At 39.0% G+C, this 137,481-nt stretch overlaps 1 protein-coding gene across 3 annotated transcripts; it reads right to left on the reverse strand.

Moving 5' to 3' along the window:
* Window positions 1-8,829: 8,829 nt before the first annotated feature.
* Window positions 8,830-101,149, reverse strand: Megf9 (multiple EGF like domains 9). Of its 3 annotated transcripts, none has more exons than XR_016534989.1 (7): window positions 100,310-101,149; window positions 54,219-54,420; window positions 29,439-29,578; window positions 21,565-21,708; window positions 19,497-19,766; window positions 16,111-16,856; window positions 8,830-8,864 (listed from the first exon to the last, which is right to left on the reverse strand). XR_016534989.1 is itself a non-coding variant. In XM_090330530.1 (6 exons), the coding sequence occupies exons 1-6, from the start codon at window positions 100,962-100,964 to the stop codon at window positions 16,405-16,407; spliced, it is 1,863 nt and encodes a 620-aa protein (XP_090186656.1). In that variant the 5' UTR covers window positions 100,965-101,149; the 3' UTR covers window positions 11,515-16,404. The 3 variants fall into 3 exon arrangements, 1 of the variants encoding a protein (XP_090186656.1); XR_016534988.1 differs by lacking the exon at window positions 8,830-8,864 and adding an exon at window positions 11,308-11,502; XM_090330530.1 differs by lacking the exon at window positions 8,830-8,864 and having other exon boundaries at window positions 11,515-16,856.
* Between the last annotated feature and the right edge of the window lie 36,332 nt (window positions 101,150-137,481).

A 137,481-nucleotide genomic window follows, 5' to 3' on the forward strand; every position in this document is an offset into this window, starting at 1 on the left:
TATGAACTTCCCTTGGTTTGTCCAGGATCCAACCCAGGATTCCACACTGCCTTTAACTGTCACATCTCCTTCCTCACCTACGGTTAACAGTTCTACCTTTGTCTTTCATGAAACTGGCACTTTGTAAAGTTCATGATAAGTATTTGATAGGGTGATTTTCAATTTGTGCTCACATCGTGTTTTCTTCATGATTCAATTCAGGTTATATAGTTTGGGCAGGAAATTAGAAAAGTGATGTTATGGCCTTCTCAGGGTGCAATTAGAGAGCAAATGATGCTGATATGGCTCACTGATTGATGGTATTAACTCTGATCTCTCCACTGTGGTGTTTTATACCAACTTTCCATAAGGAAAATTGCTGGTTTCCCCTTTGTAATTACTGAGAGTCTTGTGGGGGAGATACTTGAAACTATATATTTTGGTTTTCGTACTTTTGCCCACAGATTTCAGCATATGTGGGTAACTTCTGACCCCAAACAATCATTATAGTGGTATTTCCTCATAGTTAATTTTTCTGTTTTCATCATCCTTTCTATATCTTTAAACAAAATTCTACCAGAAAGAAGCACTTTCTCTTCTTCTCTACGTAACCATTTTTATTAAGTTCTTCATTGCTTGTGCTACTGGAGTTTGAAGTCAAGGCCTTGTGCCTGCTCATCAAGTGCCACTACTAGGTCCCCAGGCCAATTAGTTGGTTCTTTATTTAGAACAATATGGACTCGTGGGCGTTTACTCTATTGTATGTATTGTAATCCATTATTTTCAAAATTATCCTTATTTGTGTTATTTCACAAATTGTCCTAGAGTTTGTCCTTCTAATATAATTGCTATGCCAAGATTCAGACCCAGTCTAAATTCAATAATATTTTCCAAACACGAATCTACCCCCTTCTCAAGAAGTCTTGCCAACTAACCCTCAACATCATCACTCCTCAGGAGACAAGTCCCAAGGAGGAGCCATAGTCTTCTCCACAATATACTGAGATATCAAGCCAATGACCCCTAACCCAACATCTAGCCTGTGAACATAGTAGAAGGCTGATGCCATTTGTCAAATTAACTCCAAGTCTGATTTTTTTTCTTACAATGAGAAGAGAAGGGTTATTATAATAGTTCATGATAACCTATTACATATCTGGAAATTTTTTTTTTTTTTTTTGCCAGTCCTGGGCTTGAGCTCAGGGCCTGAGCACTTTCTCAAGGCTAGAGCTCTACCACTTGAGCCTCAGCACCACTTCCGGCTTTTTTTTTTCTATATGTGGTACTGAGGAATTGAACCCGGGTCTTCATGCATGCTAGGCAAGCACTTTAACCACTAGGCCAAACTCCCGGCCCCTGGAAAAAAATTTTTAAAAAGGGGAGCTCCAAGCATAAACAAGGAGCTAAAGACAATAATGACCCTGATTTGATCAGACTATTGCACATATTCATTAAAATATCACAAATATATATTATTATTGTATATTAATTCAAAAAGCCAAAGGAGAATGATGAAAGAGGTGACACTGATCAAGCTTCGATGTATTCATCAACTATTTTTTGAATGACAACTCCTTTGTACAATTGTACAACAACCACTTTAAGATCATTTCTTTTCTTTTCTTTTTTTTGGGGGGGTTGTTATTATTGTTGGTCATGGAGTTTGAATTCTGGGCCTGGGCACTGTGCCTGAGCTCTTTAGCTCAAGGCTGGTACTCTACCACTTTGAGCCACAGTGTCACCTCTGGTTTTCTGATGGTTAATTGGAGATAAGAGTCTCACAGACTTGCCCAGCCTGGCTTTGAACCATGATCCTCAAATCTTATCCTCCTGAGTAGATAGGATTACAGGTGTGAACACTGGCACAGGCTTGAACTATTTTTTTTTTTTTTTGCCAGTCCTGGGGCTTGAACTCTCTTTGGATACTTTTGCTCAAGGCTAGCATTCTACCATTTGAGCCACAGTGCCACTTCCAGCCTTTTCTGTGTGTGTGATACCAAGGAATTGAACCCAGGACTTCATGCATCTAGGCGAGCACTCTACCACTGGGCTACGCTCCTGGCCTCTTTGACTAAATGTTTAAGAAATACATCAATATGATATAACCTTTGAATTGCCATTCAATTTTCTGGGCCATTTATTTATTTATTTATTTATTTATTTATTTATTTATTTATTCTTGCCAATCCTGGGCCTTGAATTCAGGGCCTGAGCACTGTTCCTTGGGCTTTCTCAAGGCTAGAGCTCATGGCTTGAGCCATAACACCACTTCCAGCTTTTTTTCTGTGTATATGATACCAAGGAATTGAACCTGGATCTTTGTGCATGCTAGGCAAGCACTCTACCATTAGGCCAAACTCCCGGCCCGCCTTTTATTTTTTTTTAAATCGAGATCCAGAACTCATTAGAATACATCATTTAAATAATTTCAGATCTGCTGGTCCATAAATAACTGGAATTAGCTACCAGAGCTCTTGTTAGGTGCCATGCACTAGATTCAATGCCTTTAATCCTCACAATAACCTCACAAAATAGATGGTGCTCTGGTTTTATAGTTTACAAAGCTGAAGTTCAGAGAGAAAGATTTACCTGACCCCTAGTGGGGAGCCACCCTAAAATATGCTCCTTTGGTGTAAGGGTTTTTTTTGAACAGAAGGCAATTAAGCATCAGTAATGAAAGAGAAAAGTTCTCTGCCTTCCTCTATTCTGCCTAAAAGCAAGGCATGTAGTTCCCTTTGTAAAGGTGAACCGCTTCCTCTTTAGTTTCTTCGTAGATTCCTTATAACTGATCATCCCTGTGAAATCCACACCCTCTTTCCCTTGTTAAGACTAATCACTTCTTTGAGCTTTGTTGCTTTTGTATGAATCCCTATGCAGTGAGGACTACATCCTTTTTTTCCTGTTAACCTGTCTTTTGTTAGTCTAATTCACAGACTGCCAGTAACTGTGTATAACATAGGAGAGACAGAAAAAAAAAAAAAAAGTGGTTCTCCTAACAACATATCAGCAGCAATGTATTGGAAGCAGGATTTGAACCTTGATTCAATTCTGAATCCCATTCTCTAAATCACTATAGTTCATGTCAGAAATCCTGGCCCTCAGGAGGCTGGTTAATGTGCACCTGATTAATTACACAGCCAAGTCACAAGTCTGAAATACTTGGCTGGTATAAGGAAAACAATAAGGGGACACAGAAAAGGAATTGAGTCATTGAGATGAAGGTGTGGAGAAAAGATTTTTTACAAGTCAGACCTGTGCCCTGAAAAAGACAATAGAGACCTATCTACAGCCTATGTTGACTAGGTACGTGTTTTCTAAAGTCCACAGAAATAATGTAAAACTGATATTTGATGCACACATTTTCTGAAGTGTCATATTCTTCATCCCTTGAGGCTCTCCTCCCAACTATGAGATGTTTGCTGCTCCTTTATGGGTAAGGACACGGAGCCATAGAGACATGAAGTGATTTTCCCAAAGACATATAGTTAAGCTAAAGACAAAAAGGAACTTGAACCTGTATACTGTTTTCCCAAATGCTGACACACCTGAACTTTTTGAAGCATACAGAAAGGATTGATTCATTGATACACTACAACCAAAAAAAAAAAATTCCTGACAGACTTGATTACCTCAGGACCAAGGCAAGATCCTGGGTCATCTAAACTCAGGGAATAGCTATGAGAGTCAAAGGCTACTGGGGAAAAATAAATAAATACAAATTATATTAAGATGCCAGATAATGCTTTCAAGCATCCTATCCTCAGCTGCCTACTGACTATGTAAAATTTCAGTAGCTCTAGGCAAAGAAGGATCATTGAACCAATCAATTGTCTAGACATCTTTAAGATGAAAAGAAGCACTTAAAATCTCATGTGTCCCAGGAAGGAGGATGATAAGCTTCGCTTCTTCCTAAATGCAATGGATACACATGAATGAACAGGTCAGGAACTCCTGACCTGGAAGGCTGCAGGACTTCTTCAATGGGATAGTTGCGAGGCTGCTTTGTCTTGGCAGAGGCCCTCTTCTCTGGTTGGCACAGTACCAGCTAAGCTGCACAGGCTAGACCATGCACAAGGACATGGAGTTAAAGGATGAGTGGAAGCTAACCACTAGTCTATGCTCTACTTGACAAGTCATGAATTCATTCAAAAGAAAGATACATTTTCTCTAAGTCACCCAAAGGACCTCTGTGTGCCTTTATAGCCTTGTAGACCTTTCCTGCTTCTTCTCTGACTAATTCCCAGGATCCTTCTACTAGCTAGTTTTTCTTATTTGTGTGTCTGCTGCTGAACAATGAAGCCAGAGTCGTTGCTATACTAAGCCTGTGCTCTACCACTGATCTATACTCCTACCCACTAACCACAATGTGTTTGAATAGCAAATACATGGGAATCTCTTCAATTCTCCAAGTATGCTTGGAAACACACAGCCCTCCCAAAATCTCTCCCATTTTTGACAGTCTGGGAAAGAGAAGAAAAAATACTTGACTATCACCAGAAAAGGTACAGTTCAAAATTCTGGAACTCAGTCTGGTAGACACTCCATCTCTAGACCACCAAAGTACAATGAGCTGTTGTTGTCTTTTTTGCTTGCTTGTTTGTTTGGGGTTTTTTTTAGATAGTTTTTCTATGTAACCCAAGCTGGCTTGAAACATCCAATCCTCAGTATCCCTAGATTACAGGTGTGCACCACCATGCCCCACTTGAGATTGTCATTAGCTACCTAGTTCTGCTGCCTCTGCAGGCATACATGTGACTACTTTAAATCACTTTTTAGAATATAGTCATAACAATACAATAACATGCAACCCACTCTACATGAACATACTGATGAGTTCCAGCAAATCTGAACACCCCTATAATCATTGTCACAGTCAAGATACACAACTATGCTCTTCTATAGAACTTTATGGACAGAAATACTCTGAATGTGCAAGGTGCCATAAAGTAATCACTAACATCATATGATAACTGGATCCTAGAATGTGGTTGGTTATGTGACTAATTCTCTTTAGTTCATTTAAATATAAATAGCCATAACAGGCTAGTGACTAGAATAGTTATAAAACATTTCCCTCATTTCAAAGAGTTCCCTTGTGATCCAGTTGAAATCTACTGTTTTACCTCAGCAAATTACTGACCTACTTTCGAACTTTAAATATTTGTATTTTTCCCAGTTTCACATAACTGGAATCAGACATTAGGTACTCTTGTTGTCTGCCTTCCCTGGAGAGCAGAAACTTTTACTTCTGTGTCTTGGGGTTTATTATAGCATTTGGCAGATAATAGATGTTTAATAAATGTTTATAAAAGAATGACTTAGTAAGTCTCAACCAGAAGTAATGTTCTTACCTACAAACATCTTTTTCTTCTCCCCTAATGGAATACCAGAATGAAAAGGACCACATAGAGAATATTTAACTCTTGGATGTGGGAAATCTGAGTTCCACCTGGGTCCAGTAGCCTGTCCATGTTCACTGTAGACTTCACTAAGTATGGCTTAGACCCTCCCTGCGCTCCACCTACTTTACAAAGCTCCCTATACTCACATTTCCCACAGATGAACATGGCAACTCCCCTGAGCCTTGGTGGAACCACTGAATGCCTCTCAAATATCACACTGCCTAGGTCAGCCTCTAGTACTAGACCACTGCTGAAAGCACTGAAACAATCCAACCCAGGAAAGTATCTCATTTCGATCTAAATATACCCCAAATCTAAGAATGGCCCAACTCCAGTATTGGGCTGTAGATTGCCTTTCCAGACAGAAAACACAAGCCAGTCAGTGTAACACTGTGGTTTTCTTTTTGTTAAGTTCTTATGGAGCCCTCTTACATAAAAGAAAAAAAGGATGGTAGTTATTGGTTGTTGGAGACATTATGTGTGCGAGGATATTTCATACATATGGCTTTTCCTAACCTCAGTGTAACAGGTATTGATGACAGGACTAAAAGAACTAAGAATTGTCTGTTGACTTGCCCAACATTGTATGGTCTTAGGGCCTGCACTGGAAGCTGTATTTCTCTGCTTCCAGATTTGTAGTGCTATCTGTTACTTTTCAGTACCTTAGAAATGAGATTTTCTGTTCTAAAAATTTTAATATGCTGCATTAAAATGCATTTTAATACATTATTGGTGGCTGAGAAGATCTAGGAAAGTTTGGTGACAATTGCTAATACAGCCTACTATATTTCTACTTCCTCTTTAGTATACTTAATGGATAACTTTAAAGATCTGATGATCTCAGTATTTTAATATGGAAAGATGAGATAACTGTTCTAAGTTGATGAAATTATTTTTTTTAACCCAGGACAAGAAACTCAAAATGTAACTGCTTCTAAATGCTGATCCTTTTTTTCTTTTTAAAATGTAAAGTCCTCTCCATCTCCTTTGGGGATTAATGGCCCATTGGAGTCTATACAATTTGCTTAATTACCCCCAAATTATTATCTCAACTAAAGCAGAATCTTAATAGACAATCCCTAATGTCTTTATCCTTGTGTAGAGCAACCTCATCTCTCGGCAAAAAAAAAAAAAAAAAAAAAAAAAAAGCTTCTTCAAATGAGTCTGGATAATCCTCTAGCTATAGTGATTAAAGACTGCAATGGCTCATTTAGTAAATGTGTGTTGGGAGGAGGGATTTAAAAAGCTGACATGCTAAGATGTAGCTTGTTGGTGTTGCCAGCTACTGAAAATAAGACCAAGAAGGGGAAGGCACCTTTAGTGTCAGATTTTAGACAGGGGCTGCAGGGTATGAAGATCTACAGTCCAGACCATGGGCAAGGCCTCTGACGGACCAAATGGGCTTGGTCAGCAACACTACACTGTTCCCAGGGTCATTCACAAACATCCCAACGTACAAATGACTTGGTACTTCCCAGAGAAACTATTTGTGTTGTTGGTGGTGGTTGTAGTAGCTTGAACTCAGGGCCGAGGGGCTGTCCCTAAGCTTTATGTGCAAGGCTAGTGCTCTAACAACTTCTGGTTAGAGAGACATGGACTTTCCTGTCCAGGCTGGCTTTGAGCCATAATCTTCAGATCAGCCTCCTGAGTAGCTAGGATTATAGGCGTGAGCCATCAGCACCCATTTAAGTCTACTCATTTTGTTGTTGTTTAAGCTTGTATCAACTCCAAGTCTACAGTGTATATATACGTCATTACCCATGATTCACGTAGACATTTATTAACATTGACCGTGGGAGTGAGGAGATGACAGGATGTTCCTACAATTTAATTAAATTCTGACATGGTGTGTAGTGTCAGAACCCACATGCTCAGATCACAGTACCCTAAGATTGTCCCACTTTAGATGCCAATCCAAAGTCCAGGCCTTCTGCACTTCTTCTGACAACAAATCAAGAATTCCCACAATTCCTTCCTCGTTTGACAATGTGCTTGAGTAGATTATAGAATCTGGAGAACATTTCACTTATACTTACTTACCTGTTTCTTATAAAGGACACAACTCAGGAACAGCCAAGCAGAAGGGATGCAGAGTGCAAAGTACGGGGTCAGAGTTTTCGTGCCCTCTCTTGGTGCATCACCTCCAATAATTTCATGTGTTTGTTCACCAACCTGGAGCTCTGCAAGCCCCTTCCAATTAATTTTCATGGAGGTTGCCTTATAGAGGCATGATGGATGAAGTCACTGGCCACTGTCAAGTAGACTCAATTCCAGCCCTTCTCTCCCCAGGCATTAGGGGATAGGCTGAAAGTTTCAACCCTCTAATCATGTGGCTGGTTCATTCTCAGCAGCCAGTACCCCATCTTCAAACTTTCTAAAAGTCCCCTTATTAACTCAGGTCTGGTTGACAAGGGCTTAGTATGAATTACAGAAGATGTTCTACTTGGCTTTACCAAACCAGAGCTATTTCAGGAGCCAGAGACAAACACCAGGTATTAAAATGAAAGATGCTTCTGTAACTATTACTAGGAAATTTCAAAACCTTTGGGAGCTGGGATTGTTAATTTCCAAATATTATACCAACGTTGTATTCACAGGATAAACCACGAAGCACTATTTTTTATGTATGTTTCCATTTAATTTGTTTATATTTTCTTAAACCTTCCTATGTTCATGAAGAATATGTATCTGTACTTTTTTAATGTCTTTGATTTTGTTCAGGGCAATCCTGGTCCTATAGAATAAGTTGGGGGGAATATTGTGTTTTCTGTAGTATTCTGAAAATGTATGGAATCTCTTTTTAATATCTCTTTTTAAGTGTTTCTAGAATTCACCAAACTCTCTGGACATCAGGTTTTTGTTATAGAAGATCTTAACTCCAAATACAATTTCTTTAGTAGGTATAGGACTGCTTGGGCTATCCATTTCTTCTTGAGTGAGCATGGTGGTCTTTCTTACACGGAATCTACATTTCATCTAAGTCATCAGTTTTATTGGTATAAGTTTCCCTTACTATACTTTTGGTGATTATGGCATCCATAATGATTTTCCCTCTGTAACATACAAAGAAAACATTCTGCTTATTTTATTTTCTAGAACTGAGACTCATTACACAAAAATTTCAAATCCACTTATTGATAAAAGTAAGCACATTGTGAGGCAGTACATTTTGAATTTCACATTCTCAGATGACTTGCATTTTGGAGAAAGAATACTAGAAAGCCTGAAAATAGCTGCGGTATAGTATATTCAATAAAATTGCTTTGAAGACCTCACTTGTAGGTAAAACTTTGATGTTTAACATTCACTTAGAATATTGCTCTTCAGCCTATTTGTTGGTGGTGAATTCTCCCAATAAAACTATCTCAAAAGTCTTTTCATTTAGTTTAGTTTCTAAAATATCACTAAACAAGGGCCAGGTGATATATTTCAATAGCAAAACACTTACCTATCATGTACAAAGCCCTGGTGTGATTCCCAGCACTGCAACAAATAAAATAAAATAATAAAATAAAGCACAAAGATTACTATGATGTTTCTGATTTAACCATAATAGAGCATATAGAAAATTTTTTAAGGTGTCTTATACTCAGTCCTACAGAAAATGAATACCATCAATCTTAATAACGCAGTCTAGTAAGTAGACCCTTTGTACCGATAGATATGATTTCAAGGAAACTCCTGGTGAGGGAAAACCAGGCATGCTTACATAAAACTCAGTACTCTAAAATTATTTAAATTTACCTATACCGACATGTGCAAGAGGTTTAAACACCCATAACTCAAAACTATATGGAGTAGGCTACATTAGTGTCACAAAAATTACTGTTAAATACATTAGTACTGGTCATCAAAAACTAGATCTTATTTCATACTCCCTATCTCAAACATTACAGATATTTGATTCATTTTTACTTCTACATCTACTAAAGACATGCTGCTTTCCTTTTCTTTTTCCTCATTCCTATCTCTCTGTCTCTGTCTCTGTCTCTGTCTTTGTCTTTCTTTCTCTTTCTGTAGTGGGCTTGAACTGTGGGCCTGGACACTGTCTCCCTGAGCTCTTCAGCTTGAGGCTACAGTCCTACTCCCTGAGCCACAGCCCCACTTCTAGTTTTCTTGTGATTAATTGGAGATTAAGGGTCTTTAGTGCCCTGGATGGCTTTGAACCTCCACCCTCAGATCTCAACCTCCTGAGGAGCTAGGAATTACAGGCCTGAGACATCATGCCCAGCCCCCCCCCTGTCTCTTTTTCTTCTTTTTTTTTTTTTTTTTTTTACCAGTCTTGGAGCTTGAACTCAGGGCCTGGGCACTGTCTTTGAGCACTTTTTCTCAAGGCTAGTACTCTGCCACTTGAGCCACAGCACCACTTCTGGCTTTTTCTGTGTACGTGGTACTGAGGATTTGAACCCAGGGCTTTGTGCATGCTAGGCAAGCACTCTCTCACTAGACCACGCTCCTGGCCCCAACATTATGCCTTTCAACAAATCTTTTTTTTTCCCCATCTCATCCCTGAAGTTCTGATATACCTTTTATTAGCTTGGAGGAGTGTGTGTGTGTGTGTGTGTGTGTGTGTGTGTGTGTTTTTCTTTTGCCAGTCCTGGGGCTGGATGAACTCAGGGCTTGGGCACTATCTCTGAGCTTCTTTTTGCTCAAGGCTAGCATCCTTCCACTTAAGCCACTGTGCTACTTCCAGTCTTTTCTGTTTATGTGGTACTGAGGAATTGAACCCAGGGCTTCATGCATGCTAGGCAAGCGCTCTACCACTAAGCCACATTCCCAGTGCCTCCATCTGCTTTCTTTGGAGGGAAGAAAATTTTTCCAAATTAAGGACAAGGAACTACTCAGCAGATCACACAATTTAACACAACTGATGATAATGCATCAACTAAGTTGCATAATGAATATAGAAAACATAAAATACTTATTTTTGAAATTTCTTTTAAATTTTGAGTTTTTACTGTTTGGCCAAAGTAGCATGTAATAAATCCATGTAGTAAATTCCAGATAGGTTTACTAAAAGTATGAATACTGGGGCCAGGAGTTTGGCCTAGTGGTAGAGTGCTTGCTAGCATGCATGAAGACTCAGGTTCAATTCCTCTGTACCACATACATAGGGGAAAAAAAAAAGGAAGTGGTGCTGGGGCTCTACCACTTGAGAAGGCCCAAGGACAGTCCTCAGGCCCTGAGTTAATGCCCCAGGACTAGAAAAAAAAAGTATGAATACTGTAAGTCATGTTCTAATAACATGTTGTGTTTATAACATGATTATTTCTGTTTGATGTGGTAAGTTTGTACATAAAGACATGCACTTCTCTTTGAAAATTAACTTGTTTAGATTTCTGACACTATTATTCTGTACCTTAGGATTATATAAATCAATTTAGATATGTCACTGAACCATATGCTAAATATATAAGGCATGATTATAAACCCTAGTTTTAAATTTTAAACATTAACCAACGGAAGTAAACGAATTCAAGTTTATAAAACTTCCAACAGGGGCCAGGAGTTTGGCCTAGTGGTAGAGTGCTTGCCTAGCATGCACGAAGACCCAGGTTCAATTCCTCGGTACCACATACATAGAAAAAAGCCAGAAGTGGTGCTGAGGCTCAAGTGGTAGAGCTCTAGCCTTGAGAAAGTCCAAGGACAGGGCTCATGCCCTGAGCTCAGGACTGGCAAAAAAAAAAAACCCCAACAGAAAAAAAATGTTTGACCTAGTCTTTTTCAGATTGCTAGATGGCATTGTATTAAACATTTTCCTTTTGTTCTTCAAACATACCTTAAAATAATAAGATATACTGTAACTGTGAGTTTCCAGTAAGCACAGAAAATGTAGTTTACTTCCAGATTTCCACCAAAGAAAGGAAATTCTTACAAAGAGAGACAAAGAAACCCAAAGAGAGTAAGTTTTCTCTACAAAGCTTTCCTGGAGTTTCAACAGATTTTCATAAAGGATGGGCAAAAGCACATACAAGAATACATTATTGTTCATTTATTTTTCTTTGCAGTGCAGGGTCTTGGTGCATACTAGGTAAATGCTCTACCAGTGAGCTATATCCCTGCCCAAGAATGCATGTCAATGTGTTTTTTTCTCAGGTGTTGAGTTGTGATAAGGAATGATCTGAAACAAAATAAATGGTTAATGCATGAAAAATTTAAAGATTTCCATGAAATGAGCTGATAATAAATGATCTTTAGCCCCTGCTTATATATAAATATGTGTGTATGTATGTCTAACAATTCTACCAGGTAAAGAAATGCAATAAATCTACAACAAGTACAAATTATATACATTTATTAATAATTTTAAATAACACTCTTGTATAAATTCTTTCATATATTCAAATCATACACAAATTTAGAAATGCATCATGAAGCCTAGAAGAGCATACATATGAGACATTTTTTTAATTTATGTTAGAATTTTAGTGACATAAATATGTTTATTGTTTCAGAAACATTCCCTAATTGCTTGGGCTAAATTTTAACTTATTACAGAGTGCTTGTGCCTAGCATTAAAACTCGACTTTAAATTGTTTAGCTTTTGGACTAACTTGAATCTGAAGCCCTGGCTCCCATCCTAGCATGGCTGCTACAGTTAGTACATGTGCATTAGTAACAACAACAACAACACAAATTTCCCAGTTGCCTTTGAAAAAGCATCATTCAAAACCACTGGCATTTCAATGATCCATAACCTTCACCATTTGATATTATTTGACTTCTTTAGATGAATCAGTATGTTCTGTTTTTCCCCTTGGTATAGTCACTGGCTCAAGGTTCAAGAGAAAAATGCATCCACTTGCTATTACACTCCAGCACAAACCAAATCCATCTTAGCTTTCAAACTCCTTACTACCGAGATCTTAGTAGACCAAAACAGACCTTCATGCAGAAGGTCATAAAGACTTCCTCAGCTCTTACAGGTTACACTGCTTTGCTTTTGACCTCTCTGAACACTCTGTCAGAGAACTTCCCTTGCTATGTGAAATTCAACTCCTACCTACTTCCCTCAAAATAGAAAAATCTGGGAATGTTCATTGTAAGTTGTGACATGTTCACATGGATAAATTTTATCACATGTATGAATATTATTCTACAAAAGGCATAGAACCAAGGTGAATGACCTAACAACCTATATTCAATCAAATCTGACAAGACAAAGTATGATTGCTTTAGCTCTATGATTCCAAAATAACACAAGGACTATAAACTGGCGTCTGAATTCAGTGTCTTGTACTAGGTAGGCAGATGTTCTACCACTTGAGCCATGCCTTCACTCCAAGGACTAAATATCTTGAAGGCACTCAGTTTACCCAAAGGAACCAGTAGATGACTGAGCACTGCTTTAACAGTCAAATATCCTGGAAATACTAGGGCTAGAGAACAGCCATATAATTTGAAGCTTATACAAATCCTGCTCCTCTTACCCTGCCCAATCTCTCTCCTCTCATTCCACATCTGCTGTGTTCTCTCATAAAACCCAGGAGTCCCTGGAATAAGTAATTCACTAAATCCATAGGACATTATTATATATGAGGGTTTTTTTTTTACTATTTTTTCTCTATAGCTGGAGAAATTTCATTAATAAAAAGAGCCCTGGAAGCTAGTAGAGAGAGGAAGGGGGAGATGAGGGAGGACAAAGACCTATTTAACAGGATCTAAAGCATCTATCAGAAATACATAAGGGTTTACCAAAATGGATTAATTAAAAATGCATGAGTGGGCCAGGAGTTTGGCCTAGTTGTAGAGTGCTTGCTTAGCATGCACGTAGACCCGGGTTCGATTCCTCGGTACCACATACATAAAAAAGGCGGAAGTGGTGCTGAAGCTCAAGTGGTTGAGCTCTAGCCTTGAGAAAGTGCAAAGACAATGCTTAAACCCTGAGCTCAAGCCCAGGATTGGCAAAAAAAAAAAAAAAAATCCAAAAAAAAAATGCATGAGAGTTTACTAAAATGAACTGGTAAAGATAAAAGTATCATTTAATGGAAGTAACTCATTTCTTGATAAGATTCACGAGTGTTTCTTTAAAAAAATCACATTTCTAACCCTTATAATTTCTCCAATATTAGTCTTTCTAAAGGACTGATGGAATTCTATGGCTGGGTGCCATCTTTCAATGAAAATTATGCATTGCATTTCATACCATTTTCCTCATCTGACTTCAAGGCCAGATCAACTCATGATTTTTATTTAAAACAAAATTATTTCCACAAGCAAAAAGCTGAAGTCATTAAGGAATAGGGCTTGAGTTTTTGCCCCATGATGAAAAATTGTGAATATGACCTAAGAAGCTAGGTTAAAGTTTACAAGTATTTAAATATAAATGTTTGTGATGCAACTTCAGCATTATCGTTTCAGGTCTGTTTCAAGAAATCTCTACATGAACAGAATCCTATTTTGGTTTTGGTTCTTGAATCCCAATAAGAACGCCTCTGTTTTTACTAGGTTAATTTGTGTTTAACAAATGTTTATTTTTTATCATCCTCAATCCTAACTTTTTTGTTTCCAGAGGGTCAGGCATTAGGGAGAAAGGCTATGCTACTTTGCATAATTCCTTAGAACAATCTATACCTAACTATGTAGCAACTGCTGAGAAAGCAAATTTCCCCCTGCTTGGAGAGATTAGCTCACCTTAGCAAACATAAGTGGGCAGTTTTGTTTTTATCATCACTAATAGTGGCTTTAGATAGGAATTCTTTTTTTCCTCAAAATTTTTCATGGCTCTGTGACCATGAATTGCACCTAGTAGATACAAAAAATTAGAAACATGCACAAATGGGCCTCTCCCCCACCCCACCCCAGCCTTCTTGTGTCTGTCTGGGCAATTTCTGCATTAGCAAAGAGTCAAAAATACTATAGGCTTCCAGGAGTCCAGATTATTGACACACATTGTATAGCACTGAGCAACACATTTAGCCCTTCTGTGCCTCAGTCTTCTCATTTATAAAATAGGTAAAATTACTTCCTCAGAAGAGAGATGGGGGGAACAAAGGATACACAGATAAAAGTGTTTTATAGACTGGAAAGGGCAATACAAGTAGTAATTTTTTTGTGTGTGATACTAGGAATTGAGCCTAGGGTCTCATACATGCACAAATGATCTAAACACAGAGCTGTGTCCCTGGCCCTTAAATATTTTTTTAATATAATGCAGCACAATGTCTACTCTTGTGGGCAACAGTCAAATAAACACTACCTTCAAGTTAACCTAAAGCAGATTATCTACCCACATATCCTCCTATCCTAGTTATCCTCCGAGCCCTAGGAACAACTTGGGGGTCTCCTATAGAGAGGAACCAAATTATAGCTCGTTTAGGTTTTTTTTTTTTTCCCTGAGGAAGTTAGGCAAATAGGTCAATCTGGATTCCTTAGGTCTAATCTACTAAGGAGTCTTTGCTTTTTTTTCCCCTGTCCTCTTCACAGCTTGTTGTTCCTCCGCCTAGTAAAGATCTATATTCAACTTCTTACTATACCTTTCTTAGCTTGCTTAATCCACATCTGTCAATATCATAATAGATGAGAGAGCAATAGCAATGGGCTTCTGGGAAATAAAAACCTGCATCTGAAAGAAAGAACTAACTATACACACCCAACTACAGCGCTGTCCTCTCATCAGACAAGAAGCTGGAAGAATTATAACACTGAAGAAAATGGGACATCTCTCATGACAAATCAGAGATAGGGTATATTCAAATGTAGGACATTTGTTATTTGGGGGTATGAGAGGATAAAAAATGTTTCGTAAGCATGAAAACTAGGGATCTCGTGTGATAGGATGGCTTTTCTTTTGCAACTCAAATATTTCTATCTTTTGGAAGACTATCTTTTACATTCAGGAAAATATTTTAATGAGGACGTGTTTTACAGCAATCTATGTGAAACATAGAATGACGTGTCTAGTTAGGTGACAGTTTTGGAGAATGAAGTCTGTGTCCTAGCTTAACAATTACTGACTTCAAAATCTATTGCTTGAATCTACAGTAAGTTAAAGAGCATACAGCTCTACTTTTAGGTTGAGAGAGGAAAGAAAAATTAGAAACATTCAACCTTTTATAAATTTCAACAATGTCCGAAGAGGGACTAAAAATGACTGATGCTCACCAGAGTCCCAGCTCTAGCAATATTGCCACCTATTTTACAGTATTTTAACCAATCCCCACATTTCCTTTTTACAACACCATTAACTGCTGTACAAATAAATTCTAGATGATAAAATATGACATGATTTTTTTTTACAAATAGATACAAATACAATGTTGACCAGATATGCTACATTAACTATGTACACCTTATTTTTCTAGAGACAGGAATAGTCCTTGTTTGTAGAGAGGCAGGAATATTCCTTATTTTTAGATAACTTATCATTTACACCAAGCCCCTGAGAAGGACCGTCAGCTTTCTGCTCCCTCAATGCTGCCTTCACCGTTAGAAGCTTATCCTGTGCTTTACTCTCACCACTCAGTGAGAATCCTAGGAGGAAAAACAAAACCATGCCCTAAAGATCTTCTAGGGACCTTTCTGACCCTATTCTAGATACAATCAACATTGTTTATTATGATCTAGCCTAGACACCAGCTTTTCTTCCACTGTGTCTTTTAGCGTAGTACAATGAATATAATCCCTGCTCCTCCTTTTAAAACAACACGTTTCGGGAATGGAGATGAAGTCTTGCAGCAATCCTTTCGCCCTCCACCCTGCTGTGAGATGAGTACCTCTGATGGTATACCTGCAGATCCAAGTGGATTTGGGCTGCACTACGGGATTCAGCCTTTCCATACCCCCATGTGGTTTGATACAAAAATATACTTTACTTCAAGTCCTTAATGACATGAGTGCTTCAGATCTTCATGGGAAACTAAGAGCAACAGATAGGTTAAGCACATTGCATTTGTACCTAACAAGTTCAGGTGCACTATTTGCCTTTCTCAGCAAACCCTGCCCAGGCTTTGCCTGGCCCAGAGGGTGATGTGCTTTAGTAAGCACTGTGGCTTAAACAAGCCAGGAGAGCAGCGCTGCCCCCTTAGGCTTTGTAGTTATGCATGGGTGTCGTCAGGGTCAGTTGCCCATTGGGAGCCACTTCATTGGCATCATCTTCCAACAATCCCGACACATCTGCATTGGGAATGCTGTCATGGTAGCTGCTGAAACTGATATTGTCTTCTTTCAGCTCGATGGTCCAAAAAGGGGCATTGAGCTTCCTGTTCTGGTACTCACGGTACATGTACACTGCCCCCACAAATCCCATCAGCAGCACTACCACAATGATGATGACTGTCAAAATGATGATGTTAAATTGAGTCCATGACACATCAGCTAACGCTGCAGTGCTGTTTTCAGAGGAGCTTACTGAAAAGGTAGTCTGCAGGGTTGTGGGGGTGAAGGTAATGTTTATAACAGGGGTGGGCACTGATGTGGTCAAAGAGGCATTGGAAACCAAAATGGTAGAACCTTCAGGTGTTGTAACAATAACTTCTGAAAATAAAAACAGAGAATGAAATGTAAAAGACAAAATTATCTAGCTTTCAGAAACAACAAAAGAAATACACATGGGAGTGAAAGTTGATGTAGGATGTTGACATGGTATCCTGTGTCATGTTAATGCAAGTTTAAAATAACTTTAAAAGAACTATAGTGGTAAGAATTGTGGTATAGGAAGCTAGCTTATTATACTGACAACTGTCTAATATGTGCACTAATGTCTACACTGAAATCCTCAGGAAATTCCAGTCTTGGAGTTTTCTATTCTTGATACAAATTCTTATAAGGGTGGTATGTCACTACCCTAAAACATGTGGTTAATAATACAAGGATAGATGAACTAAAATAGGTCTAATAATGTCTCATTAAGGTAAAAAAATCATTTTTCAATTTAAGCACTCAAGGGCGATATTAGCCAAGAGGAAAAATAGCTTTCCTTTAACTCCATGAATACAAATGTTCCTTTGTGTAGATTAAAGCTACTTTGTAATTAAGATACTAACTATACTCAATACTTCTAATGACAGAATAGTTGAAGGGAGTATACCAAAGAATTTGGACTTCATGTTGCTGCAAATAAATCAGTCTTTCTATACCTCAAGTTCCTCATTCATTAAGATGAATAATAATAGTCTATCTTGAAGAGTTCTTGGGAAGAATGATCACATTTAAAGCTTATAATGCTTGTTACATATTAGGTACTCAATAAAATATATTATTATTATTCATTTCCACATATATCAATTTATGTGATAGGAGGTAAAATTTGTATTAGAGAATTAATCAAAATAATCACAGTCCTATGTGCTGACAAGTCATACCTCAGTATGGACAAGGTAACCCCCCAAATGATAAAGAGAATTGATGCTGGCATCTCTAGCTTGTCATAGGGGTTTAGCCATTAAAGATATCAAGAAAATGGCAGAAAAGGTCACAGCCCAACCATATGTCAACCTAGTGGTCTGCATGTGACTTGTGGGGGAGCAAGGTCTAATTTTTCAAAGAACTAAAACTCTCTCTCTCTCTCTCTCTCTCTCTCTCTCTCTCTCTCTCTCTCTCTCTCTCTCTCTCTCTCTCTCTCTCTCTCTCTCTCTTTTGGTTATGGGACTTGAACTCAGGGCCTGGGCACTGTCCCTGAGCTCTTCAGCTTAAGACTAGCACTCTAGCACTTGGAGCTACAGTGCCACTTCCTGTTTTCTACTAGTTAATTGGAGATGAGTCTAGGACTTTGCTGCCTGGGCTGGCTTAGATCTACAATTCTCAGATCTCATCCTCCTGAGTAGCTGTGATTATAGGCATGAGCCACCAGTACCGGGCTCTGAATATTCTTTTTTTTTTTCCCCCTTTTTCCTTTTTTTCCCAACAGTCCCAGGGCTTGAACTTGAGGCCTGAGCACTGTCCTTGGGCTTTCTCTAGAGCTCTCTTGAGCCACAGTACCACCTTCAGGTTTTTTCTGTGTACGTGATACCAAGGAATTGAACCCAGGTCTTCATGCATGCTAGGCAAGCCCTCTACCACTAGCCCAAAATCTGCCCCCACCCCTACACATACACCCTGGCTCTGTGAATATTTTTAATTTGAATTCTTTTGAATTTTTTTGTTGGGGGATGCCACTACTGAGGCTTGAACTTAGTGATTAGGTGTTGACTCTTAGTTTTTTTGCTCAAGACTAGCATACTACTTTAGTCACAGTTTAACCTTTTTTTTTTTTTTTTTTTTGGTGGTTAACTGGAGATAAGAGCCTCATAGACTTTCCTGCCCTGGTTAGCTTTGAACTGCAGTCCTCAAACCTCGGCCTCCTGAGTAGCTAGTAGTATAGCAGTGAGCCATTGGTTCCCAGCCCTATCCTGAATTTATAGTCACAATTATTTCTAAATATTTATTGAACTTTTTTCTTTCTTTCTTTCTTTCTTTCTTTCTTTCTTTCTTTCTTTCTTTCTTTCTTTTGCCAGTCAAGGGGCTTAAACTCAGGGCCTGGGCACTGTCCTAGCGCTCTATTACTTAAGCCACAATAACACTTGTGGCTTTTTTCTGTGTATGTGATCCGAAGGAATTGAACCCAGGGCCTCATGCATGCTAGGCAAGCACTCACCACTAGGCAAAATTCCCGGCCTTGAACTTCCTTATAAAAAACATTTTTCCATATGATTAACCCTTTCTTTTAAAAGTTAAAATAAAGATTAATACTGATACTAATTTATATTCAAAGTAAGAACAGACACTACAATGAATTCTAGTTTATCAACTAGAACGAATGTCTAGCAAGATTGTAGGTCCCATCTTGAAAAGATCTTTGATGCTCACTGAAGGTGATGAGAATAAAGTAAGCAAAAGGTAAAAAGAAATGATAAGACTTTTAAAGCATTAACATAAAAATAGATGAAGGTAAAATGTGAGAACCCTTGGTCTCACTGTCTCAATGACTTTGTCTTGGTCCTCAAAATTCTGGAGTTGACTTTTGAGTTTGGGAGAAAAGGAAGAAAAGGAAACCTCTTCAGACAAATATCTATGAAAATGTATTTCCAGAAACTCCACTGGTGGAATTAGAAGGTATTAGAGAGCTAAAGGTAGCTGTCCTGAAGTTTTTAATGCTATCCTTTGAAATTAAATTTGCAATCTTGGGTAGAGTTTTACCTTTCTTGATGCAATTTCCCTGGAAGTCTTGAATGTAACCTTCCAGGCAGTTCTCACACAAGAACCCAGTGGTGTTATGGAGGCAGTTGATGCACTCTCCACTCTCAGGCTTACAAATCTTGGGAGTTTTAATTGGATTCACATGGCCATGACACTGACATGGCGTACAGATGCTGTCAGAATTGTAATAGCCATTTCCACACTTATTGCAGTTCTTGCCTGTGTAACCATCTTTACACCGGACACATGTAGGTTCCAATTCACCCAATTCTAAAAGAAAGAGAACATCAGAATAATTTAGTAAAGTCTCAGGCCACAATTAAAAATACAAAACTATCTCTAGTCCTTAAACAGATTTATAAACTCTAACTCTACTCTCTCTTTTGTTAAGAGACATAAAATTGGGCAGGGAATTTGGCCTACTGGTAGAGTTCTTGCGTAGCATGCACGAAGACCTGGGTTCGATTCCTTGGTACCACAAACAGAAAAAAAGCTGGGAGTGGTGCTGTGGATCAAATAACAGAGTTCTAGCCTTAAGGAGAAACACAGCCCAAGGATAGTGTTCAGGCCCTGAGTTCAAGTCCCAAGACTGGTAAAAAAAAAAAAAGAGAAAGAGGAAGAGACATAAAATCAAAAGACATGAAATCAAACTAATACTTTATAGCTTATTTTTTAACTTTCAGGCTTGTAGGAAAGATAAGGCTGGTCAGAGAAACTATTTAGGTCGAGGCAAAAAAAATGCTTATACCAGGAGTCAGAATAATGATGATGGTTTGATATTCACATAGCTTTTTTATTCCTTCCTTTTCAGGCATGATTAATTGTACAAAACATGGGTTTAACAAAATTCCCATTTTTCTCTCTCTTACCTTACCATTTCTACTGTTGGTCTCCTTCACCTCTCACTCTGCTCAGTCTCCACAGATTATTTTATCTACCAACAATTCCAAAATGTACATCGATAGTCCATTTCACTAATATTAAATTTCAAATTATATACTGTATGTGTATATGTCAAACAACAGAAATAGCTGCCTTTTCCTAAATCCTATCCTTCAGTGTTCCCTATGTTTCAATGAATGCTACTAACATCTTGCCAAAACTTTAAATGTCATCTCTCAATCCTTTTGCGTCCTCTTTTTTTTTTCCCTTCTTCTGCAGTACTAAGCTTTGAACTCAGAGCCTGGCACTTGCTAGGATTGTCAAATAATTGCTCTACAACTGAGTCACACCTCTAGCCTTCCCTTCCTTCCCCCAACTAATATCTCAAAGTGGACTGTCCAGTTAAATTGCTCTCAAATTTGTAACAAATAAAGAAACAAATAATTAAATACATTATTGTTTTAAGCTTTTAAATTTTAAGATAATTGGCTTGCAGCAATAAAGAATTGTTATAAAATAAATAGGCATTACCTGTATTTGTGAGATTATTAAACAGGCACAACCAGTAAATATTATTAGGTACCCTAGAAAAAGTAACTCCTGAATGTTACCATGAAACTGATAAGCAAAAACTGTGTAGTCTTGACATTCCTGTGTTAACTTATTGTGCTGGCTATGAAAAAAAATATTTTCTTGCTAGTCCTGGGCTTGAGCTCAGGGCCTGAGCACTGTCCTTGGACTTTCTCAAGGCTAGAGCTCTACCACTTGAGCCTCAGCACCACTTCCGGCTTTTTTCTATGTATGTGGTACCGGGGAATCGAACCTGGGTCTTCATGCATGCTAGGCAAGCACTTTAACCACTAGGCCAAACTCCCGGTCCGTCTTCCGGCTTTTTTCTATATATGTGGTACCAAGGAATCGAACCCGGGTCTTCGTGCATGCTAGGTAAGCACTTTAACCACTAGGCCAAACTCCCGGCCGCTGGTGTGAAAATTTTGGTTCTCCTTTTACACATGCATTTGGGCTAGATGGTAGATTTCTAGAAAGCAAAACAATTTTCTGTTTTTATAAACTACTTTCACAAAATAGCATTCAGAACTCAATTTTTCAATGACATGTATAACTATCAGTGAGGGTTTCACAGACTTCCCTAGCTCAGAAATGAAGATTTAGAGAAAGGCCTTACTTATTGTGCAATTGCCTGTAGATGTCACTGCTGAACAAGGGCAGTGAAGACATCCTTTAGTGACATCAGGACTCTGGTAAAAGCCGTCCTTGCATTCTTCACAGTGATCCCCTTTGCTATTTTCCTGGCAGTTAAAACAAGCACCTAAAAGAAGAAAATTATTTTTTAAAAGATTTACCTTGAAAGCATGGTCACTTTCAAAAATAATGGCTGAAACAAAAAGAACATAAGAGTTACCAGAATAAGGAAAAGTAATAAGGATGGAATGGTTTTTAGTTTCTATTGTACCACAATTCTATACTTTCCACATGTGTAAATTTGATGTCCCCTTCGGGGAAGTTGAAGAGCATGATTAGAATCACACTATGCCCTTGTTGCTTTGTGATTATACTATTAAACAGGCTAATTAAGTACAAACTAGAACAACAAATAATCTTGTTATCAATTAAAATAAACTGTGATAGTTTCATAGCTTTGATACTGTATTTAAATACATAAATTAAACTATTAAACCAGCAATGGCTAGCAAAGCAAACCACAAACTGGGAGCCAGTAGCTTATGCCTGTAATCCTAGCTACTGAGGAGGCTGAGATCTGAGGATTGAGGTTCAAAGCCAGCCTGGGCATGAAAGATGAAAGTTTGTGACATTCTTATCTCCAGTTAACCACCAGAAAACTGCTAGTGGTGCTATGGCTCTAGTGGCAGAGCACTGGCCTTGAGAAAGTCCAAGGACAGTGCTCAGGCCCTGAGCTCAAGCCCAGGATTGGCAAAAAAACAAAACAAAAAAAAAAGAAGTAGAGCTGGGAGTTTGGCCTAGTGGTAGAGTGCTTGCCTAGCATGCACAAAGATCTGGGTTCAATTCCTTGGCACTACATACATAGAAAAATGCTGGAAGTGGTGCGGTGGCTCAAGGGTAGAGCTCTAGCCTTGAGAAAAGTCCAAGGACAGCATTCAGGCCCTGAGTTCAAGCCCCACAACTGGCAAAAAAAAAAAAAAGTAATATACCCATTACCTTACAAATGTACCTGTAACCCTTCTAAACATCACTATGATAATAAAAATAAAAATTTTTAAAAAGAAGCTGAGATTTGAGGTCTGGAAGCTTCCAGGACAGAAAAGTCAATGACCCTCTTATCTTCCATTAATCACAGAAAAAGCCGGAAGTGGTGCTGTGGCTCAAGTGGTAGAGTGCTAGTCTTGAGCACCAGAAGCTCAGGGATAGCACCCATGCCTTAAATTCAAGCCCTAGGATTGGCAAAACAAAAACAAAACAAAAAACCTAGGTAATACTAAGCAAATGGATACCAAATATGGGTAAATGGGAACTTAAAGGCAACAGGAGAATTTTATGGCCTGCTTGTCTCTATAGAGGGAGGGAGAAAAAAAAATGGGCCAGGAAGGAAAACAAGGAGGTCTCCAACCTTATTTGAAACTTTCTATTTCAAATATATAACTATGTATACATACATATAAACATGAAGCAAAATTCCAAGGTATTAATATTTATTAATCTTAAATATAATTCCATGAGTATTTGCTATAGCATTCTTTTTCCTTTTCTTTTTTTTTTTTTTTTTGCCAGTCCTAGGGCTTGAACTCAGAGCCTGAGCACTGTCCTTAGATATTTTTTTGCTCAAGGCTAGTGCTCTGTCACTTGAGTCACAGTGCCACTTCTGGCTTTTTTGTGTATGTGGCACCAAGGAATGGAACCCAGAGCTTTGTGCATGCTGGGCAATCACTCCTGGCCCTGCTATGATATTCTTTACAGATCTTTATAATTTAAATTTTCAAAATAAAAATTAAACAAATAAAGTGAAAAGAAAGGAGCAAATTTCTGCTTAAGTCTCTCTCAGTCCTGTTATGTAGGGTGCTTTTCCATTCTTAACTGATGGCAGCAGAATCCCCCAAACTTCATAGACTTAATAATAAAGACATCTTTAAGTTTTTGTTAGCTTGCATTCTGTTTCTTTAATATTCTCATATAATTATATATCATTCTTGAAAATATTTTAATGATAACATTAACAGCTACTATTTACTGATTGCTTAAGTTAAGCAGGGAACTCATTGTATTATATGTAAAAAAGTATTGTACTTAATCTTTTCAATAATCTACAACTACTGTTATTACCCTAAATTCATATATGAAGAAACAGATTAAGTAACTTGCTCCAGATAAAGACATTTCTAGCTGGGTGCTGGTGGCTCATGCATGCCTGTAATCCTAGCTATTCAGGAGGCTGAGAACTGAAGATCCAAGAGTCAAAGACAGCTGGGGTAGGAAAGTCTGTGAGACTCTTATCTCCAGTTAACTACCAGAAAATGGGAAGTGGCACTGTAGTTTTTGCCTTGAACAAAAGAGCACAGGGACAGCCCCCAGGCTGAGTTCAAGCACCCCCATGGCTGAGGTGGGAGGTTAGGAGTAGAGTTAATTTCTATGTTATTTGCCACATAATAATACTTAGATGACATTCACCTAATTCTATATTTTTATAAATTTGGGTATGTAATTGTTTAGGATTATAACTAACTATTACTTTGACGAGTAATAATTGGTCATGGGGTTTGAATTCTGGGCCTAGGTGCTGTCCCTAAGCTCTTCAGCTCAAGGCTTCCACTCTACCACTTGAGCCATAGAGCCACTTTCGGTTTTCTAGTGGTTAATTAGAGGTAAGAGTTTCATGGTCTTTAGTGCCTGGGCTAGTTTTGTACCTCGATCCTCAGATTTCGGCCTCCTGAGTAGCTAGGATTACAGGCATGAGCCACCATGAACTTATAATTACTTCCTCAGAATAGACCCCTGAAAAGAAAATTACTGGATTAAAGAAAAGACTTCTGATATTTGTTGTCATTTTTTCAATATTTTTACCACATATTTTCCAATATTTTACCAATACATTTACCACAAAAAGTACTTTGAAAATCTGATTCAATCTAAAAAGTCACAGAAAAAAACAACCCGGAGGTGGGCAAGAATAAGGACTGTGAAAAACCTCGTGAGTAGCCACCAGGGGGCAATCATATCACAGTACTTTCAGAAAAAAAACCTCACTTCATTTGAAAGAGAATGATTGCATGTAAAACTCGTGGTTCTGAAATCAAGCATTTGTATTCTGTCCTATTGGATTCACTTACATATATTTCCAAACAGAGAAACTATTTAGTTCTCTCATTATTGGCTATTTCAGAAATCATAACCATAAAAAAAGGATTTTTTAAAAATTTACATTATATCCTGAGCAACCACTACTTGGCATTTACTTAATGGTAAAAATAGCTACCTCATTGCTGAGGGAAAAATAAAAAGAATCTTCAATGTACATGACTTTTTGTTGCTGTAAAATATCTGGGGAGCAACTGAAATAGATTCAGGATGATAAAGCATTTCCCTCAGTACACAACATATAACCTAACCTTTGCTCTGCATGTTTTCCCAATCATTTGCTCATTTATTCAACACTTGGTAAATACTTACCATGAGCCAAGATTATTGATAAAGATTGTATATTGAAAACTGATATATATATATATATATTTTTTTTTTTTTTTTTTTTTTGCCAGTCCTGGGCTTGAGCTCAGGGCCTGAGCACTGTCCCTGGACTTTCTCAAGGCTAGAGGTGTACCACTTGAGCCTCAGCACTACTTCCGGCTTTTTTCTATGTATGTGGTACCGAGGAATCTAACCCGGGTCTTCATGCATGCTAGGCAAGCACTTTACCCACTAGGCCAAACTCCCGGCCCAAAAACTGCTATTTTTTATATCCTCCTGTTGCTTAGCATAGAGTAAATCATGTGTAACTCAGCCAAAAAATAAATACATAATTACAAATTTTGGTATATATTATGAAAAATACAGATTTATGAATGAGAACATATGACAGAGGTATTTTCATTTAGTGTAAAACATCAGGAATTGCTTTCTAATGAGGTGATCTTTAATTAAAGGCCTGAAAGAAAAATACGAGATAATAAGGCAAAGGGACCCCATAGGGTTAAAGGTAAAATAAAAAGACCATTTTAGTCAGAGGAAAGATCATAGAATCCTGAGGCAGGGAACATAGCTTGCTTTAGAAATAGAAGCTAGTGTGTCTGGCTTCACATACAGTAAAGAAAAAGAATAACATACAATATACCTGACAAGTAGGGACCAGATTACATAAAAGAAAAATGTAATGCAATTTCTACTAAATCAGCTTTGCTATATTTGCTTCACTAGATAAAGAACAGGTTTGAGCCTAAGTCCCACTCCACCTTGGTTGATTTTTTTCCAGGGAACTTTCAAATGTGCTGCTACTCTTTTCCTATAAAATCACTCAGGAAATTTTTACTTGTCAGAGTAATGTGCCATAATTTTTTTAACAGTATTTAAGTGATTTTTAAGGAAGTTCTTCTAAATCCTTACATTTAGGGATATTGAAGATCAGAAAATTGTCTTTAGTTTTTGATAGTTTAATTTTTCCAAAATGTGATTTTTCTTTGCTATTATTTTTCATAATGCTTCAAGGTTTTTCACCTTTCTGAACCTGTGAGTTGATGATTCTCATTGGTTTGGAAAATTCCTAGTCATTATCTCTTTCCTTCTTGTCTGCATCTCCCTTGTTTTTTTCCATTATATTTTCTCTAAATGCTTTGGTTTGGCTATTCCAATTGCATTGTATTTGGTTCTACTAACCTTGTCTTCACTGTGTTCAATCTGTTTTTAAGCCCATACAATGAGTCATTAATTTCTGATGTATTTTTCAGTCTAGATTCTTTTCTTTCTTTCTTTCTTTCTTTCTTCTTTCTTCCTTTCTCTCTCTCTCTTTTTTTTTTTCGGTCCGCTGTGGGGCTTGAACCCTGGCCCTGAGCACTAGTTCCTGAGTTCTTCAGTGCCACTTCTGGTTTCCTGGCGGTTAACTGGAGATAAGAGTCTCATAGACTTTAGTGTCCAAGCTGGCTTTGAACCATGCTCTACCATGATCTTAGCTAGGATCTCAGATCCATGATTTCAGATCTCCTGAGTAGCTAGGTTTACAGGAGTACGATACTGACTCCCAGCACATTCTTTTTTATTTACTTATTTATTCAGTTTTGCCAGTCCTGGGCCTTGAACTCAGAGCCCGAGCACTGGCCTTGGGCTTTCTCAAGGCTAGAACTCTTACCACTTAATTCACAGCATGGGTCTTCATACATGCTAGGCAAGCACTCTACCTACCACTAGGCCAAACTCCCAGCCCCCTGGCTGATTATTTTTTAACAGAATAGAACCCTCTATTGAAATGCTACCTCTTTTTTGTCCAATTTGTCAGACTTGCCTCTATCTTCTTGTTCTTTTTGGCAGTACTAAAGTTTGAACTCAGGGCTTCATGCTTGGCAGGCTGAAATATGCTTCCTGCCTTTACGTTTGCACTGGTCATTCGAGATAAGCTCACTTTCTCCCTTCCTGCCTCCCACTCCTGGAATGTGCCCATAATCCTCCTTCTTTACTCTTCCCAATGAAGTTTTTATAACAGGCACATGTGCCACCCATATTCAGCTTCTTACATGGAGATGAAGTCTTGTGAATTTTTTTTTTACCTAGGCCAGTCTAGAGTGATTTGCCTGATCTCAGTCTCCTTTGTTGCTGGAGTAACAGATTTGTTATAGGAATGAGTCACTATATGAAGATATCCTCTGTTTTTTTAATATATTGATTTAGTAAGTCTTTTTAATATTTTAATCAAATTTAATGTATGAATCATGATATTCATGATATTAGAAATTCATAATTTGTCTTATAACTATGTATATACAATTTTATAACAAAAGAAAAACTATAAGAAAGGAGAAATGTCTTATATCATATGAAACACTTAAAAGTAGCCCAGTGCTAAAAAAAAAAGTTTATAATTGCTTCATTTGCCTCTTACCAGTGACTCAGGCCTTTAATTCTAGCTAGGGGGAGGCTGAGATCTGAGGATCACAGTTCAAAGCCAGCCTGGACAGGAAAGTCTGTGAGATTATTTCCAATTAACCACTAAAAACCTGGAAGTAGTATTGTGTCTCAAAGTACTACAGTACTAGCCTTGAATGAAAAAGCTCAGGGACAGTGCCCAGACACTAAGTTCAAGCCCTACAATCAATAAAAAAGAAAGAAAAAAATGCTTTTACCTTGCTAAAGAGATGTCGCAGATTTTGTAATCACTTTTTGCAAAGTTTATCAACTATTTAATAAGTCTTTTTAAAATTTACTTGATTGTTATTATAGAGGTGAGATAAAGAGGGGATACACAGGGGCCGGGAGTTTGGCCTAGTGGTTAAAGTGCTTGCCTAGCATGCATGAAGACCCGGGTTCGATTCCTTGGTACCACATATATAGAAAAAGTCGGAAGTGGTGCTGAGGCTCAAGTGGTAGAGCTCTAGCCTTGAGAAAGTCCAAGGACAATGCTCAGGCCCTGAGCTCAAGCCCAGGACTGGCAAAAAAAAAAAAAAGAGGGGATACACAGTTACATGAGGACATTTCCTTTTGTACAGTGTCTTCTGTTCCCTCATTCTCTCTCTTAGTCCCTCTTTCCCATCTCCATCCATTAGTTGCATAGTTCGCTTTCATCAACATCCAGCAAGCTGTGATTTTTCCACTCTTTCTCCCTCAAGTTCTCTTAATAAATCTTTGTATTCCAGCTCTAACATTTAGATTACTTGTAGTTCTGCTTTCAATGTTTGCATTCTCTTGAATTTTTTAATCTTATGCCAGACATGGTATAGAAAAGAACCAAAAAAGAACCTTTCCTCTGCAAGGCTGATACAATGAAATTGAGGTGGACTGAGATGGATTGCAATTTTATTTGTATTTGTCAGTTCACCTCTGGTTTGGCACTATGTTTTGGTCATAGCCCCTTTGCCTCCTCACTCATAAAAATCTGTGAGTGATTTAGCCCTAGCCACTGTGGCTTAAGTCTGGGACACACTCCATGTACCTTCAGAGTCTGGGATTGTCTTGAGAGACATGACAGTATGTTATAGTCCTTTCTAACAGGATCTTGTCTTCTCAGCACAAAACTATTTCTCTCTAACTTTCAGACTCACCTTCATCTCCTGCATTGTCAGCTAACGTCCTGTGTACAGGCCTTGAGTTTAAGGTCTCTAGTTTCTAATCATTGTGCAAACTCCAAAAGATTTCCAAAAGCTCTTCTTATACCTCTTAAGAATTCCTTTATGTGGGTCAAGCCTAGAGTCAACAGAAATCCTCCAGACAGAGGGTATAGTCCACCTTGATTTGACTGCAGCCAGCTTAAGTCATAACTGTCATGATTGCACCTGAGAAACTCCGCAGTCTCTACACATTCTTCAGATAAACAAAACCACTGGTAAATGCAGTTTTACAACTGGAACCTGGCGCCCTCAGCATCAGGAATGTATGTTCTGGCTTTAATGAAAGCTACTTTTGTCACCATGTTAGCCTCCCTCCTCTGACTCAAGTTGAAAAAATTCAGTGATCTTGTTGCTGCCCTTGACTACACTTCCAGTAAGCCCCTCCGCCCCCTGCCCAATAAATTGTACTCTGTTCAAAGCTGGATCTGTCTGACTCTTTGGCCTCATGGCATTTTTAGTCAGTTCTTTTACCCTGGTTTTCCAGAACATCTGGTGATCATAAGCTTACTTGGGAAGAGGTCTCTAAAATTTCTATGAAATTTTAGTTCAGATAGTTCTTGCTTCCAAGGCTTTCCAATCATTCTGATTTAAAATGTATGTATTGTCTTCATGTTGTTATAAAAGGAATATAACTTATTGTGTCCTATGATATTTCATTTAGAAGTGAAAATCCTTTTACACTATTTGAGAATCAATGTATATTGAAAGCCCTCTATGAAAACAACAGCAGAATAATATAAAAAAAATTAAGGAGAGTATGTACCTGAATGAGCATCACAGCTGGTAGACCGATTATTGCAATGGCAGGGCAAGCAGCCACTCTCACTAAAGCCATAATATCCATCTTGACATCTGTTACATGTAGAGCCGGTGATACCTACTCTGCATTGGCAACTCCCAGAACTGTAAATGAAGGCAAAGACAATAAACAAAGGTAAATTATTTTGAAATTTTCATTGCCTAGCATCTCATATAGATGATCTTAATGTAGAGCAAAGAATTCCAACTAGATTTAAGTCCAACTTCTAAGAGCAATTTTCAATTTAAATTAGAAGCTTAATGAAGTATTTATGACTATATAATTCAGCTTGTATTTTTAAATCTTATGCCAGACATGGTATATAATATCCATAATAACATGGTATCAATACTAATCATTTGTGATCACTTTTTAATCTTCTATAGCTAATAAGTGAGAAAGAATACAGGAAGAACAGAAATGCTCAATGTAAAAATCTTTGTTTTCAATGCACTGGGGGCATAAAACTTGTAGCACTGTTATATTTCATTCCTTAATTATTCTTATCATTGTACAGTGCTATTGGCATTTAGTCAACACTGGAAAAAAGAAGAAACACCAACTGGCTATCACCCAAGTTTTAGCTGAACAATACAAACACATAGATCTTAATAAATGTGTCAGCTCGTGTCCACTTTGATGCTTGCAATTTGATAAAATTCTCTATATGGGGCCAAGGATGCCCAGCTGGAGTAAAGGTTTTTCTTAACATGCTAATTATGTACTTCAAGATTTTAGAATTTATCTGGATACATTTTGGCACCAGTCATATTGACAGGAGACAACTGAACTGAAGACTCTTTATAAAATAATTTCCTTAGAGATTTAGCTTCTAATAATAAGCCCCTGTGGATTTGTTAGACTTAGTTGAAATGAACAAAGCTAAACTTACTAATACCTATACAGCTCTTATGCATAATAGTTAAAACCATCTCTACTGCCTATTTCTGTATTAAAATGAAGGTTAAAAATGTGTTAACTGGAACTCTGGATTTAATTTTGAAAAAAAAAATGGAAGTCCTATAGATAGTCTACATGTATATCTACTTGTAGCATCCAAACCTAAAGACTGCAAGTTTTTACAAATATTTTTTTAAATTTTTGACCATTTAAGATGTGTCTATTACTCGAGTTAAATAATGAGTTTTACCTTCTATATTAATATATATATTTCAAATGGTTAAAGTCTAACTGTATTTCTCTCCTCCACTGTCCTATTTCTCTGTAAGCTCAAGAAATTTAAAATAGGAATAGAAAAAAAAAACAGCCTTACATGAAAATTCTTAGGGCTTTACTCAAACAAAACATACTGCAGAAAATAAAGAAAGCCAGGTTCCTGAAAGCCATGTCTCAAACATTTGTATTCTAAGAATCATCTATCAAACTCTGGATTCCTATTAAAAACTGCCTAGGGTGTCAAGTTATGCAATTTCTTAGGAAACAATTTTACAGAGAATGCAAAATGAGCCATCTAAAAGTAAGAATAATATAACAATGATGATTAGTAATAAGAAACAAGGAGTCCCATATATTGAGGGCCGATGTCAAAAATATATATTATCTCTGATCTTCAAGATAAATTTAATAGGTAAAGGTCATAATCCTTGATGTACTACTGAGATAATAAAGGTATTGAAGACAGTAATAGGCCATAACACAGCCCAAAGTAGTTTCCCCAAAGCATATCCCTATGAGGAGGCTTGACCTTCAGAATTCTCTTCTGGGCACTCAAAAGACTGATGCAATGAGTAATATTTCTCCCTGGAGAATCTGTTCCTTAGTTACTTACTAAAAAAAAAATAAGACTAGCTTCATGAATCCTGATGAAGCTGTTGACTGAGTCTAGATAGCAGCCTTCCTTTTCCTGGGCAGAATTTAAAGTAATAGAATAGGAGGTGCCTTTCTCTCTTAAAGACAAAAACAAAAACAAACAGAGAGAGCAAGAGAGTGAGAAAGAGCACTAAGTGGGAAAGTTTAGTTGTGAGACTGCACCAGAAGTGCTTTTCTATCCTGTTACTCATGGCTCATGGCCAGTGTCGGCATGCATAAGAATTAAATCACTCAGCAAACATAAAGCATGCCTGTGTGACTGCTCTTATAGAATAAAGCCTTTACAACATCCCCTTTCATGACTCCCTCTGTTAAAGACCTTTGAATGCTTTCTGAAGCAAAGGTCAATGATATTAAATGAAAAAAAAAAGTCTATTAACAGAACACATGCTTATCCATAAATCTGAAATGAAACAATCAAGAAGTCACAGATTCCTATCTGGAGAATAAGAGCACAGAACTAATTTTTTTTGAGAATGAAAACAGTACTTTTAATAATATTTTTGGAGAGTTCTATGGGATTTCCTCATGGTATCTAGGAACAGAACTAAAAATTTAATACAATCAAAAAAATCAATACTTCTGATATAAACTAACAAAAATTTTAAGGATATAAGTTGTTGATCTGTGTCACTTCTTAAGAATATGAGTTTCTAGTAAAGTTTTTACATAATGCAGAGAATTATGTCACAAAAATATACAATTATTCACAAAAAGTATAAACTTAACTTATACTTACAATTAAGTATATACTAAATCTTTTTTTAATATTTTTTATTGTCGAGGTAATGTATAGAGGGGTTACAGTTACATTTGCCAGATAGTAGGTGCATTACTTCTCATACATTGATACCACTTCTTAAGTTTTTGTCTAAATATTTTTAAAATTGTATCAGATGAATTTTATTATCTCTCAGTAGTTACAAAGAAGTGGCCATTCAACAAAGAGGCTGAAACTTTTTTATAATATTAATCCTTAGTTATAGAACTTAAACAGTCATGGATGTAAATACATATTGTAATTTTTTAACATGTAAAAACTATTGGGGCTGAGGAAATCTTTTTTATTATTGTTGTTGATTATGGGGCTTGAACTCTGGGCCTGGGCACTGTCTCTAAGCAATTCCGCTCAAGGCTAGCCCTCTACCACAGAGCCATAGAGTCACTTCCAGTTTTCTCATGGGTAATTGGAGATAAGTCTCATGGACTTTTCATTCCCAGGCTGGCTTTGAACTGAGATCCTCAGATCTAGCCTCCTGAGTAGCTAAGATTAAAGGCATGAACCACTGGCACCCAGCTTGAGGAAACAGTTTTATGGTAAAGTATGTTAACTTGTGCAAGGCCCTGTGTTCAACCCTCAGCAACAAAAACTAAACACACACACACACACACACACACACACACACACACAAAATAAAAATTATTTTTCCAAACACATATTAACAAGTACTTTATTATCCAACATGAACAGTTTTCATTTTTCAAAAGGAAATTCAAACGTATCATTTCAGGATAGGGCAGATGTTTATGTCACAAAAAATATTAGCCAGTCTTTTCAAATGGTCTGTTCTGTTAAAGATGAGTAAATAAAAAGATTGAGAATTTCCATTATTTTATAATTACATTGAGTAAGTGGTAAGGGTGGTAGAATGTGGGATTCACAAGTGGGAAAAAAACATAGCCTGAAAAAATAGGGATTGGCTCATATTCTAGCTCTTCTAGTGACTACTTGGCACAAAGCAGTTACTCTTTTAGTTTGAGTATTCTTATTTATGAAATGAAGACAATTACATCAACTTGTGTAGGGTTATTGTGTCAAGTGAAGATTAGAAGGTACTTAGCACAATGTCCAATACATACACCATGAAAGCAATTGCGAAGATGATAACAAAAGGCTTAGATGTTGAGGTTAGACTTAGTAGTAGTAAAAAAAAAAAAGTAAACATCCTAGATTATTTTGTCTTAAACTTCTGAAAAAAAAAACACTGGAAAAAGAAACATATAAGTACTTTATTAAATTTTTTTAAAAACCTGAAAAAATTACAAGAATGGGTACTAATTAGTGTACAACAAAAATGTGACACCAGTGGATCACAATTATAATCCTAGCTCCTCAGGAGGCTAAGATCTGAGGCTTGAGGTTCATGGAAGCCCATGAGATTCCAATTAACTACTAGAGAACCAGAAGTGGCCTAAAGTGACCTAAAGTGAGAGCACTAGCCTTAAGCAAAAAAGCTCAGGTACAGTTGCTCAGGCCCAGAGTTAAAGTTCTACAACTAGCAACAACAACAAAAAATGTGAATAGTAAAACAGTTCGATGAGGAAACGGAAAAACTTCCCATGCTCCTAAATTGGAAGAATCAACATTGTGAAAATGGCAATCTTGCCAAGGGCTATCTACAAATTCAATGCAATATCCATCACTATCCCAATGTCATTCTTTAAAGAAATAAAAGAGGCAATCCAAAATTTCATATGGAATAATAAAAGACCCCATATAGCAAAAACACTTCTTAGCAGAAAGAACAGCGCAGGAGGAATTTCAATACCAAATTTTAGACTCTATTACAGAGCTATAGTGACCAAAACAGCTTGGTACTGGAACAAGAACAGGCATGAAGACCAATGGAACAGAACTGAGAACCCAGATATTAAGCCACAGACCTATGGCCACCTAATCTTTGATAAGGGAGCAAAAAAATAGAATGGAAGAAAGACAGCCTCTTCAACAAATGGTGCTGGCAAAACTGGTTAAGCACCTGCAGAAAACTAAAGCTGGATCCTTCTTTGTCACCCTGCACTAGAATTAACTCCAAATGGATCAAAGACCTCGAGATAAAAGCCCATACACTGAAAACTTTACAAGAAGGAATAGGAGATATACTAGGTCTGCTTGGCACACAGGTCGAAACTTTCTTAATAAGGACCAAGAAACACAACAAATCAGAGACAGGCTGGATAAGTGGGACTGCATTAAACTTCAGAGCTTCTGTATGGCAAAAGACATAGCTAGCAAATTAACTAGAAAGCCTACAGAGTGGGAGAAGATCTTCACTAACCATACAACAGACAAAGGCCTCATATCTAAAATATATCAACAGCTCCAAAAATTGAATCACTCCAAAACTAATCTCCAAAGAAACAACCATCCCATTAAAAGATGGACCAAAGACTTAAAGAGAGTCTTCTGTGAAGAAGAAATAAAAATGGCCTATAGATACATGAAGAAATGCTCGACATCTCTGATCATAAAAGAAATGCAAATCAAAACAACTCTAAAATTCCACCTCACTCCAGACAGAATGGCCAGGATCGAGAAATCCAATAACAACAGATGCTGGAGGGGATGTGGCCAGGAGGGATCACTATTACACTGTTGGTGGGAGTGCAAACTCATTCAACTACTATGGAAAGCAGTATGTCAGTTACTCAAAAGACTAAACATAGAACTCCCCTATGACCCAGCAATTCCACTACTTGGTATTTACCCAATGGTCCAGTAACAAGGCCATACTAAATCCACTAGCACAATGATGTTCATTGCAGCACTATTTACCATAGCAAAGATATGGAACCAACCCAGATGTCCCTCAGTTGATGAGTGGATCAACAAGATGTGGTATATATACACTATGGAATTCTATGTGGCTGTTAAAGGAATGACATTGCCCCATTTGTTAGGAAATGGAAAGACTTAGAAAAAATCATATTAAGTGAAGTAAGCCAGACACAAAGGAACATAGGCTCAATGGTTTCCCTCATTTGTCATAATCAGTAGAAACCTTGGGCTCTCCTAGCAGAGATTTACAATAGAACAAAATCTAGATACATAAGGTCATATAGTATGACGTTAAATGTAAGGACCTCCAGTATATAGAAACAAAAGTCATATAATGAGTGATTGTTGTCCTTAATGTACTATGTTACCTCTCATGTCTTTTGCTGTCCCTTGGTTATCTCATATTGTTACATTATTTCACCTTGTTATCTGATATATTTTACATATGCTTAATTGGTTATTTGAAATTGGATAGGGAAGGGGGGGGCAATCAGGATGAGCGGGGGAAGGGAGGGAGGGAAATGGGGACCATGACATGAGAATGGGTATCAATTTTTGTGAAATAATGCACCTTCTATCTGGTGAATATAATGTAACCCTTCCATTGATTACAATAAAAATATATGGAAAAAATAAAATAAATAAAAGAGTTCGTTAGAAACATGTGATAGAAATAGGTTTTGGAAATAAAACTTTTCAATTAAGAAGGGAAAGGATCTACTAAGTCCTACAGTAGGGAGAGCAAAACCAGCTGGACCCAGGATGCTTTATATCTACTAGCTATACATTGTATAGCTACATACATACATACATATCTACTAGCTAACAATGTAATGTCTTCATTAACTGTCAAATGTCTTGGCATATTATTGTTATATAAGCACTATCTTATTCCTAAGATTTACAAGCTATAAACTACGCATGTTTGTTCACTTTTAGATATAATATTACCAATTTTAATTTAAGCAGCTATGAAAAACTAAAAGGTATAGTTCTATACAAGGGAATTAATAAACTTATATCCTTCAGTAGTCTTGCTTTTCATCTTCTTTGGTAGGAACTTGGAAATGGCAAGAAAAATACATAGGAAAAACATAGCTAAATAAAATTACTTCATAATAATTTTAAAAACTTGGGAAATTGGAGCCATTAATAAAAAGTCTGAAATCAACAGAAATTTACTGATTATAGTCTCTCACCATATTAAAAACAAGTTTAAGAGCTAAGAAAATTGTTTCCCCACTATGAAATTTTTACATAAAAAAATAGAAAAGGAGCTGGGAGCCATGGCCTAGTTGTAGAGTTCTTGCCTAGCATGCATGAAGTCCTGTGTTCAATTCCTCAGTACTACATACATAGAAAAGCCGGAAGTGGTACTGTGGCTCAAGTGGTAGAGTGCTAGCCTTAAGAAAGCTCAAGGATAGTGCTCAGGACTGGCAAAAAAAAAAAGAAAAAAGAAAAGAAAAAAAAGAATTTTGGGGCCAGGAGTTTGGCCTCATGCTTAGTGGTAGAGTGCTTGCCTAGCATTGCACCAAGACCCAGGTTCAATTTCTCACTACCACATACATAGAAAAATGCCAGAAGTAGTGTTGTGGCTCAAATGGTAGAGCACTAGCTTTGAGAAAGTCCACAGACAGTGCTCAGGCTCAGAGCTCAAGCTCTGGACTGGCAAAAAAAGAAAAAAGAAAAATAGTTATTAACAATTTTTCATTTCACATTTTGATTATGTATTTTAAAGTTTTTTTAAAGTTTTTTGCTATGATAATAACAATATTTTGGTAGAAGATTGTTTCTGTATCTTTCTACAGTCATAGAAAAGACCATTATGCAATGAGCAAAGTTCCTTTGCTAAAGGGGAAAAAAAGGAGAGCTTTATTGTTGAAAACATTGAGCTATTATGCTAAAGATTCCTTGTAGTTTTGAGGGCAAATAGTCTAAAATATGGTTAGACGGAATCCGTATTCAGACAGAAATTTTTAATACTCAAAGAGGTTATTGCTTAAGCACAAAAATATTTTCTGATTACTGATCTTGCCAAAATCAAATTTAAAAGTTTATTTGAAAAGGCAAAAGTAAAACTTAAAGGCAAAAAGAAAAAAAAGTATCATATTTCCAAAGCTATAACTCAGGAGGGCTAATTTAATTCAAATAGGAAAGTTATTTTTCATTTCCTTCACTTTTTTCAAGCAGAAGAAATATGACCATAAGAATTTTCAACACCACTGAATTGCTCCATTATTTGGAAAGAGATTTATGCATTTTAAAAGTAACTTCAAAAAGAGGAAACGTAAGAGACAATCTAAGAGACCCAACATGATTCAGGAAAGTTATTTCTCAAGTCTATTAACTTCTGAATTCCTTTATAATCAATGTAGAAAAATAGAAATACATGATTTGTGTATATTGCTATGTATGTTTCAACGATTGTCTTGTAAGAGCCTACAATCTAGAATTCATTTTCTCACAGCCTAAGTAGAGGCTTAGTTTCAGATTAGCAAACACAAACCTGCTTAACCTTAGTGTTGATGTGAACAATACTAAAAATTAAGTTCTGAACTCTCCAGACAGTAGGATGTCAGGAGGCAATATAAATATTTATGAACCCCTACTAGCGGTTATAAAGTATAGAGTATAATATTCATGAATTACTTAAAATTACCATTTGACACTCAGAAATCTTGGTTTTATCAACTTTGTAGCCATCTTGAGTAGTTAACAAGTTGTTTCCACATCTAAAAAATGATAATAAGTTTCTGCTTCAAAAGATTGTGAAGATGGACTATAATCCCATTAAGCACATTCAAATAAATAGAAGCTCCATATTGATACTAGCACTGTGAATATCTTCATTTGGTAGCTTCAAAGACAGCAGATTCAAGTTTCAAGATCACAGAGCTAGTGGTATACAAAATTAGACACTAAGTCCTTTCTCTCCTGTTTCCTTTCTCCTATTCTCCTTATATTATAGATTATCTTTGTGCATTTCATAAAAGCAAGCTAGAAAGATTTAATTAATTCAGCAGACTTTCATTCCAGAAGAAGCTTGTTAATTTTCTCCTGGCTCAATTGTCAGTTATTTAAATATTTCCTCTGATAAATTTGAGTTTACAAAATATGACTGCCAAAGAAAGGAAACGTTGTTTATCTGTCTCAGTACAACAGGAGGACCAGAAGCTCAGTTTCCTAGTTTTATCTAGTACTACTTGGAAATATATTCTAGACAGTTTCTTTACAAATCTTGTCTCTTCTACATTGTTTTTTGTTGTTGTTTGTTTGTTGCCAGTTCTAGCTTGAACTCAGGGCCTGAGCACTGTCCTTGGGCTTTCTCAAGGCTAGAGCTCTACCACTTGAGCCACAGAGCCACTTCCCGCTACTTTTCTATATATGTGGTACCGAGGAATTGAATCTGGGTCTTCGTGCATGCCAGGCAATCACTCTACCACCAGGAAAAAATCCTAGCCCTATCTTCTGGTTTTGATTTTAACGATAATAATTTTTAAATTGCAAAACAGATCATCCCTAAAAGACAATTTTTAAGAAGAAGAATAAAGTCAACACTCTGCTACCCACTTCCAAGACATTTGAAGCTACTAATGTGATCCTCCTCAGTAGCATCTCCTTCACTTGCCTAGAAGTAACTAAGCTCATGCCAGTTACAGCCTACTCCTTAGAATTTTATCCTTTTCAGCCGGGTGTGGTGGCTCACACCTATAATTCTAGCTACTCAGGAGGTTGAGATCTGAGGATTGAGGTTCAAAGCCAGGTACTAAAGACTTATCTACAAATAATCTTAAGAAAAGGGGAAGTGGGACTGTGGCTCCAGGAGTAGGGTAGCCTTGAGCTGAAGAGCCCAGGGACAATGCCCAGGCCCAGGGGTAGGGCAGTACCCCTTAACAAAAGAGCTCAGGGACAGCGCTCAGGCCCAGAGCTCAAGCCCTATGACCCAACAACAACAACAAATAATAATAATAATTTTATTCTTTTCACCAGAGGCTGATGGCTCATGTCTGTAATCCTAACTACTCAGGAAACTGAGATTGGAGGACTGAGGTTCAAATCCAGCCCACACAGACACATCTGAGAGATTCTTCTCTCCAATTAACCAGAATACTTGGAGCTACAAGTATTTAACATTTCAGTTTTCAGAATTGTGAGTATGTGTTTGTGTATAGTAGGCAAGCACTCTACCACTAGTTCATACTCACAGCCCCATTAATAATTTTTTAAGTAAAAGAGAAAGAGAAAGTAAGACATAATTTGAAGTTTGGTATTATTATACCTCCAACACTACCTTTTCTGCTTAGGATTGCTTTTGCGATTTGTAGCATTTTGTGATTCGATATGCATTTTGGGATTGTTTTCTCTATCTCATTTAGATTGGTATTGGTTTTTGATGAGTATTGCATTGAATTTGTAGACTGCTTCAGACAGTATTGCCATTGCTCAGTCTGGGTTTGCACTTTGATCTTCCAAGTCTCAGCTTCCTGTATAGCTAGGATTATAGGCATGAGCCACTGGCACCTATCTTTTTAAACTATTCTTATCTGAAATTTGATAATTATATTTATCTGCCTCTAAGAGTTGTTGATACAATCAATTACAAGAAAAGTATACCACTTTATACATGACTTCACAAATATTAGTAATTGACATTCCCTAGAAATCTACTGAATTTACAAATATAAAAAGTATCTTGAAACTTCAATGGAATAAAGTCTTTCACAACAATGGTAATGTAAATTACTGCAAATATTGGGAAAAATAATACTGAAGCTGCTCCAAAAATTAAGAACTACCATATGATTTAACAATCCCATATGGGATTGTTATGTTCAAAGAAAGTTGGCATATTAAAGTGATATCTGTAATCCCATGTTTACTGCAACACTATTCACAATAGCTAAGCAACACAAACAACCTAACTTTCCATTCTCTGACGGATGGTAAAGAAACATATACAATAGAATGCTGTTCTGCTATATAAAGAATTAAATTGTGTCATTTGTGACAATATGATGTAACTGGAGGCCATTGTATTAAATGAAATACCCTAGACACAGGAAGACCAGTACTGCATGATCTCACTTACATAAGAACTCTAAAAAAGTTGATCTCATAGGCACTGAAACCAGAAATGATGATTACCAGAAGCTAGTAAGATTTGAGGGAAGAAGGAAAGAAAAAATCCTGGCCAAAATAGGCAGGAAAAGTTCTAGGATGCCATTGCATACTAGAATGGCTACAGATAATAACTATGTATTACATATATATATATATATTAAAAAGATGAAAAAAGATTTTGGATGCTTTCACTATAAAGAAATGACAAGGGCTGGGAGTTTGGCCTAGTGGTTAAAGTGCTTGCCTAGCATGCATGAAGACCCGGGTTCGATACATAGAAAAAAGCTGGAAGTGGTGCTGAGGCTCAAGTGGTAGAGCTCTAGCCTTGAGAAAGTCCAAGGATAGTGCTCAGGCCCTGAGCTCAAGCCCAGGACTGGCAAAAAAAAAAAAAAAGAAAAGAAATGACAAGTATTTGAATAGATAGATATGGTTAAATAAATTTAAACATGACATATGTATGTACTGAAACATAACATAGTGTTTCATTAATATGTACAAGGTTTTGTGGGAATTTCTTTGTTGTTGCTATTGTTGTTGTTTTCAGTTGTGGCACTAGAACTCAAGGCCAGGGCACTGTCCCTGAGCTTTTGCACTCAAGAGTAAAATTCTGGTGATTAATTGGAGATAAGAGTCTCATGAGGACTTCCCTGCCCTGGCTGGCTTCAAACCAAGTTTGTTAGATCTCAGCCTTTCTAGTAGCTAGGATTATAGGACTAAGTCACTGGTGCCTACCTGTATACAATTCTTTTTTTTTTTTTGGTCAGTCCTGGCACTTGAACTCAGGGCCTAAGCGCTGTCGTTGGGCTTTCTCAAGGATTGCGCTCTACCACTTGAGTCACAGCACCACTTCTGGCTTTTTGTATGTGTATATGTTACTGAGGAATCAAACCAGGGGCTTTGTGCATATTTGGTAAGCACTCTACCAGTAGGCCATATTCCCAGCTCTACAATTTTTATATATCAGTAAAAATCTATTTACAACTAAGTTGTTGAGATGCATAGGGTGTATCATTCACTCAGTCTATATAGAACCCCATAACAATCCTAAGTACTCTTTGAAGGCAACAATAATTATGGTTGAAGTACTTATGTCTCTTTTTAAGGCAAAACTTCAAATTCAGATCACTCTAGGACTGGCAAATTTAGACATTTTGAGTGAACATTTTCTTCCGGGGGGGGGGGAGCTCAACAGTCTTGTTTTCTTTCTACCCTCTAGAAAACGTATTTTTTCTTATGAAAAAAAAAAAACCATCTGAGATGGAAAAAGTCATGCTGATTTAATTTTCTTACAAGGGACACAGAAGAAGACAAAGCCTTCTCTATGGGAACAAAAGCCCTTTATTTCATCCAAAGTCTACTAACATAAGTTCTAGAAGCTCTTCTTTAGAGGGAAAGGATATTAAATCAGGCTCTATAAAGTTATGTAGTGTAACCAGTGTCATTTAACTAAAATTGCAACCAGTGTCTTACCTAAAATTGCAAGTCCTCATATCTGAAGTATTTTTATTTCCTTACCCCATTTGACTTCTGAACTTAAAGCTAAGAATTATCACAAGGACCACCTGCTCTACAGTAAGATACTAACACTATCTGTCTTCCCTTGATCAGCTTCTCCAAACAAAAATTCTATTGACTTTTTATTTTTTTAAACATTAGGTTTTTTTAGCCAGGAGCAAAGGTTCACACCTGTAATCTTAGCTACTCAGGAGACTGCTATCTGAGGATCGAGATTTGAAGCCACCAGTCTATGAGACTCATCTCCAGTTAACCACCAGAAAACTGGAAGTGGTGCTGTGGCTCAAGGGGTAGGGTGGTAGCCTTGAGCTAAAGAGCTCAAGGACAGTGCCCAGACTCAGAGAGAAGTCCCACGACTGACAAAAATTATGTTTAAACAAGAAAATTTTATAGATAGTTCTCATAAGTCTGTTACCCAATTTCCCCTAATGTTAAAGTGTTTCTATAACTGTGAAATATTTATCAGTACAGAACCTTATAAACTTCATTCAGATTTTCCTAGTTTCCCCACATGTCTCTTCCTGTTTTAGGTTCCAATCCAGGATATCACCTTACTCCTGATGTCTCTGTAACCTCTTCCAATTTCAAAGCTTCCAAGTCTCTTATGATCGGTTATGACCTTGAAGTTTTTTTTGGTTTTTGTTTTGTTTTTTTGCCAGTCCTGGACCTTGAACTCAGGGCCTGAGCACTATCATTGGGCTTTCTCAAGGCTAGAGCTCTACCACTTGAGCCACTGTACCACTTCTGGCTCTTTTCTATGTATGTAGTACCGAGGAATCCAACCCAGGTCTAACTCTCAATCCTACTTTGAAATTTTAATATAGCTCTGATTAGATATTCTATAAAATGGGAGTATGGCCTAGTGGTAGAGTGTTTGCCTAGATATTCTATAAAAATGTCCTTCATTTTAGGTTTATCTGATGTCACAATTACAGTATGAATTTTGAAGGAGTCTACTTTCTCATATGAGGGAGTATATATGCACAGGACTTTTTATGATATTATTTTATATTATTTAATGTTATAATTCAAGTAATTCTCAGTACTAGGAGACTTTCTGTGTGATAGTTAAACTGAAAGGATGGTTAGTATATTTTAAAAAGTAATAATAAGCAGGGGAATTAGGCATGATGTAATCCCAGCACTGGAGAAATAGAGACATGAAAGTCATGAGTTGATTAGCTTGGGCTAGATAGTAACAGCTTGCATCATATAATCAAGGGTAGGGATATAGCTCAGTGGAAGAATTCTTGCCTAGCATGCCCAAGGCTTGCTCTCCACACTGAAAATAAAACAAATAACAACAACAATAAACACAAAAAAGCAGAAGTTCAAATACTTAATTAACTGGGTCTATTGAAAGAATCTGATAGATGATAATTTGGGAATTATCTGGTTTTCAGCAAAGTAAGCTTCAATTTCTTCATAGAAAACAGAAAGAATACTGCTCTAAATTGGTTATTTTCTCCTAATAATTAAGTATATATAAAACATTTAGTCTGGAGCAAAGTATGTATTTAACAAATGATGTTTATTCAGGAACTGAGGGTGGTATGAATTGAGCATCTCTAATCTGAAAAGCCAAAAAAAAAATTTTTGGAGGCTGTACTTAATTGGAGATAAGAATCTGACAAAGTTGGATGCTGGGGCCTCATGCCTGTAATTCTGGCTACTCAGGAGGCTGAGGTCTAGGGAATATAGTTCAAAGATAGCCTGAGACTCTCATCTCCAATTAACCACCAAAAAGCTGAAGTGGAGCTATGGCTCAATTTGCAGAGTGCTATCCCTTGAGCAAAAAAGCTCAAGGATAGCATGCAGGCTCTGAGTTGAAGCCCCAGGACTGGCACCAAAAGCAAAAAGGAAGAAGAAAAAAAAGCAAAAACACATTAAGACAACCTAATGTGTGCTAATAAAATTTTAATGAAAAAAAAGGGAGTCTCATAAACTTTCCTCCCCAGCTAGTTTCAAACTATGATTTCTATCTCAGTCTCCTGAGTGGCTAGGATTGCAAGTGTGAGCTACCAGCACCTGGATGAAAATTCAAAATCAAACTCACACATTTTTAGCACAAATATGACATCAAAATATTTTGTATTTTGAAGTACTTCAGATTTTGGATTTGTTGTTGTTGTCATCATCGTCATTGTCGTTGGTCGTGGGACTTCAACTCTGTTCCTGGGTGAGCTCTTTAGCTCAAAGCTAGTACCCCACCACGTGAGCCACAGTGCCACTTGGGGTTTTCTGGTGGTTAACTGGAAATAAGAGTCTCAAGGACTTTCATGGCCGGGCTGGCTTTGAGCCTTGATCCTCAGATCTCAGCCTCCTGAGTATCTAGGATTACAGGCCTTAGCCACCAGTGCTCGGCAGATTTTGGATTTTTTTAGAATAGCGATACTCAAGTAATAAAGTCTGTGTAAATAGTTAAACATGTAAAAATCTCTGAAATCTATAGTAGTTGTGGTCCCAAACTTTTTGAATAAAGGCTACACAGCCTGTAGTAATAATTGTTAGTATTTTTGCTGAGTTGTGTGGTATTTTTGTCTCACATGTAAGTAAGACTACAGAAAAAAAAACCACTATTTTTATACTATGTCTTTACAATACTTTAAGACTTTTTATGGGTAGTGAAATGCTCTATTAGGAAGATGTTTGATTGGAGATTAAATTTTGTGGTTTCTTTCTTCTTTAGCAAGAAAAGCTTGGAACTACTTTACCATGTGGACAAAGTAGAAAATAACTTTGAAGCTAATCTTCCTGACTGTATGAATGTCATTTAAGTCTCACTGCCCTGAAAGGAGTTAAATAAGAACCTTGTGTTTTCAAGGGTTAAAGGAAAGTACTTCATCCTTGTAGAGGGAGGTTTGTTTAGTGCAGATTCTAAAATATGTCCTAAATCAGTTCTCTTGAGGCTGGCTTGCACATGAGGAGATAATGCACCTACTACTTGACAAATATAAATGTAACCCCTATATACATTATCCCAACAATTAAAACAAAAAGACATGTACAAACTGAAGGAACTGACTGTTAAAATCTGTAACTTAGGATCCCTGATCCTTAGGGGGAAAATGTGGCTTAAGAGTAGATTTATTCTAGGGGCCGGGAGTTTGGCCTAGTGGTTAAAGTGCTTGCCTGGCATGCAGGAAGACCCGGGTTCGATTCCTCAGTACCACATATAGAAAAAAAAAGCCGGAAGTGGTGCTGAGGCTCAAGTGGTAGAGCTCTAGCCTTGAGAAAGTCCAAGGACAGTGCTCAGGCCCTGAGCTCAAGCCCAGGACTGGCAAAAAAAAAAAAAAAAGAGTAGATTTATTCTAAAAGAGTAGATTCATTCTTTCTCAAAAAAGACAACATAGGTCTGGACCAGTAAAAGCATCATCTTTGATGCTCAGGAATCAAGCTTCTGCCCAGCAATTACACTTAACAGTAAGAAACAATAATATCCGTGAACTGATCAGAAGCACATACTTGGCACCACTGGAGGATGGAATCCTAAAGTTCTTAGACAATCAGTAATTAACTGTTGGAGAATAGGAAGCCTCCAAAGAGGGGCCCTATGCTTTATGCTACTGAGGTTAGCATGGTTAGAGCAACTAACAGGGAAAATAAAAGGAAATGTGACTATACTTGAATGCTCTTTATAGGCAAGTTTGTCAATTATTTAACCTTTCAACTTCCCAATATCTATTATGTTTACTACTCTGAATGTCTTCCATATAAAAATCATCAGTCTTTTAAAAATTTTTGAGGGCCAGGGGTTTGGCCTAGTAGTAGAGTGCTTGCCTAGCATGCACGAAGACCCGGGTTCGATTCTTCGGTACCACATATATAGAAAAAAGCCGGAAGTGGTGCTGAGCTCAAGCAGTAGAGCTCTAGCCTTGAGAAGGTCCAAGGACAGTGCTCACACCCTGAGCTCAAGCCCAGGACTGGCAAAAAAAAAAAAAATTTTTTTTGAAAAACAAAGCACACAGTTATGGAGACTCTGACACTTAGCAGCAAGGTTTGTAAGGGATTAAAATCCCATGGGATACAGTGGGTGGTAGCAATTCAATTTCTTTGCCCTGTAACAGAAGAAGAATGGGAAGCAAAGGGAGAGGGTGTGGCCCTGAGACGGAAACTGGGACTAAGCATTTCCATAAATTCACTTTAGAAATATAAACTACTTTTAGGTTATGTGTAAAAGTAAAATTCAGAGAAAGCTATGCACCAAAATTCTGCTATTGTGACATGTCATCATTCATACCATCTTTCATTCTTTGAACAGTCCCTCCCTTCTCACAATATTCCCTAAATTTTGGTTCTCACTAATTGTTACTCTGCTATTAATAACTCCCAATTCTATTTAATCCAGTTCTTCTACTGCTATAAGACAGTGCCAATATTTCTCTTCCATAGGCACTGTTCAGCAAAGAAACCTCAAATCATTTTTTCTCTGTGCCCTGACCCCAGCAAGTGGCAGAGTATCTGTTTGACAAGTACAAGGCCCAAAGTTGAAACCACAATACTACTCCCCCCAGTTTTTTGTATGCGCCTGTCCTGGGCTTGAACTAAGTCTGGGGGTTGTTGCTGAGCTTTTTACTCAAACTACCACTCTGCTACTTGAGACACAGCTCCACTTAGAACTTTTGGGGGGTCATTTGGACATAAGAGTCTCAAAGGACTTTCCTGCCCAATAACTGCTGGCTTCAAACTGCCATCTTCAGTTCTTAGTCTTCTGAGAATCTAAGATTATAGGCATGAGCCACTGGCTCCCAGTCAAAAGATATATATTTTTTTAAATTGTATACTAGTCTAAAAGTTGCTTAATGAGAGTAAACAAGTAAGGGATCTAGGTTTAGGGACAGTACAATGTTTATTTAACAGCAATATCAACTCACTATGATATTTTGTCACAAAGGTCACCAATAGGAAAAAAGCGAGTAATCTTTTCCAATCATTGCCTATCTAGTTAATAATTAGAAGACAAGACAAATGATGCCCTGTATTAAATGGAGGCCTTAAGACAGAAATAAATTGAAACAGACATAGAACTTTACAAACTGCATTGAATATGCATTATTTACACATAAACTGCAATGTAGTCTACTTTTTTTCTGAAGAAACCCTTCTCTGATTATTTAGTAACATTCAGCTTTTTTAACTTTTTTTCCCCATAAGTTTAATATAACATAGTGTAATATGTTCTAAGACATCACCCATTTAACACTATTCAAATGTTTGTATTGAGGGCTAGGAGCGTGGCCTAGTGGTAGAGTGCTTGCCTAGCATGCACGAAGCTCTGGGTTCCATTCCTTCATACATACACAGAAAAGGCTGGAAGTGGAGTTGTAACTCAAGTGGTAGAGTGCTAGCCTTGAGGAAAGTCAAGGACACTGATTAGGCCCTGAGTTCAAGCCCAGGACTGGCAAAAAAAATATATTTATTGAGCTAAATGAACTATGACAGGATAAAAGCTAAAATGAGCTACCTATCTTTGACTAAGATAACTACCTCCAAAAATTCCAAGAAAAATATTTTGAATGGTATATACTAATAATTTGATTTTTAATGCCTCTAATTTCAGCTACTCAGGAGGGTGAGATTTGAGGATCATAGTTCAAAGCCAGCCCAAACAAAGAAATCTGAGACTTTTAGCTCCAATTAACTGGCAAAAAGCCAGAACTAGAGGTGTGGCTCAAGTAGTAGAGCCCTAATAATCACTGCACACACTTACACACATGCACATGTACACACACACGTGTGTGTGCACACACATACACACATATAACTTCAACCTGAAGTTGGAATAACTGTAGAAGAAACAATTGGTATTCAAAATAAAATTATTTTAAAATAAAATTAAAGCTGTGAAGCTTTGTTCTATTATCCTATAAAATAGCAAAAACATGTAACACCTTAGAAGATTTCTTGAATTTGGCAGACAAATATATTCAAGTATCAGACATCTCTACCCAAAAGTCTCATAGTCACTTCAAAATCAACATATTTGAAACTTAAACCCTTCCAACTTGCTTATCTTAAACCTGTACTCTTCTCTTACTGTTATCTTGTTTTATTAAGATTTTTATTTCACATTATGTTATAATGTAAACTAATCAACATTTTGACACTTCCATACACATATACAATGTACCCATCAACCTCAGTGCCTCTCCCCATTTCCTAAAATAGCCAAGTGACAGTGGTTCACACCTATAATCCTCGCTATTCAGCGGGGTGAGATCTGAGGATCCTGGCTTGAAGCCAGACTGGACAAGAAAATCTATGAAACTCTTATTTCTAATAAATCACTCAGAAAAAGCCAGAAGTGGCACAGTGGCTCAAATGGTAGAGTGCTAGCTTTAAGCAACAGTTCAAAGACAGCACCCAGGCCCAGAGTTCAAGCCTCAGGAATGGCAAAGAAAAAAAGCCAGAAGTGGAGGTAAGGCCCGTGAGACTTATTTCCAATTAATTAGAAAAAGCTAGAAGTGGCACTGTGGCTCGAGTAGTAAAGCACTGGCCTTAAGCAAAAGAGACTCAGGGATAAAATCCAGGCCCAGAATTCAAGCCCCAAGATTCCCTACCCATACCCCATACATACAAACCAATTTCAACAAGTTTCATTATTGTATTTCCACATAAGCAAAAAAGGTGTTTACATATTCACTTTTATTCATCCTTTCTACTCACCTTCATTTCCATTAATTACCACCCAACCTGCCACCACAGCCTGTTTTATTTTCTTGCCATTAATTTTTTAGTACATATTAATGTATTGAGGGGTATTTTATGTATATGTATATTCTGTTTTAATTGAAATAACTCCTTCCTATTGCATTCTTTCTTCACATTTTCACCCACTATTTCTTTTTTTTCAGTCATGGGGCTTGAACTCTGGGCCTGGGCGCTGTCCCTGAGTTCTTTAGCTCAAGGTTGCTGCTCTACCACTTGAGCCACAGCCCCACTTCTGGTTTTCTGGTGGTTGTTTGGAGGTAAGAGTCTCACAGACTTTCATGCCTGGACTGGCTTTGAACCATGATCCTCATATTTCAGCCTCCTGATTTAACATCTTTCAGTGAGGTTTGTTTTTTATTTTTTTAATGTTATCCTCAAACATAACTGCAATGTATTCTGGTATTATCCTTCCTCATTCTTTTTTCTTCTCCTATTTTGGTGTGTATGTGTGGTCTGGGGTTTGAACTCAGGACTGGGGCACTGTTCTTGAGCTTCTTTTCCTCAAAGCTATTTTTCCACCATCTGAGCCACAGCTCCACTTTCACCTTTTTTGAGTAATTAATTGGAGATAAGAGTCCAGGATGGGGGCCGGGAGTTTGGCCTAGTGGTAGAGTGCTTGCCTAGCATGCATGAAGGCCCAGGTTTGATTCCTTGGTACCACATACTTAGAAAAAGCCGGAAGTGGTGCTGAGGCTCAAGTGGTAGAGCTCTAGCCTTGAGAAAAATCCAAGAACAGTGCTCAGGCCCTGAGCTTAAAGCCAGGACTGGCAAAAAAAAAAAAAAAAGAGTCCAGGATGGCTTTGAACCAGGATCTTTAGCTTCCTAAATAGGTAAGATTGCAAGGGTGAGCTACTGGAACTTGGCTCTCCAGAGTTCTTTATCTAGTTGACATAATATCTTCTCATGCACTATTCATCTATTGCTGTTGTCATTGAGAGAACCTGAAAATTTTATTATGTAAATAGTTTCTTAAACCATCTCCCTCTGTCAATGACAATAGCAAAGACGAAGCCTTCTTTTGCTTAGATGGTTCCAATAGCCTTTTTACTGGTCCTTGCCTGATCTCACTCTCTCTATTCATGAGACTTTGACAGAGTAATGTTTTCCAAAAGCCAAATCTGGCATCACCTCCTAATCAACATTCTTCAAGAAATAAATGTATTTGTATGGTATACCAACCCCTTGATAGTCTGTTCATTTTTTTTTCATTCTGCTCACTCACCATATATTCAATGGACATCTACTTTTTCAAGTAGATACAACAGGAAACAAATATTCTATCTCCTTTCACCTACTACATTATTTCAACACTTCCATCACTAGCAAGATTTACCTGTAAAAACTAGTCAACTATTTGAAATAGGCTAGAGCTCTACCACTTGAGCCACAGCACCACTTCCGGCTTTTTTTCTATGTATCTGGTTCCAAGGAATCAAACCTGGGTCTTTGTGCATGCTAGGCAAGCACTCTACCACTAGGCCAAACTCCCAGCCCCTTTCATAATAATTTCTACTCATTAAAAAAAAAACAACACCTTAATTTAAACCCAAATTCCTCTCTTAATACCACCTTGCATCTTCCCTCCAAAATTCTAGTATTTTGTTTATATAGCTGTCCTTCCCCTACTCTGTCTGGTTTTTTTTTTTTGGTTTTTGATTTGTTTTGTGCCGGTCCTGGGGACTAAACTCAGGGCCTGAGCACTGTCTTTGGGCTTTTTTTTCCCCTCAGGGCTAGTGTTCTACCAATTGAGCCACACCACTTCCAGCTTTTCTATGTATGTGGTACCAAGGAATTGAACCGCAGTCTCCATGCATGCGAGGTAATCACTCTAACCATTAGGCCAAACTCCCAGCCTCTCTGTCGGTTTCTTGAGAACAAGGGTAATTTCTTTTGACAAAGTCAAATGCAAAGTCTTTATTAAATGAAACGAATAAAGAAAGTGACAGGGCTTTCTCCATTATTGTTCTTCTCCACATTAGACAACATTTAACTATATACAAAGTATGATTTTCACAAGCAAATATTATACAAGGTGATCTTTCAGAGACTTATATGAATGTGAACCTTGGGAATATTTTGTCATCTCTCTAAAATTTATGTTGGCATAGGTTTCCTTCATGGATAAAATTTTACCTTTTATCCTGGGGCATTTTCCCATAATTGAAAATGCAAACTAGTAAATATTTCAGAATACACCATATAACAGCAAACAGAGATTTTTACAGAAAAGGATATTCAATCTTTATAGAACTTCTGTTATCATAAAATAGAATAAAATGATGTGTCTTCTATATTATCATGAATATTTTCAAACATTTAAATCTCATATAAAGTATTTACATATAAAATCAGTATTTTAAGATCTGTATGAAAACATTAAGGCTTTCACTAGCATACTCCATTCACTCATATGTATAATATGAGTGAGGAAAACATCAGAAATATGTTCCAGAAGCAAACATGAAAAATTCAGATGTTGTAAACCAACTCTTTCCAATTAAACAGGTTGGAACACCAATAGTGATATGAGGGGGTGGCCATCTGTCAGCACATAAAGGTCTTTGTGTTTGCATACAAAGACATTGCTCAACCCACATCTGGCTCCTGGGGCCAAAATTTACCCTCACTGGGGCAACTCCCACTGAAATATATGAGCATAAAGAATAAGGGGATGAATTTTTAAAAAGCTAGTTGTTTGTTTCATAAGTGTGAGAGAATTAGGATAGAATTAGTCTACTTTCCTACTTTAACTTATTTTAAAAAAGAAAACAGGGAAGTCAAGACAAGAAAACTTTAGTAGGATTAGGAGATCAGATTTCTATTTCATTGCATATTTTTAGAATTTTAGAATTCTTTGGGGTTTTTGGTTTGCTTTTTTTTTTCTCCTGGCAAGGTCTTCTCATCTCTCTACTTCCTTGAATTGTAATAATCACTTCCTTCCCTTTGGGAAAGTTTTTCCTTATTATTTCAGTTTATTTCTGTTCTTTTTCTACTTTTAACTACTCTACTTACTCATTATCCACATATTTAGAAACTATTTTGTATTGTGTTATCATAGTTTGTGTCTAGTTTGTGTATATAATCACATATAAATTACATTTTGTGACAAGAGCCAAAAGCAAATTTTTTATTCAAACAGAAAGCAATATAATACATTTCACAAATGGTTACCTATTTATCAAAGTGCTAAGAGTCTCATATTCTAAAAACATCTACTAAACTAAAACTGGGACCAGCCCTTACAAGCAGAGTTATTTATACAGTATGAGCTATGTCACTGCCAGGGTAAAGGTCTGATTACCAGAAAATAACTAAAAGAAATTCATAGAAAAAGGTGGTCTGAGAATCAGTACTTAGTCAATATCAGAATTTCTTATCATTGCCTCTTTATTCAGTATCTGAGATTTTGAGAATGGCTGTGTCAGCATAGTAGATATGAGTATACATTCTAAATCTAGACTGAAAATGTGGTTGACTTGAGTATGAGACACTTGTTTGTGAAATACTACTTTCTATTCTTCACTTTAAAAAGTTTTGACTTCAGGAAGTTATTGAACTAAACCTATCAACTTCTAGCAATGTAAAAGACACTCATATATTATTTAACTCTCACAATTTACTTCATATTAGAGTATATCTAATAATATAGCATATCTAATAACATCTAGAAGACACTGAGGTTCACAGAGTTCAAACAGTTTAATCAAGTTAATAAGCTAATTGTTAAGTTATTAGTCTGTTAGTATCTTGTCTTTTTTAAATGGTGGAAGTATGAAGCTTCTGAATATAACTCATATGGAGGAATGGAGAGTAATGGTAAATAATACTATAGTCTCTACCTCAAAGAACAGTGATTATTAGTTTCCTTATTGTTATATAGTATTGTGGTAAAAAAATAAGACTTGGAACTGGAAGCCCTAATTTAGAATTCCTTCTCTGCCACTCTCCATCTTTATGACCTAGAAACCCATTTGTAGTAAGTCACAGTAAGAATCAAATCAAATTACTATTTTAAAATATTAAGCTTCATAAGTGTTTATTATTGTTGTATTTGAAATTAGACCACCCCCCCAAAAAATTAGACTTCCCAATCAAGTTTATTCTGTACTTTAAGAGAAGTTCAAAATACTATATTATATACAATAATATAATATGATTTAAAAAGCACCTAAAATAGCTATTAAATATAAAACACTTTTTCTGCCAATGAACTAAAATTTCTTTAAAAACACTTCTTCATTTAGGTCAACAATATTCTTTTAAAATTAAAGCAAACCGAATTTACTGAGCGATATACACTAGTCATTTTTCATGTATCAACTTATTTAACTTACACAACAACACTGAGAAGAAATTAAGTCAGTAAAAATAAATGACTTACCCAAGACACATAACAATTCATAAAGCAAGCAGTCCTGAATTCATATCCAGATGACAGATTTTAAAGCTTTTTCATTAAATAACATTATCTCTTCCGCTTTTTTACATGGTCCCTATCCCCCCAAAAAGCTTAGAAGAGGGCCGGGAGTTTGGCCTAGTGGTAGAGTGCTTGCCTTGCATGCACGAAGACCCGGGTTCGATTCCTTGGTACCACATATATAGAAAAGCCGGGAGTGGTGCTGAGGCTCAAGTGGTAGAGCTCTAGCCTTGAGAAAATCCAAGGACAGTACTCAGGCCTTGAGCCCAAGCCCAGGACCAGCAAAAAAAAAAAAAAAAAAAAAAAAAAAGCTTAAAAGGTCAGCTGGGCATGATGGCTCACACCTGAAATCCTAGCTACTCAGGAAATCTGAGAGGTTGAAATCTGAGGATCAAGGTTCAAAGCCAGCCCGGGCACAAAATGACCTGAGACTCTTATCTCCAACCAACCTCTAGAAAAAGGGAAGTGGGACTTGGCTCAAGGGTAGGGTGGTAGCCTTGAGCTGAAGAGATCAGAGACAGTGCCCAGGCCGAGTTCAAGCTCCATGACCCACAAAAAAAAAAAAAAAAAAAAAAAAAAAAAAAGCTTAGAAGGTCAAAGAATAATAACTTACAGAGTCACAGAAAGGAAAGCTTAGATCATGGTTCTACTAGATTAAGTCACCTCCAAATAACACATTATTTTAAAAGCAATTTATTGTAGTTTTGGCATAGAAAATATACTGGTAAACAGAGTAAATTGAGTCCATTTACCAATAGTTTAAAAATTAATATAATGCCTAAAAGTGAACCTTTCCAGAAAAGAGATTCCTTCCTCAATCTTTTTTTATTTTTTTTTTTTTGTCAGTCGTGGAAGTTGAACTCTGGCCTATGCACTGCCCCTGAGCTCTTCAGCTCAAATCTAGTACTCTGCCACTTGAGCCACAGCAAAACTTGGCAGTTTTCTGGTGGTTAATAGGAGATAAGACTTTCATGGACTTTCTTGCCCAGGCTGGCTAGCTTTGAACCTCGATCGTCAGATTCAGCCCCTTGAGTAGCTAGGATTACAGACAGGTATGAGCCACTGGTGCCTGGCTTCCTCAATCTTTTTTGTTTTTTTTCATGAAATTTAGAAAACCATCACAAAGCAAAATAATTGGCCCACTTTTTAAGAGCTACGTTAGTAAATTACAAGAATTTAACCCTGACATTAAGTGTATAATATACAAAACACTTTATAAACTTTTTTGTTGTTGATGCTGGTCATGGGACTTGAACTCTGGGCCTGGGCGTTGTCCCTGAGCTCTTCAGCTCAAGACTACTGCCCTACCCCTTGGAACCATAGCACCACTTCTGATTTTCTGGTGGTTAACTGGAGATAAGAGTCTCTTGGACTTTTTAGTGCCAGGGCTCGCTCTGAACAGTTATCCTTAGATCTTAGCCTCCTGAGTAGCTAGGATTACAGGCGTGAGCCACTGCACCCAGCCATTTTATAAATATTTTGACTCTCCTTTTATTTAAAGTAGTTTGGACCTTTAAGAGCACCAGCCTGTTCATTTATTTATCTTCTTACTAAATAACAATAAACTTTACCCCCACCTTCTGCTGCTTACCTGTTGCAATGGATGCTGAGGGCTCCATGAGGACTACAGTGGCATGGCAGGCAGAAGCCAGAAGTGTGATTCAAGTAAAAGCCCTTCTCACAGGCTTCACAACGAAGACCTTCATAACCTGGCTGACACTCACACTGCCCTGTGGTCTGGTTGCAGCGCTCTACATCCAGGCTTCCAACCCTAGAGCAGTTACATATATACTCTGAAAAAGAAACAGGGAAAGAGACATTCTTAACCAAGATTTAATGACGTTTTAAGAAACAAACACTGTTTATTTTGCTTAATAAATATTCGTGACAAAGTTGTAATGCCGGATGAAACTGACTCCAGTTCCAAGTTAGTTATTTTCTCTGTTTATTTAAGTTGGAAAATGTTTATGATACAGTATATTAAATTATACAGCATTGGAGGCTTTTGTTACTGCTGTTTGTATGTTTGTTTTTGTTGGTCATGGGGTTGAATATAGGGCCTGGAGCTGTTCCTGAGTTTTTCAAGGCTAGCACTCTACCACTTTGAGTCACAGCTCTACTTCCAGTTTTCTGGTAGTTAATTGTATATGAGTCTTACAGACTTTCCTGCTTTGTCTGGCTTTGAAAAGAGAGCTTCAGATCTCAGCCTCCTGAGTAGCTAGGATAGAGGTGTGAGCCACCAGCATCTGGCTAAAGTCTGTAATTATATAGCTACCACTCTCAGTTTCTGTTCAACTTTCCTTGCCACCCTTCTTACCCTACAACCATGGGTTAAGTGTATGTAGTTATATATTATTAGTTTTCTGAATTGGAAGCCTCCATAGGCAGGCTTATCTACCTGGAACTGAAAAGTACATTCTAGAAATGACAACATATTAAATAATACATAATCCATTGTATAAGAGCAAAGGCTTAAGGCTCAGAAGGCAACTTATACATGGTCATACAAGTCATACAAGATGGTACCACAGAATCTTAAACAAAATGTCCCATCCAGCAAAGAATTAATGAAGAATTAATAATTAATTAATTCAAAGGTGAAGAAATGGGGCACTGTCCCTAAGCTTCTAGGCACTGTCCCTAAGCTTTTGTATTCTAGGCTACCACTTTTAACACTTGAGCCACCACTCCACTTCTGGCTTTTTCTGGTGATTAATTGGAGATAAGAATCTCCCGGACTTTTCTACCTGGGCTGGGTTTGAACCACAATCCTCAGACCTGTCTCCTGAATAGCTAGGATTACAGGCATGAGTACACAGCTCTTCAGACTTCTTTAAATTTGCAAATATATATAGACAGAAGTAGAAAAAGAGTGACATTGTTGAAAAGAAATTTATTCTTTATCTGACTTATGTAACTGCAACTCCTTTGAACAACATAAAAGTTAATATATAAATATATAAATGTGTATGTATATACATAGTGAATGAGTATGTTGGTAGGTGATTTGTTGGATTTTAGTGGAGGTTTTTTGTGTATTTTAAACATTTGTAGTAAGTCACAAAACTTAATGGAGAGCTCAGATTTTTTTTCAGCTTCAAGTTTAGGGAGTGAATCTACCTTATTTTGGGGGCTGGCAGAGTAGTAGTGGCAGAGTGCTTATCCAGTAAGTGTAAGGACTGGAATCAATATGCTAAAATAAATAAATAAACAAGTAAAACAAAAACAAAGACTTTTATTTTTACTAAGCTATATTAACATGACATTCCGTTGACAGAGTTACATGTTTTCATATGATATCTACCTTCTTAGCATGTGTGGTTAGTGGATTTTGTATATAACAAAGCCATGTTCACTGGTTTGTAAGCCTGCCAAGGACAACTTCATGGCAAGAGTTCCCCTTCACCAAAAAATGACCAGAATGCTTACAATAACATTTATCTTGGGATATCTGGCAGAAATTCAACATATATCCAACTTTTTCTGCTAGATCAATTTCATCACAAGTTAAAATAACCAAACTTATCCGTCAGAGGACCAAACTCTTTCAATAAAAAGGAAGACAAAAAATAATAAGAATAAGAAAAAAAACACTGACTTTAATTCTATGATTTCTTTTATTAATGAAACATTTCCATCTGAAAATGGAATCATTCTTTTTCAATAAACAAGATATAATTAGTATTTCTATAAAATTCAATTAATTTAAGAACTCAGAGACAAAAGTCATTCCTTTTTTTTTTTCAATACAATTCTAAAGGGTAAACCTTCAATTCTAACCAAATTCATTGGTTACTTATTATTTCAAGGTAAACCCAGCATTCTCTTTATCCCCCTGGACATACTCTGATTAGTCCTATTTCTGAAATAGTTCTCATTCTGTGCAATGTTCTGGAATGTTATCTCTTTCCCATATTCAGACATATCTCTTATGCCAAGTATAAGCTGAAGTGTACTCCATGAAATTCTCTTACTGTAAAAAAATTAAAAAGAAAAAAAAGAAATTTCCTTACTATGTAACATAACACTTACTACCTTTAAATCTCATATGAAAATAATTAAGCAAAACAGACTATAAAGCTCGTGAGCTAAGGTTAAAAATTTTTACTACCTTAATAACTTTAGGCAAATTACCTAACCTCCTTGTGCTTTCTTTGTCTCTTCTGTAAACATGGCTTCATAATAGTACCTATAATACAGTTCTAAAAGTGAGGTTTGGAAGTACTATACAAGGTAATACAACATTTAATAGAGAAGTAATGCCAGATAATATAAATATAATTCAGATATTAGGTTCATAACCCACAGATTTTCTGTATTCTATAGATGAATTGCTAAAGCCTGGAGATGGGTTGTCATAGCTTTTTTGCACAATATCTAGAGAACAGAATTCATGATGAACCATAATATCTAGAAAAGAGAAGTGATAAACACAGGAAGACACAGGCTGCAGCTCTCAGAGATGATGAAAAATGAATATGTGTTAGTTATATGCCCACAATACAAGTCATTCTAATAGCAACAGGATTAATGACAAAGTATGTCAGCAACAGAGACAACAAACCTAGTGGTAGGAAAGCAGTAGACAAATCAAGACACAAATCATGCTAACTCCTCCCTTGAAATAATGAAAGCAAAGGAAATAAGAGAAAAGAACATCAAGAGTCAGAAAGCATGTACAACCTTTTGTCTGTAGCTCAGAATCCGAAGCGACTCTATCCCAGTGATCAATCCCAAATGAAATAACTCAAGTTAAATGAAGTATGGAGTAACTGTAATAAATGTAATATTGTAAGCACTCATTAACTACGTCAGGATAAGTTAGTTTTTAAGTAGAGTATAATTTGAGAACAGTTCTAGACATTCGTGTGGAACTAGATAAGTGTTGATGTAGAAATATTACAATTCTCTTAATAAAAGGCTGACAATGGACAAAAGAAAAAGAAAGGAAATCCCAATTGATAGAAGCAATGGAGAGGATCTACAGCCAAAGACAGCAGAGGAAGGATAGACTTTTAGACAGGTAGACTCATAAATACAGCGACACAAAGGAGTCTGTGACATGGTTAATTGTAAGTTAAAACATTAAGAGAAATGAAATAACATGAAAAAGATACCAAAAGCTAATCATAGATTATATGAATAAAATGAAAAAAAGTTCATTTAACTGTTTAAGAATAAATATGGAGCCGGGCATGGTGGCTCACACCTGTAATCCTAACTACTCAGGAGGCTGAGATCTGAGGATCACGGTTCAAAGCCAGCCAGGACATTAAAGTCTGTGAGATTCTTATTTCCAATTAATCACCAGAAAACCGGAAGTAGTGCTGTGGCTCAAGGGGTAAGGCATTAGCATTGAGCTAAAGAGCTCAGAGACAATGCCCAGACCCAAAGTTCAAGTCCCATAACTGACCAAAAAAAAAAGAATAAATATGGAACCTGATCTGATGAATGTAACTTTAATCCCTCAATACATCACCCTAACAATAAAAGAGAACACTTTATACTTAAAAATATATAAATATGGAATAAACTCCTTTTCAAGTGAATAGGAGATTATCTTCCAGGACCCTATCATTTTTGGAAAAGCTCTAGAGGAAAAAAATAGACAACAATATAAATGCTCATAAAGAGACCACAGTCTTTGGCATTTCTTTTTCTTGTATTGTCTGGTTTCTGAAAACAATGAAATACACTGATTTGAACCATTAAAATAAAAAAAAAAAAGAAACCAAAATCTGGTGCTAATTTGCTTTAAGCATTTAAATATACAAATATTTAAATATACTTCCTCTGAGAACTTGAACTTATGGAATAGTTTTGATGCAAATATTCAAAGTAGTCACCAAATCAAAATCCATATCAAATTAAACCATGCCTGTCATCCTAACTACTCAGGAGGCTGAGATCTGAGGATCAAGGTTCAAAGCCAGCCAGCCTGAGCACTAAAGACCATGTAACTCTTTTTTTTTTGGTACTTAAAAAAACTGTTATTTCAGGATAATGTATAGAGAGATTATAATTACATTCATCAGGTAGTAGGTACTTTACTTCTCGCACATTGATACCCCTCTTCTCATGTTTTTGTTCTCATTTGTCCCTCCCCTCTACCCACTCCCATTCATCCCAATCATCTTGTTTTCCCGCCTTCCCTTCCCTATTTCAAATACATGTTTATATTATTTACCAGGAAACAGAGTCAGATACAATAATAACATGAGATTAACCATTGGGCAAAAAAAGAGAAGAGAAATAACATAGTACATTAAGAACAACAATCACACAAGATAAACCTCTTGTTATCTCCAATTAACCACTAGAAAATGGGAAGAGGGGCTGCTCAAGCAGTAGGGTGGTAGCCTTGACCTGAAGAGCTCAGGGACAATGCCCAGGCCCAGAGTTCAAGCCATGACCCACCAAAAAAAAAAAATTAAATCAAGACATGAAAATTGCTTAGTACTGAAAAAAGAGAAAAGAAAAATTTTACTGTAGAGAAGAGAAATGGAGAAGAACAAAGGAAAAAAGAGAAAAGAAAAAAAATGCTATAGAGGATAAATGGAGAAAAACAAAGGAAGGGGTGACACTGACCAAGAAACAATGAACTCATTACCTGACTTAGGAATTATACTCCCTTTGTACAACTACTTAATAATAAAAGTAATTTTACTTAAAATCCTATGTCTTGCTTTGTAAAATATCTGTCCTGTTAAAATTATCCACCTGAACATATTAACAACCTTCCACATACCCAGCAACAAATACTTGTACATAGACACAGAGATAGCAAGTAAATTTGCAGTACCACAACTTGAAAAGTAAATGTTTTTCAACTAGTGAATAGACAAACTAGGATACAATCACAATGCAAAAGCAGCAAAAACAACAACAACAACAAAAAAGGATTAAACCATTTGCATGCAAATAAATAGATATGTCTCAAATGCAGTGTGCTAATCAAAGAAGCCATCCTCAAAAGGCTACCTTAAATGATTTCATTTATAAGACATTCTGGAAAAGGCAAAACTATTCGGGGAGGGACAGACCAAGAATTTGCCATGAATTACAGGTAGAAGAGATGAGCTAACTACAAAGTAAATTTTGAGGGTGATAAAATGGTTTTGTATCTTGATTATATATTTATCACAATCAATGGAACTGAGCATCAAATGAGTAAACGGGATTGATTGTAAATTTGTTATTTATTTATTGCCCTTCCTGGGGCTTGAACTCAGGGCCTTAGCACTGTTCTTGAGCTTTCTCACAGGCTAGCACTCTACTACTTTAGCCTCAGCACACACCACAGGTCTTGCCACTTATGGCTTTTTCTGTGTATGTGCATGGTACTGAAGAATCAAACCCTGAGCTTTGTGCAGGCCAAGCAAGCACTCTACCACTAGGCCACACTCCCAGCCCCTGTTTTTAATTTTTTATTATTATTAAGGTGATGGGCTAAGAGGTTACTATTTTATGTCAGGTAATGAGTATATTTCTGGGGAGGCATTGTTACCCCTTCCTTGGTTGTAAAATTTTAAATAAAACTCTAAAAGTAAAGTGCCATGAGGTTTAACTAGATTCAATTCTTACACTTCACTGGAGGAATGCCTTGGTGTGCCACAAACTTCAGTTGGATTAAGGTACACAAGTTAACAAAATACACAGTTAGTGGTTCAATCCTTTTCAAAGAAAATGTTATAATTAAGATAAGTGGAAGCCAGACAACATTCAGGCCCAGAGTTCAAGTCCCACAACCCCCCCCCAAAAAAAAAGATAAATGGAAGCCATTAGTGTTACAACCATTATGTAAGAAACTCTGAAATAGATTTAAAATACTATTTAATTAAAAGGAGTAAAATAACCTTTTCCCTTTGGTGACAACTTAAGTTTGGGGTTGTAACTAGTACTATGTAGAGTAAAAAAAGAAAGGGAAAAAATGAGCGAAAAGGATATATAAAATTCTTGTCACTTTTTCAAATACAGTTATTTATTTTCTTTGAGGTGCATCCTTTAAAGCCTTACTCTCACCAGGAAAATGTGAGTATACCAACCATTTGATCCATTCAATATAGAATTCTACCCTTTCTTGGGGCCGGGAGTTTGGCCTAGTGTTAGAGTGCTTGCCTAGAATGCACAAAGACCTGGGTTCAATTCCTCGGTACCACATACACAGAAAAAAGCTGGAAGTGGTGCTATGGCTCAAGTGGTACAGTACTAGCCTTGACAAAGCCCAAGGATAGTGCCCAGTCCCTGAGTTCAAGGTCCAGGACTGGCAAAAAAAATAGAATTCTACCCTTTCTTACAAGGCTATCAGAGGATCTACAATAACTCCCCTTAGGGTGGGGGGGTGGCTTCGAGGATTCTGGGAAGATGGTGGAGGTTCAGGGTAAGTCTATTTGACCTCTCACCAAGATACCAGTTTTAGCATTATAACCTCTCCCCTGGCTTTCAAATTAAAAAATAAATGGAAAATGACTGTCAAAAACCAAGGACTATCTCACTGAAACCTCTGACTAAACAATAAATGATTCTTTAAAAAAAACCAACAAATTATATTGTCCTGACTATAGGCCTGCAAAGTGCATACAGTACTTTGACATGTACTTTTTATGGGGTTGGGAATGTAGTTCAGTGTTGAAATACTTGCCTAGCATGAGTAAGGCCCTAGGTTCAATCTTCAGTACTAGAAAAAAAATGTACTTTTTATTAAGGTCATATTTCATCTTTGTAGGTTTGGAGAAAAGGAATTTTGGAAAGGCTTCATTCTAGGGAAAAGGAACTATCAACCCTGAGTCTTTATTTTTTTTATAAAAGGGTCTAACATCGGTATTCAAATTACATTTTACATTTTGATTATGCCAGAATAGGTTCACAAATCTTTGAAAAGTTTAATATTAAAGCTGATGAGTTTCTTGAGTTAAGCCAGATACTACAGAAATGTAGAAGACTTTAAATATTACTTTTAAAATAAAATTGTACCCACTGAATTTCTCAGCCCCAATTTATTGTACCAAAGAATTTATTCTGATTTATGATAGATATATAAAAATAATGGAGTATTAATATTAATATTAATCCAGGTTTTATAGAACTTGTTCTGTCTCACAATGAAGGCCATGCTTTTAGTGCTGTTTGCTCCATGGTATATTGTAGTTTTCCACAATTCAAAGACAATTCATCTTATCAATGAGACAAAATGACAAGTTCTGGAAAGGTAACAGCTACCATTTACTATTAATAACAAAGATGGTGCTACCAGTTATGAAGCATGTTTCATATTACCAGACAACGCACTAGAAACTATATAAATATGGTCCACTGTATCGACCACTATCTTGATATGAGTACCCTGAATAACAAATCTGAGTCTCAGAGAAACAAAACATCTCATACAATAAACCAGCACTGTACAAGGATCTGGCATCCAAACCGATTAACCTCAAAGTCCCCCTCTTTTTACTACAAGAAGCTATTAAAAACAAGAGCTCTAGCCTTGAGAAAGTCCAAGGACAGTGCTCAAGCCCTGAGCTCAAGCCCAGGACTGGTCAAAAAAAAAAAAAAAGAAAAAATGAGTTGACTCCCTAGGCACAGTGGCTCATGACTGTAATCCTAGCTACTCAGGAGGGTGAGATCGGAGGATCACAGTTCAAAGCCAGCCCAGACACTAAAGTCTGTGAGACTCTTATCTCCAATTAACCACCAGAAAACGAAGTGGCGCTGTGGCCCAAGGGGTAAGGTGGTAGCCTTGAGCTGAAGAACTCAGGGACAGCGCCCAGAGTTCAAGTCCCACAATAGATTGAAAAAAAAAAAGTAGAAAGTAAACTAGACAACATATGAGTAGGGATGGGAGGGAAAAATGGGGAGAAACCAAGGGAAGGGTGACATCATTCAAAAATGTGCTCTTTATCCGACTTATGTAACTGTAACCTCTCTGTATATTGCCTTTATAATAACAATAAAAATGAATTAAAGTACAGAGAAAAGTGTATGATGAATAAAAAATATTTTCAGTGATTAGCAAAAAGAAAAACAGCAAATTTAGAACACTCTAAAATCAAACGTTGCTTTTATATATGTAAGCTTGTTCACAACCTTCGACAAACATAAATGCTCTGAGTTGTAGAGTGTCAATCTATAAACTGTGGATAACTCTTGTCATGTATCATTAATAAAATTAATAAAAGGTCAAAATTTATGTGGCTACCTGTACTGTTGTTGGCTTATAAAAGTTTCTTTATTATTGAACAGTTGGTCAGCTGGTAATCCTAATAAGCTAGAAAGCAATTTTATTTGAATAGTTTAAGTGCATATATCACATTATAAGGAAAAACAGATTTGAAATTGCTCATTGAGGGCAAAATTTATCATAACTCTATACATGTCTCACAGTGGCTATTTAGTAATGATCAATAAACGGCTACTGAGATCTAGTTAATCGTGATTTCCTTTGGTGAAATAAAATTATATCTGGTCAATTTAGAAGATAAAGATCTTCAGATTAAGTTAAAACCCACAAAAATCTAGATACAAATAGGTTACAAAGATACAAGCTAGGGGCTGGGAGTTTGGCCTAGTGGTAAGAGTGCTTGCCTAGCATGCACGAAGACCAGGGTTGGATTCCTCAGCACTCCACATACATAGAAAAAGCCAGAAGTGGTGCTGTGGCTCAAGTGGTAGAGTGCTAGCCTTGAGAAAGCCCAAGGACAACGCTCAGGCCCTGAGCTCAAGCCACAGGATTGGCAAAAAAAAAAAAAAAAAGATACAAGCTAAAGCTATACAGAAGGATTATTGAGTTATATAGTAGTGTGCCTTTAACTATAAGAAACTACCTAATTATTCCAAGCATTTCCATTAGGAACATATGAAAATTCTTATCTTTGTCAGCATTTAATGCTACTATTACTATTTTGGGGGGGCTGGTCTGGGACTTGAAATCTGGGTCTGCGCGCTGCCCCTGAGCTCCTTTTGCTCAAGGTGTGACCTCTTACACTTGAGCTACAGTTCTACTTCCAGCTTCTTCTGTGATTAATTGGAGATAAGAGTCTCATGGACTTTGCTGCCTGGATTGGCTTTAAACCACGATCCTTAGATCTCAGCCTCCTGAGTAATTTGGATTACAGGTACAAGCCACCAGCCCCTGGTATATATGTGCACGTATGTATATATGTGTACATGTATACATTTATATGTAAGCCATACAATTAGGTATGTTGTAGTTTGTCAATATGATTTTAACTTACATTTTCCTAAAGAAGACATTGAACATCTTTACTTACTAATGTCCAATTTTGTTCCCTACTTATTAAAAATTGTAGTGTTTTCTTCATTATTAGGTTTTTAGCATTTCTTAAAGCCTTGCGCTCTTGCTTGGCTTTTGTGCTGACTGGCAATCTACCACTTGAGCTTGGCTTTTTTCCAGTTAATTGAAGATAGTGTCTCATAACCTTTCTGCCTAGCCTGGCTTTGAAGCACTATTCTCAAGTCTCACCTTCCTGAGTAGCTAAAGTTACAAGTGTGAGCCCTGTTCAAATTTCTTATATATTCCTTTGTGGTGTGTGTGTGTGTGTGTGTGTGTGTGTGTGTGTGTGTGCATGCGCCATTCCTGGGGCTTGCACTCAAGGCTTGGGTACTATCCCTGAGCTTCTTTTGCTCAAGGCTACTATAATACCACTGTGGGGGGGGGGGGTTATTCAAACTCTGCAAAATCAATTAGTCATGAAAAAAAAATCAGACAAACCCAAATACAGGAATATTTTACGAAACAACTGACCAGTGTTGCTCAAAAAGTATCAAGGTCATAAAATATAAGACTATCTTAGATAAAACTATCCCAATTAGAGTTGCCTAAGGAAACTAAACATAATGCAAGAACCTGTATTGGATCCGTGACCAGATCATATTGGTGGAGAATACAGTAAATTTATGTAAGATCTGTATTGTTAGCTGGGCACTGGCAGCTCACACCCATAGTCATAGCCACTGAGGAAGCCAAGATCCAGAGGATTATGGTTCAAGGCCAGCCCAGAAAGAATAATCTAAGAGATTCCACTTCCAAAATAACTAACAAAGAACTAAAATGGAAGCATGGTTCAAGAGGTAAAAAAAAAAAAAGTCAAACAAGTCAAGTCACCTGAGTTCAGATTGATTAAAAGAAAAAAAAAAAGGAAATCTAAGTGTTGCAGTTTCATAGTTTACATTTAGGGTGATGGTCCTTTATAAACAGAAAAGGCCAGATACGGCACTGTGGCTCTAGGTCCAGAGTGCTTGATCTACCCAAGAGACATCTTTCATCTCTTTCACCTATTTGTAATTAAATGTGTGTAACAGCTTCATCCATAATCACCAAGTTAAAAATGACACAAATATCCTTTAAGCATCAGTGAATGAGCAAACTAAAGTTATTTGTGTATCAAATATCAATATGTTTCTAACATCAGAATCTTTTTTGGATTTTTTAATTGATCTGTCCATTCTCATATTGGTAAATAAATTTTTTAAAGCTTTTAATAATTATAGCTTTATACTATGTCTCAACGTATTTATTCTTCTTTACATTTTCTCTTATTCAAATTTATTTTATTCTATTTGTAGTCTGTGGCAATATCCCCTCCAATAAATTTTATAGTAAATTTCCATTTATCCTAAAAACTAATATATCAAGAATACCTTTTAGAATATTTCCCACTTTATAAACATTCAGCTTTCTTTTATATTGGCTAGTGCATGTTTATAATTAAAAAAACACTTTTATATAGACTTCTTTTACATCACCTAGTAAAAGTTTATAATTTAAGAATTATGTGTAACAGTCTCATATATATCTTGCTGAGATTATTTCTAAACTTTATCATTATCAATAGTGCTTGTACCTGTATTTTTTTCACTTATAATACCATTGGCATTAGTAATAATTGTTAACTTTTACATTTTCACATACATACAGCTAATTCAATGAACTTTTATTATTTCTAATGGTTTTCCCTTGATTTTCTTCAGACTTCTATTTGTAAGTTACATGTTGTAATATAACTGAAAAACATGTTGTATCTAGCTAACAACAGATTCTAGGTTTTTCAACCAAACCCACTTGTTGATAAACCAAATGTGCTTCATACAATTGTACATCTTAATCTCAAAATCAGTTTTATAACTTGGATACGAGGTATCCACAAAAGGCACATGTGTTGAAGCCTTTGTCTCCAGATGGTGAATCCAATTGTCTAGAGTTGATAAGATCAAAAAGGCTCTGATCTAATAATGGATTAACACACTGATAGAGTCATAACTTGACAGCTTCATTACAAAATAGTAGAAATTTTCAGAGGTGGACCCTAATTCAAAGAAGTAAGTCCCTGGGAGCATTTCTTGGAGGCTATATCTTGTCCTGGACCCCTTTCTGTATCCTCTCTGCTTTCCCAGCTGTTGTCAGGCAAGCAACCTTCTCTGCCACACACTTCACTGTGCCATATTTAGCCTCACCACAGGCCTAGAAACATAAAGCCGAATGAATATGGACTGAAACGTCTGAAATTTTGAACTCATATAAATCCTTTCGAATTATTTCCCCTCAGGTAATTTTCACAATGACAAAAAATAACACAGCCCCATTGTTAATTACAGCAATTATCATTTACTATTATCTATAATGCCTCAACCACTGATTATCAGACATTTTATTTTCACAAACACTTAGCTTCATATAATCTTGCAGAGATAGGAATTACAAGTCCAAATTTGCTAATAGTAAAACTGAAACTTAGAGAAGCAAAATACTTGCCCAAGACCACAGGGCTATACAGTAAGTGTTTGTGGCAAAATGACAAAAATGTTTTGTCCAACTCGAAAGCCCTTCCTCATTTCAGATTACCACATAGGCTTCTTTAAAGAAGGGGAAGAGAGATGGAAGAAAAATATCTACCTGTGTTAAACACATGTTTTCCCTGTGTTTTCTTTGTAAGCAAGTGTTGTAATCAATTGGTTACCAAATGCTATAGTAAGAGGAAGCAGTTGCTTAAGTTGCAAAATTAATTCTCAATTGCTAATATAGAACACCCTGAATTTGCTTTTGGCTGGTGAGTTTTCACATATTGTTCAAGCCAAAGACACACATATAACTTAGTATTTGTCAGCTGTTTATTTCATTCCAATGTATTCTCACAGTTAAAACAATACTACTAGTTAGAACTTCAAATATCTCTGTAAGTGTGCTAATTTAGGATCCGGAGAGTTCTAAATATGGTCAATGCTTAACTACCAACTGTTAATTGAACCCAAGTAAAACACATCTTCAGTGACTCCATTTTCCATGTGCATATATGTTTTCAAAGGATATAAGAAAATAAATTTTACTATTTACTAAGAATCTTTTTAAATATTTTGTTCTCTCAGGCCACTATTAAATTTGGATTGCACAGAAAGTTAATCTACTACTGCCTAAGAGGCTTGCAAAACTAATCTTCCTACCTTAGTAACTATTCTTGAATGTATACAGGCTTTTTCTTGGACAGCACAGCATCCCCGAATTTAAGGAGAGGAGATGAGAGAAAGAACAAATATGAAAGTGAATTTAAATAACTTGAAATCTGGCTCCAGGCTACAACAGAAAGAGATCAGTTTATGAGGTCAAGTGACTTAGGCTCAAACCTGAAACCACTGTTCATAGCTCAAATTTCATGCCCTCTTTGCAAATCGAAATAATGATACCTAGCTTAAAAGTGTTTCAAGAATTAGAAGAAAAGGGCCATTGCTCAAGTAGTAGAACATTTGCCTAGCAAGTATACGGCCCTGGGTCCAATCCCCAGTTATACAAACAAACGAAAACCTAACACAGTAGCTTCTTGGTACCCTACATTGTTTGTGTGTGAGAAATGTAAGCTTTATTGGAAAGAAAAATAAGAGTTTCTATTTACTGTAACAAAAATATATTTTAGGGTAAATTAGAATTCTTTCTTCTTTCTTTCTCTTTTTTTGTGCAAGTTTGGGCTTGTGAATTCAGGGTAGAGGCACTGTCCTTGAGCTTCTTTTGGCTCAAGGCTAGCACTCTGCTGCATGAGCCACAGTACCACTTCTGGCTTTTTCTATTTATGTGGTACTGAGAAATCAAACCCAGGACTTCATCTATGCTAGGCAAGCACTCTGCCACTAAGCCACATTCTTGCTACTTTCTTGCTCTACAAGGGATTTAGGTTATATTTCTAACCCTTTTTTTCATATATTTACATTTTTATTCCAGCAACCTATTTGGAAAAGCCAGCAGCATTAGGTGTTACTGCAGATTGAAAGAATTGAGCACTACCTGGCGTAAGTGGCTCATGTTTGTAATCCTAGCTACTTAAGGCTGAAATCTAAAGATTGTGGTTTGAAGCCAACCCAGGCAGAAGAGTCTATGACACATTTATCTCTAATTAACCAGCAAAAAGATAGACATTAGGGCTGGGAGTTTGACCTAGTAGTAGAGTGCTTGCCTAACATGCACAAAGACCCAGGTTGGATTCCTTGGTACCACATACATAGAAAAAAGCCAGAAGTGGTGCTGTGGCTCAAGTGGTAGAGCTCTAGCTTTAAGAAAACCTAAGGACAGTGCTCAGGCCCTGAGCTCAAGGCCAGGACTGGCAAAACAAAGATAGAAGTTAGGTGTGGCTCAAGTGGTAGAGCACCAGCCTTAAGTGAAAAGCTATGGGAGTGTGCTCTGGCCCTGAGTTCAATAATACTGCTGTGCACATGTATGTGCACACACAAACACACACATAGAAAGAAAGAAAGAAAGAAAGAAAGAAAGAAAGAAAGAAAGAAAGAAAGAAAGAAGAAAGAAAAGAATTAAGCATTAAAAGAAACCATTTGAGCTTTCTGAATGTCTTCAAAATATTCTAATTTCATTTGTTTCAAAATAACAGAAAACAGGCCAGGAGTTCGGCCTAGTGGTTAAAGTGCTTGCCTAGCATGCACAAAGACCCGGGTTCAATTCCTTGGTACCACATACATACATACATACAAAAAAAAAAAAAAAGCCAGAAGTGGTACAGTGGTACTGAGGCTCAAGTGGTAGAGCTCTAGCCTTAAGAAAGTCCAAGGACAGGGCTCAGGCCCTGAGCCCAAGCCCAGGACTGGCAAAAAAAAAAAAAAAAAAAAAAAAACAGAAAACACAAAAATAAAAAGAATTTCAAGAACTGCCTACTGCTTCTAAGTTTGGGACTAAATGTGCCTTAGTGTCTCTATTTACAGAAGACAACTGAGTAACTTCAAGCTTGGAACTATTTGCTCACTCTAAAGCCTACAATATTCATTCAGAGAAAAGAAGTACAAAGAAAGCAAAAGGAAAGGTTAATTAAAAGCTGCTACCCTACAGTACTAAGCAATGTATCCTAGGAACTATTTCCTAATTTTCTTCTTTTTTTTTTTTTTGTTTTGCCAGTCCTAGGGCTTGAACTCAGGGCCTGAGCACTGTTCCTTAGCTTTCTCAAAGATAGAGCTCTACCACTTGAGTCACAGAAACATTTCTGGCTTTTTCTATGTTTGTACTGAGGAATCAAACCTAGGTCTTTGTGTATGCTAGGTAAGCACTCTACCACTAGTCCAAACTCCCAGCACCTGTTACCTAATTTTCAAAACAGAGAACTTGGTTAAATATTCATATCTAACAATTATTGAATATATTATTAAATGGATAGTTTTGGGGTTACTAGGAACAACACACACACACACACACACACACACACACACACACACACACACACACACACACATATATTCACAAAGTTAAGCCATTCTATACAAAACAAACTCAGGTGTAGGAGAGAAGAATAAATAAAGAGAAAATCTATTTGCTTCACTTAAAAAATGCTATTAGAGAGGAAATAAAAAATTCAAAAATAGATATACTGAAAAAAAAAAGATATACTGAGTCCCTGAATTCTAGTCTTAGGAGTTTGTATTTAATTGTGCATGCCATGAACCCAGCACTATCAGCCTCCAAACCACTTGGAGAAATCAGTAAAACCCTAACACTACCAAATTCCATCCTAGACTGGTGGGGGCCCTCAGAAATATGCATTTTTACAAACTTGAAAACTGAGTCTGATTTACCTGAAAGGTTTGTCATAAGAAAAAGAGAAAAATGGAAATATTGATAGTGACAGTAGTAACTACTTTCCTTTTTGCTTGGCTTGCTTTCCTCATTTACTTATTACATTCCATGCACTGGTTTTATGTACTTTGTATGCACTCATTTACTAAAAAATTACAAGAACCCTAGAAGATAGACTCAATCTTTATTAGAAGGAAGATAAAACTGCAAAATGCAAGCACAACGAAATTAATTTTCCCAAGGCCATTTGGTCATTAAAGAGTCCAGCTGGGATTAGATGACCTTTGAGGGAGACTAGTGGCAATAGATTTATTAGTAAATTATTATAGCTGACTTAACAGGACAATTATAGCTTGCATAGTGTCAGTAGTAAAGACTGTGAGTTCTTCAAACATACTGACAGTTTGGCATAGTAAATAGGATTTCTGTGTGTTATACTCAATAAAATTAAGTCTGCACGCTTTTTGAAAAAATAAATACTTCAAGGCAGAAAATATACCTGTCTACAGTTGTCTACAGGGTTGGACATTAATAGATTTGAAAGAAAATAGCTGAGCCTGGATCAGTCCAAAGAACATTTAACTATTTTGCTTTTGGAAACAGACTATCTTGCTTTATGTTCCCTATCTAATCCTCTTAATCCTCCAAACTTGTTGACAAATTCTTCCCACTCTGCTGTCACCCTTCAGAATGATCACACACTCAGTATAAACACTGCTCCACACGGCAAGCTGCGAACTTCTTTGCCTTATCATCATGACTAAGCATTTGGGTAACACTTCAGACTCAAAAAGAAGAAACCCCTCTTCTGACTCTTCTGCTAGCTCCTGCTTTTGCAACACACTATGACTGTAACAAAATCACCCCCCAACACACACACACACACACACATGATTAGAAGACACTACACTAAGCAGATTGGGAGGCTTCATTTTTTTTTTTTTAATGAGGATTTAGAGGCACAAAGATGCTGAGGACTCTGGTCATGCCTGCAAATACATAAGTAGAATACATTTTATGGTCCTGACACAGTTCTGGCCTGCTTCACAGTAGCATCATACTAATTTGGACTCTTTGAAGAAAAATACAGTATACAACCCTCAAACTCTTCCCAGTCTTCACTAAAGTACTACTGACGGGTAACAATCTCAGAAATTCTTACAGACCAGTGGTTAATAATGAATAAAAAAATAAATTCTCCTTGACTTCTGAAGTACTAATCTTTAAAACGTAGCAATGACAGTTCAAATATCTAAAGGAGAAGGAATTTACCCCCATACAAAAAGACTTTGTCTTTTCTTCCTATTTAACTTCTGAGTTCATATATCCCATTTGCTCCTTTCTCTATACCCAGAGTCCTGCAGGAATCATGAAAGGGTATGAATACAGAAAATAATACAGTTGGCAAAGAAATTGAAAACAGAACTAGACTTATGATCCAACTTCTGAGTATATATCCAAATGAAGTGAAGCAAGGTTTCACTAAATCAGGCACCACTGGCTCATGCCTGTAATCCTACCTATTCAGGAAGCTGAAATCTAAGGATCACAGTTCAAAGGCAGCCCAGGCAGGAAAGTCCATCAAGACACCTCCCTAATTAATCACAGAAGGAGAAGTGGAGATCGTAGAGCACTAGCCTTGAGGAGAAAAGCTCAGAGCCATTGCTCAGGCCCTGAGTTCAAGCCCTACAACTAGTCAAAAAAAAAAAGATACCTGTACAGTACTATTCATAACAGCCAAAGGGTAGAAAAACCTCAAACTGATAAGTGGATACTTTTTAACATAGCATAAATACATGTGGCTCATATACACATACACACAAGAATATTATGCCATTTTAAGAAGGAAGTCCTGTCATATGCCATAATATGGATGAACCACAAAGTAAAATAAGCCAGCTACAAAAAGACAACTACTAGTGCAGGGCGCAGTGGCTCACACCTGTAATCCCGACTACTCAGGAGGCTGAGATCTGAGGATCTCAGTTCAAAGCCAGCCCGGGCACCAAAGTCTGAGAGACTCTTGTCTCCAATTATCCACAGAAAATCAGAAGTGTCACCTGTGGCTCAAGGGGTAAGGTGGTAGCCTTGACCTGAAGAGTTCAAGGACAACTCCCAGACCCTGCGGTAGGAGAGTAGCCTTGAGTTGAGGAGCTCAGGGACAATGCTCAGGCCCAGAGTCCAAGCCCCACAACTGGAAAAAAAAAAAAAAAAAAAGACAACTACTGTATGATTCAAAGAGAGTTATTTAAGCAATTCAGAGTTTCAAATTTACAAGATGAAAAAGTTCTGGAGGTCTGTTTTCCAATAATATGAACATACATGGTGCTATGCAATTATACTATTTAACACTCATTAAAATGGTAACTTGTGTTTTGTTATTGTTTGGGGTTTTTGTTTTTTTGTTTTTTTGCCAGTCCTGGGACTTGAACTCAGGAGCTAGGCACTGTCCTTGGACACTATTTGCCAGTTGTTCTATGTATGTGGTACCTAGGAATGAACCTAAGGCTTCATGAATGCTAGGTGATCTACCACTAGGCTACGCTCCTGGCCCTAACCTGTGTTTTGGGGTTTTTTTTGTTTTTTTTTAGTTGGATGTCTGTAAGCATTTCTTAAAGTGCCAAAGAAGCTGGGGAATTTTTTTGTTGTTGGGCTGATGTACAGAGGGGTTATAGTTACATTCATCAGGTAGTGGGTATATTACTTCTTGAACATTGTTACCCCCTCCAATGTTTTGTTCTCACTTCCCCCCCCCACTCATCTTGTTTTTCCCTTACCTTCTCTTTTTTAAATAACAAATATACATGTATACAATATACCAGGTACCACATTCATATACAATAACAACATGAGATAAACCATAAGTGGAAAAGAAAAGAAATAGAAGCTGGGGAATCTTGAGGATTGGTACTTAAGGATCAGATTATTCACTTTACCACTGTTTTCTTTTCACAGTTAAGTGAAGCTAAAAGTAGTACAATAATTTCCCAAATACATTTTGAAGCAAGGAGACAAGAATCCAAACAATGGTGGCAACACTTAACTTTGAGCCTCACTTTTCTTATCTGTGCAAAACATGGATGTTGCAGAAAACAGTGCCATGCAGAGCTGGGAACACAGTTCCCTTCCCTTCTACTCAGGAGAGATGTCTTCCTAGTATGTTAGAAGGTAGTCAAAAGCTAAGGAAGGAAAGCAATGCAGGAAAGGGAGATACAGGTTGGAGGAAAGGAAGTCAAACACTAAGGTAGGAAAGCAAAGCAGGAGAGGGAGATACAGGTTGGAGGGAAGGAAGGAAGGAGGAAGTAAATGTATGTTATAGGAATGCAATTTTACATGACATGAACAAAGGAGGCAGATACAAGTACATACTGTGGTTTTCCTTCTAGAAGTTCTTCACATCTGCTTTGGGGCAAAGTATGGAGGTTTAAAAGGTACAAAGATCAGGAGCATGGAAACAGAACTAAAATTCTTCTCTGAGGTTGCTACAGAAAAAGATTCCTACAAAGCACATGTTTATTAATTAAATCATTCAGCATTCAGCAAATACGTATTATGCCAGAGATAGAGGCTTTACTTTCTAGGCGGTAAAGTTACAACAGTAAGAAAGATAGGCATGGTTCCTTCCCTCAACAACTTAATCTTGTAACAGAAAGAAAAACAAAGAAGCAATATAGGTATGAAAAGTACTAAAGAAAAATATGCACACCATGACAAAGGAAAACATAGTACATGTGTTTACAGGTGGATAAACACCTATTCAGACTTTCCACAGGAAGTCTAGAAATATCTAGCCCGAAACCCAATAGCATCGAGTAATCATGAAAGAATTTTACATAAGAAAGAATGATATGATCAAATCTTCATTTTAGAAAGTTAATTCTGGAGGCAGTGTGGAAACAGACTGTGAAAGAATAGAGGCAAAAAAAACCTTTTAGCAACCAGCTAAAATAATCCAGTTGAGCGATGAAGACAGAGAAATAAATGCCAATAACATGTCCATGTTATTATGGCCACAGGAAATTCATTCTTACTTGCCTTAGACAGTATGCTCATGACCTACAAGATTTTCCCCCTCTATTGTAGAAAACACAAATCAAATGTGCCAATAAACTATCAGTTTCTTTTACTCTGAAGGCAAGAAACTTGCATAAAATCAATGGCCCTAATAAAACAGGCTCATAAAAACATTGGCAGAGTTGTGCTTTGTAGAATCACGGAAGGTCATATGCTCTTCCCTAAGAGAATAGCATTCATATCATGTCAATGTCTGATAACAGTTCTTATCCTTTCCTTTCCCCAAACAATTTTTCTACCCATCATAACAGCTTCTGAGACCTGGAGATTCATGCTTGGCTGTGGAAGAGGCAAGTACTGCTTTTCAGCTGAATAAACAAAGACAGACAATGAGGGTAATGTGGCAAATGGGTCTGCCCACTCAGATATTTTCCAAAGTAGGAGTTCTTGCTGGGCTTCCTCAGTTGGAAAGCTCTGGGGAATAAACATTCCAGATATATAAGTGAGCTAGTACTGAAGTCATGCTATAATTTCTGCTCGCCATTAAGTAGATGCAAAACTTTGGGGGTAAATTATGAGGTCCAAAGGCTTGGAAATTTTTTTTAAATGGGAATAAAGAAGGTAGGCATACTGGGGTATTTTGTTGACAACATCAGATCTGGCACATTAGAACAATTTTGCTAACCCAGAGAAAACAGAAAAAAAAAAAAAAAGAAAAGAAAAAGAAGTAAGCTTCCATTAGGGCCCTCCAGAGACAATGTGTATGTCATATTAAAAGTCATATGGCTGTAGTGGAAAATGACACCACTCAGAATGAACCCTATTTGTATGCTAAGATAGACTCTAAAAGCCAAATGTTTTGTATCAAACTAAAATCAGAATGATTGGCTTGGATGACAGAATTTCAGGCAGCTTCTCTATCCTTTTTTTTTTTTTTTTCATTCAAACCAAACAGTACATTCCTAGCCAGGTTTGCTCAGACACCCAGGGTGCTGGTGAATGGTAATACAGACTCTTCAGTGACCAAGCAACCAATATCCTGGAATCTGGAGAGAACTTTTTAAAATGGAACGTTCTCCCATCAATAGCCCACTTCCCAGAGTTGTTTTCATAGTTGCAACTGACCCTCTGTTGATCAAAATGTCCTCATCATTAGCCCTAAAGTCACTCCATTAGCTAGAAATTAAGGTAGACCAAGGAGAAAGAATAAATTTAAAATTGGAACATAACAAGAGATAGAATAAACTATGTGATCAAAGAACGCCCTAATTATAAAATAATTTCAGCCATAGACATGTAGGAACAAGTGTAAATATTAAATTTTTTCACTCAATAAATATTTACAAGAGATCATGATTAAAACAACCATTTTCAACACAGGTAGTTTGCGGCTTATATTGCCATTGATAGATGTGTAAAAACTGGATAATCATCTGTGCCATGCTCTACTCAAGAAATTCAAGGACTCTTTGCTAGTTTCATCCTCTGTTGGGCTAGTATTCAATAGTTCTGGGAAAAAATAATGATAAATGAGTCACTACTTTTCATTACTTCTCCCCCCAAAAATGATCAATCGAGACTCCAGACTTAGGGTCACTGAATGGAGGTACAGATGAGGCTGACTGGATATGGGGTGATGGTCGTTCACATGGGTGATAAGTATGAAAAGTCAGTATATACTTTGGGGGAGTACGGCACATACATGTATACACTTGCACTCATACATGGGGCTTGGTTGAATTCAGTCTTGTGTTCTCACTTGGCTTTTTCTCTTAAGGTTAGAGCTATCACTTGAGGCATACCTCCACTTCCAGATAACAGTTTCTGCCAGGCAGCATTCAAATTTCAAATATAGCATTCAACCATACTTGCTAGACAAGAGAAATGTAAATAGTAAGAGTTTAAATTCATCTTAATGAATTTACAAGGCAGAAGAGTTTAAATTCATTTTACTGAAATTTCTTGAAAGTTTAAAACATAAATGAGTTGCTACTCCAAAGATGACTTTTCACAACTAGTGTTTATTACTTCCCTGTGTACTAACAATTTTAAGAGCTTTACCAACAGTAGTCACAACTTAGAAGATAAATTGACAGCATTTAAGAAATAAAGTAAAGAACATAATCCAGACAATCTGATTTAAGAGCCTGCACCTTTTGTTGTTGTTTGAACTCAGAGACTCAAGCTTGTGAAGTAAGCATTCTACTACTCAAACCATAGCTGCGACACTTTTTTACATTAGTTGCTTTTCAGATAGGGCCTCACCAACTTTTTCATCTAGGTTAACATGCAGTCCTGGTCTCTACCTCCTGAGCATGACCCTTTGTGCCCAGATCTAGAGCCTTTACTTTTAACCACCAAGAACTAGATTCTTCAAGGCTCAACAAAACTAGCTTTTGCCCTGTTAGAATCTATTAAAGAGGGGGGCCGGGAGTTTGGCCTAGTGGTAGAGTGTTTGCCTAGCATGCACAAAGACCCGGGTTCGATTCCTCGGTACCCCACATACATAGCAAAAAGCTGGAAGTGGTGCTAAGGCTCAAGTGGTAGAGTGCTAGCCTTGAGAAAGTCCAAGAACAGTGCTCAAACCCTGAGCTCAAGCCCAGGACTGGCAAAAAAAAATAAAAATAAAAAAAAATAGAATCTATTAAAGAGAAGGGAGTCAGGCACAGGTGGTTGGTTAAGGAAGGCTGGAAAAGGAAAAGGTATGTAAAGAAATCTAACATATAAGGGTCCTGAGATATTTGTATCCAAGTCTGTCTTCTTTAGCCAGGTTTGTCATCCTCCTTTGTCTCCTCAGCCCCTACCTAGCACAGCACCTGGCACTGATGAAGGACTCCTGTTTCATCAGCATAATACCAGATCCATTAAAAGTCCAACATCAACAACTAGCCTCGCGTCAGCTGTAATTTTAGTCATTCAAATCAGGGTATTATACCAGTAAGCAAAACAGGTTTCAAAATTTTGCTTAATAAGAGAGGACAGAAAACTAATTCATGGTCTATTATTACACCATCATGGTGTATAAGCCCTTTGATCCAAAATTAGTGCCAGAAAAGATTTTAAAAGACAGTCTGTGACCTCTAATTATCTTTGCTAGGGATCATTTATATTGTTAGAAGTACACTGTAGTTTCCAGATCAATATTTGTAAAGAGCTCGCCTGCTTGCTGGCTTGTACTGTTACCCTTCATGACTTTTAGAATAAACTTCTGAACTTAACATGGGATTTGTCACTGCATTCCACCCACAACGCTTGCCATTCACTGTCTACCTTCACAATTTCTCTCTTCTTCTATGTACCCATTCAGGACTTCAGCTCACCCATAGTGTTGTTACCACTGCACATGCTACTCCTCCTTTCTCCTAGTCACCTCCTCCACCTGTGTAATTCCTATTTGTTTTCAAGACTCAGCTCAAAGCAAAATTCTTCCAGAAATCCTTCTCCTTCACTTCCTAAAACCAAAGGGAACTCTGAGTGCTCCTGCAGTAATATTCAGTGCATACCATGCCTTGGGTACTTACCAGTCTATATGCTCTGCTGTTTCTCAAGGATAGAAATCCTACCTAAGGGCTGGGAGCATGTCCTAGTGGTAGAGTGCTCACCTAGCATGCATGAAGCTCTGCGTTTCATTCCTCAGTACCGCATGCACTGAAAAAAGCGGGAAGTGGTGCTGTGGCTCAAGTGAGACAGTGCTGGCCTTGAGGAAAGCCCAAGGACAGTGCTCAGGCCCTGAGTTCAAGCCCCAGGACTGGCAAAAAAAGAAAGAAAGAAAGAAAGAAAGAAAGAAAGAAAGAAAGAAAGAAAGAAAGAAAGAAAGAAAGAAAGAAATGCTACCTAATTTGACCCTCCAGCATCTCTTTGTCTAGTGGGAGATAAACCAGGAACAAACAATGAAGCAACAACAGAACCTTATATTTCTCTCATAATAACACTGGGAAAGTCAAGTATAAACTTGTTGAAAGTATACACTTCCTCCTATTATGTATATATTGATGAACGCAGGGCTGCCAGTGGTAAAGCTCAATCTTAAAGCACTTATCTACTACGCTCAAGGGCCTGGGTTCAATCCTCAGCACCACAATAAATAAGTATAAATAAGAATGTAAAGCTAAGTTGAACCATCTTAGTGAGGCATAGTTGAAAAATAATTTGAGCATGGCAAATTATACAAATGTATACATATATGTATCTGTATAATTAAAAGAGGATCTGAAATTTTTGTCTGGTTAACAAAATAAGAAGGAAAAGGAGGAAGGGGAAGAAGAGAAAGGGGAAGATATCATTGCCAACTGGAATAGAGAGCAATAAGGAAATAGAAAACAATAGTGTCCTGAAAGTTGTGGCTTTAGATCTTGATGATGACTTAATCATTCATTTTAATAGTATATATTCCTAACTGAGTAGTCTGTTACACAAATTTATCAACTAAAATACAGAGAAGAGAATTCTAACTTTCTGATAAGCCATTAAAAGTAGTCCTGTCGTTAACAAAAATAAGTCTATAGAACAGCAAGTTTTTTGTTTTTGCCAGTCCTGGGGACTGAACTCAGGACCTGAGCACTGTCCTTGGACTTTCTTCAAGGTTAGTGTTCTACCACTTGAACCATAGCACCTTTTCCGGCTTTTCTATGTATGTGGTACTGAGGAACTGAACCTGAATCTTCGTGCATGCTAGGCAAGCACTCTACCAGTAGGCCCGTAGGCCAAACTACTGGCTCTAGAATAGCAAGTTTAACTAACTTTTTTTCTACAATGTCTAAAATCTTCTTAAAATAGAAAAGAGGGAGGGAGGGAGGGAGGGAGGGAAGGAAGGAAGGAAGGAAGGAAGGAAGGAAGGAAGGAAGGAAGGAAGAAGGGAAGGGAAGGGAAGGGAAGGGAAGGGAAGGGAAGGGAAGGGAAGGGAAGGGAAGGAAAGGGAAGGGAAGGGAAAGGAAGGGAAGGGAAAGGAAGGGAAGGGAAAGTAAGGAAAGATGGGAAGGAAAGGGAGTACTATGTTTGAACCCAGGGTCTAGTATTTGTTAGGCAGGTACTATACTGCATGAGCCAAATCTTTATCCCTTTTTGCTTTCTTTCTCATATAAGATCTCATATTTATGTCCAGGCCAGCCTGTATCATAATCCTCCTACTTATACTTCCTGTGTAGCTGCAATGCCAGGCATGAACCACTATATCCAGCTTTTCCTAGTGGTTGTGATGCAGTCAAGCTTTGGACCTGGGCCCTGAATCTTAGTCCTCCTGATCTCTGCCTTACAAGTACCTGGGATTGAGTCAATACATGTGGTTTGGAATTTTTCAAATGTTTTACATGCAAGTTTTAAATTGCAATTCATAATTATCAAGCTTGGTATATTGGTAAACACCTATTATCTCATCATTCACCCAAGAGGGCTGAGGCAGGGGTAAGGGGATCATGATTTTTAAGGACAGCCTGGGCCACATAGTGAGCTTGCACCCAGTGTAGACTACATACTGAAACTCTACCTCAAGAAAGATTAATACTAATTAATTACTAATTACTAGGTTGAGGAACATTTGCAGCACCTCAATATCACTATTTGCTATTGTCATTATTTCTGACAAACTTGCCTTTCAAAACTGATTATAATCACCTTCAGTATTTGGATGTAGGGCCTATACCCTTAATTTCCAATTTGAGTAATGTATACATGTACTCATCTGATTCCTAGCTAGTCTTTTCCTTTGGAAGCCAATCTAAAACCAGTGAGGCTAACAAAAAAGAAAAATGAAAGGGAAATGAGTTATAGTAAAATGAGTAGAGAGTAGTATGTAAGAATATGCTTCATTCTTTCAGATTAAAGTGTATACTTTTTGCTACAAAAACAACCACCACAACAACAAAACAGACCTTCACAGAAGTGAAGGTGGCAAGGGGAAAAGATGCATGTAACAGAAACCTCATACTTAGAAGGGTACAATAGAGAACATTATGTTTGATCTATTTCTAACAACATATTTTGCCATTATAGGAAGAGCTTTGAAAATAAGCCAGCTTTAGGTTTGAATCCTACTAAACTCACAGTTCTTAGCTACATGATTATTGGGCAGACAATATAACCTTCATTTTAAACTTGGGTTACCCATTTATCAAATGGAGTAACACTATCACAATTAAGAGGATTAGAAGTAGTAAAGAATTACAAAAATTATAATTAAAGCAAACAGATATTCAAACTATAATCATAAAAATAGCTAATATTTTGAAGATCAATATGCCAGAAATCCTAAGTGTTTTAGATGTCATTGCAAAAACAAAACAAACAAAACAAAAAACCTTTATTGTGGCCAGAAGGACATGAAACCCATCCAAGATCACACAGTAAGTAGGAAAGAATTGAAATCCAAACAGTCATGTTCCAAGAATGATCATTATCACTGACAATAATTCCCAGCTAGTCTTGCCTTAGAGATGATAGTTACTATTAACAATAATAATTTCTTCTTGAAATATCCCTTCCGGCTTAATTTTGCTTTTGTTTGTGTCAAAACACTGACTTCTAAAAGCCAGAAAGCTCTGGTCTACGTATGTTTCTACTGCACTGCCCTGTGCAAATTATTTCACAATTATAGGCCTCCATTTCTTCAGAGTGAGATGCCACTGATCTGGATCATTGTACTTTTTATGATAAATATTTAAGACAGTTTGTACAGCAACCTTTTCTTCTCAAAACAGATACTACTTCTACATATCGCTGGTTAACAAAGGGAGGCACAGGGCCAAAAAAAAGTTTCCTGATGAGAAGATATGGTACTTTAGGCCCTTTTCGAGACTACTGAACATAGTGATAGGACTAAGGGTATGGTTCTGGAAGGAGGAAAAGGTAGCCAAAGATAAATATGGAGTTTCTATCCTCTTACTGTCTGTGAGCTAATTGGAAAGTATGATATGTTACCTTGAATTAGGCATTCTCGTACAAAGATCTTTCTCACAGTACCATTCACAAATGCAAATATGTTTAGGCATATTCTCTCATTTAATAAACAGTTCCTGGGGATCTTATCACATACTAGGAATTAACCTAAGTGCTAGACATATAATGGTTAAAGAGAGACAGACGGACACAAAGACAAACATCCTTGCCTTTGTAGAACTTAAATTCATTGGGTGAGGAGGATTCATGTTCTATCCAACTCAGCAATATATTTGAGATGGATGTCAGAACTAGCATCAATAAGGAATAACCTATAAACTATTTGGAAATAAGATACAGAAGGAGTCAGTTATACAAATACTTAAAACAGGAGTATTTCAAAGCAAGTAAGTAACTGCTGAATGTAATACCTTATACCTGTAGTCTTAGCGACTCAGAAGACAGAGCTCTGAAGGATCGTGGTTCAAAACTATTCCAGACACAAAGGTGACAAGACCCCCATCTCAGCAGAAAAAGCTGGGTACAGTGACGACAGCTATCATCCCAGCTATGGCAAGAAGTATAAATAAGTACACGGAAATGAAGGTTTGGATACTATGGACCCTACCACAACAAATAATCATCACAAAATGGCTGGGGATATGACTCAAGTGGTAGAATGCCTCTCTAGCAAACATGAGACCCTGAGGTAAATCTCTAGTACTACCATCAACAACAACCAAAACAAGCAAGCAAGTAGGAAGTGGCACCGGCTCAAGTGGTAAAGCAGTAGCCTTGAGCTGAAGAGCTCAGGGACAACGCCCAGGTCCAGAGTTCAAGCCCAAGGATCAAAACAAAACAAAAAACACGTAATCCAAAAATTAGGATGCATAAGGTAAAATGCAGTGTGGAGGCTACATGGTTGCTTTTTTCCAAGCTCCAGTAAGCTTATCCATTAGTCAAAGAGTGTGGTAGACATCCATCATTCTTTGGACAGACTTATATCACTATAGTTTCCCACAAGTTTAGAATCACTATTTGAAGGAAACCTCCTTATTTTCAGGCTTGATTTCCCAATACAAGGTCCATAACATCATATTCCTATTTTTCTGCACCCCTCCCATGAAGCCAGAGCACTTCCAAGTAACTGAGGACTAAAGTCACTTGGTTTGCAATTCGAAACTAATGATTCATCTGTGGAGTTAAGGGAGGAAACAGGACATGAAGTACAGGGGGGCTTATTAGGGATGTAGAAAGGTAAAGGTGGATGAGGGAAGGGTAAAGGAAGGAGAATTGAGAAATGGGATGTAGCTCAATGATAGGGCAATTGCCTAGCATATGCAAGCCCTATGTTCAATCGTAGCACCAACCACATTTTAAGAAAAGAGGTAGAAAGTGAGAAAGACCAAAGTACATCAAATATATATGAAAAGGTCATAATGAAACCTACTACTTTATATAACTAAGACATACTAGCTAAAACTAAACTGTTGTATTTCTCTGCAGACCAAGGTGAAATGTAAGTTTACTGAACATTCTGTATAAGAAAACCATGATTCAAGGAAGGAGCATGATGAGGCCATTCTCAGTGGCTAAGGTGGAGGAAGATGAAGGTAGTACAACCATCCACAGTGGCACCAGATGTTGCCTTCTTACACCAATGGTGGTGTAAACTACAGCCTTTAATGGTGAGTGGTGCTGCCTATAATTCAGGTGGTGAGATAGAGTAGACTTCCAGTGCCATGGAAGTCTAAATTTGGCATCCCTGTTGATTTTGTGAATTCTTCAATATTCTTTTAGTAAACTGCATTTCAGATTAAATCAATAAATATTCATTTCTGTTACTTACAATTAAACTGAAAACAAAGATATTCCAGGCAGGGGGAATAACATAAACAAAGTCTAGCTTCCTGATTAAGAAAGGAAATTTATGAGGCTAGACAGACGTGAATGTGAATCAAGGTTCTACATTTTACTAGCTGTGAAACCTTGCTCAGTCATGAAACCTTAAACTCTATAAAACCTCGGTCCCTGCCTAGTACAGCAGGGATGACGATATGCATTTTTACTAGGTTCTCTTGAGAATTAAATGAGGTCATGGTGACTTGTCTAATTATCTTAGTATCTGACAAAGAACATGACCTCCAGTGATAATCACTTCACTACTACTAATATGATGATAACTATGATAATAAGGAGGAAAACATACACAATTTAATTCTGCTAGATTTTAAAACATGAAGGGAAGAATTTAAGAAATGAGGACAGAGACGGATCATGCAGAAATTTTAAGTCATATTAGAGAATTTGAGCTTTATGGGTTAGAATCTCATAATGGTGCTTATCACACCAAATGTACATATTTTATAATAAATTGTTAACCAGAAGAGTAATAAAATTTGATTTTGCACTATATATGCATTTTCAACATCTATAGTTCACCCTGATGACTGATGAAATAGGAGATAAGTTTGTAAGATGAGAAGGGTAAATGCACTCTAAGGTGACTAGCAAAAACAGGAATCACATTTGCAAATCTGATATTCTCCTATAATTATTTTTGTCAGTCTTGGGGCTTGAACTCAGGGCCTTGAAACTGTCCTTGAGCTTCTTTTGCTCAAGGCTAGCATTCTATCATTTTAGCCACAGTGCCATTTCTGGCCTTTTCTATTTATGTGGTACTGAGGAATCAAACCCAGAGCCTCATGATGCTAGGCAAGCACTCTACGACTAGCCACACTCCTGGCCTCTCCTATAAATTGCATATCACCTGCCATTTTTATAACATATTGTTAAACGTAAGTTTCTTGATCAAGTACTAGTGTATATTAAGTTAAAGATGGGAGATTTTATTGTCAATCGAGAATAATCAATACTTCTATTTCATGCAGCATGCTATTACTTGCAAAACACTTATAAACATTACATTGTCTCTGTTTGTATTGACCCTCTGGTGAGGGGCAATAGATAATGCGTGAATAAGACAATCTTATAGATACCGCCCAGTTCTGCTTTACATTTACCGTGCTCTTCACCTGTTTATCTTCATTTAATTTCCACTTATTATCTCTTCTCATAACCTGCTACTTCATACATATATCAGTTGTTGAGAAATATAACGATCTAGTTTTAATTATTATAGTAGCTCCTGAAAGCAAACATGGATCATTATGTACCACTTGGAACCAACGCTGTGAGAAAAAGTATGAGCTTGCTAGAGAAAGTTAGAAAAGGTGAGAAAAACAGAACCCCAAATATGTTCTATAATCACTTTATTTCATTTTCTGCTACTCCCATCTGCTTTGGCAATGTAACATCAGTTTAGTCAAAGGAAAAAAATGTGCACAGACATCTGAGTCCCACAGAGCTGAGTTTGAATTCTAGACCTTACACTCCCAGATGCAATTTTACTTAACGTTACTGAGAACAGTATTGAAGCCCAGAAAGACTATGTGACTTGCATGTATATGTGTAGATTGCACTTGGCATGCTTTAAAAATATATCAATGTGCTAACAATATAGAATTGAATAATTCCATCTTTCTTTTCTTTTTCTTCCCCACTCTCCCTTTCTTTTTGATACCAGTACTAGGTCTTGAACTCAGAGTCTTGTGCATTTTGGGCTTAGCTTATTTGCTCATGGCTGGCACTCTTCCTTCCATCTGAATTATACCCCCAGCCTAGATTTTTGCTGGTTAATTAGAATTAAAGTCTCATGGACTTTTTGACTTGGGCTTGTTTCGACCTGTGATCTTCCAAACCGAGATGATTTAGCTGAAGCTATTATTACAGATGTGAACCAACATCTGGCAGTCATTTATTTCTATAGGCTCAATCATTCTAATAGGTTATTTGTGTCTAGTGCTTGATACCTACAGGAAGATCCCAGAGGAGAATACATCTGCCAGAGCAGAAGAACAGCTATTTCAAAGATTCCCAAGAGTCCTAAAAATAGTAGCAGGCATCAGTGGCTCATGTCTGTAATTCTAACTACTCAGGAAACTGAGACTTACAAGATGGTGGTTTGAAGCCAGCCTGGCAGAAAAGTCCACCAGAAGAAGACCTAGACTAGATGTATGGCTCAAGTGGCAAAATGCCAGCTGTCAGCAAAAAAAGCTGAAAACATAAGGTCCTAGAGATCAAAATCTCAGTATTAGCACACAGGTACACACACACACACACACACACACACACACACACATATACAAATAGCTCTGAGTAGTACTATTACTGTTGTATCTGTCAACATGGTATGAGGGAATTCTTACTTTGACCTGACCAACTCTGGAAAGACAGGAGGTAACCTTTGCTTCAAGTACTTTAGAACTAGATGTTAGAGAAGAGTAATCTGCAACAATGTAATAGTCTTCCTGATTAGCACCATGTTTTAGTCTACATAACAAGTCAAAAAAGTCAACTTATTATGTTAGTAAAAAGTAAAGTTATTATGCTAGAATTACTGAAGTTTTCACTGCTGAGTTCCAAACAGTGTCACTAGGTAATAAAAACAACAGTAATAGAATTGACAGCTGAGTGTTTACTATGTACTGCTTACTAAGGTATATACAGATGAGTAAGCACTAGTAAATCAACATACTTATTACTTTAATACTTTCTAAATAACATTATGGTTCACTGTTGCTTTGATTTCAAAGTTTAAAATTCAGAGCACAGATATCATTGTGTAAGGTAGATAAGAGTTTCCAGAGGGTCAGGGACATTCTTTGGCATATTCTTCAGCATATCACCCAGGCCTTTTGGCAGTGTACAAGCCAGGCAGATGGGCACTTAGACTATTCTCACCACAGGACTGAACATACCAAATGCCCGTCTTGGTTCCAGGTGGCTTTATACTTTCAGGGGCCACTTGAACCCAAAAAGATTACGTTTGTGCTTGAGCTGACAGAGGAAAACAAGTCCCTGGTCCCTGGTTCTGCCAAACTTTCAAGTAAAGCATACCGTGGAGTCTTTGATCACCATCCAAAATAGAGTGATGCACTTTTTGGTAATAGGACAGATACATTTTACTTCAGAGTGCTAAATCCAGTGTACACTTTTGCTTTTATAACAAATAAATTATAGTAACTCACTTTATACAATGGAAATACAGCAATATATGCAGTAATAAATATTAAACTCTGTGATAAATATCTTTCTGAAACTATTAGAAGGCATTAATATGGTGATTCAAACAGCAAGCACTCAAAGTTTAATAGGTTATTCATAGAAATGGATCACAAAGGCTCAATAGCTATGTGCATATGATCATATAAAATAATATTTTACAAAGTGAACTTCAAGAAATGGAAGCAAGAGAAAAATAGGTTTAATAGATTAAATTATAATAATAGTAGCAATAGTACTACTTTCAATTTCAAAAGATATTCTACTTCAAAACATTAAAACTAACATATAGGATCCAAGGCTATAGGATAATTGATTATACAAGTGAATTACCTATAAATTATATTTTATAAGACGCAATATGTACATGCATGTGTGCTTTTATCTTTAAAAAGAGCTATTTTATTTACATTATATTACAAACCAATATAAGCTATGTCACATGAAAAAATAGGAGAAAACAGTTTGAGTTTTACAAAGCCTTTGTATCTGAGGAAAAAAAGTAATTTATATGTTCTCAAAAATCTTGGAACAGGGGCCGGGAGTTTGGCCTAGTGGTAGAGTGCTTGCCTAGCATGCACAAAGAGCCGGGTTTGATTCCTCAGTACCACATATATAGAAAAAAGCTGAAAGTAGCTGCCATTCCACTATTATCCAGACTATTCAGTCCTTACTTTGTAGACAAGTTGATGCAACAAATTAATTTAAAAATTAAAACCAGCTGAACAGGATGGGTTTGCAGACAATATACCAACAATTTGGCATAATAATACCCAACAACTAAATTTTTTTTATGTTTGGTATACTATATAACTATTCATTAACCCACATACATCAGTGGATGGTAGGGTTATATTGCTAATGCTATGTCCAAAGAAGTGGAGGATCATAAGGAACATAAAAGTCAAACGTGAAATTTACAGCATGAAAAGCCTTAACCAAGACTCAATGCACAAAAGAAGTAAAATATAAAAAAAAAAGAAGTAAAATATATATGCTGGAATGCCAAGTATCCTTTCCTCTTTCCCCCATAGTTTCCAGTTACCCTTCCTATACTCTAACTGCATTCTCATGAATGATGGATAAGACTAAAGAGAACCTAAAAAGCTATTTGGTTCATGCTGTTTTCTTCAAAGTGACGAGCATTTAAACATTTCCTTTTTTTTTTTTTAAGTTTACTCTTTAAAGACTCATTACTATTGGGTACCAGTGGCTCATATCTGTAATCCTTAGCTACTCAAGGAGCTAAGACCTGGCGATCCCAGCTCAAAGCCACCCTGTGCAGAAAAGTTCCAGAGACTGTTATCTCTAGCCAGCAAAAAGAAGGCAGTGGAGCTTGGCTCAAGTGGCAGAGTACCAGCTTTTTTGTTGTTGTTAGTCCTGGGGCTTGAACTTAGAGCCTAAGCACTGTCCTTGGGCTTTCTTAGGGCTAGAGCTCTACCACTTGAGCCACAGCACTACTTCCTGCTTGTTCTATGTATGGGGTATCAAGGAATCAAACCCAGGGCTTTGTGCAAGCTAGGCGAAAATTCTTACCAGTAGGCTACACTTCCAGCCTTGTACCAGCTTTGAGGGGGGGAAAAAAACCCTAAAACCTAAAAGAGAGCACCCTGATCCTGATTTCAAGCATTTGTACCAACACACACACACACACACACACACACACACACACACACACAATCATTACCAAAATCAAAAAGCAGAGACTATGATGTTATTATGTTATCCTTAGAATTAACAACACTACCTCTAACATCTTCTTTTTGCTCATGTATGTCAAGTAAAAGTACTACCTTCAAAAAACATTAAGTAATCCAGCCAGGTGCTGTGGCTCACACCTGTAATCCTAGCTACTCAGGAGGCTGAGATCTAAGGATAAAGATTCAAAGCTAGCCAGGGCACAAAAAGACCTGAGACTCTTCTCTCCAATTAACTTCTAGAAAACGGGAAGTGGGGCTTGGCTCAAGGGTCGGGTGGTAGCCTGGAGCTTAAGAGCACAGGGACAACCCCCAGGCCTGGGGGTAGGGCGGTAGCCTTGAGCTGAAGAGCTCAGGGACAGTGCCCAAGCCAAGTTCAAGCCCCATTACCCACCCCACCCCCCCAAAAAAAATTAAGTAATCCATGTTAACATGCTAATTTCTAGGAAGCACACAATGCAATAAGTTTCCAAAGTCAGTTATCTAAAGAGTGTAACATTTACTAAATAAAAGCTAGTCAGCATTCCTCATCCAGGCTAAAACATTTCTACTCCTCATCATTTTCTTTTTGACTAGGCAGAATATATTCCTTCTTTCAAATGAATAAATTTCCCTTTCCCTTGAAGCTTAGCAGTCTCCCTGGCAAGGCATCATATAGAACAGCTGTTATATTACCAGTATAAAAGCAATCCCATCTGATCTAATTGTAAAACATATGGGACAGACTGAAACCAAATTTGGGGGCGGGGGTGTCTGTATTTTTAAGAGAAGGAACAAAGATCTTCTATTGGTAGAGACTGTGAACAAGGCCATGAATTCAAATTTTGCATAATTTAAATGATGTTTATTCAAATAAATTGCTTCAATTAATATTCAAGAACATGTTTTAAATTCCATTTACTAAACAAAATGCAAAAAAAAAAAAGAAGAAAGAAGAAAAGAAAAGAAATCAGAGCCAGGTGTGGTGGCTCATGCCTGTAATCCTAGCTACTCAGGAGGCTGAGATCTGAGGATCAAGGTTCAAAGCCAGCCTGGGCACAAAAGTACCGGAGACTCTTATCTTCAATTAACCTCTAGAAAACTAGAAAACAGGAAGTGGGGCTTGGCTCAAGGGTAAGGTGGTAGCCTTGAGCTGAAGAGCTCAAGGCCAGCGCCCAGGGCAAGTTCAAGCCCCATGAGCCACAAAAAAAAAAAAAAAAAAAAAAAAGGAAAGAAAAAAAATCAGTTCTCTGTCTCTAGCTCCTACAAATGATTTCAATTAACCTTCTCCAACTTTACCAAACCCTAGATATGTTATCCCCAGCCTGCATTTAAGCTTTGTCAGACTTCAGGAACAGTCTCCATCTCTGGACACAATCTCAGCTGTCTCTTTTCTTCAGAATTAAGACACTGAGACTTAGCATATAGTTCTGATTTAGACTAAATTTGCTGAGTCAAACACAGAAATTCCAGGTAAATGACTCTATGTGACATTATTTGACTTGATCTCATGTAAGACTTTCCAAGTTTATCTCTTCTTAATCTTAACTCATTTATTTTTATCACTACAAAATTAAAACTAGGTATACTCATGAAAAAAACTTGGCAATTTCAGCACTAAGAAACAAATGAAGTTATCCAACATCTCATTACTTAGCTTTAATCAATTAACACTTCAGGTATTTCTCACCCCTTTATGTTATCTTGCTACCAAATTTGAGTATTTTAATAACTGGATAATAGTTCAAAATAACTATAATTGCTTTATATGAGAATGTCAGAGTACAAGAATTTATGTGAGCTGGGTAATGGTGGTGGCTCTCGCCTATGATCATAGCTACTCAGTAGGCTGAGATCTAAGGATCATGGTTCAAAGCCAGACAAAGCAGAAAACTCCCTGTAAGACTCTTATCTCCAATTAGTCACTCAAAACCAGAAGTGGCACCATGGCTCAAAGTGGTAGAACACTAGCCTTGAACAAGAGCTCAGGGACAGCACCCAGGAAAGCCACAGGATCAATTTAAAAAAAAAAAAGTTTAGTGAAAGACTAAATCATCAAATCATCATCATCATCGAATGGATTAAAATGTAGGTAGTGATGTGTGCAAGAGAAAGAGGTTAGAAGGTTTACATGTGAACCCATTTGGCCTTTCCACTCCCTATCCCATCTCTCTCTCTTTTTTATTTTATTTTCAGGGTGATACATAGTTGGGTTACAGTTACATTCATCAGGTAGTGGGTACATTAATTCTTGAACACTGTTACCCCTTCCCGTGTTTTTCTTTCACTTTCCCCCTCCCCACACCCTCTCCCACTCATCTTGTTTTCAAATAAACAAGTAAACGCATATACAATATGCTAGGTACCCAAAGTAACAAGAGGCTTATCTTTGTGATTGTTGTTCTTGATGTACTACGTAAAATTATTTCTTTTTTTTTTCCTTTTTTTTTTTTTTTTTTTGGTCAGTTGTGGGGCTTGAACTCTGGGCCTAGGTGTTGTCCCTGAGCTCTTCAGCTCAAGGCTACCCCTTAAGCCACAGTGCCACTTCCGGTTTTCTAGTAGTTAACTGGAGAAAGGAGTCTCACAGACTTTAGTACCTGGGCTAAATCAGGTACTGCAACCTAGGACTTTAGTACCTGGGCTGAACCATGATCCTCAGATATCAACCTCTTGATTAGCTAGGATTATAGGCGTGAGCCACTGCATAAGTCTGTGAAGTTATTTCTTTTCTTCTTTTTTTTCCCTTATAGTTTATCCTATTTCAAATCTCTTAAACATATCTGAAAAGGCTCAACTGTCCAAATAATGAGTTTAATAAAAATAAATATAGTCTACCTCTATCACTTTATTTGCTCAAGATCATGGGATTAGTAAACAAACCCAAAGTTCCATAGCTTACAGACAAGGGTTCAGCTTTCCAACTTTAGCTATTCTTTCTAAAAGTCATCAGATGTTCACTGTCTATTGTTGTTCTTCCTTTAAGAAGAATAGAAGGGACAAGGTTATATAACAACAAGTTAATAATTAATGTACATATTAGATTTCAAAAAGCTCCATCTGCCAAAGCAGTAGGTTCTCATATTATTATTATGTCAAGGGGGTAAGTTGGATAAAAATGTATTTCTAAACTGAGAGAAAAGCTAGTATTACATTATTTTCTCTAGCATATACTCTACTGCAGCTACAAAGTGTTGTTTCTTCAGCCAGTAAGTCATTAAATATTGAGAACCTAATTTGGAGCTGGACAGTGATGCCATAAATATAAACAAAACAGAAATCTCTGTCCTCAGTAGAGTTTGTAAACCTGATAAGTTCGAAGAAACTGCTTAAACTTCATAAATCCAAGTGTTTGCCATCCAAATAGGATAATATTTACTACTGTAAAATATAAGAATTAAATTAAATGATGCATATTTAAAACCTGATAGGGTTAGGCATTTGTGGCTAATGTAACTCTAGCTACTCAGAAAACTGAGATCACAGTTCAAAGCCAGCCTGGAAGAAAAATGTATGAGACTATTATCTTCAATTAACCAGCAAAAAAAAACAGAAGTGGGGGCCAGAGTTTGGCCTAGCAGTAGAGTGCTTGCCTGGCATGCACGAGGACCCAGATTCAATTCCTTGGTACCACATACAGAGAAAAAAGCTGGAAGTGGTGCTGTGGCTCAAGTGGTAGAGCTCTAGCCTTGAGAAAGACCAAGGACAGTGCTCAGGCCCTGAGTTCAAGGCTCAGAACTGGAACACACAAAAAAAATAGAAGTGGAGGTGTGACTCAAGTGGTAGAGCACTATCCTTGAGTAAAAAAGTTAAGGGAGAGTGCACAGGCCCTTTGTATACAAGTACAAAATATGAATGGTAAAGTCCTAAAAATTGTAAAAGCATGCTGTAAATAACAATGCACTACAAACTTGTTAATTATTAGAAGTACTCTGTTCACTATTAAATTTAATTATGTTTCTACAGTGAAAATTCTGTTATTCAAAAGATTAAACATTTGTTTTGCCATCAAATTAAACCTTGTATATCTGTGTCTACATCCCAAGTCAACTTACCAACAAAAACAGTTCAAATTATTCATAAACAGAAAAAATTCCACTTAAAATACAAAATTTTTAAAGGAAGATTACTCTGTTCATAGTGGTGAGGAAGAATAAGAGATTTATCTAAGCAACAAAGAAGACCCTAAGGTAAAAAGAAAATCTTTTCTCTATTTTTCTCAAGGACAGACAATTAGTATCATGTCCTAAATATTATACAAATGATGACATTTCCTTATCAAATGGGCCTAATAATCTAAGTTAAATTTACTTAGATCCAAAAAAAGGGTCAGAGTTACAGACAGGTTTTGTTGTGAGTGCAAAGTCTTCAACCCCATGCATATTGAAACCTAGACATCTTCAAGGACTTTTTGTTCATCTAGAAAGGCCTTTTGGAAGAATTAGGCTTTGCGGAGGCCCTGAGGGAGCACAAAGTAGTAAGTTGTTAAATAGAGACAGTAATTTGTTTCCCTAAAGAAACTGGAAAGAATGGAAGGGACTAAGAATGAGACAAGATGAAGAGTTTTCATTTAAAAACGAACAAGTAAAGTTGAATAAAGATTTTATTCTTAAGAAGAAAAAAGAGGAAAATTTCTCAAAGAATAATAATATGTAGAATAATAACCTGTGAAATGGTGGCATTATTGGAGAAATTATTCGGACACCAATCAGAATTTCCTAGACAGAAATACCATAGAGGATAATTATCCTGAGCAAACTTTTATTGGAGTTCAAATACATAGGGATTTCAACAATCTGTATCTTTTTCATCACTATTTTTTTTGTCAGTTCTGGGGCTTGAACCCATGGGCCTGGCATTGTCCTTGGGCTTTCTCAAGGACAGCACCACTTCTGACTTTTTCTGTGTTTGTGGTACTGCGGAATTGAACCCAGAGCTTTGTGCATGCTAGGCAAGCACTCTACCACTATGCTGTGCTCCCGGCCCCTTTCAGCACTATTTTTTAAAAATCTCTTCAAAGTTACAAAAATGAGTAGGGTAGTTTCTAATGAAAACCAAATAAATTACTTTAAAAGGAGACTTTAGTGATCACAGACCAGGTGCCTGTGATATAAAGCAGACTTTTACGTTATATCTAAAGAAAACAAACAACAAAAATCAAGATCAATTCAAAAAGCATAGATTAAGGCTATTTATAACTAAAAATATCATCTAACATTTTCAGATAAACAAGATCTTACATTTCTAGCCTCTTCTGATCTATGAAGTACCCTAGAGCAGTAATCTCTCTGCCCATAACTAACTCAGTAAAACCAGCACTATAATGTTTGACTTCCATTCTTTTTATAAGGGTGCCAGGACGTCTGGAAGTTAATGTACACATGTTTAGAAATGCTAAGATGAGAAGTAATGCATACTTTAATTTTATAGGTCCTTAGAAAAATCAAGATAAAAAGGTTTAGTAAGATTATTTCAATGTGCAAATTTTCAACTAGCCAGAAGGCTTCCTGAAGACATCATTCAAAAGATTTCAAATTGATGTTCTGGAGTTTATGTTGTTCCAGAAACTATTCAGACGAAGGAATTTCTATATAAGATGAGGCACTTTGGACAAGAATAAGAAGTTTGAGAAGTCCCTGTACTTTGCTCTAAAAAGAATTCAGACAAATTTATCTATCACAGACAAAATTAAAGACAAAAGAATAGTAAGAGCTGTATTTTAATTTCACAGCCATAAAACATTGTGAAAGCATGGGGGGGGGGGTAAATGTATAGAATACAATGGCTTCTCTAGACTTGTTTCCTAATCTATAAAATAAGGATAAGGATAGGAATTGAGGCCCTGTATTTTATCTCTAGCCTCCAGGGAAGGGGTGGGGAAGGGTAGTAATAGTACCTAATTCAATACCTAACTAACTTTTCTAGGATTAAATGACTTAACAAATGTAAGACACTTAGAAAAGTTCCAGGAACATAATGTGTTTGCAATTATGTAGTCTACACAAATCCTTCAGACCCAATGCTAAATATTTGAAGTTCCAAAACTAAATATTTTTCTATAACTCATTTGGTGGCAAATACCTGCCCAGCCAGCCCTGAACACAGCTGGCAGCAAGTCCTGGCCTGATCACATGCAAGGCTACTTAGAGTCTCTTTTTATCCAAATCAATGCGTATTTTGTAATAAATACCTTCAAATATTTAGCTACTAGATGCTATCCTAGCTTCAGCAAGGTGGATTTATTAACTTCCTAAACTCTGAAAAATGCTCAAATACAACCAAGCACCCAGGATTGAATAAAAGATTATAAACCTATATTATCTTTGGATCTCTACAGTTACTATTTCTTTAAAATAACTGGTATCTAGCTGGGCATGGTGTCTCATGCCTGTAATCCTGAGCCAGCCGGGGCATAAAGTCCGCAAGTGGTGCTGTGGCTCAAAGGGTTAGGGCAGTAGCCTTGAGCTGAAGACCTCAGGGACAACACCCAGGCCCCACAACTGACAAAAAGTAAAAATTAAGAAAAAAAAATGGGGGCCGGAGTTTGGCCTAGTGGTTAAAGTGCTTGCCTAGCATGCACGAAGACCCGGGTTCGATTCCTTGGTACCACATACATAGACAAAAGCCGGAAATGGTGCTGAGGCTCAAATAGTAGAGTGCCAGCCTTGAGAAAGTCCAAGCACAGGGCTCAGGCCCTGAGCTCAAGCCCAGGACTGGCAAAAAAAAAAAAAAAAAAGAAAGAAAAAAAAAAAACTGGTATCTTCTTAAATAAAATGTAAGTAAGAAGACCCCAAGCCTAGTAATAAGAAATATTAAGATGAAGAAAGCATCTGACCTATAGAACTGGAGGAATGGATCAAGTGGTACAGTGGCACTGAGCAAAAAAAACTGAAGGAGAGCTCAGGGCCTTGAGTTCAAGCCCAATACTAGCTTAAAAAAAAAAAAAAAGATGAGGGGCCAGGAGTTTGGCCGAGTAGTCGAGTACTTGCCTAGTATGCACAAGACCCAGCGTCGATTCCTCAGTACTACATACATAGAAAAAGCCAGAAGCAGTGCTTTGGCTCAAGTGGTAAATCTTCAGCCTTGAGAACATCCAAGGACTGTTCTCAGGCCCTGAGCTCAAACCCAGGACTGGCAAAACAAACAAACAAAACAAAGATGAATTTCGAGGGCCCTGGGTTCTATTATTTGAAGTAAAATCTAAACAGTTGGATATGGTAGTTCGCACCTGTAACCCTAGCACTTGGTGGGGGGAGAAAGAGGAAGAATGGTCAAGAATTAGAAACCAGCATGGGTTACATAATGTGTTCCAGGCCAACCTGGACTACAAAGCAAGACTTTGTCTTGAACAATAAGAAAATAAAAACAAATCAGACAGAATCTATTTGAAATGTCTATTTACATGTCGTAGGAGAATTTTCAAACTGAATTCTTGGGCTTGCTCCCATTACCTGGATCTCAATTAAATAATTAAGGCTGCTTGGATGGGGTTGGGGGGATAAATTTGCTGTGAATCACACACTCAAATCATCACAGAACTTTATTGCTCAAACAGACCCTTGAAAACTTATCTAAACTGCTATCCCTTCTCTCCAAAAATGTTTTATTATCCATAAATTTACACTTAGCCTATGAGGAAGGATAACCTGCCTTGACTTGCCCTTAGACTGTCTATAAGAACATCCTGTAGGTAATGTGAATGATCTGGGTGGAGTACACTAACAAACCGGCTACCTAAATGGATGGCTTGAATTTAACCGATCTTCTATGCATTTGTATTTTAGAAAAGGATAAGAATTTCCAAGTTCATAGTGAAAGAAGACCTGTCAGACTCCTATGTTTTTGAATAAAAGAGATCCTGTTATCATTATCATCATCATCATCATCATCATCATCATCATCATCATCATTATCATCATCATGACCTCCTCCTCCTCACAGAAAGACTGAAAAGGTCTAGTGGAGAGATGACATATTAAAGAGATATGAAAATACATCACACAAAGACCAGTTAAGTAAGTTGAAGCAATTTAGCTCAGACTCAGAAGGAGCACAATCACTGCCCCTAAAGCCTCTCAGAATTCCCATGGTGGAGGAAAATCAAACTTCTACAAGGCCCCCGGTTGGCACTGCCAGACCAATGAGCATGAACTACAGGGAAAGCTATTTCAGCTACACCTATAGAATTATTTCTTAAAATGTAGAGCCATGTCAGAAGAGAGAAACCTATCAAGCCCTAGAAGTCAATGATTCAAAAAACTCAAATATTTGTCATTACTTCAGGGTTTTATTACCATGATTTGCCAGTGTCCCAACATCCCTCTTCACCCTTCCCAAAATGTTCTGTCCGGATCAACCAATCCATTGAGTACTCTGCCAGGTTTGTGGGAGGAAAGTGCCTTCTTGCTGGGCAATTACTTTCAGTTTGCAGAAAGTGTCCAAGTATAAACAATAGCAGGCCCTAACTTAGAAACAGGCAAAAGCATTCAGCTAAATCTCCAAGAGAGAAATTCTTAACTCAGAAAGCATCTATAAGAAGTATCCAATCAAATGTTATACTCAGTTCTTACAGGAATATTGAAATGAGGAAGACCCTATTTTCCTCAAATTCAGCCTTACAAGCCAAAATCAGCTCTTTCAAATTCAAATAGTTTTCCCCTGTCAAAAAGCTTTGTCTACTATTTAAAGTCCATAGCTCTAAAAAGTCTATACTTGAGGGGCCAGGAGTTTGGCCTAGTGGTAGAGTGCTTGCCTTGCATGCACGAAGACCCAGGTTCAATTCCTCTGTACCACATACATAGAAAAAAGCTGGAAGTGGTGCTGAGGCTCTAGTGGTAGAGCTCTAGCCTTGAGAAAGTCCAAGGACAGTGCTCAGGCCCTGAGCTCAAGCCCAGGACTGGCAAAAAAAAAAAATTCTATACTTGATATCATAAATGCTAAAATTAAGCTGGAGCCCAGTGGTTCTCACCTGTAATACTACTAGCTACTCAGGAGACTGAGATCTGAGCATCACAGTTCAAAGCCAGCCTTGGAAGCAAAGTCAGTGAGACTCTTTATTGCCAATAAACTACTCAAGCCAGAAGTGGCACTGTGACTCAAATGGTAGAGCACTAGCCTTGAGCAAAAGCAGCTCGGGGCCAGTGCCCAGGCCCAGAGTTCAAGCTCCAGGACTGGGGAAAAAAAAAAAAAGAAAAGAAAAAGAAGGGAGAGGGACCGGTAGTTTGGCCTAGTGGTAGAGTGCTTGCCTAGCATGCCTGAAGACCCGGGTTCGATTCCTCGGTACCACATACATAAAAAAAAATGCTGGAAGTGGTGCAGAGGCTCAAGTGGTAGAGCTCTAGCCTTGAGAAAGTCCAAGGACAGTGTTCAGGTCGTGAGCTCAAGCCCAGGACTGGCAAAAAAAAAAAAATTAAAATTGCCTGCCTATCAAGTCACAATATTGGCAACCCAGAGTGACTTCACAGAAGAGTAGAAACTACACATTATTTAAAACAAAGGTAAATGACTAGAGTTGGACATATTAGTCCATGGAAAATACTAAAAAGTTTAAACAATTCAAATGAAAAATACTGATCAGTCCAATGTTACTGCATTTGAAATCTATTTGAATTCTGAGCATTGATTCAAATTCAAGTATTAGACAATATAACAAAAATGTGGGCCGGGAGTTTGGCCTAGTGGTTAAAGTGTTTGCCTAGCATGCACAAAGACCCGGGTTCGATTCCTGGGTACCACATACATAGAAAAAAGCCGGAAGTGGTGCTGAGGCTCAAGTGGTAGAGCTCTAGCCTTGAGAAAGTCCAAGGACAGTGCTCAGGCCCTAAGCTCAAGCCCAGGACTGGAAAAAAAAATGTGATGAACTTAATAAGAACACATTCTTCTCTATTCTATAAATCAATCTATGTGTATAAAGATTGGTTGAATAAATTATGATACATTCTGACACTAGGAAGTGCAGCTATTAAAAAGAATTAGAGAAGTGGTGCTGTGGCTCAGAGTGGTATAACACTATCCGTAAGCAAAAAAAGTCAAAGACAGAGCTCAGTCCCTGAGTTCAAGCCCATGACTGACTGAAAAATAAATAACAAATTAAAATTTTTGAAAAAAGAGTTCTCAAGAAAAAAGAATTAGACCCAAGGTACTCAGATAAAATTATATACATACATATATATATATATATATATATATTCCATGACACACAGTCAATACAGCAAGTTGCAAAACAATACTACAGAATCATTCCATTTTTAAAAAACTATTTTATTCAGTTAAATTTTCTTTACAGTACTGGAATTATGCACTGTAGACCAAAATTGTACCACTGAGCGAAAACACCCTGCCCATGTAAAATTATTTTAAAATATTCTGTGTATAAGATCATATATGCCCAGGGCCGGGAGTTTGGCCTAGTGGTTGAAGTGCTTGCCTAGCATGCATGAAGACCCGGGTTCGATTCCTTGGTGCCACATATATAGAAAAAAGCTGGAAGTGATGCTGAGGCTCAAGTGGTAGAGCTCTAGCCTGGAGAAAGTCCAAGGACAGTGCTCAGGCCCTGAGCTCAAGCCCAGGACTGGCAAAAAAAAAAAAAAAAAAAAGATCATATATGCCCAGAAAAAAGTTTGAAGAAAAAAAAAAAACTAATCAACTGCAAACACTAGCAACATCTAGAAGTTTACTGAAACCAGAGAATAGTAACTTTCACTTTTCACTTGGTAGACTTTTGGGGTTTTTGTTTTGTTTTGTTTCTGCCAGAAAGGGTTATCTTAGTGTCTTTTTTAAAAAGGAAAATAACACCAATTATACTGACTTATTTATCTGATACTAACAAAAGTATGAAATTACAACCTTAATGCTACTGTGTGCTTGAAACCCAAACAATCTAACTCATTTTTTGCATTATATTTTGCTAGATGAAAAAGGTTTTAATCATTAGTTAAGTCCCTACTTAGTTTCTCAAATTGTTTTTCTACACTTAAAAACGATTGGTGGCCAGGAGTTTGGCCTATTGGTAGACTGCTTACCTAGCATGCACAAAGAGCTGGGTTCGATTCCTCAGTACCACATACACTGACAAAAGCCAGAAGTGGTGCTGTGGCTCAAGTGGTAGAGCACTAGCCTTGAGGAAAGCCCCAGGACAGTGCTCAGCCCCTGAGTTCACTCCCCAGGACTGGCAAAAATAAAAAATAAAAAAAGATTGCGGCTGAGAATGTGACTTAGTGGTAAAATGCTTGTCTGCATGCATGAGGCCCTACGTTCAATTCCTCAGTAACACATACACAGAAAAGATCAGAAGTGGCCCTGAAACTTCCCCCTCCTGGAAAAAAAGATTGGTCAAAAGCATATTTAACATACACATGTGCCTATATGACACCAGGAATTATTCTAAGCAGTGTAAACACAATTTTGAGAGACAGTCTCAGTTTGTGGCTCAGCTCAAACTTGTGATTCACTATCTCAGCCTCCTGAAGGCTGGGATTACAGGTATGCATTGCCAGATTCAGTTCAAGTTGTTAACTTCTCACAGCAATTCTACCAGGTGAGTACTATAATTATCTTCATTTCACAGTTGAAGAAACTGAGGCCAGAGCGTTAGGTAACTTGCTCAAGCTTTCATAAACAACAAGGAGCAGCCCGCTGGAATTCTAACCTATGAATGGACACCAGAGTCCATACTTTCAACCACTATAATTCCTGTCTCAAAATAATATGCCAGTGTCTCTCAAATTATCACAGGTTAAAAAAAAAAAAAGCTAAGCTACCCTTGGAGATGGAATCAATTCAAATTTGGCTTTTTTTTTTCAGAGTGAATAATCCAAACCAAGACTGCATCAAAGCATATAACCATGTAGGAAATTTCTCCACAGACACAATTATAGTCCAAGTCCATAACCTGACTCACAGTAAACCACTGAGCCTAAGAATTGGGTCAGCTGATCCAGCCAGACAAGGGCTTTGGACATACCTCCACCTCAGCTCTAATCAAAAGAACCCAGAAACTCTTGCCTCAAGTTTTGACAAGGTAGATTTTATTGGTTAAGGCCAACTTTAGATATAAATGCAGAAAGAACAGAAGTCAGATCTAACCTTGCTTGAAGACTTTAACCAGAAAGAAGAGAAGCTTTATTCTCTGTATGAACTCCAACTGAAATTGGCCTCTGTCAGCATCGGCACAATCAGGGGACAAAAACGGGCATCCCCGCTTAAATTGTTTTTAACCAAACACCCTGACCTTGTAGTTGAGAAAACAAAGACTTCAAGGAAGGGCTCTAACCTAATTTATAAACATGCTCAACCTAGATAACACACCTGCCCCCAATGACCTACTGAATCTTCTTATTTGCAGAGAATACATGGATTACAATACCTGTTTTATTTTGTGACCTCAGGTAGTGCACTACAGTTTCTAAACAAAATCCTCTCCCTACCTCTTCCACCTGTCACGGGCGTATCTGATATTAATATCAACAAGAAGAAAAATGAACTAGGAAACTGGAGTCCTTTCCAGCACTCAGTTTTTGACCTATGGGAAGCAGGGATACTGGGGGTTTTCAAACTTTCCCCTAATAACCCAGGCGAGGTGGACTTAGGCTCCAACCGAACCCAAAAGTTTGTGTCCCTGCTGGATCTCTTCTGACAAAAGGCCAGAAAACCTCGTTTGGAACCAGAAGCGATGCCTCCCATAGAAAAGAGCACGGCCCAGGGGTTTGGGGGCTGGACAAAAAAAAACGACTTCCCAGACCTGGGGAGAGGGGGTGGTGAACCGGGTGAACCTAGCCGGATGGAACTTGGATCTTCCCCCTTCGGGAATGGAGAGAGACCTGGGAAGTGAAACGACCCATTTCGGCTAAACGCCCAACCCTAGCTGCCCGAGACTGGGGTATGGGTGGAGAGGGTGCCGCCCGTGAGTCAAGCGCTGGGACTCACCTGGGGGAGGAGGAGAGGGGGGCTCGGTGGCAGGTGGGGTGGGCGGGACAAGGCTGCTGCTGCTGCTGCTGCTGCTGCTGCTGCTGCTGCTGCTGCTGCTGCTGCTGCTGCTGCCGCCGCCGCCGCCGCCGCCGCCGCCGCCGCCGCCGGGGAGGACCGAGGTCGGGTTGCGGGGAGTGGTCGGCGCCAAAACAGTGGTCGCCACCGGGGTGGCCGGCGTCGGGCCCGTGGCGGTCGAGAGGGCGGTCGGCGCCGCTGGGGAGGTGGGAGTGCGCTCCGCCTCGGGGGAAGCGGTCGGCGAGGTGCGGAGCGGCGCCCGAAGGGTGGTCGCCGCGGGTCCCGTCGTCGCCCGGGGAGCGGTGGAGTCCGGGGGCCGGGCTGGAGGCGTCGCGGCCGGGGGTCGGCGGACCGTGGTGCGCGGGGGGCCGGTCGTCGGGGTCTGCGCCGCGGGAGCCGTCGCCTCAGGGAAGGGGTGGCTGGGCTCGCCCCACAGCCCCGGGCCCGGAGACGCGTCCACCTGCCCCTCGGCCCCGCCGCCACCGGTGACATTCCCGGCCGAAGCGGCGGCGGCCGCGGCCGCGGCAGCGCAGCACAACAGGGCGAGGCCGCCCAGGCTCGGCAGGCTCCTCATGGCGCGCTCGGCTCCGCCATTCATTCATTCAACCGGTCGGTTGGTCAGTCATCTTCCCTTCCTGGCAATCCGACAGAGGAAGCCGCCACCGCCGCCGCCGCCGTCGCTGCCACCCGGTGCAGCATCGCCGCCTCCCAGTGACAGGCGGCCGGCCCCGCGGGCGGGCCTCAGCGCAGAGAGAACGACCCGGCCGAGCGCGGACAGCCCGCCCTCCTCGACTGGCAGCCCCACCTAGCCAATGAGAGGCCGCGCCCGCCCACGTGACACACCCGCGTCCCGGCCTCTTTGTGACCCAGCAGACCAATCAGAAGGCTCCGTGGGGAAAGGGGCGGGTCGTAGGGCGGGAGGAGGGTGGTGCGAGCTCCGCTGGAGCCGGCCCGGCCAGCGGCGGCTCCCGCTTTGTCTGCCCGAAGAGCCGGGCGCGGGCCCTCGGGCACCGGGCGCGGAGGAGCAGACAAAGGACGCGCCCCGTGCGGCAGAGGCTGGGCCAAGTCGTCTGCCTCACCGAGTTGCCAGCGCGACCCGGGGCGGGGAATCCGCTCTCAGAGTGACCCCGCCTTCCTGAACAATGGGGCGCCGGCGCCGCACCCGGGTTCGGGCGGAGACTGGCCCGCGGTCCCCCGCGAGGAGCCCGGTCGATCCAGCTCAGCTTTGCCTCTGTTGCCCAGGAGAGCCTGGCCTCGGCCCTGCGAGGTCTGCGCTGCCGTTCCCATTTCAGAGATGGGGAAACTGAGGCACACTCTGACCAAGCACCTGCTTGAGAGCCTGGCGCATCAGCAATTGAGCCAGGCTGGACGGGGACAGTTTGCAGACTAGCCTCTGGCTTAGAGAAACACACTTAACGCGCACACTTTACCCTAAACCCCTGGAAGACCAGAATCTGACTGGAGTTGAAGGTCCACTTCTAGCGAAGTGGTTTTGTGGTCTGACTCACTTTTCTCACCACTACATGTAGATGATGGGGTGCAGCCCACCCCTCCCAACAGAGCTGAAGGGAAAATCAAATAACGTACATAATGGGCTTAACCCAGTGCCTGGCCCACTGAGGTAAATCCTCATTAATGCTAACTACTCTCAGCGAACTGTGTCCAGACAAGCTTTGGGTTGGAAAGCAGCCTGAGGCCTCAGCCCTGCTGGGCTCCCCCAGAGACTCTGGCCGGTTGTAGAGATCAGGGTGGAGTTGATAGCAATGCTTCACCCTGGATGACATTAAACCCTAGGTGAAACTGGAAATCAGGCATGCACAACCTCATACCATCAGCCAGGACCATGGCTGAGCGGCTTCTGGGGGCAGCCAGGCGGAGCAGGTTTGTCATCTGATGGGCTTATTCCCAGCCTTGCAGCTAACCCAGTCCTGGCCTTCTCACGCCTCCCCTACATAGTCGGTGCTTGCGCTTGGTTTCCCATTAGTCACAGGCCTCCAACCAGACCAGCAGGATGGGATTTGTGTGCGAACTTGCATATGCTAAGGAAAGCATGCATTTATTTGCCTGGTGGGTTGTGGAAAGGATACCTAGGTGCTTGGGTATAAAAGCATATTTATAAGTTCATCTATATGAGTACAATACCTGTGTTGATCTGAATGCAGGGGCTAGAGTTTATTTGCACGTTTGCTTTTTTATTAATACTCTGTACCTGCTTAGTAGTTGGGTTGGTTGGTTGGTTGGTTGGTTGGTTAGTGCTATACTGGTGCTTGAACTCATTAACCTCACATTCTCCCTCAGCTTTTTCACTTAAGGCTGGTGCTCTACCACTTGAGCCACATCCACTTCTGCCATTTTGCTAGGTAATTGGAGGTGAACGTCTCTCAGATTGGTGTGCCAGGACTGGCTTTGAACCATGATCCTCAGATCTCAGCCTCTTGAGTAGCTAGGACTGGAGGCATCACTATCTGGCTGATTTGTGTGTTGTACTTTTGAATTTGTGGTTATCCTCTCTGGGTGTGTCCTGACACCCAGTGTCTGGTTTCAAGACCAATATTTAGCAAACGCTAACGAGCTTCTATTCTTACTTCTGTTTAGGAAGGGAGTGAACAAAACAAGCACCTTCCCTCTCTCCTCCTTAGCCCACATTGTCTGCAAAGCTCTTTTAGATCTCTAACTGGGAATTCATCTGTCCTTATTTCCCCACCATCCTTTATTTTATTCATTGATTACAAACTTGATCTATCCATCTATATCTCCCTGCCTCTTCCTACAAGGATGAAGGATGGCTTTCAGAAATACATACAACAGGATAAATTGAACTGCCCACACAGCTTTCTCACTTCGCCTAGACAAGCATCAGCCTTAATACTAAAACTAGTGATTGATGGCATCTTTCTGTTCTCAGTGCCTAGCAGGGGCAATACAATGTGAGCACTAATCCATGTTGATTAAATGGAAAAGAGATCCCATGGTGCTCCTGGGGAAAAGCTTGTATCTTTAGAGCCACAGACCTGGATCATGACTCTGCCAACTGCGTGACCTAGGAGGAAACCTTTACCCTCGCTGAGCCTCTGACTCCTCCTCTATAAAATGGTATTAAATGCTCTCTCACATAGTTTCAAATTTGAGGATGGAAGAGATTTGTACAGAGCCTAGTACAGAGATGATGCTGGGTCTGAGTAGGTTTGATTTTCAGTCATGTCACTGCTAACATTCATTGGCTCAAAAACCAGAACAGAATCCTCAGGCCTATAACCTCCCCATCAGGTGACATGGCTTGACAGTTGCCCTACTAGATATTTCCAAATATAATATAATATAATATATTTTATTATATATTATGTAATATATAGATATTTCCAAGCATAATATATTATAATATATAACAATAAATTATATATTTCCAAATATAATATGTATTACATCATAATATCTTATATTGTATAATTATATGTGTTATATGATATACTATATTATATATATTATATTTGGAAATATCTAGTAGCCTGAGTTGTGCTGTGTCAGAGGTTCTCTAGAAGCAGAGGAGAAAGGCTGACATAGCTTCTCTGCCAGGAGCATCTTGAAACAAAGGACTGGAGACCTTGTGGAGTAACTCAGGGCAGCTCCACTTCAGGCAAAGATCACAGTCAAGCCAGGATTTGCACATGAGACAGTCTACAATATGTCTAGAAATTGTTGAAGTAGTTTTTTTTAGAGATAATTTTTCTGAGACAATATCTTACTATTTAAGCCAGGTTGGTCTCAAATATATCAACTAGGAAACTGATATTACAGGCAGGTACTATCAGCCCAGCTCTGAAAGGTTATTTAAGTGTACTAATATTGATTCATTCAACATTAAATTCTTCATTTCTTTCCCTTAAAAGAAACATACAAGATGGCCAGGAGTTTGGCCTAGTGGTAAGAGTGCCTGCCTAGCATGTATGAAGACACGGGTTCGATTCCTCGGTACCGCATACATAGAAAAAGCCAGAAGTGATGCAGTGGATAGAACACTAGCCTTGAGGAAAGCCCAAGGACAGTGCTCAGGCCCTGAGCTCAAGCCCAGGACTGGAAAAAAAAAATACAAGATGACTTTATTATTTTTTAGGAATATTTAATTTACATTTTAAGACTGGAAACATCTTAAATAGCCAACATCAGAAAAGCTGTATCATATCTATTCAATTTAATTCTATAATATGATTATAATATTAATAATAGATAATTGAGGTCTTACAGTATGCTAACCATGAGTTACTCCATTTAATTCTTAGAACTCTATGAAGTAGGTACAATTGTGTCCTAATCTATTTATACTACTATAACAAAGTAACATGTAGATTGTATAGCTCCTAAACAACAAATTTTATTTTTACAGTTCGGGTGGCTTGGCTCATGCCCGTGATCTTAGCTACTCAGGAGGCTAAGATCTGAGAATCCTGGTGCAAAGAAACTCGTCTCTAATTAACTGGTAAAAGGCCAGAACTAGGGGCATGATTCAAGTAGTAGAATAAAAACAGCTCTGAGTGGGAGGGGAGAGTGGTAGGGGAGTTGAGCAAGAGCTCAAGGTCTTGAGGTTCAGCATCAATAGTGGCAAAGGAAAGAAGGAAGGAAGGAACCCAAGATCAGGGTGCCAGCAGATTCAGTGTCTGGTGAAGATCTTAGCCGGTTCATAGATGTCCAGCTTTTCACTGTCTTTGCACAGTAGAGGAGGCTGGGAACTTCCTGGGATCTCCTTTATAAAATCACTAATTCCATTCACAGGAGTCATGCCTTCATGACCTAATATCTCCCAAAGGTCTCCAAATGCCATTATCTGGGGGAGTTGGGATTTCAACATATTAATTTTAGGGGGATATATTCACCTATAACCTATTATTACCTGCATCTTAAAGATAAGGAAACTATGGCACAGAGAGATTTGGAAACTTGCCTAAGGTCACTTAGTAAGTAGCAGAGCCAGAAATCAAACTGACCTAGCTGGTTTTGACTGGTACCCTTCACTATAAAGGAAAAAATGGTTATGAAAGAACATTAGGAAGAAGAGAATATTGTCATGACAGCTGTGATGATGTATACCAGCATGTTGGCTGGCACTCTTCCTATAGCTCCAGAAGTACATTGAAGGTCCAGGGTTCTAGAGAACTGTCAGTCAATCGCAGCAGCTGGAGCCACAGAACAGCACGTGCCAGCGAGGCCTTGTCAGAAACTGTGAGCAGCCTGACCACTCATGCTGTAAAGGATGCACTTCCAAGCTTGTTTGACCTGGGCACAAGTGGTTCAAGACTTGTTGAGTTGAAAGGAGTCTTGTGATAGGGCAGGCACTGTTCAAGTGTTTGGATTCTTAGCAAACTCATTCCTCAAAGGTTAAGACTCCGCCTGTTCTTGAAAGAAAAGGAAATTGAGTCTGAAAGAGGCAAAGAGACTTGCCCAAGATCTGCCTGACTCCAAAAACCAGGCTCTTCTTATTCCACAGTCCATTAATGTGTCCATTGTGCATTGCACATAGTAAGAGCTCCATGAGCACATCATGGAAGGAAGGACAGATATAGCCTGTCCAAGCAGCTTCTCCTAGACTATAAAACACATACACAAGAAGGGGTGGGGTAGAAGGAGGGAGAGAGAGAGAGCTAGAGAGAGACTTTCCCCTTTCTGTGCATAAAATTTCTAATCCTGCCGAAGCCTATCAGATGTGGCTGAATACAAGGTTTACCATCTTTTGCTGGCTACTCAGAGTTATTATAACCAAGACTGCTGGTCAAAGAATGCATATAGAGAGCCAGATGCGGTGGCTCATGCCTGTAATCCTAGCTACTCAAGAGGCTGAGATCTGAGGATTGCAGTTCAAAGCCAGCCTGGGCACTAAAGACCACTCTTATCTCCAATTAAGCACTAGAAAACTGGAAATGGCATTGTGGCTCAGGGGGTGGGGCGGTAGCCTTGAGCTGAAGAGCTCAGGGACAGCACCCTGGCCCAGAGTTCAAGTCCCACAACTAACAAAAAGGAAAAAAAAAGAATGCTGATAGACAATTCACAACAAGGAAAAGAATACTAATGACTAAGAAACATGAAATACTATATATGCAGCTAAAGTAAGCAACTAGTTGCCAATCAAGACAGTTGTCATTTTTTTTCTTACCTGGTGATATTCAAGGGATCAGAATGTTTGGAAACCAGGAGGACATGTTCCTAGCAAGAGAGTGATTCTCACTATTGACAGGAACATAAAAGCCAGTAAGACACTACCTTTCCACTTGTATAAATGTGCCCAAGTGAAATAAATAATAATATTCAAAAACAAAAACATTTATGAGAACACTACATAGAATCACAAAAATTAAAGGCAGATGGGGGGGGCAGGACTATTGCCTAATGATAGAGTGCTTACCTAGCACACATGAAGCCCTGGGCTTGATCTCTTGGTACCACATATACAGAAAAATCCAGAAGTGGTGCTGTGGCTCAAGTGGTAGAGAATGTTCAAGGATGGTGCCCAAGCTCTGAGTTTAAGCAAGGACTGGCAGAAAGAAAGGAAGAAAGGAAGAAAAAAGAAAGAAAGAAAGAGAGAGAGAGAGAGAGGGAGGGAGGGAGGGAAGAAAGGAAGAAAGGAAGAAAAAAGAAAGAAAGAAAGAGAGAGAGAGAGAGGGAGGGAGGGAGGGAGGAAAGAAAGAAAGAAAGAAAGAAAGAAAGAAAGAAAGAAAGAAAGAAAGAAAGAAAGAAAGAAAGGCAGATGTGGTGGTTACACACCTATAATCCCATAATCCCAGCACTTGGGAAGCTGAAGCAGAAATATCTAGAGTTTGAGACTAGACAAGGCTACATAGAGACTTTGAAGCCAGCCAGGCAAGATTCTACCCCACAAAGAAAAACTGAAAGAAAGAGGGGGTGGAGAAAGAGGGAGAGAGGGAGAGAGGGAAAGAGGGAGAGAGGGAGAGAGAGAGAGAGAGAGAGAGAGAGAGAGAGAGAGAGAGAGAGAGAGAGAGAGAGAGAGAGAAACAGAGACAGAGGGACAGAGAACAGAGAGAGACAGAGGGAGGAGAATTTGAAAGAAAGAAAATTAGAACTAACCAATTAACAATAAATAAGGAATTGGTCCAGTACTTTCTGTACTCTATAATATTTCTGTGTTGGAATATTAAACTTCTATAAAACAGATTCATGGAGGAAATTCTAGCAATACATAGTTACAAAAAAATAACTTACAGGACTACTTACAGGATGATCTCCAAATGGCAATATGGAACAAAACCAAAGCAAAATATGCCAAGACTTGAGAATTCTTTATTTCTGAATGACTGCTTTATGGTTGTTTTAAATTTCTCTCCTTACTTTCTACATTTTCTGTCTTTTAATACACACTATTCTCAGAACAATAAGCAACAATAGAACATTAGAGTACATTAGAATCTGGGGATATGTCCTTTGGTCACATTCTGATATCTCTTCTTAGGATGATGAATGAAAGAAAGGGGTCATTGCAAGCCTACACTAATTGTGAAGCACCATTTCCCCACGGTGAAGCTACATGTTGAAAGTCAACTTCAAAATCCCTCTGATGTTAAAATAAGCCCAGAAAAGCACTTGCTGCTGTTCTTAGAGATCTATTGAAGGACATATTCACATTGGGCACCAAATCAGACTCTTGCTCAATTGCTTGCTCACTCATTTGCTGGTTCACTCGCTCACTTGCTCCCTCGTCATCAGTGTTGGCTGCCAAGAAAAGAATTTGAACCATTCTGGGGAGGAATGGGGTCAGAGCTTCACAAATAACTCTTTCCCTTGGGTTGCTATAATCGTAATGGAAAGGATTACTGACAACTGTACAGCAAACAGAACTTTTCTGGCCATTTTCTTCTTTGAGCTTCACCACCACCCTGAAGGGAAGATGGAAGTCAAGGGTAGTTGTCATAGTAACAGTAACCAGTGGTAACCACAGTGACTGACGTTCCCATGCACTTAGTAGGTGTCAGGCATCCGCTGGAAACACTCCACATACATGGCACCTTTGAATTACACTGTGAAGTGGAAGAAGCGATCGTCCCCACTTTGCAAGCAACTATTGTCTGTCAAAGTAGTCAAATGACTGGCCTTAGATTACTAAGCTAATGAAAGACCTTTAGCCCTCAGGTCCAACAGTACTCAATCCAGGTCATCCCAGCTGTACATGGGTCATATACCTCTGTTTGGCTCAAGGTCAGACAGAACAATGTATATAAAATATGGAGCCCAGCCCTGCCCATAGTAAACACCCAAAAGACATTGGGATGTACATGGTTGATTTTCTTTTTTTCCTTTTTTTGCACTCATACTGAGGCTTGAACTCAGGACCTGAGCACTATCCCTTAGCTTTTTACTCCAGGCTGGTATTCTACGACCTGAGTCACAGCTCCACTTTAGGCTGCTGGCTGGATAATTAAAGATAATCTCAAGGTCTATTCTGCCTGGGCTGACTTCAGGCTGTGATCATCAGATCTCAGTCTCTTGAGCAGTTAAGATTAAGGGCATAAGCAATCAAAGCCCAGTCATGGCTCCTGTTCTTAAATCTGTCTTTCTACATAGTAGTTCAAGGATAAGATGATATACTGTCTCTGAAGTTCCATGCCCAGAGTTCTATTTATTTTCTTATTGATGCGGCTGTTTGTGCTGGTACTGAGGCTTGAACTCTAAGTCTTTGACTTTTGGATTTTTTTTTTTTTTGCTCAAAGCTAGTGCTTTACCACTTGAGCCACAGCTATACTTCCAGCTTTTTGGTGATTAATTGGAGATAAGAGTCTCATGGACTATTCTGCCCGGAGCTAGCTTTGCACTATCTTCCTCAGAACTCAACCTCTTTAGTAGCTAAGATTGTAGATGAGAGTCTTCGGTACCTGGCTTCATGCTCCAAATTCTAGACTTTCAGAAAAGTCAGACTTCCTGCCTCTCATTCTCTTAACCCTCTGAAGAGCCTCCTTCATGGAGTCTGTGCCGGCCAGAAGGCAGCACCAGGACTGAAGATGCGCTGGGCAGAAGCAGATATATAGCTCCCTTTTCTACCTGTGGTTCTCCAAAAAACTCTTAGGCCATTAGGACTATGATGCCCTTTGCTGAAGTATTTGAAGATAGCCACGTTGTCTTCATACTGGCTTCTGAGCACCAGATAGCCAGATAACCCCACGTTAGAGGAACAAATATCCATTTGTGACCCTGAAGAGGCCACTAAAAGAGCAACTTCCAAAGCAAAAGGGAGAAGGCTGCACCCCCTACAACTATGTCCTGTTACCAATGACAAGCCAATACTCAGAGAAAGAAGGGCCTTAACAAGAGCTTCCACAGCAAATGAACAACAGAACCAGGGCCTGATCCTAACTCTCTTACCACCCAGGCCACCATCAGACCCAAATCATTTTTTTCCCCAGGCCTGGGTACTGTCCTTGGACACTTTTTGCTCAAGGCTAGCAGTCTGCCATTTGAGTCACAGGGCCACTTCTGGCTTTTTCTGTGTATGTGGTACCCAGGAATTGAACCCAGGACTTTATGCATGCTAGGCAAGCACTTTACCACTAAGCCATGCTCCCGGTCCCCCAAATCATTTCTTACAGAGAAGGCAGTTAAGAGCCAGCAAGAGTCTTCAAGTCTTCTGCCTTAACACCCACGTGCCTTCTCCTGACTTCTCAACCAGGGCTCTCTTTGTGTCCCCATGTTTCCACTCCAGGAACTTTCCTCTTAGAATCAAAGAAACGATATCCTGCTGCCAGCTTATGATCAATAATGAAGCCAGTATTTAAAATAATGACAATAATCAAGAACTGCTCTCTGGCAGCAGTGGTGGCCTTGGGAATGACAAAATCTTCCAAATTAGGCCATATGAATGTAAGGGAACTAGAAACGTCTTTGTCATTCCATCAGGCCCAAATTAGAACAAGTTCTGAAGAGGGTCCTGGGAGATCAGGCCTCTTGTCTGGCCCGTGGGTCTCATTTCCGTTGCTCAAACAATCACAGCACTGTTCTTATGATCATCGAGTGTTTATAGGGTATGTGTAATGCCTCAAATGCAGCCTGGAATTTGGAATTGGATGTAATCCTTAGCCACAGGCTGGCAGCACCACTTCTTTAAGAGGCAGGAACACTGGAATCTCTGCCATCCAGTCCCATGTTGGGGAATTAATCTATGAAGCAGCCAAGCTGGATCTACGAGCCTAGAGTCTACCTCCCTTCAAGGTGAAATGTTCCCGTGGGAAAAGTCCATGATCCTGCAGGCTCGGCTATGACGCTTCCAGTGTGTATGTTATCTAGGGCAAAGAATCAACCTCTCAAAGCTGTTTCATCTGTAAAATGCACATCTAGTACTTAATCTAGGAGGATACTCATTCATTCATTCATTCACTTATTTATTCCCCCAGCAGCAATGTATTAAATACTTCCTTAGAGACACTATGATAAGACAACAGAAAAGGGACCAGTGCTTACAATACAGTAAGTGAGCTCATCAATTAACAAATAAGTGGGTAAACCAGATATTCACAGATCATGACAAATGTTGCCAAGGAGATTAAAAAGGTGTTGAGGCACAGAAGAACTGAGAGGTGTCCCTTGGGGTGATCAGGGAAAACCTTTCTGAGGATATACAGTTTCACCTGGAAGTAGAAGGAGCCAACACTGCAAAAATGAGAAGGAACAGCAAATGTAAGAAAGACATGGAGGAAAAAGAGGAGCAGAAAGACATGAATGAGTGAATTATATTATGTGAAGGGGAGAGGGGAATGAACTAGGCCCCTCAGGGCTCTAGAACCTGGTGAGAAGGTTGCATTTTGTGCCCAGAGCAGTAAGAAATCAAGGGAAAAGCTTAAAGCAAGAGGATGACATGGATCACATGGCAGCAGAGAGACACTGACTGGTGAGAAGGCTGAGCTGTTCAGATGTGAAAGATAATGGTCTGAGCTAGCAATGACACAGGGTTAATAGGATTGTCAAGACTTGCTGTTGGATTAGCTATGGGGTAAGGGAAAGAAATAAAAACTAATTCCTGGAGTTGGGACTCAATTGGATCACTCATTGTCAGTCATTAATTCAACACAAAATACCAGCCTGATCCTATGCTTGCTATTGGGAATAAGATGGAATTGAAGATCACAGCAAAGTCAAGGAAATAGGCCAAATAATAGCCAAATATAATGTATTTCAGTAAGTACAGATTTGGCACACTAAAACATACCTATAACCCCAGCTATTAAGTAGGCAAAGGCAGGAGAATCTCACATTCAAAGATAGCCCAGATAAAAGTTAGTGAGACTTTATCACAAAACAACCAAAAGGGCTGGAGGCATGACTCAAATGGCATCTGAGAAAAAAGAGAGCTCAGAAGAAAGGAAACTAATTTGGGTCTTGAAGGAAGAACAAGAATAAGGATCAGAGGGGTTGGGAATTGTAAAACAGAGCTCTGAAACCGTAAGTCATTCAGTAGTAGGAGATGATATTGTTTAAGCTTCAACCATGTGCTGAATACTTTCAGAGACTCAATCAGCTAGTCCCATTAGAATCCTATGAATGACGTACATTATTATTATGCCCACTTTATGGATGAGAACATGGAGGCACCGTTTGCCTCTCTTACGCATCTGGTGAAGACTACAAAAGCATGCAATGTCAGCTCCAGGCTGCAATCCTACTTAGAGGCCATGCTCTAACCACTATACTGAACTGCCCATCTGTGGGAGAGCACCAGATATCCAGGGGCTGGCATCCAATGTGGAAGGTGAGAATAAAACGATGGGTCAGTATTTTGCACATTCAGCTGTCTTCAAGTAGATTATCACCACCAATGTTAAATAGTCGCCTTTCACCTCTGTGAGGAATGATCTTTCTCCGAAGCATCACTGGCCTGGGAGAACAGCAGGGATTCTGCCCACACAGAAGGAATCTTTAGGTAGGATGGCACTGGTAAAACTTCACCCTGAGTTATGATAAAGAAGACTCGAGTCCCTAAGTCTGCCCCTGACTTTTTCCATGACCTTGGATGTGTGGCTTCCTCAATATAATCTTTGGTTTTTCTGTCTCCAAAATGGAAGGAGGAAAGAATGGAGGTTCTAAGGGCTTTTGGGGGCTTCATAACTTCAACAGTTGCTATCCATTGTGGGGTTCTGCTTTTCCACACTGGACAGTGGTTATGAAGGCCACTTCCTAAAGCAAAAACATTGCCAGTTTCCAGGAAGAAAGACCCATAATAGATGAGAAGCCTATCGCTCATGTTCCCAGATCCCCAGGGCCGGATTCTATCAGGGTCCATTGAATCCAGTCCATTCCCATCCTTTTTAAGCACCAAAGAGTAGACAGCCATCTAAACAGTAATCCCAAAGATGCAGCCAGAAGATACAGATATAGTTCATACCCTAGGAAGTCCTAGGTTGAGTTTTCTATCAGTCAGTCAAAGCTTCAGGCTTCACCTGATACTGCTGGTTTTGAATTTATGTTCTTGTAATAAAAAGTGTTTGTGGGACCAGGATTTTGGCCTAGTGGTAGAACAAAACTTCATTGAAACTTCCTCTTTGTGTTTTGGGACTTTACATCGCGACAGCAGACTCATAAGCCCACAAGAGACACCCCTATATCAAAGCCATACAACTCAAATAAACGCTTCTCATTGACACAGAGCTCTGTGATCTGTAAAATACTTTCATACATCATTAATCTTCACATTATTCCTCTGGCCTCATTAATATCTGAACTGATTTTGAAAGGAGTATGGTTTCCCCAAGAAAATAGGACATGCCCAGTTAAATGTGTATTTCAGATTGATAAGAAGTAATTTTAGTATAGGTATGTCCCCGATATGGCATAGGTCATACCAACATTAAAGTATCATTTTAGCATTTATCTGAAGTTCAAATTTAACTAAGAATTCTGTAATTTTTCTTTTTGGCACTACAGGGAGTTGAATCTAAGGCCTTATGCAAACTAGGGACATGGAGCTAGCTCCCCAGCTACCATTGAGCTACCTCTCCAGCTCCCTCCTAAGACTTTCCCTTCTATAGGAGGAAAAAAAAATAAAAGACGGCTAGCTCAGGATAGTGAATGACCCCAGGACCATTGGCCAGCCTCCCTGCTATGCCTGTCCTAAAGACGAATGGAGATACATTTCAGGAAAGCATAATCAACAAAAGTATCATGAATTACTCCGGGGCATCATGGAAAGGCTCCTTGGCATCCCCATTCCTGCTCTTGGGTTAGGACCAGGTAGAAATCTGTCCAAGGCTGCCACATAAAGAGCTGTCTTAAGCTGGACATGGTGGCTCACGCCTGTAATCTAACTACTCAGGAGGCTGAGTAGCCCGGCCCGGGAACTGAAGTCCATGAGACTCTTATCTCCAATTAACCACCAGAAAACTGACAAATCACATGCTTGTTTCATGTGGCCAGTCAGAGCTGTGAACAAACACTCCGAGCCACTCTGAGAAGCCTTGAGCTGCTGTTGATAGAGGTCGAAGGTCTTAGTTCTTTTTCAGACTGTCAAGAAGAAGGATGATCTGCTGGCAAAGGGAAGCCTGGACTCGAAGCCTTGCTACAGATCCAATTTATTTTCCATGTCCAAGATTCTGTAGTAGAATCCTAGAATGTTGGAGTCCGAAGAGAGGGCCTTCTAAAGCATCTGAGTCTAACCCAATTGGTCTTCCGGAAGAAAAGGAAAGGATATACTCAAGCTCACATGAGAAGCTGGCAATGCATATTTCTTCTTAGTGCCGGATTCCTGAGCTAGAGGATCAACTTTCTGGGTTAAGCAAACAGCAGGTGGGCAGATGTGGTCACTGACCAGTGCACTGGACTATAGGTCACTGAGCTTTCACCTCGCCACACTATTAACAGTGTAATCCAGTCTGTCACCCTCCCCTCCCTGGAGGCCCTGCAGTTCACAGAACATGGATTCAAAAATGAACTGTTCTCAGCCAAAGCCCTAAAATAGTAGCTGAAATGGCCCACAGAGACCATCTGGTCTTGTATCCTTCACCACCATGCAGAGATGCCAGCTCCTGTGCTGGCGAATCCCTTTCCCACACTGATGAGACCCAAGAACTTGGAGGTGGGAAGCAAGCCGAGGGTGGCAAGTGGTGTGATCCACAATGGGGAAGAAGGTAACGAGAGAGCCAGGCCGGGGAAGCAGCCATGGGAGCTTTCTGTCTCCTGTTCCTTTAGTTATATCAAAGTAAAATCTGTCTATGAACTTCTGCCCCCTGGTCCAGCTCAGCTTCCTGGTGCTCCCACAGATGTCTCTCCCTTCTGCAGAGTTGCGGGGGGTGGGGTGCATCACATCACACTACAAGTGAAGTTTCTAAGTTAGGCAGGAACCCTGTTCTGTGTGCAAACCAAACCTACCTTGCCCGACTCTCTCCTGCTGTGCATGCATGTACACAAACACATACATGTACACATTATCCCACTAAGGACACCCATGATAATACAGAGAGGAGGAAGAATGCGGGCAGTTCTGCCTGGAATCAGCTCTGCCTGGAAGTTTTGGATGGATCTCCTGTAGATGCTGGCACTATTGTCAGGCTCCACACAGAGAACAGAAAGCCTCTGTCACTCTTCTCCTGGAAGAGGCTCTGCTCTCCCTAGAGAGTTAGGCAATATATGAGCATGTAAATAAAGTAGACCATTTCAGGAAAGGACAGTGCTAAGAAGAAAACACAGGCTGACAATGGGATCAGAAAGATCTCTGGTAGCAAATCACTTTCACTAGAGTGGCCAAGGGAGCCCTCTCTCCAGGCTTTATGCCTAAGGAAGATGAGGAGGCTGGTTGTGAGATCAAGAAAAGGGAATGGCAGGGATGGAGCCTCTTAGAAGAATCCAGGGAGGGTAGTGGAAAAAGGAGATAAATCTGAGAGGTTTTGGTCCAAGCCACAACAAGACTGCACAGAGCTGAGCTAAGATTAAATCAAGGCCACGTTTCCCCTTCCAAAGCCACAAGAAAGCAGAAATCCCAGCATAGTTGTGATGCAAATTGTGTAAGCCAAGCGTTCCTGTGCCCATGGATATAACTGTGTGGGGTCCCTGGAACAGAACTCCACAGGAATCTGCAGCTCACTTTTCCCAAGTTTAAAGTCTTCTTCCAGATCACTAGACTGGAGAGGGAAGTCTGGGTTTTAGGAAATGTTTGAGAACTTATACAAGGCCAGATTCAGCTTCATCTCCTTCAAGGAGTCCTCTTGCTTTCAGAGTCACCCTGGAGTCTCTTCACCTTCAATCCCAATGAGGCCTGTTCTCAGAGTCAGTTTTGTTAAGTAGTTCACCGTGGGATATAAATAAATGGTGTTGTGTCCTTTCCCAGGAGTCTGATTTTTTTTTTTGAGTCCAAATCCAGAGCCAAAGGCATGCATCCTTCCATTTCTGCCATCCAGCCAGGTGGGGAATACCTGTTGAGTCAGCAGGTTAATGCAGGCCCTGCATGGGTGGGGCAAAGCTCCTTCCACCAGCCCATGCTGCCTTGTTCAGGTAAAATGTTTATTCTCACCCACCCATCGTAAGGCATTAGATTCTTGGGAGTTGGTGAGTGATTCTAGAACTTGCCCAGCTCTGTTATGGAATTCTTCTTGCAAAGGCGATGGAAGGGAGGGAGTCGGGGAGGAGGGCAACCCTGAATGAACTGATGTTTGGAAGACTGAGATATCAAGTTGAGAATGTTCCCAGGGAAAAATCAGCCTCTTCCAGCACTCTGCCCAGCTCAGCAAAGACTGCCTTGTCATCTGGTTGGCAATGTTTCTGTATTTCTTTCCTATTATAGACCACAAGTAAATACATGGACGATCTCTGTGAGTTGGTTTTATCTTCTTCCCCCCTGCACCCGGCCGCCCACAATGACCTGCCCTTAAGTAAAAAGAGCAAGAAAACCTATTCCTCTCTTATCTTTTGGCTGAATCCACTTCTGGTGACTTAGAAATACATCCAAAGATTGTTTTAAAACTTGTTTGTTTGGTTTTTTTTTTAGTGGATGGGCTGGGAGTTTGGCCTACTGGTAGAGTGCTTGCCTAGCATGCACAAAAACCTGTGTTCGATTCCTCAGTACCACGTACATAGAAAAAGCCGGAAGTGGTGCTGTGGCTCAATAGGTAGAGCACTAATCTTGAGGAAAGCCCCAGGACAGTGCTCAGGCCCTGAGTTCAAGCCCCAGGACTAGCAAAAAAAAAAATGCCAGGCACTTGTGGCTCATTCCTGTAATTCTAGCCACTCAGCGGGCTGAGATCTAAGGATTAAAGTTTGAAGCCAGCCTAGACAGAAAAGTCTTTGAGGCTCTTAACTCCAATTAACCACTGAAAAGCCAGACATAGAGCTGTGGCTGAAGTGGTAGAGTGCAACACAAAGGCAAGTAAAAATGAGAGGTTCTAAAAGTTCCAATTCCCAGCACCAGCATACAAAAAATTAATAAGTAAATAATAAGATAAACACAGCAATAGTATATGGAATAGCACAAATAGAGAACCTCACAAAGGACAGATGACAGGTAAGGGCAAAAATGGTGGCCTATTCTTTCAAAAGAATACCATGACAAGTTTAGAAAAGAAATGACAAGATGTTCATCAAGACAAAGAATGTCCAGGGAAACCCAAATTGAACAAGTAAGTCTTTTTCTTCCCTAGACACTTGTAGATGAAAACTAGAAGAGTTCAAGAAATACTTAAAGAAACTTGAAATAAAACCTATGGAGATTTTTTTTTAATTTTGGTGGCATCATGTACTCAATCAATGTAAAATAACTTATGAAAATGCTTTCTAACTTTTTTTGCTTTCTAACTTTTAAATGCTCAGTAAAAATTGCTTTCTTTCAAATAATAATAAGTGTAATAATTTCTCATTGTTGGTGGTTACAAGAAAGAAATAAATGCTTGCTGCCTGCAAGTCCGGACAGTGGGAATTCCTTCATGCAGACCTCATCCCTCCCAGAGTGAGTCCAAAAACTGGAATTCAGAACTGCACCTGCTCACACTAAAGGATGGGAAATCATTCCTTCAGGTGAACCTCAACCTGAACCAAAGAAAACTACTTATCAGATGTAAAAGACCTAACCTTAATCAGGTGACTACAGCCACTGGTGGCTCACGCCTGTAACCCTAGCTACTGAGGAGGCTGAGATATGAGGATCCAGGTTTGAAGACAAGCCAGAATAAGAATATCTATGAGAGAGGGACCAGAAGTTTGGCCTAGTGGTTAAAGTGCTTGCCTAGCATTCATGAAGACCCGGGTTCGATTCCTCGGTATCACATACATAGAAAAAAGCCGGAAGTGGTGCTGAGGCTCAAGTGGTAGAGCTCTAGCCTTGAGAAAGTCCAAGGACAGTGCTCAAGCCCTGAGCTCAAGCCCAGGACTGGAAAAAAAAAAAAGAATATCTATGAGAGTTTTTATCTCCAATTAACCACCAAAAAGCTAGAAGTGGAGCTGTGGCTCAAGTGGCAGAGCATTAGCCTTGAGCAAAAAAGCCCAAGATCTGTACCCAGGCCATGACTTCAAGTCTCAGGATTGGCACAAAAAACAAAACCACATCACCACCAACAAAAATAACTGGATGACTTCTCCAGCTAACACTATCAAGATCCTTAACTGCAAACAAGGAAACATCTACTGTTGGTAGTCTAACAAAAACGATCATTATTGCTACCATGACTTGGTGGTGTCTGCTGTCACTGTGAAGGATGCTCTAGCAAAGGTTTTCTGTGTATTTTCTCTCTTCATCTCTGACCTAAAAAGGAAAAAAAAAGAGAGAGACATTTGCCCTTTGAGAAAGATTAAATGATTGAGCCAAGCAAAGGCTGAGAAAAGTACCCCAAGATAACAGGTTCATAAGCAAGTCTTCAGGGCAACAGCTAAACACCAAGCTCAAGAGCTACAGCACCTTTTACAACACCATCTACAACAAAGACACTTCTGGGATCCAGAAAGCCAGCAATATTTTGGAAGGAGGCTGCTGATGTAGGCCTCATTGGCAGAGCCTTAACACAGGCTTTTCCAGTGGCTCTCCTGCACCAACAACCAAAGCAGACATGTTCTCAGGACCTCAGGAAACATCTGCCAGTCCTCAAGAAGGCCCAGCCTACCCCCTTATCACCCATCCTCAGGAGACAGGGAGACAGCAGGTCAGTCCTCATCTACAGGGACAGGACAAACACATTTATACTTTCCAGGCTGGGTCGTTGCAAAAGAATGAGTCATGCCTACTAAACTTTAGGATGGGCCGCTTGGAGCAAGGCCTCATACTGGACACAGGTGGCAGTCCCGGAACCAAAACCGGTCTTCTAGAGTCTGCAGGGCCCCAGTGAAGACAGCAATTCTTGCAATCCAAGATGACTGGCGCAGAAAGGGGATGTGGAAAGGGAGAAATTATAAGTGTAGGAGTCAGAAAGGCCTGTTTCTTCATGTCCTGGGCTGCATAATTTTGGGCAAGTTTCTTAACCTCTCTAGGTTATTTCCTCATCTGGAAGAAATGTAAAGTAATTCTACATGTGCTTTTTATAGCATAATAACTGTGAAAATTAAAAGGACTAAACACAACAATACTTCAAGTGCTGAGGGGAATCCAGAGTTATTACAGAGGCTCTATAAATGGAGATGTCTGAGCTGGGTTTTGACAACTAAGTAAGAGTTTATTAAGGACCCGATCAACAGGAAGGATTTTCTAGGCCAAAACAACAGCAAGCACAGCTTTGGCCAGGCAGCACTGAATCAGGCCTCTAATCCTAATCCTCTAATCTCAGGAGGCTGAGATTTGAGGATTGAGGTTCAAAGCCAGCCCACACAGGAAAGTCTGTGAGACTTTTATTTCCAATTAACTAACAAAAAGCTGTAAGTGGAGCTGTGCCTCCAGTGGTAAGAGTGCCAATTTTAACTGGAGGAAGCTAAAAGAAGAGTGCCCAGGCCCTGAGTTCAAGCCTCAAAACCTGAACACACACACACACACACACACACACACACACACACACACACACACACTGATTGGGAATTATTGGAGTATTCACTGTAAGCTATAGGGAGCTAGCTGGCATCAAGATCACCCTCTGAAGGGTATTGGCAGTTATCACCTGTATACCCTAGTCACCCAGGAGGCTGAGATCTGAGGGCAGTGGTTCAAAGCTAGCCTGAGCAGGAAAGTCTGTAAGACTCTTATCTGGCAGTGGATCTGCTGTGGCTTATGTGGTAAAGCATTAGCCTTGAGCAAAGGAAACAGGGTTTGAAGACCCCCAGGACTGGAACAATAAATAACTAAATAACCATCAGTAACCTGTCAGTTTATACATAGCATTCTTGTAAAGAATGCTCTAGAAGCAAAGCAGCCCCTCCACCCCAGTTGGGATAATCTACAGGGCACAAACAACAACAAAGCTGGAAATTGGGCCCCAAGTGCCCAAATCCCTGAGCCCTTGCAGTTAGCTAGGGTTTGCTTTGTAACCTTGACAAGTTATTACTTTTCTGATCTCAGTTTTGCTATCTAAAAATGGCCCTACTGAGGTGTTCTGTGTAATCTGTGTGTGACCAGAGCCTGGTCAACAGAAGTGTTTGCTAATTTTCTTTTTTTTTTTTTTTTTGCCAGTCCTAGGCTTGAGCTCAGGGCCTGAGCACTGTCCTTGGGCTTTCTCAAGGCTAGAGCTCTACCACTTGAGCCTCAGCACCACTTCCAGCTTTTTCCATTGTATGTGGTACCGAGGAATCAAACCTGGGCCTTCGTGCATGCTAGGCAAGCACTCTACCTCTAGGCCAAATTCCCAGACGTGTTTGCTAATTTTCAACACACATTGGTCACTGCCCTGTAGCAAAGAGCTCCATAATCTCCACTAGGGACAGAAAAAAAAAAGACTTTCCTGAAAATGGTTTGTCATAAATATTACTCTGTACTTTGTTTTGTTAGTAAATCATGATCCACACAGTGGTCATGTTAATACATTTGGAGCTGCTTTCTTTTTTGGTATATGTTCCGGTACTGGAATCTGAACTCAGAGCCTCATGCTCTCACTTGACTTTTTCACTCAAATCTGGTGCTCTACTACTTGGGCTATACCTCTACTTCTTGTTTTTGCTGGTTAATTGGAGATGAGGATCTCAGAGATTTTTTTTTCTGCCCTGCAGTTAGCTTTGAACCTCAATCCTGAGAACACAACCTCCTCAGCAGCTAGATTACTGGCATGAGCCACCAATGCCCGGCTTTAGGTTCTTTTCTTTTTATTAAGATGTAATTCACAAAATCCATCCTATTTTATCTATTCATGCACTGATGCCTTCATTCATTCATTGTGCTGTGGATCAAACCCAGACCTCCATGTATGTCAGACAAGTAAGCCCTCTAGCACTGAGTTATATCTCCAGCCCCAGGTTCACAACTTTAAAATGTATAGTTCCATGATTTTCATATTTACAAGGTTTTATAACTATTACTACTAGTGAATCCCAGAACAGTTCTATCATTCCCTCCTCAAAACTCTTTATGTCCATTGATAATTATTTCCTATTCCCTCATCCTCCCTGTATATTCTTATTTTCTGTTTATGGATTTTCCTACTCTAGATATCTCATATAAACTGAATCCTATATGGCCTTCTGTGTCTAATTTCTTTCACTTACCACAATGTTTTCAAGGTTTATGTCTGTTGTAGCATTAGAGGAACTCTATTCTTTTTTTGTGGCCAAATAGTACTCCATTCTATGGATACTACGCTCTATTTTGTTCATTTGTTCATCAGTTCATAGACAGTGTAGATAACCTCTACCTTTTGTAGATAGTTTCCATCTATTATGATTAGTTATGTTTTTAACAGTTGGATAGTAGTCCATTGATTGGCTAGAGCCTGAAGGACAGTTCTGGTCTCTAATCTTGTAATAGTGAAGAAATGTTGCCACTACCTCCCTCTAGTCTTTCACAAGAGGTAGTCAAAGCTCCATCTCCTGAGGAAATTATACAACACAGGCAACAAGTTGTATTGACAAAGATACTTGTTGCAGCGAAGTTTTACAAAAAACACAACAATGGTAAGCATTTAAAGAATCCACAATAAGGAGCTCTCTAGAAGAATAGTCAGTGATACAATACATAAGATACTAAAAAGTGTAATGAAGGAAATCCATCAGCCAGAGCACTGTTAATGATGATCTTAAGCTAAGAAGAAAGACACACACACACACACACACACACACACACACACACACACACTCACTATGCATCCTCTCACCGTAATCGTGTGTGCTCCAATCCTAGGATTTTAGCCGTGCACCTCCAGCTCCCACTGACATTTTTTGATATGTTTATGTCTATGATTTTTATACTATGATTTGGAATCCGCTGTAACAAGTTGTATTTCTCTCTAAACATTATAAACAGAAAATATTCTAACGTATTTTTGTTAAAGTACAAAGGACCATAAAACATCAATATTTTTATGGCACTCTGAAAAGTACACGGTGGCTTTCAATTGCTCTGCTTCCAGCCTTCAGTCAGCTAACAGTCGACTGTGGAATGGCCACTGGAATGTGCTAACTTAGGGAAAACTTTGAGGTCAGATAAATTAGGGCCACAGTTACACTGCTGTGACAAAGAGCTCCCAATTTACAGTAGGCTAAACATGATCAAAATTGATTTCTCTCTTCTAAAACCGAACAGCCAGGCCAGACTGGGGAGTTGAGACTGATCTAAACAGCGCTATTGCTCTGCCATCTTTTACCGATCGCCATGCACCTAATCAAAGCTAGGCTGCTATTCCTGGGAAAGAGGAAAGAGCCAGTGTACAGGCAGGAGCTGACATTTAGGGACAAACAATGTGCCTTTGCATCATTCCACACTGTGTGTGTGTGTGTGTGTGTGTGTGTGTGTGTGTGTGTGTGTGTTGACTAGGGCTTAACCTCAGTGCCTGGATGTTGTCCTTTCAGCTTTTTCTCACTCTAAGCTGATGCTCTACCACTTGAGCCACAGGTTAATTGGAAATAAGAATCTTACAACATTTCCTGCCTCGGCTAGCTTTGAATTGTGATCTGCAGATCTTAGCCTCTTGAGTAGCTAGGATTGCAAGTGTGAATCACCCATGCCCAGCTCATAATTCACCTTTGAGCAGTTGCTGGTGGCTTCTATTCACACATATTCAACATGTCTAGCTAGAAGAGTAGCTAGGAAATGGAGTCTCCAGCTGGGCAAGTATGTGCAGGAAGAGGGAGAAGAAAGATTTGGAAAACCAAGTAACCATCTGCTACAGAGACATCTTTCTACTTTAAAACATTTACAGCACAACACAATTATATCATAATCTCATCCCACAGCTACTAACATTACTCTGTGGCCCCTCCCACTCAGAATGAATATATATTCTACCTACAAAGGTATAAAAAGACTGTAGACATTCTACTCAGAAATAAAACAGTATGTTAGAAATAAATTGGACTGAAACAACAACAAGCTATTGTTTTATATATGACATTGGTAGCCAAAGCTGGAGAGAGAATGAGAGAAAGGCCATGCTCACATGTAAATAGTGGGAGTGGACATTTGTCCCATTTCCCTGCAGTGCAATAGGTGATATTCTTCAAAGGTTTTAAAAACGTAATCTACGAGGAAAATTCAGAGAGGTGGGTCCATATTTGTATAAAAGGCTAGTCACCAAAGCCTTACTCATATGCTAAAATCTGGAATCCACTTAAATATTCAATCTGGGGGATTATAATTCTAGACACTTAGAAGGTTGAAATCTGAGAATCATAGTTGGAAGCCAGCCTGTGTAAAAAAAGTTCATGAGGCCGGGAGTTTGGCCTAGTGGTTAAAGTGCTTGCCTAGCATGCACGAAGATCTGGGTTCGATTCCTCGGTACCACATACATAGAAAAAAGCCGGAAGTGGTGCTGAGGCTCAAGTGGTAGAGCTCTAGCCTTGAGAAAGTCCAAGGACAGTGCTCAGGCTCTGAGCTCAAGCCCAGGACTGGCAAAAAAAAAAAAAAAAGTTCATGAGACTCATTTCCTACAAAAAGCCGGAAGTAGAACTGAGGCTCAAGTGGTATTGCGCTAAGCTTAAGAGGAAAAAGCTGAGTGAGAGCATGAAGGCCTGAATTCAAGCTTCCAATCAGCACACACACACACACACACACACACACACACACACACACATCCTAAAACAAGGAATTATGAATAATGAGTATAAATAAGTGAATAATGACCCATCTATCAAGTTGGTCAACTATTAGGCTATCATTAAAATCATGCTCTTGAAGAAACTTCTAATAATATATTAGAATTATAATTAATTAATAATTGTATGCATAATATAGTTAATTATTTAATAATATGTATACTATAATTAATCATTATATGTGTGTATCAACTTTTTTTTGTGGGTCATGGGGCTTGATTTCTGTCTGGATGCTGTCCCTGAGCTCTTCAGCTCAAGGCTACTGCCCTAACCACTTTCCATTTTCTAGAGGTTAGTTGGAGATAAGAGTCTCAAGTCCCTTTGTGCCCGGGCTGGCTTTGAACCTTAATCCTCAGATCTCAGCCTCCTGAGTAGCTAGGATTACAGGTGTGAGTCACTGCACCCAGCTGTATGTATCAACTTTTTGGTAAAACTATCCAAAGGCATGAAAGATTTGAATACTCCAAAATGTTAGTAGTGGTTCTTCTGGGTAAACAGTATTACAAGTGATATTTATTCTAAAGCATTTCTCAACATTTTTACCTTACAAAGATGGATTTACCAGGTAAGAGCAAGAAAAATCCTCAGCAATGACACCCTTGTGTTCCAAAGGGAAAAGTTCCCTAAAATATCTCCTCTCCTCCTCTCTCTCTCCCTAAAATCCATCTTGAAGAAGTTATTTAAAAGGAACCAAGAGTATAGTAGAGGAACTCATGAAACAAGCTACAGGGATCTCTGGGGAGACAGCACCTAGGAGTGGGGATGGAGGTGGGCGGGCTGGGCGAAGGGCTGATGGATGGAGGCAGAAAGAGAACAGGATGGGAGATTGGTCTGCACATCACCTTGACAATAAAATTATTTTTTTTTAAAGATGCAAGATTGGCTTTTCCTTTGCTGGGTGTTGTCTTGTCTCCTTAGAAACCAGTCCAGCCAGGCCACATGGGTCATTCAACAGGGGAGCAACTGCAAAGAAAAATAGAGTGGAGATAGAGATCCGGCCCAGAGAGATTGCCTCCTTCCTCCCTCTGCTGCTGTTCCTCCACGTTCAAGAGCTGATTCCAGACAGAAACTCTCACCTAGAAAAGGGACATTATACTCACATGATCAAAAGATCATTCTGTGACCTGGGGGCATGTTTCCTCCACTGTCCTTAACTCCCATAGGAGATGGTCAGACCACAGCCTGGATCCTCAGTGCCCCGATCAACACTACCGTGCAGAGAAACGAGCCCCAGGGAAAGTGAGCTCACAGCCCGAACTAATTACCCTCTTGGGAAGGACAGCACAGAAAAAGGTCAACAAGCATCCACCATCCTGAAGTTTTGGAATAAGTCAACTAAGAGCCGACAAGGTAAATAAACACACCTAATGGAACCAGTGTTGTAAGCCTGTTACTAAAAAGGGAAGGGTCAGGTGGTGGTGGCTCATATCTGCAAACCTAGCCACTTGGGAGGCTAAGATCTGAGGACTACAGTTCAAAAGCAGCCTGGGCAAGAAAGTCCATGAGACTCTTATCTCTAATTAGCTACCAAAAATCAGAAGTGGCCCTGTGGCTTAAAAGGATAGAGCACTAGTTTTGAGTGAAAAAGCTCAGGAACAGTGCCCAGTCCCTGAGTTCAAGCCCAACAACCAGAGAGAGAGAGAGGAAGAGGGAGAAAGAGGGAGGGAGGGAGGGAGGGAAGGAGGAAAAGACAGAGAGTGAGAGAGAGAAGAATTCAAAAAGATGAAGTAAGAACAAGAAACCATTTTCACCTGATTAAAAGGACCATTTCTATACAATAAAGTACGCCTCTATGAAATGTTTCTTGTGATTTCCTTGGTGGTCCTGAGGTTTGAACTCAGAGCTAGGCAAACACTGTAGCACTTGAGCTGTGTCTGCAGCCCTTTTTGCTTTGGTTACTTTTGGGAAAGAGTTTTGCTTTTTCCCCAGGCACTCTAGACTGTGATCTTCTTAGTTAAGGTTCCACCATAGCTGAGATGACAGGCATGAACCACCACATTCAACTGCTGGTTGACAGGGAGGTCTCTTGAACTTCTTTGCCTGGGTTGACGTAAAACAATTATGCTCCCAATCCCTGCCTCCTGAGAAGCTAGGATGACAAATGTGTCACTGGTGCCTGGTGATAGCCAGTTTCTGCAGAGATTGTCTTCTCACTGTTACAGGAAAAGGATTCAGATCACAGCAACCCACTTCCCTCCACTCCCATCCCAGATAACCAATGCGCTATTTTCCATCACTAGAGATTAGGTTGGGGTTTTTTGTTGTTGTGTTGGTGCTGGGGACTGAAACTCAGGCCTTGCATATGCCAAGAAAGCACTTTCTTATTCCACCAAGCTACATCCTTACCCTCAACCTATTCTTTCTTTTCTTCCTTTTCTTTCTCCTTTCATCATTTTTTTAAATAACACAGGCTGAACTCACAATCTCCCTTAGCCTTCCAAGCACTGACATTACATGTAGTGTAACCCAGCTTAGGAGTTAGTGTTACATCCTACTAATCAGTTAACAGGGATCCTTTTTTTTTTTGCCAGTCCTGGGCTTGGGATCAGGGCCTGAGCACTGTCCTTGGACTTCCTCAAGGCTAGAGCTCTACCACTTGAGCCTCAGCACCAATTCCGGCTTTTTTCTATGTATGTGGTACTGAGGAATCAAACCTGGGTCTTCATGCATGCTAGGCAAGCACTCTACCACTAGGCCAAACTCCCAGCCCAACAGGGATCCTTTTATTCTATATGGATAACCATTGTTCAGTAGACTAGGAGAAAGTCTTCTAGTGCTGGCTATTCCTAGCCCTTGAGAATCCAAGGCTTCGGGGCAGGACAGACCCAGAGGCTTACAGCTCCAAGCCCCAAAGGAGGTGGCTCCTTTCTCTAAGTTTTAGAAACCATAGATTTATGGCTCTAGGCACTCAGGTTGCAGGCTTATTTCCCTGAGTTTTAACCACCAGTGGCCTCAGTACTTGTAAGCTATTGCAATCCTTGTCTTGCAGCAGCACACAGCACCTGCTAGTGTTACAACTCCTAGGTGGGCCTCAGGTATTGGAATCCTCAAATCCTACAGCAGCTAATGATACAGCTCTTGGGCCTACAGTGTCAGGATCCTTGGCCCTTAAGGCTTGGTGGCTCCCTGGAACTCTTCCAGAAAAGGGGTCTTTAGTTTCATCTTCAGTTCCTCACAGTGTTCATCATCTTTACCACCACTACTTCCATTCCCTTATTATTCCCTGAGACCCTTTAGCTGTTCTCTCACTACTTCTGCCACTGCTACAATTACTTCCACTCTCCTTCCTCTTCCTCTTACCTCCTCTTCACATAACCATCTTAGTCTCCTGTACTAATGATAAAGATCAAAAGTAGGTATGAAAAGACCACTGGACTTTTAATGAACTTAACATTGAAATACCAGGGGATAGCATAGGAGACTATCTTCCATCTGTTTTAAAATGTGAACTGAACATACTTTTATAGCTTATCTAGCCAGAAGCAGAGTATGGCAAGACTGTTTATATCAATCACAGGATAAACCATGCAAATGAAGGATCGGGTTTGTACCAACCATAGCGCAGACCATACAAATGAAAGATTATGTTTGCACCAATCACAGGCCTTCTGCTGGACTGCCTGGGGGAAGAATTCCTCTTCTGGCCTAGGCAGAAATGACTGATAGAGTTCTCTGAAGCCTTGTGACGATGAAACAGATGGCACCAGCTATTTGAAATAGATGTAGCTGGAATAATGTCTTGTAGAGCTGTGCTTCAGCAACATATATGTGGCATATTCAAAGCAGTTGGGTGACCATGTAGGCTGCCAAAGAGGGGCTCCTTGGCTGACAGTCCTCCACTCAAGTGGAGGGTCCATCAACAATCAAATGGAGAATCAGTTCGCTCAGCCACCAGAAGCTTATTTAAGGGAAAAAGAAACATTTAAAAGAAATGCTTACAATAACATCAATAGTAGCTTCAACAGTATTTAATAGTTCTCTAAGCCAAATATTCTTGGGGAGAGGTGGGTCATTTTAAATGTTGCTTTTTTGCTCAGTAATATTCCTTTGTATGAATAGACCTCAACTTGTTTATCTAATTATATGTTAATAAGTAAATATCTATAGGGTTTCCAGTTAGGGCTGTTGCAAATAAAGCTGCCATAAATATTTGCATACGAGCCTTTGTGTGGAAGGTTTTCCGATTCTTTGGGGTAAAAAGGCTAGGAATTAATGGCTGGATCATATAGGTAATGCTTGTTAAACTGTTCAGGAATCATCCATATTGTTTTTCCAAGTTGACTGAATCATGTTGCATCCCCATTAGTTCTGTCTCTACATCCTAGCCAGTACTGGGTTTGGTTCGTCTTTTTAATTTTAGCCACTGTATTGGTATGTAGCGCCATCTTGTGGCTCTTTGAGTTTTCCCTGCTAGCTAATTACGTTAAACACGTGTTTTCTTTCTTCTTTGCTGATGGGACTGGATTGGTGCAGGCACTGGAAAGTGACCTAATGGTATTTAGTCATCGTAAATAAGTGCTCTCACACAGGTCCAAAGGGAATATGTATAGTGTGTCTATCCAGCATAGTATCCTAGCACAGAGCTAGGTTGGGGGCCTGCAGGGTCATGGCTTAGGGCCTTGCTAGAATCCTTTTGGCTATGTGAGGCCAAGTGGTAGGTAGATGAGGAAGCCTCTGTCTTTAGGGTCTTTAGATTTGTGTTTACTTTGCTCAGTTAGAAATTGGCTACATGGCCACAGGCAGCCTAAGCCCTCTAAATGGTCATGGTGGTTCAACGACTTCTGCAGAGAATACCTGGCATGTACTAGGTGTTCAATATGAATTGTGCTCTGTTACACTCAATGAACCAATGCCCAATGCTTCTTTTTCTTGCTACTTTGTGGGATCACTCTAAGTAGTCTTTCCTCTGTTAAGCCAAAATCTACCTCCCTATAACTGAAGAAAACTGTATTTAAATATTGTCACAATTAACTTATGTAGAACTGGAATGGAAAAGTTTTTTCTGTACTCAGAAAAGTACATTTCAAATGAAATAATACATTTAAAATAATAACCAAACAAGCTGGGTCCCGGTGGCTGATAACTATAATCGTAGTAGCTACCAAGGAAACTGAGATCTGAAAATTAGTTTGAAGTCACCCCAGTAAGGAAGGCCCATGAGATTCCTATCTACAATTAATCTCCAAAAATCCACAAGTGGAGCTCAAGTGGTAGAGAGCCAGCTGAGAGAAAAGAACTAAAAAACAACTTCAGAGACAGTGCCCAACCCCTGAGCTCAAGCCCTAGAACTGGCACAAAAATAAAATAAAACCAACGCTTCTCTATTTTCATCCCCCCCCAAGTATCTGACTCTCACCCCTACTTGTTTAATTCTCTTTCTTACTTTTTTTTTTTTTTTGCCAGTCCTGGGCTTGAGCTCAGGGCCTGAGCATTGTCCTTGGACTTTCTCAAGGCTAGAGCTCTACCACTTGAGCTTCAGCACCACTTCTGGCTTTTTTTTCTATGTATGTGGTACCGAGGAATTGAACCTGGGTCTTTGTGCATGCTAGGTGAGTACTCTACCACTAGGCCAAACTCCCAGGCCCCTAATTCTATTTCTATATGATATGCTTTTACTGCTATCGCCTTCTTAGCAATTGATCTTCTACTATGTTTCATGAGGGCTTAGTACTGCTACATGAGCTGTTCCTGTTTTTGTTTGGAAACAGGTTCTATGTTGCTCAGGCTAGTTTTGAACTCCTGGACTCTAATGACCTCCCACCTCACCCTCCAGATTAGATGGGACTACAGGTGTGTGCGTCAACTAACTTAAGAGAGGGAGAATTCCCATGAGTATCTTTGGTGAGCATCTTCCTGCTTTGTACACCTTCCACTTACGTTTCTGAGAATGTCCCACTCCAGAGAACCAGAAGTTCTCTGCAGAAGAATCACAAACAATTTCATCTCTGAATCCTCAGCCTGTAAGCCCAAAGACAAAGAACCTATTACATTTTTTTTGTGTGTGTGGGCCTGGGCACTGTCCCTGAGCTCTTCAGCTCAAGGCTATCGCTCCACCTTTGAGCCACAGCACCACTTTCCATTTTCTAATGATTAATTGAAGATAAGAGTCTCCCAGCTTACTAATGCCCAGGCTGGCTTTGAACCAAGATCCTCGGATCTCAGCCTCCTGAGTAGCTAGGATTACAGGTGTGAGCCACCTCACCTGGCCTAATACATATTTTTTTGAAAGAAGGTATTTGAGTTAGATGATGCCTGCTGCTGTTAGTATACAACTAAGAACACTATTTAAATTACTGAATATAATTCATGCTTCTGTGGGGGTTACAAAAAAAGTACACAGACCTATCTGCTTAATCCTTAAGAAATAACCACTATTATCTTTTCTGGGCATCTTATTTCATTTTATGTGTTTTTTTTTTTTCCAGTCTTGGGGCTTGAACTCAGGGCCTGAGCAATGTCCTTGGGCTTTCTTCAAGGCTAGTGCTCTACCACTTGAGCCACAGCACCACTTTCTAGCTTTTCTGTATGTGTGGTATCAAGGAATCGAACCCAGGTCTTCATGTATGCTAGGCAAGCGCTCTGCTACTAAGACTCATCTTATGTTTTTGCATATTTAAAGTATTTAATATGAATCATGTTGCATGTCGTCTTTAATCTTGTCCTTTTAATTTTTTTTGCCAGTCCTGGGGACTGAACTCGGGGCCTGAACTCTGTCCTTGGACTTTCTCAAGGCTAAAACTCTACCACTTGAGCAACAACACTACTTCCGGCTTTTTTCTATGTACATGGTACGGAGGAGTCAAATCCTGGTCTTTGTGCATGCTAGGCGGACACTTCCACCAGGCTGAACTCCCGGGCTTCCATTTATGATTTTGAACTTCTATATGTACTCATTCTTCAGTAACATTATTTAACAGGTGTGAGCTGTTCCAGTGTTTGATATAATGACCACACAAAATAAAAGGCATTTATAAAACAGTAAAAATGAGTTCACTCAGTCTGCTTGCTGTCATCACAAGCCCTATGACAACTGAAATAAAGCAGAAGACAGAGTAGTAGTAGAATGCATTCAGAGTGGATTATAATCTAAAGTACAAGAAAATCCTTGGTATAATTCATATCCTCAATTGCAACAGAATCCAGCATAATTCATTGCTAGATGCTATGCACCACAGTTCCACCAGGGGGAGAACAAGCAGTAATTCTCAACCTCAGAGGGCATCAGTCAGTTGCCTGTAGAGCTCCAATCCCAAAGTTTAATTCATTAAGCTTGGCAATAATGTGCATTTATAAGCTTCCAGGTACTGATGATGTCCTAGAATGGAACTGCATGTTGAGAACATTGGATTAAAGAGAGCAAACCCAGAGTAACTCAAAGCCCATCTCCTCCTCTAGTTGACTCTGCCCCAGGCAATATAAGCACAAAGAGTAGTAAGATATGGCCCTTGTTCTCCAAATGCAGGGAGGAGGAAATTCATCTGTTACATTTTCCTCTCCATCTCTCCTGACATATAGACTTTGGAATGCTCATTTTCTGGGCCAGGAGTTTGGCCTCGTGGTAGAGTACTTGCCTAGCATGCATAAAGCCCTGGGTTTGATTCCTCAGGATGACATACATAGAAAAAAAAACTGGAAGTGGTGCAATGGCTCAAGTGGTAGAGCTCTAGCCTTGAGAAAGCCCAAGGATAAAGTTCAGGCCCTGAATTCAAGCCCTAGGACTGGCAAAAAAAAAAGAAAGAAAAAAAGAAAAAGAATGCCCAATTTTCTTTTGTTTTTCTGATCCCTTCTCAAATAGAGTTCAAGCCAGTGTCCTTAAAGCTCGAGTGATCAACTAGTTCAAGAGTTGCCTTACATGGCTAAATCGGCTGAGCTAGCAAACTCAGGAATGTTTGCTATCCTGTGCAAGCTTTAAGATGGAAAATCTCCTCTCTAACATAGAAAAGCACACATGAAAACCCCTCCCCAATTCTGAATTTGTGAGTAAAAATAAAACACCAAGATTACTATGTTCTGGGATTTGCACTTGGCTGCTTCTTGGATTCATTCCTCATTGTGAACTTCAATATATTTTGTCAATTGGGGCAGAGGAGTCCTTCCATTTATGATTGCCTGGGTCTTACTTCCAATGTTATCATCTGTGACACATCTTCATTAGGAAAAAGTTAAGACAAAAATGTATCACACGAATATAATGTAACCCTTCTATTAATTACAATAAAAATATATATGAAAACAGAATACAGTAAAGATCTGCAAAAAAAATGTACCAGATGTCTAATACTGTTGTCTAGCTCTATCATTTAGTACCAAGACTTTTTGGACATTTTTTTTTTTCGTTTTGTCAGTCAGGGCATGAGTGCTGCCCCTGAGAGCTTTTGCTCAAAGCTAGATTTCTGCTACTCTGATCCATAGTGCCACATCTGGCTTTCTGGCAGAGATGAAAGTCTCGTGGACTGTGCTGCACATTTGGGCTTTAAACTACAATCCTCACATTTCAGTCTGTTGAGTGGCTAGGATTATAGGAGTGAGCTACCAGGTCACTAGACATACTTTAACAGACACCATATAATTTTGATACATCTCCCAAACTGGTGATATATAAACAGCAACTGAGGGTTTAGTTGTCACAAATCCTTTTTATACAAAGAAATATAACTCATGCCTTAGGTTGAATTAGTTCTAAATGATTGCCATCTAGATTAGCAAAATTTCAGTGATGACCAAAATTCATCTCACAGTTATGTGAAAATATAATTCAATGTTTCCACAAGTATTTAAAAATGTCATCAGGCCATGAGTATAACCTAGCAGTAGAGTGCTTGCCTAGCATGCATGAAGCCTTGGGTTCAATTCTTAGGTACAACACATACAGAAAGCCAGAAGTGGTACTATGGCTCAAGTTATAGAGTTCTAGCCTTGAAAAAGCTCAAGGACAGTGCCCAGGCCCTGAGATCAAGCACCAGGACTGGCAAAAAAAAAGTCATCAAAAACTAGTAAAAGATGCCCATGGGATTCACAAGAAATACAAACCAGTGCATATCAAAGTATGTCTCACATGTAAATGTCAATGAAAGTAACCTTGAGATATTTTGCTTACAACTATTCGATTGGCAGATGCAGTTAAAATAACCACTCAAGCTGTGGCTCACGCCTGTAATCCTAGCTACTCAGGAGGCTGAGATCTGAGGATCAAGGTTCAAAGCCAGCCCAGGCACTACAAACACTATAAAACTGTGAGACTCTTATCTCCAATTAATCATTAGAAAATGGGAAGTGGGGGGCAGGGAGTTTGGCCTAATGGTAGAGTGTTTGCCTAGCATGCACGAAGACCAGGGTTCGATTCCTTGGTACCACATACATAGAAAAAAGCTAGAAGTGGTGCTGAGGCTCAAGTGGTAGAGCTCTAGCCTTGAGAAAGTCCAAGGAAAGTGCTCAGGCCCTGAGCTCAAGCCCAGGACTGGCAAAAAAAAAAAAAAAAAAAAAAAAAAGAAAATGGGAAGTGGGGCTGTGGCTCAAGGACAGTAGCTTTGAGCTGAAGAGCTCAGGGACAGAGCCCAGGCAGAGTTCAAGCCCCATGACCCTCCCTCTAGGCCCCCCCCCACTCAAAACTGATGTGATAAAAACTCTACACTGATTAACCATTATGATAAGATTAATTACCCATTTTGGAAAGCCACATGCTAAATAAAAAGCAAAAGGGCACATAGGATGTTTGAAAGAGCCAGAGGTTGTTTTCAGCATTATAAGGAAAAAGACTGTTTTTAGGATTTTTGTTTTGTTTTGTTTTTTGTTTTTTTGCCAGTCCGGGGCATGAGCTCAGGGCCTGAGCACTGTCCTTGGGCTTTCCTCAAGGCTAGTGTTATACCCTGAGCCACCGCACCACTTCTGGCTTTTTCTATGTATGTGGTACCGAGGAATCGAACCTGGATCTTGGTGCATGCTAGGCAGGCACTCTACCACTAGGTCAAACTCCCGGCCCTGTTTTTAGTTTTTTAATACTAGGTCTCAAAAAAAAAAAAAAGATGAGGTCTCATTGTAGAGAATTCAAACTGGACTTGAATTCAGTGATCTTCCTATCTCAACTTTCTGAGTGTTGGGAATGCAGGTGTGCACATTCATGTCTGACAGAAATGTTTCTTGACTTGGGAAGTGGGTACAAGTATCCACTTTGTGAGCTTTCCTAGATGTGTAACACAAAATGTTTTTTTTTTTCTCCTAGTCAGTAACTCTGTTGGGAATTTGTTCTAAAGAAACACACACACAAAAGTTCTCTGTAACATTATATAAAAGCAAATTTGCAAACTACCCACCAAAACAGAAATGGCTTGGCAAATGACAGTAAGAAAGGAACATTGCAAAATATTATGGTGGTTATAAAAACTTGAAACATTTTTCACAGTATGCTATAAAACAGTCATTTGCAGTTACATTTATCTGTACATATGCACATAAAGATTCGAATAATAAAAACTGTACTGATGAAGGAGCACTGGGAAATTTTCCTGTGAGTTACTGATTAGATTATCCTGACCAGAAAGAGAACAGAACATGTGGTTAAAATGCAAGGGACAGGAACATCCCACTGGCAAGAACTCCCAGTGTCAAATCACAGTGCAATCATCTAATATTCTGTCTAACCATACCGAGTACACTTTGGGTTTACAGACTGGCATAACAGAAAACTCTAAAAGAGCTATGTAAAATTCTATTTTCATTTTACTTGTGACATTTTATTCCTAAATTTCAATGCTCTGAAAGCCCTCAGGTTTTTTTTGTTTGTTTTCACAGACTATAAAATAATACACAGAACTTACAGAACTTTTAAAAACTATCCAGGCAAAGGTAGCTCGTGCCTATAATCCGAGCTACTCAGGCAGGAGGCTGAGATCTGAGGATCATAGTTCAAAGCCAGTCCAGGCAGGAAAGTCCTTACAAGACTCATCTCCAATGTACCACTCAAAAACTGGTAGTGGACCTGTAGCTCAAGTGGTAGAGTGCTAGCCTTGAGCTGAAGAGCTCAGGGACAGCCTACAACCACCACTAACAACAAACTCTCAAGAACTTAGCATCATGTTGTTCCTGCTCTCAAGCTTATAATATTGCTGGAAAGACATGACATTCACTGTTTTATTTATGAATCAAGGGTAAAAGCTAGTAGCTTATTAGCTGTGAATAGAATTATATGGATTTTTGCTGTTGTTGTTGGGCCTGGTCGCTCAGGGCCTGGGTGCTGCCTCTGAGCTTTTTTACTCAACACTAGTGCTCTACCACTTTGAGCCACGGCTCCCTTTCTGGTTTTTAGGTTGTTTAATTGGAGTCTTGCATTTTCCTTCCCAGGCTGGCTTTGAACCACAGTCCTCAGATCTCAGCCTAAGTAGCTAGGATTACAGGTAGGAGTCACCAGCACCCAGAATGATGTGACTTATTGCCAAATGAATTGACAAGAATGCTTGGTTGGACTGAGGGAGGGATGGAGGTCAATAAAAGCATTAAGGATGCAGGGAAGCCAACAGGCTCCTAAAGCCTAGTCCTAGGTCTAGAGGACAGTAACTCACGTTTCCTCCCACAAGGAGGTAAGAAGAAAGCCTATAATACAGGATGGGAACAGAAAGACAGCAAGATGTTTGCTGGAAGAGATGAGTTGGAATCTATGTTAGCTAAGGAATCCTGTTAGTAACATGGCTCAGAAGACTGGCTGGGGTTTGAGGTGGAGTGGAGGGACCCTTAACAGCAGATGGTATGAAAGGTGCACACAGATTAAGAAGGGAAAGCAGCAATCCAGGTGTGAAACAATCTAACCCAGGGAGGGAACAGAAAGGGAAGGAAAAATCCAGGTGTATGGAGGCTGAAAATATTCCTCTAAGCCTGAATCCCCTTCCTCAGCTTTCTTGCCTGTGAAACGGAAATGCCCATCTTGACTGTGCCGGTACTGCTGGAAGAGCAAAGACACAGAAGTACTTTATACAGGTGACAAGGAGCCCTACAAATTAAAGTGAAGAATAAATCCTCCTGGAGACAGGAGGGCAAAAAAGGAAGATACTCAAGACCTAAAACCTACAAAATGGCACTTTTCCCTCCATTTGCAGCTACTTGTAAAGGCTGCTAAAATCCCTTCCTCACATCTTACTTTTAAGTTTGCTGGATCTCCTTCAAAAAACAGTTCTATTGTTGAGTTTACAGTTTAGAACATGAAGGGGAGGGGAGAGCCATTTCAGAGCACAGGAAAGAGCAGTTCTATTTCTAAAAATACATTCTAAATACACCCACTTTTTTCTCTTCTGCAGCCCTCAAACTTACTCTTAAACAACCTTGAACTGGTCAGGAAGAAAGCAAGAAAAATTCTTCATGCTAGGTGTTGGTGGCTCGTGCTTATAATTCTAGCTACTAGGGAAGCTGAGATCTGAGGATCAAGGTTCAAAGTTAGCGCAAGCAGGAAAGTTCATGAGACTCTTATCTCCAATAAACTACAAAAAGTAAAAATTAAAATTAAATTAAAAAGCCAGAAGTAGAGATATAGCTCAAGAGGTAGAGTTGCTAGCCTTGAGCAAAAGCTCAGGGACAGCACCTCACATCTGTTTCAAGCTATGGGACTAGTACATACACACACACATGACAAAAAGACAATCCATTCAGTCACTGAAGGATTATTCTGAAAAGCTTTACTTTAGTAGGGCAGGTACTTGCAAAGATGGCCGGAGGGCGTTTTGTCAAGACTTCAGATCAGAGCAAGAGGAAGAAAGACCTACTGGAGAAAGGACTTGGCTTTGAAAATGTTTCACAGGAAGATAAATGTGTTTATATCTAAGTATGGGGATTAAAGTCTACTACTACATTCTAAGGTTTGACTTTTTCAGTTTAAATATTGTTCCAAGCCAGGCACTAGTGCTCACATCTGTAATCCTAGCTACTCAGTAGGCCAAGTCTGAGCAGAGACATCCATGAGTCTTATTGAGACTCATATCACCAAAAATCCAAAAGTGGAAGTATGGTTCAGGTGGTAGAGCACCAGCCTTGAGTGAAAAAAACAAATGAGAACATGAGAAGCCTTGAGTTCAAGCCCCAGTATCAGCACTATTTTAAAAAATATATTTTAAAAAATCACTCCAGTCTAGCTATTGAACATGCTTAGAAAAATTTGAGGATGATCTAATCATTCTATTATTTACTAAAAGGAGAATGAGCACTACTGTGCTTTAGTAAGGAAGAAAAGAAAATACCACTGGAAACAGTATGACTGTAGATGTTGAAAATGTTTTTGGTCAGTGGTGGGACTTGAAGGCTGGGCCTGGGCATTAACCCTGAGCTTTTCAGCTCAAGGCTACAGCCCTACCCCTTGAGCCACAGCACAACTTCCAGTTTTCTGGTGGTTAATTGGAGATAAGAGTCTCACGGACTTTAGTGCTCAGGTTAGCTTTGAACAGTGATCCTCAGATCTCAGCCTCCTAAGTAGCTAGGATTATAGGTATGAACAGAAGCAGCTAAGAATGATAGAACCTGTCTTTTTTTGTTGTTTTGCTGCGAGTCCTAGGGCTTAAGCACAGAGCCTGGGCGTTTCCCTTGAGCTCTTTACTCAAGACTAGAGCCTTCAAGAGCCAAAATTGATAACTTACACCATTTCAAATAATGGAGCTGGAGGAATGTGAACAGTTTCCTAGAATGTTCCTGCTCATTCTACTCTCCTGTAGTCCTGTCCTGCCTTGCCCTTGAACCTGAAGTTGTTCCTGCATCCTTTATGGAGTGGAAGAAAAGCCCTTTCTCTTGCCACAGAGATGTGATGTCATCCAAGAAATTCCATTTTCAGAACTACAGGTCTATGTGCTTATAACTTAAAAGATATTTTCCAGAAACAATATTCACCAAGAAACAAAGTCAATTTCCTTGTATATGAGCTAAGAAAGCAAAAGTGGATAAACATGACTCAGGACAGCCCCTAACTTAATGAAAGGAGCCAATTTGCTCTGACTGCTCCTGAGTGGATCACTTTGCTTTAATTTGTAAGA

The sequence above is a fragment of the Megascapheus bottae genome, chromosome 3 (assembly GCF_031878675.1).
Source record: "Megascapheus bottae isolate mThoBot1 chromosome 3, mThoBot2.hap1, whole genome shotgun sequence".
Taxonomy (NCBI): Eukaryota; Metazoa; Chordata; class Mammalia; order Rodentia; family Geomyidae; genus Megascapheus; species Megascapheus bottae.

Excerpts from the sequence above, each read along its gene's own strand:
- Megf9 (XM_090330530.1), bottom strand. The coding sequence starts at position 100,964 with ATGAATGGCGGAGCCGAGCGCGCCATGAGGAGCCTGCCGAGCCTGGGC. Across the intron at positions 29,579-54,218 it reads CTCAGCATCCATTGCAACAG|TTCTGGGAGTTGCCAATGCA; the intron begins GTAAGCAGCAGA and ends CTTCATTTACAG. Across the intron at positions 16,857-19,496 it reads GGGAAATTGCATCAAGAAAG|AAGTTATTGTTACAACACCT; the intron begins GTAAAACTCTAC and ends TTTTATTTTCAG.